This window comes from Ziziphus jujuba, chromosome 9 (assembly GCF_031755915.1).
Source record: "Ziziphus jujuba cultivar Dongzao chromosome 9, ASM3175591v1".
Lineage (NCBI taxonomy): Eukaryota > Viridiplantae > Streptophyta > Magnoliopsida > Rosales > Rhamnaceae > Ziziphus > Ziziphus jujuba.
Genome location: NC_083387.1, coordinates 4,808,707 through 4,921,811, shown reverse-complemented (window position 1 = coordinate 4,921,811; position 113,105 = coordinate 4,808,707). Strand labels below are relative to the sequence as shown.

The following is a 113,105-nucleotide window of genomic DNA, read 5'->3' as shown; positions in this document are numbered from 1 at the left end:
TCACTCGGTATGAATTTTCAAGTGTAAAAAGTTTTGAGAGTATCTGCGATGGGTTATTTTAGCCAAAAACAAATGTTTTTATTTTATTTTATTTTTTAAAAAAAAATCATTGAATCTTACGTTATCTAATTGCGCAGGTCAAACAAGCTACAGTTTTTTTTTTTAAACAATAATTCCTTATTTTACTTGCCGTCTCAAATCCAGTGTTTTAAAAGAAGAAAAAAGGTATCGCTTAAGCATATTTAAGTGAAGGTATCGCTTAAGCATATTTAAGTGTGATACTTTTAGATAATGTTATATATAGTAGCAAAGGTTTAGAAAAAAATAGTAACACTGTATTGACCGCCTAATATGTGCTTAGATGCTAAAAGGTATGGATTTTTTTTGTTTAAAGTTTTTTTTTAAGATTATTTAAAAAAAAAATATTAAAAAACAATTCATAAGAAATAAAAAAAAAATTGTTAAAAAATGGAAATTTTTTAAAATTAAATTTTTTTTCATAAATAAAAAAAATAAAAATGATGAATAAGAAAAAGAAGAGTAATAAATTAGAGATTTTATTAGCAAGTGATACTAGTAATGCACAATTATGGATTATCAAAGGTTGTAATGATGATGAAAATGATGATAAAATAGAAAATGATATATTATTATCTAAAAAATATTCTAGAAATGTTCAAGTTGAAATTAGGGAACCTGAAAAAATAATTTTATATCGGATGACATAGAAGATGAGTTGGATAAAGATGTAGATATTGAATTGGAGTCTGATAAAAAATTAAACAAGAAATAGATTATGGTAATAGCTAAAGTATGTATTAAGATACTTATAAATTTGTAATATATATATTTTGAAACTAATCTGTTATTGGAAATTTAAAAAATATAAATTTTTATAAATATATTATAATCAATTACATTTTAATTCATATTTATTGTACATACAAAAATAATATAGATTTATATATATTTTGATATTTAAAATATGAATTATTTTATTTATTTAGTAATTCTATAATAATTAAAATAATAATATAATTATAAAATGTCTTTTTTCATCAGATTTAAGGTTTAACTTTGTCTTTACGAGGTTTTATACTTTTTAAAATATTGCTAAAATCTATAACTTTCTTATTATATATTTATAAAAAAGAAAAAAAAATTTACTTCCGCACTGGTATTTGTCTTTATTTGACACGAAGGATCCCATAAAATACAATAATTAATATATAAATTAATTTTAGTTGATTATAAAATTTAAATTATTTTATGATAGCATACTAAGGGGGTGCTTCTATACTGATACAGTGGCAAATATTGTCCAACTTAAAAAAATAAAATAAAATAAAAATACAAATACAAATACAAACAAAGCAAAGGCGTAGTCAGTACGCGACGTCAAAGTCCATCATTTTAGTCCGACGGTTGTTGTTTGGTATACGTTGTAGTTCGATACTGGCAAATGGAGAGTGGCACTCCCTAAAAAGTTCTTCGCAAAAATACCAATCCCGCCAATTCCCCTCAACTTTTTCCCTCCACTTTCCCAACTCTTTTTCCATTTTCCAGGAAAGAAAATCTCCAACCCTAACTTCTAGCCCTCTGGAAAACCCTACCCTCCGCTCTTCCTGTAAACAGTACTATTTTATCAAAGATTATGCCCTAATTTCGGCTTTGCCGCATAAACCCTAGTAAGTTACCTTGTGTAGTTTTTTTTTTTTTTTTTTTTTCGTTTGGTTTTTAATTTCAGCCATGCCGTCCATTATCTCTGCGGGGAAAATCCTCCGCTTGGAGCTGGAGAACTTCAAGTCCTACAAGGGTCTTCAAATTATTGGTCCATTCTACGACTTCACTGCGATAATTGGGCCCAATGGTGCCGGGAAATCCAACCTCATGGATGCAATTAGCTTCGTTCTTGGAGTACGGACGGGTCAGCTCCGTGGGGCTCAGTTGAAGGACCTGATTTACGCTTTTGACGATAAGGAGAAGGAGCAGAAGGGCAGAAGAGCCTTCGTTCGCTTGGTTTACCAGCTTAGTAACGGGTCGGAGCTCCACTTCACTAGAACGATTACGAGCTCCGGTGGGAGTGAGTACCGGATTGATGGCACTCCCGTGTCGTGGGATGAGTATAATTCAAGGTTGAGATCTCTGGGAATTCTCGTAAAGGCCCGGAATTTCCTCGTTTTTCAGGTTAATTTCTGTCTCCGAAATGGACAGCTAAATGATCTTATTATCCATCTTCCCTCATATGTTAAAATTTTTTTTCGTATAATATTTTAAATAGTTTTGTTTGGAGCTTATTCAACTGTGTCATTGGGTTTCAAAAAAATTAGAGCTTCGGCTGACTTTTTTACGTTTGTAACTTTTGTTGGATTTGTCTTGAAATTATTATCTATAAGCTCTAGCGCTCTAATTTTTCTTATTATTCTTGTCTCTAGCAGTGGTAATTTATGTGCTTAATCAAATCATATGTTCTGTATAAAGTATTGACTCCCAGGAGAGGTGGAAAAAGGTGCAAAAGTTCACCTAAGTACTTGTGCATTAACAAATGTGCTCAAGCGCTTTTTTCATCTCTTCTCCGGTAAAGCCCACAATAGAGAGTGAGAGACGCATGTTTTTCATACACTGCTCTAAAAAATAGCGAGCATTGCTTAGTAATTGTTACTAATGCTAGGTTGGTTTAAGTGTAATACACCAATATCTTGAAGTTTGAATCTCGGTTTTGTATCTACTACTTTTTTTTGGTCTTCTTTTTTAATGAGTAATTAATTTTCATTCCAAAGAACAAAGTCATTATGAGAGTAGAAGGGGGTAAGAGAATAGTCAGATCAGTAATGGAATGAGAGCTCACAGAAGACAGAGCACTATAAAATGAAAATATATAAGCAAAGCTAAAATGTGCTTTGGTTATTGAATTGCATGAAGCTTCTAATTCTCGAGTTAATTCTACTTATGGATGGCTTTGATATCTATGTATTTTGGGAGTTGGGACTGACATCTAACACCTGATTAATTTGTCATATAGGGTGATGTGGAGTCCATTGCATCTAAAAATCCCAAGGAACTTACTACACTCCTTGAGCAGATCTCTGGGTCTGATGAGTACAAGAGAGACTATGAGAAATACGAAGAAGAGAAAAAAAGAGCTGAAGAAAAATCAGCACATGTTTACCAGAAAAAGAGAACAATAGTGATGGATAGGAAACAAAAGAAAGAGCAAAAGGAAGAAGCAGAGAAACATCTCCGTCTGCAAGATCAATTGGTGCGCATCAGAAGGTTCTTTGCTGGTTTCTGATTTGATGCATGTGCATGTCTGCTACATGGATGTGCATGCATAAGTACATATGTTATGTATATGTGATATGTTAGCTACATGACTTCAGTTTTATATTCCTTTGATAAGAACATTTTTCATTCTCCCTTGGGAACTTATTTATACTTGTGAAAGGAACATGTTAAATGGGGCTTTGAACGGATTTGGTCCTGGTAGAAAATGCATTTTCTGATGTCTGATTGCCTTTATTTTTACCTTTTAAAAATAATGAAAAAGAAATTCGGACTTAAACATTTTTTATTTATTTTTTTATATTGTAGCCTTGTAATTTTTATTTATTTGTTAGCTGATTCCAAATGTAAGTTGAAATATCTTGCTCAACCTTTTTACATGGACGCAATAAATTTGGGCTCTGTGAAGAATGCCTTACATGGGTAGAAAATGCATTTTACTGTCTTATATGGAAAATTCCTGCAATTGAGCAAACAGGTGTTTGTAGTTCAAACTCTGAAGCATCTTCAGGTTATTTTGTTTATGTGTGTTGTATTTGTTTGTGTGATCTTCTTTGGATGCTTTTCTAAGAATTCCTGCCAGTCTTCTCAGAGATATCTTGTCATAAAGACTACCGTCTCACCTTATAATTTGCTTATTATCTTCATATTTTTCTCCTGCAGAAATCTTTGAAGAGAGAGTATTATTTATGGCAACTGTTCAACATAGAAAAGGATATTACGAAGACGACAGAGGACCTTGATGATGAAAAGAAAAATCGTGAAGAGGTTATGGAAAAACTAGAGGGTTTTGAGCATGAGGCAAGTAAGAAGAAGAAAGAACAAGCCAAGTATTTAAAAGAGATCACACAATGTGAAAAAAAGATCGCTGAGAGAAATAACAAACTTGACAAGCATGTAAGTTTTTTTTTCAAGTTCACTATTGATTGGCTGTAATGCATTTTAATTTATAACAAATTCAGTTTAAAAATTGAATGATGGCTGAAAGGTTGTGGAAATGTAGTTGTACATACATGGGAATGGGATATAGATGTGATTTTTGAGACATCCAAAAGTACATGCTTAAGAATACCTGATAAGAGATCTCATAGCAGTTCTTTTCTTCTACTTGGGAGCCTTTGATAATTTTCTTGCTTAATTTAAAACAGTGTTGCTACAGCCTAGAATATTTGTGATGAGTGCCATTTGTTCCTCCTACTGTGGCATGTAAATGCAGATAGAGTTGCATGAACATTTTCTGCAATTTATATGATTTTCCCTGATTATACTTTCTCTATTTTGGTGACTTTTGCAGTTCTTGGCTATTTAGGTTTTTATTGGTTTGCTTCTATTTCTTTTATTGCATTCACCTTGAATGACCTGTTTTCTAGGCTCAACAATAGAAGTAATTAATTTTTTGTTCCGGTTGTTTACCTGTTTTCAGCAACCCGAACTTCTGAAATTGAAAGAAGAAATGTCTCGCATAAATTCGAAAATAAAGAAAAATAAGAAAGAACTTGATAGAAAAAGAGAAGATAGAAGGAAACATGCTGCTGAGATATTGGCGCTTCAGAAGAGCATACAGGATCTGACTGGAAAACTAGATGATTTAAATGAAAAGGGCCGAGAAAGTGGTGAAAAACTCAAGTTAGACGACAAAGAATTGAGGGAATATTTTCGAATGTAAGTATTTTTAGATTTACTTTTTCCAATCTTTCTTGTTAACGTATTGGTTGTGATGCTGGTGTGTGGTTTTTTACGAACAGTCGTTAAGGCTTGAATCTCAGTAAGCATGTCTTTCCTAGATTTGAGCCCATGATTGCAGTTACTTTGTCTATGAAATAAACATATTTAGGTATACTTATAGCTTACATATAAACTTTCCATTTTTAAGAAATATGTGATTGAAATGTTCATTTACAGTAAGGAGGATGCTGGGATGAAAACTGCAAAGCTAAGAGATGAGAAAGAAGTATTGGATAGGCAACAGCATGCTGATATTGAAGCTCAAAAGAATTTGGAAGAAAATCTACAGCAGTTGAGAAGTCGGGAGCATGAACTTGATTCACAGGAGCAACAAATGCGAACAAGGTTGAAAAAAATTCTTGATACTTCTACAAAAAATAAGGATGACCTTGCAGATCAGAAAAAGGAACTGCGAGCAATGCAAGACAGTCACCGTGATGCCAGGTTCTTTCACTCACCTGTTTTCTTGTTTTTTTGTGTCATCTTGGTTATGATGATACTTAGAAGGAAAGCTTTTCCATCCTGTTTGGGCTCTGGGAGATGTATCCTTTCCCTGCAGGCTTAGGTTGGATCTTTGCTGTTGACTTGTTTTTACTTTGAATGAAATATGGATACAAATTAGGGACTCGTATTTATTGATTTATTTATTTTTATTATTATTTTTTTGGTGCAGATATAAGTATGAAAATCTAAAGTCAAAAATCAGTGAAGTAGAAAACCAATTGCGTGAATTTAAGGCTGATAGATATGAGAATGAAAGGGATGCTAGGCTCTCTCAGGCAGTTGAGACTCTTAAACGCCTATTTAGCGGTGTCCATGGTCGCATTACTGAGCTTTGTCGGCCAACACAAAAGAAGTATAACCTAGCTGTTACTGTTGCTATGGGTAGATTTATGGATGCAGTTGTGGTTGAGGATGAACAAACTGGAAAAGAGTGCATCAAGGTATATGATACAATATTCTGAGTTGTTAATATTGATCATCGCTGCATCGTTATCATATCATTATGTCTAAACAGTTTGGCAGATTTGTATCTTTGTGCTGAAAACTTATTGAAAATAGTTGATGAATTACTCTCTCTCTCGCATCTAGTTATAACATGGTGCATTCATTGAGAGGTGAATATATATATATATATATATATAAGTAATTTACTTTCCGTTGGCATCAAGTTTGTTTGATGAGAACATGCTTGCCACAATAATTGATGCTTTGTTGGGATATCTGAAAAATGCCTGTCATAAAGAGTTAATACAAGTTTGAAATTGTGATATAAACAGATAAGTTAGGAGCCTGAATCTGTAAATGTTGGTAATTTTGTGCCTAATATATGTGGATGTAGTGTATCTTTTGGAGAATGATTTTTTCTTCATACATTTGATTGATAAGTAATTATAAAAGAGACATTGGGGACTGGTTTCCCATTGTAGATTTGTAAGAGTTATGGCTGGCTTGAGAACTGGCCAGAGTATGATTGTGGAATTGGAAGCAGCAAGAATTTTTTTTTTTTTTTTTTTTTTTTTAATTAATGAAGTTGTTATCTAAAGAATAATTGAGGCCACTGCCACTCAGTTTTGCTATTTAATATTTTATCTGACAGATTTGTCGTTGAGTTTCTCAATTTTTTTATTTTATTTTTATTAAGGTTAATGGATTTTATTGAATTACAAGTTATTTGAATACAATACCACATTGAATCCTTTGCTTCTCTGCAGTACTTGAAGGAACAAAGGCTTCCTCCTCAGACATTTATACCTCTTCAGTCCATTCGCATAAAGCCAATTATTGAGAGATTGCGCACCTTAGGTGGTACAGCCAAGCTGGTCTTTGATGTAATCCAATATCCTTCATTAGGTGTTATAGTTCCTCATGCAACACTTTCTAATTTCGTTTCTAATGCTTTGTTTTTCTTTGTCAAATTCTAATTTGAATGTCACTTCTAGCACATGATGTTGCCTTGGAGCATCCTTGGTTTTCCTTTAAGTTCAGATATATAAAAATAATACTGAGTTTTCTTTCTTTTAGTTATTTCAATTTTTTAATCCCCAAATGTTTTACATGCATGCATATTTTAATCTGATTTTCCATTTGGCGTGTTATAATCTGTCTTTAGAGTGCATGCGTGTAGGGTTGTATATGCATACGCATATTTTTCTATCCCCAAATGTTTTACATGGATATTTTAATCTGATTTTTCCATTTGGCACATAATAGACATTTTGTTTGTTTGTTTCCCTTTTACTTTTTTTTTTTTTTTTTTCTTTTCTTCTTCTTCTTCTTCTTCTTCTTCTTTTTGAGATCAACATGTTGTTTGTTATACCTTTGCATATTTGCTTTCAACTACAATATGTCTGTTGAGTGCTTGTGTGTCTAGTTTTATATGTATAATTGTAAGTGCACATTTTATGTGGGATTAAGTGGATATGTATTTATGTGGGGAAGACTAGAATTCCATGGTTATTTCAGATACTTGTTCCCCCTTATTTCACTCTAATGTTTTCGTCTTCTGATCCCATCTCTCTAAATTTTTTTTGAACTATTTTATATTTACTTTGTGCTCTTTACTTCTTTCATGTACTTGCTAGATGTCAAATTGTATTTGCCTCCTTCATTTTCCTCCGCCTCTCACTTCTCCTTTTCATTCTAATGACTATTTGAGTGGTACATTGCATTGAGTATATTCTATTCTTTATTTGGCAGTTGATCTTGTTCTAACTGTAATTAATTCAATGTTACGATTTTTTCAAATCTTAAAATTGAGATAAGTTTGTAGACTTAACAACCACACATTTGATCATGTCTTGGAGAAGGCAATTCTTTATGCTGTTGGGAATACTCTTGTTTGTGATGACCTTGATGAGGCTAAGGCTCTAAGCTGGAGTGGTGAGAGGTTTAAAGGTACTCAATATCTCTAAACGTTATTCTTTACGTTTTCTGTGTGACCAAAGTAAGTTCATGTTTTAAACCCATAGTTGCCTGTGCTTGAATTAGTTGTGACCGTTGACGGGATTCTGCTTACAAAATCTGGCACAATGACTGGTGGTACTAGTGGTGGAATGGAAGCTAGATCGAAACAGTGGGATGATAAAAAAATTGAAGGTTGGTGTCATTTGTATACGGTCAAACCATTTTGGTTGTCTTTAACTTCTGTTGGCATGTAGGGCTGAAGAAAAAAAAAGAACAGTTTGAGTCAGAGTTGGAAGAGCTTGGGTCGATTAGAGAGATGCAGCTAAAAGAATCTGAAGCATCTGGGCGAATTAGTGGACTTGAAAAGAAGATTCAATATGCAGAGATAGAGAAGGTAAGTACAATGATTATCCCTTTTCCTAGTCAGTGCTTTTGCTGATGGTTTTGAACTGAAGTCTTGTCACCTATTGAAGCTTATATTATGGTGGCAATTGGTCTTTACTTGTTAATTCATCCTTGTTTCATTTTCTAATTATTTCTCTTAGCTACCTGCTCTTTTGTGAAGTACCATTTTGAGATGGTATTGATTTAATTATGCAGAATTGTTTTATATGTGTTCTGTAAATGGGCTGAGATTGTGGCTGACAAATTTGCTGGAAAGCATTAAATGATGAAAATTAGATATACTTGGAGTTATTTCTTGTGCTATACTTTCTAGATTGCTTACCTATATTAGTTCTGTAATTTCTGTTGCAGAAAAGCATCGAGGACAAACTTGCAAACTTGAAGAAGGAAAAACGGAATATTAAAGAAGAAATTGATCGTATTAGTCCTGAATTTCACAAGGTTATGTTACAATGATGATTGAGTTCTTCATCTAGGTTATTTTATAGTTGTTGGAAACCATTTTTTTTTTTAAATGAAATTTTTGTCTGCAGTTAAAAGATGCTGTTGAGAAGCGGAGCAAAGAAATTGAGAAACTGGAGAAAAGAATCAATGAAATAGTTGACCGAATGTACAGAAACTTCAGTAAATCTGTTGGGGTGGCAAATATCCGTGAATATGAAGAGAAACAACTCAAGGATGCTCAGAATATGGCCGATGAGAGGCTTAGCTTTAGTAGCCAGCTCTCAAAGTTTAAATACCAGTAAACCTTCAGCCCTTCTTTAAATCAATATATGTACTATGTGGAATGTGCTGGTAATTCATCCAGGATGTGACTTCTGAAACAGTCATTCAGTTGAATTTTCGCTATTCCCATTATAGAGGCTTCACAAATGAATTCATTCTTAGTAATTCTAAGCACTACTGCTAGTGGTTTCCTGTTGGAGATCATGGATTTCGTTTCAAGTTTGCCATATTATAAGTTCTTTGGTCATCAAAGAAGAATGTTGTTGTTACTTTTGAAAAATCTCCCAGTTCGTTGTTTCTTATGAACTGGGTATGTAGTGGCATTGGAACTTGGTTATAGTGTAAAACACTGTCTTTTCTTTTCTTCAGGTTAGAGTATGAACAAAATCGGGACATGGAATCGCGAATCAAGGAGCTTGAATCTTCTTTAAGTGCATTGGAAAATAATTTAAAAGAGGTTCAAAAGAGAGAGGCTGAAGCCAAGTTAGCCGCTGAAAAAGCTATCGGTGAGATCAAGCGGTGGAATGATGAAGTACAAGGTATGTTACTTTAGTCAGTTTGTATGGTACCACCATTACTCAAAGAATAATATTCTGGAGGGTCTGGTGGATGGAGCCATGTCAATACTTTTTCTGTTGTTTGCAACAATAAATTTCTCTAAAACAGATTTCTTAGTAATTAATACTTCTATAAAAGATGTGAGTTGAAAACCTAGCTACATTTTTGTCTTTAATATCGGAAAATACATCTTGATAGATGTTTTACTGAAAGGTTTGCCCTTGTTATTTGAGTTTGTTACAAGAGAAAAGAGTAGTTTTGTCTCTGGCTCTTTTATATCGGAAAATACATCTTGATATATGTTCTACTGAAAATTGTTGGTTTACCCTTGTTATATGAGTTTGTTACAAGAGAAAAGAGTAGTTTTGTCTCTGGCTGTTGGAGGTTAAATTTAATCTGACCTTTTACTGGTTTTAGTGCTGTAGAACTGTAGGAAGTTGACGTGTTGCCTTTGCTTCTTTTATTGACTTAGGTTTCAAATAGTTGAGCAGTTAGGAAGAAGACAGGTTTGCTTATAAATTGAGAGATTTATAAAGAAGAAATCTGGCTGGCTAAAACTCTGAGTAAATCTACCTATATAGAATTACCTGTAGATGACTAGACATATGTTCAAACATTTTGTTTATGGTTTCTGAAAAACATTTTTTTAGGTGAAGAAAAAGTTGTTTTATGTATGAAATTGATCAAAACTCTCTCACACACACTGATATGATCATCGTTTTCATGCTTATCTAGTTTTTAAGTTATTGCTCCTTCCCTTCCCTTTCATCTGGGGGTAAGGGTATTTGAATTGGAATGATAGTTTTGTTGTGTATTATTTTTGACGTTTGAGCTAGGAAACTGAGACACTTGACTTGTTGATGTATAAGGTATTCTGCTTAATTTTCTATTGCTTGCCTTTTCTCCTTCGTGCAAAATTTTGATAACAGTTCCTATACATTTTTCTTCGTCTTTTTCTACTCATAGAATGGAAATCCAAGTCAGAGGAGTGTGAGAAAGAAATGCAAGATTGGAAGAAGCAGGCTTCTACAGCTACAACAAGCATTTCGAAACTCAATCGTCAGATAAATTCTAAGGTTAGGATATAATTTTGTTTATACAGATTGTGTAGCTTTCCTTCATGAATAAAATGCATAATATATGTTTCATTATCTTTACAGGAGACACAGATAGAGCAGCTAATGTCACGGAAGCAGGAAATAATTGAGAAATGTGAATTAGAACAAATAAGCCTTCCCACTATCTCAGACCCCATGGAAACTGATTCATCGACACCAGGCCCAGTTTTTGACTTTAGCCAGTTAAATAGAACTTATTTGCAAGATAAGAGGCCCTCTGATCGTGAAAAGCTTGAGATGGAATTTAAGCAAAAAATGGATGCCCTGATATCAGAGATTGAGAGAACAGCTCCAAATTTGAAAGCCCTGGATCAGTATGAAGCTCTAAAGGAAAAGGAAAGAGCTATAACTGAAGAGTTTGAAGCAGCCAGGAAAGAAGAGAAGGAAATAGCAGATCTGTTTAACTCAGTTAAGCAGAGGAGGTAATAATTATTTTCATACTGCTAAAGAGCTTCTACTAACAATGATTTGTATATGATTCAAGATAATTGATACAATTTTCCACTTGGTAAGACTTGAGAACTGTGACTGGATAGAAGAGTGGAAATAGAATGATAATTATGAAGTCCCCTCTAACATGAAGCAGATATAAAAGGCCATCAAACAACAGCCAGTTACAAAGAATATTAGAAATTATGTATAATACATTGAATTGTTGAGTATTAAAAGTTGGGCCTATATGCGTTTGATGCCAGTGAATATTATTAAAGAAGTTGATGCTTTTTGTACAGTGCTAATCTCTGCTATGTACTATATTATTAAAGACGTTGATGCTTTTTGTACAGTGCCAATCTCTGCTACGTACTTGTGTTAAAGCTGTTACATAGAACATAAATCAAAAGCTCGCTAGCTTGCCACCATTTCATATGGTTATAGTGTTTTCTTATAAAATTCTTATTGTTATGCATCGTCTTTCTGTTCCGTAAATTGCTTATCTTTTAAAAGACCTATGTTATTCATAATCTGTTAAAATCATTGGAAAAGATTCTTTTGAAAGATCTTTAGGCTTTAGTTTTTTTAATTTTGTTCGTATTATAAATTGAGAGAAACTTTAGTTAAATATTTCCATGTTTTCTTGCTTTATATATTTGTTTACTTGCTGGAAGATGGCCAAGCATCATATATGATAGTTGCTTAGATGTGAATTTACCATGCTTTTGTGTTTGCTTATATAACAGCTGGCTTTATTTTGGTATACCCAGGTATGAGTTGTTTACGGACGCTTTTAATCACATTTCTAATAACATTGATAAAATATACAAGCAACTCACAAAGAGCAACACGCATCCGCTGGGTGGAACAGCATATTTGAATTTGGAAAATGATGAGGATCCATTTTTACATGGCATCAAGTATACTGCCATGCCCCCAACAAAGCGCTTTCGTGATATGGAACAGTTATCAGGTGGAGAGAAAACAGTTGCAGCACTTGCATTATTGTTTGCCATCCACAGGTGTGTCTTTGATGAACAGAACATCTTCAATTTTAAAACATACATGCTGAAATTTTTCAATGTAGTATTCTCAGATCTGGAGACTGCCTACTTAAAATTCTCATATCCTTGTTTCTAAAATTGTAGTTGAAATTTTCAGCCAACTTGTAAATGTAGTCAACCAAATATATTTTAGTTTATTTGCTGAAGATGTGTTTAGCAATTTGAAAATTTTGTTGAAGTATGACATTGTTTCTTGCTCTAATTTGATGCGGCATTTACAACTTTTCTTCTTTGCTTAACTTTGTTCAGTGTTATCTGTTTTTTAATGTTGACGCTATAAATAAGTACAATGCATGGGAAGATATAACTAATTGTATTTGATGTTGTTTGTTCGTATGGTTTCAGTTATAGGCCTTCACCATTTTTCATATTGGATGAAGTTGATGCTGCTCTAGATAACTTAAATGTTGCAAAGGTTGCCGGATTCATCCGTTCGAAGTCATGCGAAGGAGCTAGGGGAAACCCGGATGCTGATGGGGGCAATGGTTTTCAGAGCATCGTGATCTCTCTAAAAGATAGCTTTTATGACAAGGCTGAAGCTTTGGTTGGCGTTTACAGGGACTCTGAGAGGAGGTGAGATTTCTTTACACAATGATAATACCACCTCCATTTTATCAACTTCTTTCGTGATTTGTAAAGTATAATACTTTTTTCTTGCAGCTGCTCAAGAACTCTGACATTTGACCTGACCAAGTATCGGGAATCATATTAGTTTAATCATCGGGGGTGGTACCGGTTTTATTATTAATGTAAATTACTTAGTCGGATGCGATCCAAAGTTCTGTACATATAGATTACATGTGGCGTACAAATTGCTTTGCTTGTTTTCCTTTCTTTCATGTAGTTCTTTGTCAAAAAAGTACTCTGATTGGTAAAATTTCAGGTGGTTCATGTCCCCCTTTTTCTTAATTAGATACTAATGAGATATTTTAATGTGGAACAAAGACAATAAGGTGTAAAGTTAGTTCTTTAATATTTAGTGTTTGGGAACCAAAAAATAAGATGTTCATTTTTATTCTCCATTTTGATATCTCTATTTGAAGAAAAAAGAAAAAAAAAAGAAAAAGGAAATAAAAAATTCATCGTTTCATTTTGTTATTTCGAGTCGGGTTCGGTGATTAGCTAATTCGTTCCTTTCCTCTTTTTCCTTGGTAGAGAATGTGTTGAAGCAGTAAGTTACTGTAAATAACAAGAAATAGAACTGCTCTTAATTGGAAAAAAACTAATATAGGGAGTTATTATTTCGGGAAAAAGTGGATGACTCTGAAAAGTATAATCCAAAAATATCCTGAAAATTTCCAACATGGACAAACAAAAGTGTGTTAGTTGAGGAAGAGCTGTTAGCCATTTCAGGTAATTTAGGGATTTGATAAATGAGTGGAATTCTTTGGGATAAATTAAAAATTTATTAAATCTAATGTTTGGCTATTGTTCCAACCTTGTCCACCACCAGTTCTGTTTATGCACACCAACTCTATTATTCAAAACCAAAAAAAACCAAACGCACTCTTTGAACCAACCAACCAACCAGACCTGCAAGTCTCCCACATCGTAGCCATTATATGCTAAATTTGGCGGTAGGTAACTAACGGTTGGAAATTGGAAAAAAAAAAAAATACAAAAAGCAGGTGACCCTTTGAGCCATACAGAGGAGACATAGGAATTTTGCTCATGTGAAAAGTGTAAACGTCTGATCTCCTTCATTCTCCTTCTTGTCTCCGTCCATTGAATCCGATCACCGAGGTTCAAAATCTATAACAATGGCGGAGGAAGAAAACAATGATCAAGAAAATACGACCCATAAAGGCAATGAGGCTGATGAAAACAACGACAGCTACTCCAGCGATGATGATACATACAAAGACGAAGAAGATGATTCATCTGATCATGATGATGATGCTATTGCTTCTGCTGAACTGAAACGGAAGAAGAAGAAAGCCCTCTTGCAATTCCGATGCAGACTCGAAGACGCTATTCTTGGAAACTATCTTCTTGGAAAACCAAAGAAGAATCTCTCCAAGGAAGAAAGTGCAAAGCAGAAAGAGAAGCTCAGGGAGATTACTCTCTGGGATGTGCCTTTGTTACCAAGCAAAGGCCATGAAGGTACAGACATTTTGCTTCTCAAATTCTTGAAAGCAAGAGATTTCAAGGTCATCGATGCGTTCGAGATGCTCCGGAAGACCCTTAAATGGAGAAACGAATACAAAGCCGATGAGATTCTTGATGAGAAACTGGGTTCTAATGTTGACAGTTTGTTGTACTTGAAAGGCAAAGATAAAGAAGGTCGGCCTCTGTTTTTCACTGTCTATGGAGCTCTCAAAGATAAGGAGTTGTATAAGAAAACATTAGGTTCTGAAGATAAATGCAACAAGTTCTTAAGGTCGAGGATCCATTACATGGAAAAGGGTATCAAGAAGCTCAATTTCAAGAATGGAGGTGTGGATTCTATTGTCCAGATTACAGACTTGAAGAACTCTCCTGGGCCTGCCATGAAAGAGCTTCGTTCTGTTAGCAAGAGAGCTTTTGCTCTGGTCCAAAACAACTATCCCAATTTCATTCACAAGAATGTAAGTCTGTCAAAATCAAAATCACTACTTTTAATGTTAGTTTGAAGGAACTAATAATAAAATCAGAATTATTCAATGATAATTGTTATGATTAATCCAAATCAGGTTATTATAAATGCTCCACTTTGGTACTATGCCAGCCACACGATTCATTCAAAATTACTGAGTCCAAAAACAAGAAAGAAGTTTGTGTTTGCAAGGCCATCCAAAGCTAAAAAGACCCTTCTCAGGTGAGAAATCAAATCCCAACTAAATTTTACCTTAAAAAGGTTTTATCTATCTTTTGGAATTTTCATTGATCCTATACTATTATATGTTTGCTTGAAAACCCAAAAAAAAAAAAAGGTATATAGCACCAGAGAACCTCCCAGTTGAATATGGTGGTTTTAACAGAGAGAAGGATGAGGATTTTTCACCTGCAGACGAATCTTCAGAGCTAATCATTAGAGCAAACTCATGTTGCTCCATTAAATTTCCAGTTGCAGAGGTATTATTCAGAACTTTAATTACGAATACATAAATTATTAATATTAAGATTAATAAATCTCCTTTGATATACATAATAGTTTCTTGGTTTTATCCCTATATGTGTATAGGCTGGGTCGACATTGGTGTGGGATATCACTGTAGTTGGATCCGACGTGTCGTATATGGAGGAGTTCGTCCCTGATGATGAAGGGTCGTATAAGATTCAGCTCCAGAAGCAGAAGAAACTGAGAGAGAGTGTTAGAAATTCATTCTACATTAGTGAACCAGGGAAGATAGTGATAACTTTTGAAAATGGGACTTTCAACAAGAAGAAAGTTTTCTATAGATCCAAAGCCAAACCCACTATTCCCATGTCCGTCTTCTTCAAGAATTAATTAGGTTAGCAAGCTAATTCCCTCTATACTTATATACTCAAAGCGCTATTTATCCCCCTTTTTTTTTTTTTTTTTTTTTTTTTCCTTGTGTGAGTGTTTAACCGAAGAATTGTGGTCTTAAAGCTAGGAATTAATTAGTTAATTGTTAAATATGACGACTGCAACTAGTCATTCTAAGTAAAATTAAATAGGTATTTTTCGATTACAAGGTTGTTTCTGTGCTTGCTTTGATTTTGATCATATACACGTCTCATTTTCAGTACTGGATGAATCGGGAGTATTTTTTAGGGGTGTGGTTTTGAAAACCATTTTTATTTTCCTTTTCTGCTTTACAGTAAAAGTAAAGTCTATTTTTTGGTGAATAAAAGTAAAGTCTATTTGATAAAATGGAAGTACGGAAGATATTTTTATGTAAACCATTAATATTGAATCAATAAATGAAAATTGAGGAACCAGTTAAGATAAAATAAAAACAAGAAGGATATTATAAAAATATGATAAAAGTTGTATAAGCCTATATTATATAAATATATATATATATATATATACATGGATGAGCTTGTCTTTTTCATTTTTTCTGGTGAAGTTGAACCAGAATCAAACAAAACTAATTGAGCACGAAATCATCATCCCTGCAGCAACTCTATGACACTGCACCAGAACCAGATAAACATTTACAGAAGAAGGTGAAACTTCCATCACGTGAAAACCCAACTCCATATAATGAAGGCCAAACTTTAGCTTCTCTAAAAGTGTGAGAAATCCTAAAGAAAACCATCCTTCTTTAGAGACTGATGGCAATTAACATACAAATATAATGCCCCAGTCAATGGCTTATGAGGACCACCAAAATTTTGTCAATATAAAATCAATTATACGATAAATAAATAATTGCAATATAAGATATTGTTCTTTTTACGGACTTTTATCAATGGATATTCGTAAAATGTGTCATGACAAAAAAAAAAAAAAAAATAAAATAAAATAAAATTGGAAGCTGTACCATTCTCATTCTACACAGACTTACATTCTCAATGTTAATATTTAAATGGTTGACGTTGACCTATTGGTGAATATGGCTGTAATAGAACATTGAAATATGTTGAGAATGAAAAATGCCTGTAACACATGACTCAATTCTACATGCGTTTTACTACTCTATGTACGTGTCTCTCCCTTTCCTCCTTATAAATATATGCCAAATGCCTTCCAAATCAGTATAAAAATTTAAGAGTAGCAATTCATATTGGCTATATACATGGCTAGTAGGCAATTATAAATATGACTAATAATAATAGTGTTCCTAATTTAGTCCCCTCTGTTTCCTTCTGTTTGCTTCTCCTCCTCCTCCTTTTCCATGGCAGCCTAGCCACTCAGTTGCAGCAATATGACACAAAATGCCAACGCAATCGCCTCGAAGCCCTCGAATTCGATAACGAGATTGCAGCACAACAAGGTTCCATCTATACGTGGAATCCCAATCACGACCAGTTCCAGTGTACCGCCGGTGCGGCCCTTGTTAGGTATTTCGTTAACGAAAACGGGTTTCTCTTGCCTTCTTACTCCAATACTCCTCAACTCCTTTTCTTTGATGAAGGTACCCGCTAGTTAGGCGCACTATTATTTAATATGTCATGCATAAAAAAGGGTTTCTCTTGCTTCTTACTCTAATGCTCCTCAACTCCTTTTCGTTAATGATGGTACTCACTTGCTAGGCGCACTACTACTCGTTTTAGTTTTTGTTATTATTACTGTTATTATATATATACATATATATATATACATATATAAGCAATTGAAAATGCTTTTGGAAATTAAATAAATAAATATTAGCAGAGTAACATTAATTTGTGAACGTACGTTCAGGTTTAGGTATAGTAGGAGTTATGCTCCCTGGAGGTTGCCAGAAACTTCTTCGCTTCAGAGGTGCCGATCTCTTTGTAATTCCGGCCGGAGTGGCCTTCTGGATCTACGCTCTAAGTGAATGCGCTCTAAGTCTCAGGCGCGGCGTTCTTTATGATCGACACGACCATAGTGTTTACGCCCCGCGTGGCGGTTATATCTTCACTGCCAACAGCTCCAACTTTCCCATCCTCAAACATCTCCGATTAGGTTTTGAGTTGAGTGCTGTCCGTACGGTGAGATATATAATTAATTAAAGTTTCTTTTTCTATATGTATATATATATATATAAATATATATGCATTAATCCAAACTAGATATATATATATATATATACATTTATGATATTTGAAATTTATAGTCTTTTATGGATCTTAATTCACAATTAAAAATAAAATATTATTTTTTTAAAAACATATTAACTATCTTTTAAACTGACGTGAGATTTTGTCACTGGTTGTCCAACATGAGATCTTCATAATTGATATTGAATCTCATGGACGTCATGGTCGTAGAGACAGATTGAAATATAATTGAAACTAAAACGCATGCCATGGGAAATATAATTGGTGCAAATATTAATATATGTATGCAGGGTTCCAGCTATGTTCCTCACTGAAGCACCAACGCTCACAGCGTGATGTACGCTCTAAGTGAATACGCTCAAGTTCAAGTGGTAAATGACAAAGGCGAAAGCGTGTTCGACGGTGAGTTCCGAGAGGGTCAGGCATTGGTGGTGCCGCAGAACCACGCAGTGGTTATAAACTGCGATAAAGAATTCTGGTTTCTGGCTTTAAAAACAAATGATCAGAATGAGATGATAACTCTTGCTGGACCAATCGTTCATCCGTGCACTGCCAGAGGGCGTGCTCCAAAACATCTACAACCTGTCGAGGGTCCAAATAGAGAATATTGTGAAACATAACAGGATTGAAAGCACCTAATTTGCTATGTGTTTGGGAGAGCTCCTAGTAGCTAGTCGCATTAATAATTAAGTTAATAGCGTGTACGCTAATAAGCTCCTAATCATTTTCACTTAATAAAAGAGTTTTGCTCTCTTCCAAACTTTTCTTTCGTTTTGCTAAATATTTCTCTTTAATTTTATTTTTATCAATTATAATATTTAGAAGTGCTATAGCATAGACTAGTTCGCACCATATGGAAAGGACTTGACGTCCGTTTGCCTTCCACCATTTAATGAAATGGTGCGTTGGCATCTCTTTTGAAAAAAAAAAAAAAAAAAAAAAAGACCCACAAGACCCACATCCATCCATTTGCTTTTCTCTCCCTTCACTTTCCACGCACCATCCAACTGATTCTAAACAACAACAGCTCAAAATAAGCATCTAAAAAAAAAAAAAAAAGAACAAACGCACTTTCATTTATAATTGACCAAGATCTGAGACAAACAACATCAAAAGTGTAACAGCCCAGACTATCCACATGCGATATTGTACTCTTTGGGCATGGAAGCCCGTGCCAGTGGGACTGGTAGGTAGGGGTTGAAAGAGGATTCCCTCTAACCATTGCGATGCCTTTTAAAACCTTGAGTGTTGGGTTGTAAGAGGATTCTCCAGGTCCAAAGAAGACAATATCGCATGTGGGTGATCTGGGTTGTCACAGATGGTATCAGAGTCGGATCCGGATTGATGTGCCAGCGAGGACGCTGGGCTCCAAGGGGGGAGGATTGTGAAGTCCTACATCGGTTGGAAAGGGGAACAAAGCATGACTTATAAGCATGTGGATACCTTTCCCTTGCAAGGCATTCTCATGAGCGAACGTAAAACCGTGCGGGCTAGGCCCAAGCTAACAATATTGTGATTGGGTCTGGAAGCCCGTGCCAATGGGACTGGTAGGTAACGGTTGGAAGAGGATTCTCCCTAACCATTGCGAGGCCTTTTAAAATCTTAAGGGCTAGGTTGTAAGAGGGTTCCCCAGGCTCAAAGAGGACAATATCGCATGTTGGTGGTCTAGACTGTCTAAATCCCCAGCATTCGAAATGATAATTGACCAAGATCTAATAATTGATTGAAATCAAAACCATAATCCCAAAAAAATAAAAAAATCTAAGCTACTGGTTTAGGACTTTAGGAAAGAAGAGGACCAAAAAAATAAAAAAATCTAAGCTACTGGTTTAGGACTTTAGGAAAGAAGAGGATGAACTGCAGGAGAGGAAAAAGGAAGAAGGAAGAAGGAAGGCTGCTGGTTTAGGACTTTAGGAAAGAAGAGCGATGAACTGCGAGAGAGTAAGAAGGAAGAACTGCGTTTTTTTTTTTTTTTTTTTTTTTTTCCAAAAGAGATCCCAACGCACCATTTCATTAAATGGAGAAAAGCAAACAGATGGGTGTAAGTCTTGTTTTGTGTTGTTTTTTTTTTTTTTTTTTTTTTTTTTCCCAAAAAAGGTACCAATGTACCGTTTCATTAAATGGAAAAAAGCAAACGGACGTCAGAGTCCCCTCCATACGATGCGAATTGATCCGTGCTCTAGCACTTCTGTTATAATATGTACATATATTTTAGTTATAACATATATTTTTTTTCAGTTTTTTTTTTGTTGAGTTATATATATATATATATATATATATTTGACATATATATAACCTTTTCCCCGTAAATATACATGATGCTAGGTGCATATGGCAAGTGTTAAAATTATTTTTATATTTATCAATTTTCATAAAAAAAAAACTTATAATTCAGGAACAAATGATGAAAAAATGAAAGAGCATTTAAAATTTGACTAATGTTGTTTTAACAAGTAAATTATCCATATATAGGATTTAAGAAGAAATTAAAATAGATAATAGAGGCTAAGGCATGTGTGTGTAAAATTTGTACTATTATTTTGTTCTTCAAGTCTCATATAAATTATATTCTTGATATTTCTCTAGATTTGCAAAGGAAAAATATAAAATATATTGAAAGTGAAATAAGAATCAAATGAAAACTGACTGAATTAAAATGAAAACAGAATTAGTTTATTGTCAAAATTATATCAAAAGATTACATGATAACCATATTCTTGGGAAAAATTTAAAAAAAAAAAAAAAATCCCCTATCCTAGAATACTCCATCTCTCTATCCGCATTTTTCTTTTTCTCTCTTATTTGCCTACTTCCCCTCTCCAACATTCTATTCTCTCTCCACATCCTCATTTCACTTCCTCAACTTCCCCTCCCTATCTCGTTCTATTTTCTTCTACTTACATCTCCCCACCTCTACCTCTCTCTTTACATTCACTTTTTATTTTCTCTCTTTAACTTACATTCTCACTTTCCTCTGTTTTCTTTCTCTACTTCCTTAGCTTTAGCTTCTCTTCTCCACTTTCTTTCTACTCTCTTCTCTTTTTACACTTTCTCTACAACATTCTCTTGCTAATTTCTCTTTTTAATCTCTAGTTGTAAAATTCTAATTACTTTCCCATTGACATTATTGTCATAAGGTAAAATAATTTGATCGTCAAACTATCAACTCTAATTTTGTGAAATTTCAATTTATGTCCTTATCCTTAGTTTATAAAAAGTTCAAATGCTTATCCAATTAATTTATATCCAAAGTTGTCCTAACTTTGTAAAACTATAATTTTGATATAGGTTTCAAAAAAAAAAAAAAAATTTAAATTTTGATTCTCAAAAAGTTTATAATATATGTATATAATATATATAAATATATATTATAAATTCTCAAAAAGTTTTCTAAAAGTTCTATGCTAAAATTTTGTAAAACTAAAACTTTTCTTTTATAATAATAACACAAAATAAAATGATGTAATTACTTGAACTAAATAAAATATGCTATCTACTTTTTCAAACAAAAAAATAAATATACCATAAAAGTTTTCAATTTAGCATTATTTTCAGAAAAAAATATTTTAAATATGAAAAATAGACATATATTTATAATATATATATATATATATATTATAAATTCTCAAAAAGTTTTCTAAAAGTTCTATGCGAGAAATTTTGTAAAACTAAAACTTTTCTTTTATAATAATAACACAAAATAAAATGATGTAATTACTTGAACTAAATAAAAATATGCTATCTATTTTTTCAAACAAAAAAATAAATATACCGTAAAAGTTTTCAACTTAGCAGTATTTTTAGTAAAAATATTTTAAAAATGAAAAATACACATATATCCGTTTTTTTATTTATATTTTATATAAGTTGTAAAAATTGCACATAATTAGATCTATTTTTGTATGTAATTTTTCGAAAAGATCTTTTCTATGTAAAAAGTCAATTGCATTTTTTGTTTTGTCAAGTAGTATTATTTAATTAAAAGTGTGTTTAAAAAAAATTAAAAGTATATATAAATATATATATATATATATATATATTTATTTTTTTAAGTATTGTTGATTAATATATGGTATATATTATGTTTTTCAAGATCATTTTCTGTTTTTCCTTTTCCAAAACAAAATCAGTAGCATTTTTCTTTGTTTTTCTTTTAAGTATTTATTCTAATAAAAAATATTTTTTTAAAAAATAAAAAAATATATAGTAGATTATATATATATATATATATATATATATATATAGCCCCCCTTTTTTTTAATTTTAATTTCAAGGACATAAATGAAATTTCACAAAACGTAAAATTGATGGATGAGGAATAAACTATTATACCACATGACAAAAGTTCAATAAGAATTGCTACAAGAAAATGCAAATAGATATTAATTTGAGAAAATAGAAAAGAATTGTAATAAGAAGAAAAGTGAAAAGATAAAGAATATAGAAATTAGAGAAGATAACTAAAACAAAGAGCAGTAGAAATAAATAGACAGAGAAAAGGAGAAAAAAAAGTGGAGAGAGGAAGTAAAAGAGATGAATAAAAGAGAAAATAGAGAAATAAAGGCAAAGAGAAAACAGAAAAAAAGTCAGGACGGGTTATTGAGGAAGGAAAAAAAGAAAGCAAGACAGAAGGAAATGAAAGATTGGAGAAGTGAAAGAGAGAAAGAGAGGGGACACACACCCACAGAAGAGAGAGAGGAAGAGACTTGGTAATCCCCCGGTAGTCTTCTTCCTCCCAAACCCACACAAAATCTACAATCCTTTATATTTACAATTATTCTACAATTGTTTCTACCAAAATAAAACAAAAAAACAAAAAAAATATTCTACAATTTTACACAATACAATCAAATTAACATTCCATAAGGCTCTCTCTTCAGTTTTTCGATTCTTCATTTGCATTTTGTAGCAGATGGATGGCACTGCAAAGAAAGGAAAGAGCAAGTGCAAAGTGATAACCAAAAACTAAATAAAAACTAGAATCATAATTTTAAAACTGCAAACAAAATCTGCTAAGAATCGTTTGATATTGATCAATATACCTCCTTGGTAGAAAACAATTATGTCACTTCAATCCAGAAACATAATCAAACTCAGAAACAATTGGAGAATCAGCATTGACGTCTTGACTTCTCTTCATAGACTACTTTCAGATTCTTCAAAAGATTTCCCTCTAGAAAGATTTTCAAAACACAAGAAATGAATTAGCTGAATCTATAAACAAGAAAATGTACCAAAACCACAGATTTCTATTCCCAGAAAACAAGGGGAAAAAAAAGAGTAAAAAGTAAAAACTTTACTTTTCTTGGCCAAAAAAGAAGTAATCCTCTTCCGTCCACAGAACATAAGAAACAAATAATTTAAATCTATATTCACTCTTCCACGTAAAAAGAAAATTTTGTGGCGGTAAGTAAAGCCACCTTTGCTTATCAATTAAGGAAATTGACCAGTCAAAGGAGGTGCTGTAATTACTACAAGCTTCTTCTTGCTTCTTCAAATTTCTTCATATTTCTTATAGCAAATCTTCTTATCCGTAAGCTATTTTGTTTGACCAAAAAGGAACAATTAATGCAAGGAATATAGGTACCACAGCAGCAAGCTATCTACAGCTAGCAAAGGAATTCAATTTGAATTTTGTAAGCTCTACCGCCTCTTTCTACTGTCATATTCATCTATATATATGTATTTTCCCTTCCTTGAAAATTAATTCCATTTTGGTGTGAGAAATACACATAGAAACAAAGAGAGAGAAGGAGAGTATTAGATAGAAAACTAAAAAAGAAATTTTCTTAAATATTCGTGTCTTTCTTTTGTAAGAGAGTATGTGGGTTTTCTCCTACTATAAGAGAGAGGGTATTGTTATTTGTGCTCTCCTTATTTTAGAAAAAAATTATTTTATTCTTTTATTTTAATAAAATTCTTCTACAATTGCCAATTATTTGTGTGTATTTTATTTAAATATTTTACGCACAAACTTCTCATTTTCGCATTTGTACTTTAGCTGTAATTGTGAGTTTTATACCTTAATTTCTTAACAAGTGGTATCAGAGCCAGGTTCATAGGTATCTGCAACAATGGCGGTGAAGTACATAATAGAAAAATTCAATGGAAATAATTTATCACCGTGGAAAGTTAGAATAAAAGGAGTTTTAAGAAAAGATAACTGCTTGGCGGCAATTGGCGAAAGGCCCGCGGAGTTCCTTGATGATGATAAGTGGAACGAGATAGATGGAAATGCTATTGCTAATCTGCATCTAGCACTAGCCGATGAAGTATTGTCAAGCGTGGCAGAGAAAAAGATGGTAAAAGAAATTTGGGACACTCTCACCAAATTGTACGAGGCCAAATCACTACACAACAGAATTTTCTTAAAGTGAAGGCTTTACACTCTTTGGATGATTGAGTCAACTGTTGTGACAGACCACATCAACACCCTCAATACTTTATTTTCACAGCTTATAGCAATGGGGCATAATATCGATATGGGTGAACGTGCTGAAATTCTGCTTCAAAGTCTACCTGATTCGTATGATCAACTCATTGTCAACATAACCAACAACATAGAAATTTTAGTTTTCGATGATATTGCGGCTGCGATTCTTGAAGAAGAAAGTCGGCGCAAAAGCAAAAAAGACAGATGGGAAAGCTCACAACAAGTTGAAGCTTTGGCGATGACGAGAGGGAGATCAACGGAACGTGGTCTCAGTGGGAGTCAAAATCAGAGTAGATCAAAATCCAGAAGCAGAAGAATGTCAAGTGTCATTACTGTGGCAAGAAAGGGCACTACAAAAGAGAGTGTTGGCATCTCAAGAAGAATGAAGAAGCCAAAAGAAAAGGTGCTGAGTCCTCAAAAGTTCAAGGTTGTGTGGCAAGTACCTAGGATAATGGTGAAATTTTATACAGCAAAGCAGCAATAAATACTGAAGGCAGAAGAAAGTTTATTGATGTCTGGCTTATTGACTCAGGAGCAACATGGCATATGACCCCCCGTAGAGAATGGTTCCACCAATATGAACCTATCTCGGGAGGACTTGTGTTCATGGGCGACGATCATGCCTTGGAGATCGCTGGTATTGGTACCATCAAATTAAAGATGTATGATGGTACGATTTGCATCATTCAGAAGGTACAGCACGTGAAAGGCCTAAAGAAAAATCTATTGTTTTTAGGACAATTAGACAATAGTGAATGCAAAACCCATATTCAAGATGGAATCATGAAAATAGTTAAAGGTGCGCTTGTGGTGATGAAAGCAGAAAAGATAGCTGCAAATCTGTACATGCTTAAAGGGGAAACACTCCAAGAAGGAGAAGCATCTACAGTGTCGACAAGCTCTCCAGAAGAATCAACGATGACGTGGCACCGTAAGCTTGGCCACATATCGAAACGAGGTTTGAAGATTCTTGCTGAACAAAAGCTTCTTCCAGGACTTAAAAAGGTCTCATTACCATTTTGTGAGCATTGTGTTATTAGTAAGCAGCATAGATTAAAGTTTAGCAGTTCTAATGCTAGAAGCAAAGCTATCTTAGAGTTGATCCACTCCGATGTTTGGCAAGCACAAGTTATATCCCTAGGAGGTGCAAGATACTTTGTATCTTTTATTGATGATTACTCCAGGAGATGTTGGGTGTATCCAATCAAAAGGAAAGTGGATGTATTTCTAGTTTTCAAAGTATTCAAAGCGCGGGTGGAACTTGAATTTGAGAAGAAGATCAAGTGTTTGAGGACGAACAATGGAAGATAATATACTGATGCAGAATTTGATAGCTTCTATCAACAAGAAAGTATCAAGAGGCAATTTATGGTGGCGTACAATCCACAACAAAATGGAGTAGCAGAGCGGATGAACAGAACCTTATTGGAGTGGACAAGAACAATGTTGAGAACTACAAGGATGGCAAAGTCATTTAGGGCAGAAGCAGTCAAGACCGCCTACTATGTGATCAATCAATCACCATCAATCGCAATTGATCTAAAAATGTCGATGAAGATGTGAATTGGTAAGCTAGCTAATTATTCTCACTTACATATATTTGGAAGTCTTTTTTATATTATGTACAATGCCCAAGAAACATCAAAGCTGGATCCAAAATCCAGAAAATGTATTTTCTTAGGGTATGCTGATGGAGTTAAGGGATATCACCTATGGGATCCCACTGCCCATAAGGTGATAATCAGCAGAGATGTGATATTTACTGAAGATAAAATATAAGAAAACAAAAATGATAGCACGTCGAAAGAGAAACCAGGGACTACTATAGTTCAAGTCAAAGAAAGGGAAGAACAAAATGTTCTGGATTCTTTTGAAGCAGCACCGGAGCACGATGAACAAGAGCAAGCTGAGTTTGCAATTCCACAAGTTTGACAGTCAACTAGGGAGAGAAGAGAACCAGCCTGGCACTCAGAATATATTATGGAGGGTAATGTTGCATACTGTCTTCTAACAGAAGATTGAGAGCCATCAACGTTCCAGAAGGCTACAAAAAGCTCAGAAGCTTCTCTATGAATGGCTACAATGCTAGAAGAAATTGAAGCTCTCCATAAAAAACAAGACATGGAATCTTATTCCACTACCACAGGGAAGTAAGGCTATCGGTAACAAATAGGTCTACAAGATCAAATGAGATAGCAATGACTAAGTGGAGCGGTATCATGCTAGATTGGTGGTGAAATGATTTGCTCAGAAAGAAGGTATTGATTTCAATGAGATATTTTCTCTTGTTGTTCGACTTACAACAGTTCGTGTGGTCCTGGCAATGTATGCTACATTTGACTTGTATTTAGAGCAGTTGGATGTGAAAACTACATTTTTTCATGGACAACTTGAAGAAGATATTTATATGCTCCAACTAGAAGGTTTTGGAAGAAAAAGGAAAGAAGAACTTGTTTTGCAGGTTTAACAAATCTCTATATGGTCTCAAACATGCTTCGAGATGCTAGTATAAGAGATTTGATTCCTTCATCATGAGCCTTGGATACATATTGACTTAGTTCAGATTCTTGTGCTTACCATAAGAGATTTAGTGATGGTGATTTTATTATTTTGCTGTTGGATGTTGAAGACATGTTGGTAGCAGGCCCCAACAAAGATTATATTAAAGATTTGAAGGCACAGTTGGCTAGGGAATTTGAAATGAAGAACTTGTGATCGGCAAACAAGATTCTAGTGATGCAAATTTACTGAGACAGAAATAATAGGAAAATATGGCTTTTTCGGAAGAATTACGTTAAGAAAATTTTACAGCATTTCAACATGCAAAATTATAAGGCAATTCTTACCCATCTTTCTATTAATTTCAAGTTATCCTCAAGTATGAGTCCTAGCACCAAGAAAGAGAGGATGGAAATGTCTCAAGTACTGTATGCATCAACAGTGGGTAGTTTAATGTTCACTATGATATGTACAAGACCAGAATACTGTGAAGAGGATCCTAAAATATGTGAAGGGTACCTCAAATGTTGCATTATGTTATGGAGGATCAGACTTTACTGTTAGAGGCTATGTTGGTTCAGAGTATGCAGGTGATCTTGATAAAAATAAGTCCACCATGGGATATGTGTTTACTCTTACTGCTGTAAGCTGGGTTTCAAAACTACAGCGTGTCATGGCTACTTCTACAATGGAGGCAGAATATATTGCAGCTTCGCAAGTCAGCAAAGAGGCAATTTGGTTGTAAATGATACTGGAGGAGCTTGGACACAAACAAGAAAAGATAACTCTGTTTTATGATAGTCAAAGCGCTTTGCATTTAGCAAAGAATCCAGCATATCACTCGAAGACAAAACACATACAAGTTTCATTTTACTTTGTTCGTAAGAAGATGGAGGAAGGAAGTGTGGATCTGTAGAAAATCCATACTAGAGACAACCTGGTAGATTTTCTGACAAAGCCAATTAGTACTGACATGTTTGTATGGTGTAGATCCTCTGTTGGCCTAGCAGAAACATAAGCAAGTATGGGAATGAAATGGCAAGTAGAAATGATAGAAAGGATTATAGCAAAAGTGGCTTTAAGTGGGAGATATGTGGCGGTAAGTAAAGCCACCTTTGCTTATCAATTAAGGAAATTGATCGGTCAAAGGAGGTGCTGTAATTATTGCAAGCTTCTTCTTGCTTTTTCAAACTTCTTCATACTTCTACTAAGGTAGCAGCAAAATCTTCTTATCTTTAAGCTATTTTGTTTGACCAAAAAGGAACAATTAAGGAAAAGGAATATAGGTTGCCACCGCAACAAGCTATCTACAGCTAGCAAAGAAATTCAATTTGAATTTTGCAAGCTTTACTGCCTCTTTCTACCGCCATATTCATCTATATCTATGTGTTTTCCCTTCCTTGAAAATTGATTCCATTTTGGTGTGAGAAATACACATAGAAACAAAGAGAGAGAAGGAGAGTATTAGAGAGAAAACTAAAAAAAGAATTTTTCTTAAACATTCGGATCTATCCTTTATAAGAGAGTGTGTGGGTTTTCTCTTATTACAAGAGAGATGATATTGTTATTTGTGCTCTTCTTATTTTAAAAAAAAAATATTTTATTCTTTTGTTTTAATAAAATCTTTCTACAATTGTCAATTATTTGTATATATTTTATTTGAATATTTTACGCACAAACTTCTCATTTTCTTATTTCCACTTCAGCTGTAATTGTGAGTTTTATACTTTAGTTTCGTAACAAATTTACCCCAAAATTCATACGTCTCATTTTTCAATGTCTCGTTTTCTGCTATATATATACATCATATGGCCATCGGAGAACTAAATATATATATATATATATATATAATTCAGAGACTATTAATTAAATATGATATAAGAAGTTTGAGCCAAAAAAAGAGTACATGGGATTCTTTCTAGATTAACATGTTATTAGTTAGGGATCTCAATTTTTTCAGGCTTCCAATCAAAGAGTTAAAAAGGAAGATCAATAGGGAAATGGAATGCCTGAACATACGCACCTTCATCTGGATTCATCAGATTTGGAACCAGAACTTAGACCTGCCGTGGATTGAGATCCATTTTCGTCAGCCTTTGCTTTTTGTCATCTGGGTGTGGACGAATTCCTTGAACAATACAACATATAAGAAACCTTGTTTAGTGGGTATATTAAATCAGAAAGGAACCAATCAGTTTCTGTGTGTATGCAAAAAACAGAGAAAACACAGAGATAGAGGAGAGAAGACGATTGGAAAAGTAGATATTCTTATTTCAAAATATGACCGTTGCATCAAACTAGCCGTTGGGTTGGAATTTAACTTAATTAATAAATTCTTTTAGTCGCATCAAACTAGCCGTTATTTAACTTAATTAATAAATTCTTTTTAGTTGCATCAAACTAGCCTTTGGGATGGAATTTTAAATGAAACTGTCGGCTTGGTCATAAAACATCTGTTTTACATTTTTTTTTTTTTTAAAAAAAGCACAAATAATCTGTATAACATTTTTTCTTTTTTTTTGGAAAAAGATCATAGTACAATTTTCAAATTAAAAAAAGTAAACATGCAGAATCAGAACAAACAGTGAATTCAAACTTGCTGAACCGTTTAGAAAACAATTGTTCCACATAATAAAACTGTCCAATCTTCTTTCCTTGAAGAAAGATTTTCAAAAACACAACAAAACGAATTATTTTAGTCTATATTTATATTCATTCTTCCAGGTAAAAAGAAAATTAAACGGACTAAAACTCAGATTCTATTTTTCCTAGAAACCAGATTCAAAAGAAAAAGTTCTTTACCTGCTTGATAGAAAAGAATTATATTCTACTTCCACTTCCTTCCAGAAAAAAGATAATCGGCAGAAGCAATAAAAATGAAACAGAATCAAGAGAAGAATCGCCGAAACACAAACTGTATCTCTTCAGAAAACTGACAAAAAAGGAAAAACTCATTTGAAAAGAGGACGATCGCCTTCAAAATCGAAAAAAATGGGAAAAAACAAAGAAAAAAAAATAGTAGATGTATCTGGAGAAGAGCAAGCGATAAATTTTGAAATACGACCGTTGGTCATCGAACTAAGGCCGATGGGACAGTTGGAATTTAAAAAGAACATTTGAGAGCTATTGGGCCTTTGGAGGATTGGCTCAAATTTGGTTTAGCAACACCTCCATTATTAGTAGATTGGGCCGAATTTGGAGTGGCAAAAATAAAGCTTTGAATTACGATGGTGGTTACTTTTTCATATTTTTTTTTTATTATTTTTTTTGTAAATTGATGCTTTTTTCGCATTCATAACCATATAATAATACATCGTTTTGGCACCGGGATATACATACCACCAACTCAGTTACTCAAGGAGAAGACTCTCGGGCACTATAATTAATTTATTTTTTCTTTGTTCATTTATTTTTTTTTTTTGGGGTAAAAAGGCAATATAATTCTTGATATGTGATAGCTGATAATAAATACCCAAAGAATTTTTTTTTTCCTCAAATTATTGCGTCACTTTTCTTTTTTACCCCTCTGGTACTCAGACGTAGAATGGTAAGTATCTTATGTGATATTATTTTATAAATCTTGAGTTAAAACTCTCAACCTACTGCAAATTGTTTCTTCAATTAGAGAGAGTTACAATAAATAAGAAGAAAAAAAAGTAAAAATTTAAGGGAGTTATTATCTCATTGCGGACTAATCGAAGCTAAAGCATGTAAGTAGGTCGACTGGTTAACCAACTATACATTGCTCCTTAACGAATTTTAACAACAGGTTTTCCAATTTAAGTAAGAAAATTTAGGTTCGATTACCTATTTCGGGGTTTGAGTATCTATATGCTTGTTAAGATTTAATCTGTTGAAGGAAAAATTAGGGACATTAGGAAGTATTGACAAAGAGCAAATGTGACTGCTTATCGACATTAAATAAGTTTAGAATAGTAATTTTTTTTGAAAAGGTCAGCATGTAAAGAATGTTGATTGAATTCCAAAACGACATCGTGACATTTTTATCAAAATCGTGTTTTTTTGTTTAGTTCTATAAATTTTAGACTATGCCATAACTAATTATTTTTTTTGGAATAGAAAACTATACCATATATATTATTTTTTTATTTTAAAACACTAAAAATGAATCTTGTAATAGGGATCATTTAAATTGTCTTTTATTATATATATTTTAATGGTAATCATTTGACAAATACTAATTTTTTCTAGTATTTAAATGATTTGACTTTGACCTCTTGGCCAACACTGCTGTAATAACAAATTGATACATGTTACAATTGGTAAGCCTAGCTCTTAGCGACAACAAATTAAAGGTGATACATTTGTAATATGTATAAAAAAATAAAAAATAAATAAGAACAAATGGTTCATGAAACATGATGAACATGAAACACACTGAACGGAACATAAGTATAAGCAGAATTTGAATAAATGCTTGTCTGAAAGTAGAGCCAGCTGCATGACGACTCATGAGATACAATGAGGTGTTGAGAAATGAAGGTTTGATAAGCATGCAAAGTGAAGAATTGCTCAAGATTTCTTACACTTAACATGACTCAACTCTATATATGCTATACAACTCTATGTACGTGTCTCTCCATTTCCTCATAAATATATGCCACTGCCTTCTAACTCAGTGTAACAAAGAGAAGCAGTTAATATTAGCTATAGCTAGTAGGCGATGAAATATGGCCAATAATAATAATAATAATAATAATAATAATAATAATGTTCCTAATTTAGTCCTCTCTGTTTCCATTTGTTTGCTTCTCCTCCTCCTTTTCCATGGCAACTGCCTTGCTACCCAGTTTCAGCAACAAGGCGAAAAGTGCCAACTCAATCGGCTGGAAGCCCTCGAACCCGATAATAGTATTGTAGCAGAAGCCGGTGTGATCCATACTTGGAATCCCCAATCATGAGCAGTTCCAGTGCGCTGGTGTGGCCCTTGTTAAATACGTCATTGAAGACAAAGGGTTTCTCTTGCCTTCTTACTCTAATGCACCTCAACTCTTTTTCGTTCTAGGTATGCACTAGCTAGGTCTAGGCGCACTACTCCCATACACATATATATATATATATATATATATATATATATTTTCAAAAAGCAATGAAAATGCTTTTTTTAAAAAAAAAAAATAAATAAATAAATATTAGTACTGACAGATAATTTTTTCATGATGAACTTACGTACGTTCAGGTAGAGGTATCCTAGGAGTTATGTTACCTGCAGGTTGCCACAAACTTCTTCACATCAGGGAAGGCGAAGTCATCGTAATTCCTGCCGGAGTAGCCTTCTGGCTCGATCGACGGCATTAAGTACGGGGACAAACCACTTGTCGCTATTTCTCTTCTTCACACTGGAACCAACTAAACCAGCTTGATCCAACTTCTAGAGTATGAATATTAATATTAATATTTATATTATTTGGCAAGAATTTTCAATTTTTTTCACTAAAAAAGAAAAAAATTAGATAGTGTTTGTACTAAAAATTAAGTGGTGTTTGAATCATCTAACTCTACATAATTTTTTCATAAATTATTCACAAATAGTAAAAAAAAAAAATTATATAATTTTAAAATGATTGATATGATTTAAAATATTATTTTTTTATTATATTTTTGACATATATTTAAAAAATTATAGATCCTGTAAAAATAAATGTACAAAGATGACCTGATTTTAACTCAACTAAAATGATTAGAATTAATTAATATTATTACAAATTTATTACAACTGTAATTAATTGGTGATATATATATATATATATATATATATTGTAGAGATTCTATCTACCAGGTAACCCAGAAGATGAATTCGGACCCTATAGGCAAAGCGACCATTGCCAACAACAACAACAACAGAGGTCATCGGCAAACAACGTATTCGGCGGTTTCGACACTCAGCGTTTGGCGGATTCTTTGAAATTGAATGTGGATACGATAAGAAAGCTTCAAGGCGACAGCAACGATCAACGGAAAAACATTGTCAGAGTGGATGATGAAATTGGTCTGGACCTGGACACTTTAATTAGAAACAGGCAACGCTACTCTGATCAAGGAAGCATCTATAGTGAACGTCGAGATGATGATGATGCTGATGCTAATAATGGTTGTACTGATGATAATGATATCAATTCCTGCAGCGTAAAGCTCAAGGCGCACATTTTTGGAGATGGATCCGGTGAAGATTTACCGTTTGGCGGTTATGTCTTCACCCTCAACAGCTCCAAGATTCCCATCCTCCAACATCTCCAACTCGGTTTTGACATCGGTAATATGCCCCTTACGGTGAGTCTCGCTCTTATGGATCTTTTGTCTCATCCGCATCTATTGATATAATACGATGTCATGATTACATTTACAAATATTAACATAATAAAAATAAAAATAACTAAGTGAAACAAAACAAGTGTTATTTTTTTCTTTTTTTAAAATGAAATGAGATTTTATCAGTAGTGGGACGGAAATAGAGAAGAAGAGAGCTTCATTTGAGTCTCATAGTCATATATATATATATATATATTTATATAGTGATAGAGATTGACATAATTGAAACTAAAATGCAGAATTCCAGCTATGCTCCTCACTGAAACGCCAACGCCCACAGCGTGATCTGCGCTCTACATGGTTACGCTCAAGTTCAAGCGGTAAACGACAAAAGCGAAAGCATGTTCGAGGGTGAGTTTCGGGAAGGTCAGGCATTGGTGGTGGCACAGAACTACGCTGTGGTTAAACAGGTATACAGCAATAATCAGGGACCATTCATATGGGTGGGGTTGAAGATAAATGCGAATGCGGTGAATGCTTTTCTTACTGGAGTACAGAATTCGTTCATCGGAACACTGTCGGAGGGCATGCTCCGAAACATCTACAATTTGTCGAGGGACGAGATAGGGAATGTGAAATATAATAGGAGGGAGAGAACCTTGCTTAGTACATCTTCCTAATTGTACGTACATCGTCTTAGAGGAGCCAGCTTCTGTTTCTATTAGTTTGCATGTAAAATGTAACCAAGTTGGCAATGCGTCCATGTAGCCTTAAAAAGCCTTGTTAGTTTATATAACAACTTGGTTAACATACAGGACATTTATCCTAATAGTACAAGCTATTATCCAAAGAATAAGTTCCTTAAAAACACCAGATAATATCCACTAGATAATGCCCATGCATATAATATATTGTTTATCTGTTTAAGAGCTTTGAGACTTGGTTGTTATCTTACATCCCCCCTCAAGCTCAAGCGGCTTTCAGACAGGTTGAGCTTGGACCGAAGAGTGAGAAAACGAGCAGTGGATAGTACTTTAGTCATAATGTAGGACTCTTTTGCAGGCAGTCCAATGAACATCTGTTGGTTCTTGTAAAAATTGGCTAAGCTTGTTCACAATGAACGACAATTCAGGACGAGTAAGTGTCAGATATTGTAGAGAACCAATGGTGCTACGATAAAGAAGTTTATTTTTAAAAGGAAGACCAATTTACTTTCTAAGTTGCACACTGGTACTAGCTGGAGTTGAACTGGTTTTGGATGTCAGCATCTCAGTTTTGTGAAGCAAGTTAGTTATATACTTGTTTTGAGTAAGGTGCAAACCTACAGGAGTTCGAACTGCTTCAATGCCAAGAAAATATGACAGAGGACCAAGATCCTTCAGGGAAAAATGCTTGTCCAGTTGCTTGATAAAAGTAGTCACTATCTCAGTAGTGTTTCATGTGATGATAATATCATCAACATATATTAAGACCTATAAGACACCTTTACCTGTGTGAATGAAGAACAAAGAAGAGTCCATTTTAGATCTGTTGAAACCTCAACGGTGAAAGGTCGAGTAGAGTCGGTCATATCATGCTCGTGGTGCCTGTTTGAGACCATATAAGGATTTTTGGAGTTTACACAGATAATGAGGATTATTGGAGTTTTCAAAATAGGGAGGTTGAACCATATAAACTTTTTCCCGAAGAATGCCATTCAGAAAAGCATTATTGACATCAACTTGTTGAATTGGCCAATTAAGAGAGATGGGAAGAGATAGGATGACCCGTACTGTGGATGGTTTTATAACCGGGCTAAAGGTTTCATTGTAGTCTATTCCAGGATTTTAATGAAACCCCTTAGCAACCAATTTGGCCTTATACTATTGAATGCTTCCATCTGAGTTGTGTTTAATCTTGAAGACCCATTTATTTCCCACAACGTTTTTTGTTGGATCGGGTGGGGTGAGGACCCAAGTTTTGTTATTGAGTAAACCGTGAAACTCTTCTTGCATGGCACGGACCCAATGTGGAGAAGAGAGAGCTTCCGTGACAATGAAAGGCTCACGATGAAGTAACGGATCAACAATGCACGTAAATATTTTTTTCTTGAAAATTTCACGTTGTGATCTTGTTACCATCAGGTGAGATGATTTAGGTTAAGCCAAAGGCAATTCAACATGTGTGTCAGGTGGACGTGGTTGGATAGCTTGATTGCTTGGAGAAGGTTGATTTATTTGGTGAGAGATTGATGGGGACTGTGGAGAACTAGGTAAGGATAAAAGTGATTTTGAATAGGTAGGAGTAGGAATGACAATTTGACCTGCACAAACCGTAACCCGCGGTGCACCGCCCTTAACAGGGTGGTTTTTCCCTGATAAATTGGAGTTATGGGATGGTTTCAGGCCTATTATTTAAAACCCGAATCAGGGCCGGGCCTGGGGAATAAAAATCCCGGCCTAATATATATATATATATATATATATATATTTATTTTTCATATGGTTTTAAACCCTAACAAAAAAACAACCCTTATTTCATTCTCTATCTGTTAGGACCCGTCCAGAATTCCTCCCCGGAACCCTAGACAAGCCCTGATCCCAGAAAAATACCACCGAACCTTTCAGCGGAAAATCCGGCAGCACCTCCCTTAAGGGTAGGACTAACCAAAAATTACCTGCACTGAAAACACACTTCTATGTTCATCCCCTTATTCCTCCCACAATACTACAAATTGATTCCACAAATTTGAACACTTCAAAAAATAACAGCAACTCAGTGCAATAATAATAACAACTACACGTCCAATACAGTATACAGAGCATTATACAATAAATGTGGAATTAATACCATGACAGATAAAAAGCAAAACAAGATAGAGAGGAAAAAGGGAAGAAATACTTCTTGAACTTTCGGCAACGAATTGAGACGTTGGGCTCGCCCCGGACAATCAACGTCTCCAACCTGGACCTAGGGGAACAGAATTTAAGAGCGTGAGATGCTAATCATCTCAGTGAATGACCCTATCTACTATACAATATAATACCACGGTAATAAGTAGATAAATAGTAATTAATTGGAAATAATAATTTCTCTCAAAACCCTTACAATTCTCTTGGTTGGAAAAGTTTCCCTTTTAAAACCTTTTCACAAAACCCTTTGTTCGTATTCCCCGAAAACCAAGACATCAAATAAATACCAGAAACGGTAATAATTATATTTTAATTCCAATACAGTTTCAAAATATTTATTTTGAAATCACAGTTCTGAAAATCACTTGATGCACCCACTATATACCAGTGGCGCCAACAGTACCCAGCGTCCTAAGGTACCGCCAGACAGGAGGTTATAGAAAGAAACCGGCATACGGTTGCGTGGCGTCCCACTGCGCCGCTGCTAACTGGTGTCCCGGCCATGGGCGGCCTACCCTCATCCGATGGCAACCATAGGACAACCTCATGATATCACCTGCGTGCTACTCACACCCACCTGCGCGCTAATCACATCCGTGTGCACAATAACCATATCACATATAAACAGAATACCAGTACGTGCACGGTGCATCTAAAAATCATAAAATCCACATATTTAATTTATATATCAAAACTCACATTTTGCATAAACATAGCGGGTTTATTCCATCCGCTTGAACCCAAAAATTTTCCACAATTTCTTTATAATCAACACCATAAATTCCATGATTTTCAAATCCACCAACTCCCAAATCCACCAATTCAAATATTCACATTTTCCCAATAGCATAAATAATTCTTAAAATATAATAATTAAATCACATAATATTCCATGGGCATACTTTATAAAAATTGAAGTCACCAACATAAACAAATATTTTTCTTGAAATATTTGAAAATCAAATCATGCCCGATTTAATGTTAAAACCACAAGAATTTCGCAATCCTCAATACCATAAAATAATTTTCACATTTGCATAAATTTATATAATGCATATTTTCTTTAATCAAAATAAATTCAACAATAATTCCACAATAAATTAATTAAATATTTGGCACATAGAATTTAAATTCCAAATATTCAAATCACACATAATATTCACCAATTTAAATCCCAAAATTAATTTGAAGGTGGGTCACTCACCTGGAGCATGCAATTAAACCATGATCCACCATGGGATCAATTCCATGACTCACCCGTGCTCCTAAAACACAATTCATACATAGTCAAATAAATTAATTTTTAGTTGGGTAAATAATACCCGGTACTCGAGGGGTCAAACACAAACGTTATCCAAAATTGACAAATTATATGTCTATGGAAAGTTTGTGAGATGAGGATCACATTACCGACCTCCATTGAGTTCAATTCGACCGGCGGTGGCCGAAATTTGGTCGGAAAGATTCGGCCGGTTTTGATCCCTTCGTATCTTGCAAATCGACGGGAGTTGAGTTAATTGGAGCTCAGAATCGGAATCAAAGGGTCCAAATTAGTGGGAAAAGATCGGTTGTACGACCGGTGGCTGCCGGAAAATGGGCAAACCAGCGACACACCGGTCGTCGGCATTGGAGGTTGATCCCGGCGCGTCCGCTGGCCATTCGGCCGGAGATTTGGCCGCCGGTGTCGCCCAGCTGCAGGCTTTCACGTCGGCTGGCGCGTGAGTGGTTTCGGTGGCCGGAAAATGTGCAGCAGGGAGAGAGAGAGAGGGCCGGCGGGAAGGAAGAAAGAAAGAAAGAAAGAAGAAGAAGAAGAAGAAGAAGAAGAAGGATCGGGCCCCGTGGCCTTTTTTTCCCACGTGGGGGAAAAGAAAAGAAAAAGAAAAAGAAAAAGAAAAGAAAATAAAAAAAGGAAAATAAAATAAAATAAAATAAAAAATAATTAAATAATATTATTACACAAAATAATAATAAAATAATATGATATTATACATGGTTGACATGTGGCACCTCACTATGGTGACACATGGTCACACTTATTTAGTCACACGTGGCACATCGTTACGCATTTAAAAAAATAATATTAAAATAATAGGTGTTTAAAAAACTCTACCGGTCCATAACTTTCAAACCACATGTCCAAATCGGACGTGCCGCTAGTCTACGGACTCATATCAACGAGCACTTCACAACCATACATGATTCAACGCTCAACTTTGCATGAATAAAAAGTCAACTCTGGCACCCCTTGGACAGTTTGGACCTCAACTTATTTTACTCATAACTTTCAAACCGTAGCTCCGTTTTCAACGTGCTACTAGTCTACGAACTCGTGCCAATGTGTACTTCGTAACGGTACCTCATTTAATCTAGAATTCCAACCGGGTCAAAATTTTTTCCCCTTTGGTCAACGGTCAAAGTCAAAATCAACGGTCAACCTCGGTCAACGTGCAAAAATTCCGACATGGTTCGGGACGGGGTGTTACACTATCCCTTCCTTCTTACCGTCACCTTCACCTCACAAAGACAAAGAGTTGCTTCCGCACAGCTGCACCAATCCATTCACCAAGAGGCCGCTGGTGCCACCAAGCTTACTTGTCACGTATATTGGCGGTGTTTCTCTGCTTCACAAGCTTGTTGCTTGCGCTCTGTTTCTCGGGGCTTAGTCATTCATTCAAACTTCAAAGCCAAGTGAGGTTTGCTTTCTTTGCTTTCTTGGTTCATATTTTTTCTCCATAAATTTTTGTTCTGTATGGAGTTCTAGTTGAGGAATTATTACCACTCACCCAATATGCCGATTATGCTGGATTTAGGCGTAAGCGTAACATTAGACTCTGTTCTGAGAGTATTGCCTTGATTTTGCTTCTACTCGTCCTTATTACTGCTCTTGGATGGTTCATCTTCAGCTTGTGGCTTGTTTGCTTACTCAAGGCTCTTTTTGAATATTTGATGCTTCACTATCCGCTCCTGCTCCTCCACATATTCAGAAGGCTTCACTATCTATTTCTGGTGCACCAAGCATTGAGAAGAAGGGGTCTCAACAGAGGTCAGAGGACCAACTTGCTCCACACATTGACAAGAAGGGCTGTCAATAGAAAACCAATCCAGCTTTTTCTGTAAGTTATTTTTTTATTTATTTTTACATATTATTGATAAAAAAATTTCTATTTGTTTGATCATTGATGGTAAAATGATATTGTCGACCTTGATTTTTTATAAACTAGTTGATCCATTAGCTTTTGAAGAAATATTGGATAAATTATTAATATTTTTTTGTTTGATATTGTTTAATATATATGCCTTCTTTAAAATAGCATTCTATTCGTTTGATATTGTTAAATTTAATATTTAAGTTGTTTACAAGATACATAGGAAGTTTCCAGCATGGTCTTCAAAAGCTTTACATTTCCCTTTTTTTTTTAAACAAAAAAATAATAATAAATGTGTGGTGAGATTTTAAAGTCAACATTCTTGGATGACATACTAGTCTTCCTTTAAATGGCACGTAATATTCATGGAAAGATCAACCGAAATTATCAATAAAGATAAACAAAAGAAACTAGCTGGCTAGGAAGCTTCACACATCTTGGAAACACTATTGCCACTTTCATCCAGTTTGTTGCATATTTACTCATTATATAGAAGCCTGGAACTCTTGACAAATTCATGCGGATACATATAGAGAAAATAAGAGATTTCAGGTACGTGTGAAGTATAGAGTTTCACTTTGACTAGTTAGTTGACTTGCTAGCTAGCAGGCAGTCCTTACAGCGAATAGGAGGTCATGTGATTCCTAATGATTTTATTTAATTGAAATGAGAGATTCAATGCTTTAATAACAGACAATTTTAGGGTCTAGACAATTATTGCAGCTGTGCGAGTGTTGAATTTTACAACAATAAGCAAAAAGTTGCTTTGTCCTTATGTCCTGCATTCCTGGAAACCTACTGCTTTATTTAAAAATCCACACAGCTTAGCTAAGCTAGATCCAAAATATAAACCCAATAAAATATAATTTCAGCCATCAAGTTCAAGGGAAAGGGAAAAAAAGAAAAAAAGAAAAAAAAAACAATTGCATAGTAGGATTATTTTGTTGATCACTTGCTGCCACATGATGAAAAATGTACACTTTTTATTTTCAGTAAATTTTTTTTTTCAACATTCTCAATTAGGTTCGGTTTATTGCATATTTACTCACTATGCTATTTTTTTTAAGGTAAATTATGGCCGAAGCTAGTGGTTTGACAACAAATGTCAATCCACCTTCAATTGGAAGCAATCCACATGACAAAGATCAAGCATTGTCAACACCTGCTAGCAATAGTTCGACTCCAATTAATACTCCTCAAGAAATACCTAGTTAAGAAGAGCAAACTCCAATAGAGGTATGAGATGAGGATAATAGTCAAGTAAGTGAAAAAAAAAATTGATTTTGGTTGTGTGGAATCATTTTAAAAAGGTAAAGATAGATGGGGTGGATAAGGCCGTGTGTAAATATTGTAGTAAGAAACTAGGAGGAGAGAGTAAAAATGGAACAAGACATTTACATGATCATTTTAAAAGGTGTCCTTTTCGAACACAAAAGGATATTAGGCAATCAATATTGAATCCTACTAAAGATATCGGTGGGAAAGTTAAAGTTGGCACATACACTTTTGACCAAGAGAGTTCTAGAAAGGAACTTGCCAACATGATAGTTTTGCATGAGTATCCTCTTTCAATAGTTGAGCATTATGGATTTAGGAGGTTTATGAATACGGTTCAACCATTGTTTAAAGTGGTTTCTCATAACACAATTAGGAGTGATATCTTTAAATTATATGATTACGAAAAATCCTAAACAATGGAATTGTTAGAGAAGAGTTATGGTAGAGTTGCAATTACTACGGATATGTGGACATCCAACCAAAATAGAGGCTTCATGGCTATTACAGCACATTTCATTGATGATAATTGGACACTTCAAAATCGAATTATAAGGTACTTTAAAAATTTATGTATTGAATTTTATATTTATTAGATTATTTTATATATAAAAGGCAAAGTAGTTTAGTTTATTATAACTATCTATTATTATTTTTTGTAGGTTTGTATATGTGCCTTGTCCACATACTTCCAAGGTTCTTTGTGATGTTTTTATGGATTGCATATTGGATTGGAATATAGATGGTAAGCTTTTCACTTTGACCTTAGACAATTGTAGTACAAATGATGCTTTGGTCAATCTTCTTTTGGATAAGCTTCCTAATTCTTCACTTTTGTTAAATGGTCAATTTTTTCATATGCGGTGTGGTGCACATATATTGAATTTGATTGTGAAAGATGGTTTAGAAATAATTTGTGGAAGTATTGAAAAAATTCGTGAAAGTGTTTATTTTTGGACAGCAACACAAAAAAGAGAGGAAAAATTCTTAGAATGTGTTCGTCAATTGAAAATTTCTTATGATAAGAAGTTGGTACTTGATTATAAAACTAAATGGAATTCTACATATTTGATGCTTGCCATTGCTTTGAAATATAGGACTGTTTTTCCTCGTTTGAAATAACGAGAGTCACTATATAAATGTTTGCCTAGTGATCAAGATTGACATTTAGCAAAAGAGATTTGTGAAAGGCTAGAATTGTTTTATGAAGTGATTGAAATATTTTCAGGAACAAAGTATCCTACAGCTAATATTTTTTTTTTCCACATATTTATGAGATTAGGATGTCAATTTGTGATTGGCTAACATCTTATTGTGAGGAAATTAGATTGATGGCCTTGGGTATGATATCTAAATTTGAAAAATATTGGAGTGAAACACATGGAATGATGGCTGGAGCAACTCTTTTAGATCAAAGGTATAAAATGAAAGTGATAGAATATTATTTTCCTTTGATCTATGGGTATGAAGGTGTGCATAAGATATCTATTGTATGTCATATTTGCTATGATTTGGTGAAAGAATATCAATCAAAGAGTAGTTTGAGTGCAAATGTTCTAAATGTTTCATCTTCCCAACCCAATGTGCTTCCATCTGGAAAAAAAGATCGTTTGGCAAAATTTGATTTATTTGTTTCAAGTACCACTAATGTTGATCATGTTAAATCTGAAATTGACCATTACTTGGAGGAGCCAGTTTTGCTTATATCTAATGACTTTGATATATTGGCATGGTGGAAAGTAAATGTAATGAAGTATCTTATTTTGCATAATATTGCAAGAGATATTTTAGTTATTCCAGTATCTACTGTTGTATCCGAGTCTACATTCAGTACCAGTGGAAGATTTGTGAGTCCACATCGAAGTAGACTTCATCTAAAACTTTGGAAGCTTTGATGTGTGCACAAGATTGGTTATGGGCTGAAATTAATGGTATGGAAAATTAAATTTTATATCTTTTCATCTTAAATATTTTTTGTATTTATTGTTAACTAATTTGTCTTATTTTTGTTAGCTTCATCTTCTTCATCATATGTTGGAGCTTGTTCTTTTACTATGAGTGACATTGAAATTGATGAGGAGGTACAGTGAATTTATTTATTACAAAAAATGTGTACATTTAATTGTTAAAAAAATTATTGATATTAATACTTTTGTTTGTGTGTGTATTTTTATAAACTTTATGTTTATATATTGTATTGTATTTTTTTAAGAATGTATTTTATTATAATTGTAAATTTGGACTTTGATATTTTTATTATATTTTTATTTTAGACCTTGATGCATTTTATTGTAATTTTATTTTAAATCTTGATGCACTTTATTGTAATTTTATTGAATTTTAGTCACTTTATTTATATTTTATTTATAAGAAATTTCTTTTATATAAATATTTCAAAAAAAGAATATATCAATTATAAAAAAATGGGAAAAAACACCCCGATAGGGGAATCCTCGTCCCCGCCCTGTATCTAAATAAACGGGAAAAACTGCGGGAATGGGATGGAAAATTCCTCGCGGGGACGGCGATGGGGACGGGATTTTAAAAACTAGCCCCGCCCTGGACCCGTTGACATTCCTAGGTAGCAGTCAAATCTGAGGGGTTTTTATCTGTAGGAGGAGAGGATGAGGGAATAAGTGAGGAAGGAATACTTGGAATATTTGGTGAGGTGTTGGAGTTCGTCCAAAATTCTTCTGCTGTAGGGAGATTGAAAGTTCCTGTACTTGGTTCACTTGCTACCTATTCACTTAAATTAAACATGCTTGGATAAGTATTAGAAGTAGTTTTTAACCGAAAATTGGTAAATGGGTAAGATAATTCATTAAAAACAACGTCTGAGCTAACATAGGTCCTTCTAGTTGTCAAACTAAGGCATAGATGTCCCTTATGTTTAGAACTATATCCAATAAATACACATTTCTTTGAACGAAAAGAAATTTTTTTATTTTTATAAGGTCTGAGGTATTGATAACATTCACACCCAAAACTTTTTAAGAAAGAGAAATCAAAATTCCTTTTGAAAAGTTTTTGGAGAGGAGATTTTAATTTCAAAACCTTTGTGGGTAGTCTATTTATTAAAAAGACTGTTGTGGTGCAAGCATTCCACCAAAATTTTAATGGTAAGGAACTATGAGCTAACAAGGACAAAGTTGTTTCTATTATATGTCAGTGTTTTCTCTCAATTTTACCATTTTGATGATGAATGTGAGGACATGGATGTTGAAAAAATAATACCCATTTGATTAAAAAGATTTAAAGTGGCCTAAATTCTCCTCCCCAATCATATTGAAATCGTTTGATTTTTGTTTGAAGTTGGTTTTCAACCATTTTTTTAAAATAGAGAAAAATTTGAGTAACCTCAGATTTAAGTTTCATTGGATATATCCAAGTGAACTTTGAATAGTCATCTTCAAAGATTAAGTAATATCTATACCCTTCCTTAGACAGAACTGGAGTACGACCCCAGACATCGGAATGAATTAATTCTAAGGGTGATTTATTTTTGGAGGCAAATTTTCTATGCAGTTTACCCAATTGACAAGCATCACAGAAATTATTATCACATCCATTTGTCAAAGAAACCTTATTACGTACACTGAGTAGCAACAAACTTCATAATAGGCAAAGAAGGGTGGCCTAATCTAAAGTGCCACAGTTTATTTGAAGATAAGCCAGAATGAAAAATATGATAATCAAAACTAGTATTGGTTTCTTTAATGCAAACGGCATGGGAAGAAAAAGGGGCAACGGGTTGAATGGTAGGCAAGTGAACTTTGTACAGTCCATCTTCAAGTCTCCCTTTGAACAGCAGCTTTTGGGTATCCTTGTCCTTCACATACACAAAATGTTTTTCAAATTCTACTATAGCATTATTATCCGATGTTATTCTGGCAATAGTCAAAAGATTCTTTTTAATAGATGGTACATGCAGCATTCCTTTGAGTATAATATTTCCATTAGGTGAATGTATACAGGAAGAACCAATGATTTTAATAGACAAACCTTGACCATTACCAATCATTAATTTCTCTTCTCCATTATAACAAGATTTGTTGTGAATGTTGGATTGATCACTTGTCACGTGATTTGTGGCTCCACTGTCCATGAGCCATTTTGGATTGGCAACTAGCTCTGGAGAGGCATAATAGGCAGTAGAATTGTTGTTACAATTTGGAGGTCTTGTATAATTTTAATCAAACTTGTGGTAGCACTGCGTGACAACATGTCCTTGCATCTTGTATAGTTGACAGTAAATAGGTCTTAAAATTCCTCTACCATGTCCTCGGCCTCTACCTCCACGTGTTGCACCTCTCATGTAGCCATCCAGATGCTGGTTTTCACATTTCTTTTCTGGTTTATCAGTTTTTTCCATAACATGAGCAGATGGCATGACAAAGGAGGTTGCTGTTTGTATCCTCATTTCTTGATTAAGTAAAAGGGCCTGCACTTCTTCTGTAAATAAAGGAATGGGTTGAGAATTTATGTTAGTAATAACTGCATCGTATTCAAAGGAATACCTTGAAGAAGGTGCATGATGAAATCTTCACTAGAGATTGGACAACTGGCTAGAGAAAATTTGTTGGCTATTTCTTTCATTTTTGCAAAATATTCCGTCATTAACAAAGAATCCTTCTTAGTTGACTGACGTTGAAGCTTTAGCTGCTTTATTTTGGCTCTTGATTGGTTCCCAAACAGCTTTGCAAGAGAGGTCCATAATTGATACAAAGTCTGTGGTTTGGAGATGGCTGTGTGTACATTTGGAGAAATTGCAGACATCAACCATCCCAGCAAGGCTTGGTCCAAACGTCTCCAAAGTTGATATTCAGGATTTAGAATCCATTGAGGAGCACTAGAGCCTGCTGTCACAAAGTCTACATATCTTTGTATCTGTTTCGGTGGTGGTTGAATATCCCCATTAATAAAGCCTTTTAGGTTTTTTCCAATAATGACAGGTTGAATTTGGGTAACCCAAATAGTATAATTATTAGACTCAAGTTTGTAGGGAAAGATTAACTAGGAAGGCGAACCTGATTGGGCTGTGGAATAGCAGAGGATGAAGGAATGATGGCCATGACTTTAGTCGTATATGGCTCTAATACCATAAAGGAAAAGAAGGGAAATGTGTAATATGACTTGTGCAGAGAAAAATTGAGTTATCATTTCATTAGCTTGGCAGTGAATATATATAGCTATGTAAACTAGAGATAGAATAAGTTCCTTAAAAACACCAAATAATATCCATCAGATAATGCCCATGCATATCATATATTGTTTATCAGTTTAGGAGCTTTGAGACTTGGTTGTTATCTTGACAATAGTAAATAATGCCTGGAGTTAATTAAATTTCAATTAAAATTTTCAAATACAATATATTTAATCAATAATTGTATAAAATGTAGATAGTAAAGAATATGAGTAATACTAAAGTAATAAAATGTATACTCAATATCATTCTCAATGTTAACAATATTTAACATGTTTATATTTAATTACGTTTACCCAGATTTACCTTATTAGGTTTGTAAATCATTAGAATATGATATTTTCAAAGAAATTACAAATCAATGAAGCATGGAAACATGGAGAAAGAAAATAATAATAATTAAAAAAAGAGTGAGAAACGTTTTGGAAATTGCAAATAAAGGAAGAAATTAGCAGGGAAAATTCGCTTTTATTGATCTCAAAAGGTACACGTAGTTATTATTTGACATAAGCTAGCTTTAAACTCGGACATAAACATAGCCAATAACAAGGCCGTAATTATTCATTACTCTTGCTAGTCTTCGTAACCCAAAAAAAAAAAAAGAAAAAAGAAAAAAGAAAAAAAGAAAAACTACGTGCCGTTTTTACATGTTTCCGCTCCAGTATTATTCGATTCAATTTTTTAAGCGACGGCCTTCCTCTGGGAAGAAGAAGAGCTGGAGTCTAACAGGGTGACTTGTCGCCTGTTGTACTTCACATTCTGGACCTCATCCCGTGACAACTGGAATGCGTTCTCAAGGACTTGGTCTGGGAGTGCTCGGAGCACCGACAGCCTTCCGGCCAGAGGAGTAATTTTGGCATTCTCGTGAGTTTTGAATGCCACCCACTCGAATCCCTCATTGCTTGCCTGCGCCGCCAACGCGAAATTCTGTGGCACCGGCAACACTTGTCCCTCACTCACCTCATCGTTGAACACGTTGTTGCCATTGTCGTCCACCACCTGAACTCTGGCTCGGCCCCTTATGACGTACACCACAGCGTGTGCGTTGTTGTTCCAGTGTGGGGTGTAGATGCCGTTCTGCAAGTGTTTTCAAACTCGATCGTTTAGTTCATATAATTTTTTTGTCCATATATTTGTAAAAAAATAAAAAATAAAAAAAATTAATATTATAAGAAAATAATAAAACTGACGCTGTAGAGGAAGCCCCTCTGGGCGCTTAGGCCGAGGTGGTTGAGGATGGGAAGGTTATAGGCGTTGACAGTGCTGAGGCGACCGGCTTGTGGGGAGTAAACGTCGGCGCGTGAAGGGTCGCCGATGTTTTCTCTGAGTCTCAAAGTGCAGATCGTCTCTTCCACTCCATTTCGACTGCCCTGTTGTTGCCTCTCTTGTTGTAGTTCCTGTTGAAGTTGCTGCTCTCTCTGACGCTCACTCTGCGACGTGGGTGGGGCTACCAAATCCAGTTGACCCTGTACTTTCACGATGTTACCCCTGTCGTCAGATTCCCCTCGAAGTTTCTGAATCACGTCTTGGTTAACATTCAAAGCATCGGCAAGAAGCTGTTGGTCGAAGCCGCTGTAGACGTTGTTGCCATTTCCTTGCTGTCCACGTTGTCCTTGCTGCTTCCTTCCTTGTCTTCCTTGCTGTCCCTGCTGCCTACCTTGTTGTCCCTGCTGCCTTCCTTGTTGTCCCTGCTGCCTTCGTTGCTGACTTTGGTTTGGATTGAACTCGTCTTCTGGGTTACCAGCAACATAGAACCTCTATGGCATATACACAAACCAACCGCACACACACAGCCAAGAGTAATGTTGTTATGTATGTAACTACACACACACACACACACACACACACACACACATATATATATATATATATATAAACTTGTGATAAAACTGCAAGTTAATTAGGGACTATTGCATTCTTACCCTAGGTTGCTGGTCAAGCTGGTTATCTTCGTTGTCGACGTGATGGAAGTTAACGGCAACAAGGTCTTGATCACCGTCATTGTAGGTCCAATAGACTACTCCTGCCGGAATTGCAACAATGTCTCCCTCTCTAATGCGACGGACTTTCTGGTGGCGGTCCTGTTGTTGCTGGGAGCTCTGTCTCTGGCGTCCCTGCTGTCCCTGTTGCCCTTGTTGCCCTTGCTGTCCTTGGCGTCCTTGCTGTCCCTGCCGTCCTTGCTGCTGTTCTTGCTCTTGCTGTCCTTGTCGCCCTTGCCTACCTTGCTGTCCCTGCTGGCCTTGCTGTCTTTGACGTACTTGCTGCTGAGATTCCTCATCAGACTCTTCAAAAGTCTCAGGGCAACCAGGGAAGATGACTCCTAGAACACCCTTTCCTGAACATAATATATAAAGATAAATAAATTAATCACAATGAAACATTCTAAACAAAATACTTATGATCAAACATTTATTAATAAGTAATGGTGTTACCTTGGACAACGTGGAAAAGTTGGGGAGCGTTGCTGTAAGAAGGCAAGTGAAGGCCATTCTGTTCGATGGTGATTCGAAGAACGGCGGAGCCTGTGCACTGGAACTGCTGGTCGTTGTGATCCCACGACTCGATCACACCGGCTTCAGACTCAACGCGGTTGTCGGGTTCACGGGCATCCAGGCTGTTGAGTTGACACTGGTTTTGTTGCTGAGAACTTCCACGACCAGGGCGAGCAAGACAGCCGTGGAAGAGAATGAGCAGGCTTAGGGAAACAGAGAGGAACAAAGGATTTGCCATCGCTTTTTTTCTTTTGTACTGGTTTTATTTTGCTTTCTACTTGTAGTTTGTGGCGAGCTGAAAGCGTTGGTATATATAGATAGAGTAGGATGTAAACGATTGACACCTAGGACTAGTTGAGTAAGGAATCTTAAGCCATTCTTCACTATGCATGTCTGTCGAACCTTTTCTTCTTACACCTCAGCGTGTTTTCCAGGGCAGGTGTCCCTTCGTTTCAGAGTTTTACATGCAAAACCTTGCTTGTCTGCATCTACGTATGGATGATCATCTTTTAAGGACTACTCAAATGGGTGACGAGTTCATCATATTTCATGAACCACCATGGGTGTGAGCTGTTGATGCACTGTTTGATTAATCATTGGGTTTTGGATTAGGATTCGATGAGAAATGAATGGACTAAATGATCGAAGGATGTGTGTAAGTGGTTTTTGGATTGCAGGTGAATATTTGATTTCTTCCGATGAGGATGAATTTGGTCGCACTTTTAGTAAGAGTTCAATTTCACTATTTGATATTGCAAAATATATGAAATTTTTTTTTTTTAAATCTAAAAAAATAAAATTAATGATGACTTTAACATCTGTCACCACCATTTCTGAGTATTACAGGAAATGTTCTAGGAATTTTTAATTTTGGCTTCTCAAACATTTTACAAATGAATTAAAAACTGAAAATTTAGACATAAACCAAAAGGAAATTTGTAATTTCTTCATTTATAAGGCAATCATGTGGTGTCTATTTAATCAAGTCTTAAATCCTAAAATTTTCAATTATTGTTTTTAATTTGTAATGTATATCTAATAATTATTGAAGATATGAAAATTTTACTCCAGTAATTTGAAAACGTCAAAGCTTTGGTACTGAAATTTATACATTCGTATTCTAACAATTCGATCGACTGTTTTTGTAATGATTCTCTCTTTTTAGCTTCCTTTCTTGCTTAATAAGTTTTTAACAGACAGATCCTGAAATGATTTGAATGTAGGATTTGCGCTAACTTCAATAAATTACCCTCTTTTGTCTTTTCTGAAATAATGAATTAGAATCCTAGTTAATCAACAAAAGAAAATCGGGATGGAAGCTTCTCTATACCCTGCCTTATTATGGGCTCAACTGACTGGATGAATATTGGTTCCTAGTCCTATTATTGGGCTGCTATGACTGGGATGAAGCCCAACAACGAACGTAAATGACGGACAACAGTCATATTTATGATGTCGCTATGGACCAGTCACCCAAAAAAAAAAAAAAATGAAGTTAACATGGACCAATACTTTTTTTATTTTTTTTATTTGATAAATCCAATATTTTTTGTTTTATGACTCGGTAGTGTGGATCAATAGTGGTTATTACTATGCTTGTCGAATCAGAAGGTACAAATGGATGACAATTATAGTAGGTGCATGGAATTGGTGGACGTATTAAAATGATTAAATGAAAGGTACACTAGTGGTAATTCTTAATATTGATGAGCTTCTGCTTGGCTAGTAAGTGGTAGGAAATCTCGAACCACCCTACTTCAAATTGGGAAACGTAGGTAGTAAATTGTTTTCGCCCAAAAAAACAAAAAAAAACAAATAAAAAAAAAATGTAGGCAAGGAAATTGGAAAAACAAGAAAGAATCCCTCTTTTGGGAATTGATTATCTCCGGATGGCATGGTCCTAACTAATAACCATGTTCAACTTCCACACTGTCATTGTGTTAGGTGTTTTCTCCAAATCTCAATGTAACCCTCCTCTTTTGCATCGAAAAACAAGAAATTAAAGGTATATAAAATAATAGAAGGGCAAATCCGTCCAAATATCTAAAAAAACAATAATTGTATTGAAAACCGTACAATATTATAAGTGGGAAATGGGTGTAGAATTTTGAAAGCTAGCAAAGCAGCCAAACTCAGTGTGTGGCTCAGATCTCAAACGCTGCAAATTTACTCCTACAGAGAATGAAAGAAAACAAGATGGGTCAGTCAGAGAAGTAGCTCAATCCAGTGAGTGCAAAGAATATGGAAACCCCACTTCGACTCACTACGCTCTTCCTTCTTCTCTTTCTTATCATTTCCTTCTTTAAAGCCCCTTCAGTAGCAGAAGCAGCAGCTGGTCCAAAGCACAGGCCGGGTTTTCTCTATACCAGAACCAGAGGAAGATGCACCCCACAGTAAGATTTCTCTGTTCCTCTCTCTCTCTCTCTCTCTCTTTCTATATATATATATATACACACTATTAATTTTGCTGAGTCGGTGACTCGGGCGAGTTTGCCCGGATCTGATGTTCATATCGTGTGGTGACGTGGATTGAATGTATGTATCATAGGTTCTGGAGCAGCAGGAGGGAGGCGTGGCCAAGGATGGTCCCACAGACATCGACGGTTTCAAATGTGTTCGGTTCGATAGCTTACGAACGGTTCAGATACGATCTGACGTTGATGGAGGCAACGGCGAGGAACGACGATGATAACGTGTTCCCTAGGCTGCTGAAGCAAGCTAGCGCTGCTCTGCTCAACTCGTATGCGAGGAAGGGATTTCCGTACACGGCTTGGGAGGTGAAGACTCTGGTGATTCAGGCTCTGGTCTCCGAGGAAGCGGCGGCCCTTCAAGCCCAACGATTCTCCATCGTCAATCAGGCCTGTAACTAATGGGCCCCCCACTCGGTTTTTGTTTTGTTTTGCGTGTCCTCGTCTCGTTGGGTACGGTGTTTTGTAATAAGATATGAAAATTGAAAATTTGGATTAACTACTTTTTGTGCTAGCTAGGACTCATTCAGCTGGATTTCATGAATGATACCTCATCCTAATTAGCTGCTTTGAATTATTTTTATTTATATTAATGGCATGCCTCAGTTATTATAGATACTGTTATTTTTCAAAAATAATACATCCAATATTCTAATTTCAATGTGGATAGGAACCAACGAGAGAAATTAGATATTTTTTCTCAGAATAACCTTAACTTTTTTCCATAGGAATAGGGGTCGATATTTGTTATGCAAACCAAAAGCTTATACTTGAAAGGAAATTTTATTTTTGTTTTTTTATTTTAATGGAGAAAATATTCTAAAGTTTATATACATTGTGCACAATGCCTCCTAGTCCTAGAATTTATCTAGGATGTGAAGAATAGAATAATAGAGAAGTAGTTAAACTATTAAGAGTTGGTTTCATCGTGTAATATGCTTTTATGATTTTGAAAAGGAAAAAAAAATGTTTTATTTTTTAAAAAATAAAATACTTTTGTTTTTCTAAATCAAAACCGGAAGAAACAACGTTTGAGTAGTTGGTCAAAAGTCCAGTCAGGTTCTTGGAAAAGGTGTCCAGGAGAAGGTCTGATCCTAAATAGATTTGGGCTTTTTTTGGGGCTCATTCAGCTACGAGACAGACACATAGAGTCATATAGGGTCTATTAACTGTTTGGTGTCCTAATGCGTATTGTAAAACCTAGTTTCTTCGGCCACCACGCACATGTTTGTCATTTTAAAAAAGTCTAATTCCTGTTAACTATTGGGCCTTCTTTTGTTATTTCATTTTAAGAATTTTCAAGTACGAGATTGCGGTTGCTTCAGCCAATGAGATTTCTTTTTTCTTTTTATTATTATTTTTTTTATGGCGAACTGTTTGCCTTTTTATCTGGGTTTTATATTTTTCGTTATTAACAAATTGCTAAACCTGTGCAACGCTGTTGCTGATCATGTGGGTCTATATATATATATATGCATGAGAAGATATGTTAAAAAAAAAAAGGCCGTTATTATTCATTATTACTCTACTAGTAACAGCAACAAAAAAAAAAAAAAACTACGTGCCGTTCTATATTTTCGGCTCGGCTCCATTATTTATGAGTTTCAAGCTAGCGCCTTTAAGCAATAATCTTCCACGGGAATGGAGAAGAAGAAGAAGAAGAGCTGGAGTCGAAGAGGGTGACCTGTCGCCTGTTGTACTTCACATTCTGGACCTCATCCTGTGACAACTGGAATGCGTTCTCAAGGACTTCGTCTGGGAGTGCTCGGAGCACCGACAGCCTTCCAGCCAGGGGAGTAATCTTGGCCTTCTCATGAGTCTTGAATGCCACCCATTCGAATCCCTCATTGCTTGCCTGTGATGCCACCACGAAATTCTGGGGCACCGGCAGCACTTGTCCCTCACTCACCTCATCGTCGAACACATTGTTGCCATTGTCATCCACCACCTGAACTCTGGCTCGGCCCCTTATGGCGTACACCACAGCGTGCGCGTTGTTGTTCCAGTGTGGAGTGTAGATGCCATTCTGCAGGTGTTTTCAAATTCGATCGTTTCAGTTCATATAAATTTTTTCATCTATAGATGTAAATATAAGAAAATAATAATACTGACGCGGTAGAGGAACCCCCTCTCAGCGCTGAGGCCGAGGTTGTCGAGGATGGGGAGGTTGTAGGCGTTGACACTGCTGAGGCGACCGGCTTGTGGCGAGTAGACATCAGCGCGTGATGGGTCTGCAATGTTCTCTTTGAGTCTCAAACTGCAGACAGTCTCTTCGATTCCATTTCTACGGCCATGTTGTTGCCTCTCCTGCTGAAGGTCCTGTTGCAGTTGCTGCTCTCGCTGGCGCTCGCTTTGCGACGTGGGTGGGACTACCAAATCCAGTTGACCCTGTACTTTCACGATGTTACCCCTGTCGTCAGATTCCCCTTGAAGTTTCTGAATCACGTCTTGGTTAACATTCAAAGCATCGGCAAGAAGCTGTTGGTCTAAACCGCTGTAGACGTTGTTGCCATTTCCTTGCTGACTCCTTCCCTGCCTTCCTTGCTGTCCCTGCTGCTTTCCTTGCTGTCTTCGGTTCGATCTTTGGTTTGGATTGAATTCGTCTTCTGGGTTACCTGCGACATAGAACCTCTATGCAGTACATACAAAACAACCACAAGCAACCAAAACTTAGTGTTAGATATATGTACAATTACACACGCATATAATTAACATATAAACTAGGGATATTGCATTCTTACTCTAGGTTGCTGATCAAGCTGGTTGTCTACGTTGCCGACGTGATGGAAGTTAACCGCAACAAGATCTTGATCACCGTCGTTGTAGGTCCAGTAGACTACTCCAGCTGGAATTGCGACGATGTCTCCCTCTCTAATGCGACGGAGCTTCTGGTGGCGGTCCTGTTGTTGCTGGGAGCTCTGTCTCTGGCGTCCCTGCTGTCCCTGTTGCCCTTGTTGCCCTTGCTGTCCTTGGCGTCCTTGCTGTCCCTGCCGTCCTTGCTGCTGTTCTTGCTCTTGCTGTCCTTGTCGCCCTTGCCTACCTTGCTGTCCTTGACGTACTTGCTGCTGAGATTCCTCATCAGATTCTTCGAAAGTCTCAGGGCAACCAGGGAAGATGACTCCTAGAACACCCTTTCCTGAACATAATATATAAAATTAAATAAATTAATCAACAATGAAACATTCTAAACAAAATACTCATCAATAAATATTTATTAATTAGTAATGGTGGTACCTTGGACAACGTGGAAGAGTTGGGGAGTGTTGCTGTAAGAAGGCAAATGAAGGCCATTCTGTTCGACGGTAATTCGAAGAACCGCGGAGCCTGTGCACTGGAACTGCTGATCATTGTGGTTCCAGGACTCGATCACACCGGCTTCGCCCTCAACGCGGTTGTCGGGTTCACGGGCTTCAAGGTTGTTGAGTTGGCACTGGTTTTGTTGCTGAGAACTTCCATGACCAGGGCGAGCAAGACAGCCGTGGAAGAGAATGAGCAAGCTTAGGGAAACAGAGAGGAAGAGAGGATTTGCCATTGCTTTTTTTCTTTTATACTGGTTTTATTTTGCTTTCTACTTGTGGTTTGTGGCGAGCTGAAAGGGTTCGTATTTATAGCAAGAGTAGGATGTGAAATGAGTGACACGTAGGACTGGCCGAGTAGGGAATCTTAAGCCATTCTTCACTATGCATGTCTACAGAACCTTTTCTACTTACACCTCAGCGTGTTTTTCAGGGCAGGTGTCTCTCAGTTTCAGAGATTTACATGCAAAAGCTTTTTTGTCTGAATCTACGTATGGATGGTCATGTTTTAAGGATTATTCAAATGGGTTTTGGGTTCATCATGTTTCATGGACCGCTATGGGTAACTGAAGTTGATGCATTGTTTGATAACGGTGTGACTAGGATTCGATGAAGTAAATGGACTTAAATGATCATAGGATCTCTGTGGCTAGTTTTTGGATCGCATGTGATAATAGGTTTCTTTGGATGAGGATGAATTTGGTCGCATTTTTGGTAAGAGTTCAATTTCACCAATTTGAGAGCAAAATATATAGAATTTTTTATTTTTTATTTTTTATATTAATGATGGCTTTAACATCTGGCAGTGGCACAATTGCTTATTATTATTCATAGGAAATGTTCTAGCAATATTTAATGTTGGCTTTAAAAACCAAAAGTTTAGACATATAACCCATAACAAAATTTTTACTTTCATCATTTATAAAGCAATTATGTATTGTCTATTTTAGAGTCGGTAAGTTATGGTACCATAATCATATAATTAGTATTCTAACATTTTCTGCAAGACACACATTCCTGAAATGATTTGAGGCTAGCATTTAGCCTAACTTCAATCAAGGTTAGTATTTTTCATAGATTGGATCACTCTGTTCACTAATGTATTATAATCCTAGTCTTTGCACAATTGAATTAACAAATTTTTATTTATTTATTTTTTTAAAAAAAAATTACAATGGAATGTCTATGTAGGTCCTATCAGGGCTCAGCTGAGAGTGTGGATATTGGATTACGCCTATAACCTAAACTCGGTATCTGCTTTTGTATTGGGCTCAAGGAGAAATTTTTCAGTACACACAATGTCAGTGTGTATTGACATGGAATCTGATGTGATACACACGATCAATAAAGAAATAATATCTGTCTCAGTAACCCTTTAACGTCTTTCGATTCTGTTTTTGGAACTTTTCTGTTCTATTTTTTCTTGGCCGTCTGCTTTCTTCTCCATCACATCTCCATTTCAAAGCAATTCACTAAAATGTTTACAAGGATTTCTCGCCTAAAATATAGAGCATCCAAATCTTGCCCACTTTGATTTATAGTCCTTTCGTGGATTTTCCCATAGCCATATATGAAGAACCAGAATCAAATTGTTCGCACTTCAATCATTCACCAATCACCAAGGAAGATGGGCTATCCCCTTTGACGATACCATTTGTTTGGTTAGTTGAAAATCCAAGAGAAACACCCATCTCAACCAAGAAATCTTTTTGACAATATATATATATATTTTTTAAATCTCATACAAGGTATCTAGAATTTTAATAATCAAGAAGCCCAATTATAATTGTGGAATAAAAATGGCTTTGTGAGTTTCATGCCCACCTCCATATTATCCTTTTCAATCTGCTTTCAAATGTTTAATTCCTAACCATATTCATAATTGATCCTTGATTTATTGACTATATTAGACACCAAATATGAATTTCAGAAATTAAATAACAAATGAAATGGTCTATGTGCAGATAAAAATTAGGTTCGCACTTTTATTGACTTGGATCCTTGTATTCTTAAAAATAAAACATGGGATTTGAGCTTGACAGAGAGAATAAAGTTGCTTTAGATGATAATATTTGCCAGAGAAACTAAGGTTGCTTTGGATGATAATACTTCTAAATTTTAGACGGATGGGACCCTAACGGAGAAGACGAATGTCATAGGAGTAACGGTGTTAAGGTGTGTAGTTGCTGATATAGCAAAACGAGACAAATGTTATTTTTTTATTTGTAGTGTGTACCATATTAGATTCCATATCAATACACTTTGTGTTGAAAAATTTTTCAAGCTCAAGGAAGATCCAAGGTCGAATGTTAATGGCAGTTATATAACAGTACTCTTACTTATTATTATGATTTTTTTTTCTTTTTTCTTTTATTTTTGGACTATATTATCATGAAGTTTGGTATGGACCAAAAATTTTAAAAAGGTAGGTACAAAAGGATGACAGGTTGATGCAGTAGTTTGTGCAATTATAGTAAATAATGAATGAACGGTAGAATCGTGTCTAAATTTTTGATGAGCTTGGGAATCCTAAATGGTAACAAACCTCGGACCACTCTGCATCAAATAGGAAGAAAGAAATCCATGTGTTTAGGACAACCAAACTAACCTATTAAAGCCCCGTTCAAGTTCAAGTTGTCCAAAAGAAAGTTCCACCTTCTTGTGCTTCTGTACTTTGTTCCATTGGACCTATATATATGTTTCAAGTGTTATCTCAAAATCTCAACATCACCCTCCATTTTCTCTCAAATTACAGGTAATAATGGTTAAGATATGAGAAAAATGGTACAAGGGCAATTCCGTCCAAACGTCGCCAAATTAGATTGATATTGATACAAGGGCGATTGACCAGGATTCATGAAGGATTACCCATCCAAATTAGCCACTTGGAGTTATTTATTTCTAAAAATGGAATGACCAATATTAGACTTTTTTTTAAAAATAAAAAATAAAAACATCACATTTTGGGAAAAAAAAAATAACGAGAGAAATTAGTTTTTCTAATAAAAATCTTAACTTTGTCATGAATCATTTTGGGCTAGTACTGGTTACGTGATCCAAAAGATTATACATGAAGTGTAATTGTACATTTTTTTTATTCTTTTTATTGCAATGGAAAATATTCAAAGATCATATATAGTTTGTACAAAATGCCACTGCCACCTACAATTCATTAAGTCCTCAGAAAGATAAAATAATAGAGAAGTAATTGAATTATTAAGAAATTTTTTTTTGGTAGATAAATTAAAAATTATGTTTTTAGGTTTGGCTTATATATATATATATATTTTAAAACAGAATTTTTCGAATAATACTTTGTTTTTCAAAATCAGGCCCAAAAAAAAGGCTAAACAGTTTTAGGCCTTCAAATAGATGGCCAGAAAAGAAAAGTTAGGCCACTAGTTAATTTGGGCTTTTTTATGGGCTTCATTAAATGTGGGAAACTCTCAACCCAAATTTAGAGAAGATTTGAAATGAAATAGAAACCCTAGACTGCCAGAGGGTCTGTTTGGCTGCGGAGTTTGTATCGTCTTTTCTTCGTCTATTTTTCTTACCCTTCAAGAAAGTTCAAAACCCGTTCCTCTGAGCACTACGCTTAGTAAATTTTTCCCAGGAAGAAAATTTAAGAATAAAACGACAGGCTTTAGCATTTTCTCCCAAAAAAAAAAAAAAAGAAAAAAGAAGAAAAAGTAATCCGTTGATGGCAGGTAGAAAGCTAGTTCGGGATTTATTCCTTTCCAGAAAACCTTTGTTACTTCAGCCATTGTTCCAACCACAGGTTTGTTGCTCGAAGAATTTGTGAATCTGAGAATGTGTTTATCATTGTGAAACTGTCAAATTCCTGTTGATTTTGGCTTTTTTTATTATTATTTTTAAATTTCATTTTAATAATTTTCCCGTGTTTTTTGGTGGGTGGTATATGCTGAGGTAGGTTTCAAGGACGAGATTGCTGTTGCTTTCACAGAATCAGTATTTGGGTAATCGTCAATTCAGCGTCTTCAATGAATTTTCTAAGAAGATAAAAGGCGAAGCCAATAAGTATGTCTCTCTGGCATTCTCTTTCTCTATTTGTGTGTGTATATATTTGCTTGTTTTCATTCATGTGTATATATGTATATTGTTGTTATGTTATACAGTAGTCTAAAGCAGTCGTCTTGAGTATCTGTGCATAAATATGCTTTACTCTTTTTTTTTTTTTTTTTTTTTCTGTTTTTTGGGCTAACCCTGTGTAACGCTGTTGCTCTGGATATAAATGTGAGAAACTTGAAGATAAATTATAGTTTTATACATTCTTTTTGTATGCTTGGTGAGTGGAAACATGATAAGGTCTACCCAATCGAGACTATACAAATTTATGGTTTAGCTTTGGGTTGGCGATCATGTGGGTCTGTATGATAAATATAAGACAAGACTTTATCAGTTGCTTCTCAATTTAATGTTGATGGGACTCAAATGTCCTATAAAGGCTATCGTGTTTCTTCAAGTGGAGCTCCTTTAATTATGATTTTGCTCTATTTTTTTTTCTTTAAGTTCTTTATTCTAATGAATTATATGTTATGTATTTATTTTTATTTTTATTTTTTTGTGTTCTCTTGGATTTATAATTTACTTTTATGTATATATCATGAGTTTTTATTTCTTGGTTGCAGGAATCCTGAATTTCAGCAGTCAGTTAAGCAGCTGAAAGAGAAAGCCGAAGAGCTAAAAGAGATAAAAGAGGATCTTAAATTGAGGTAATTGTGTAATTAGTCATTTGAATTATGTTTTAGGAATTTTTGTTTTTAGGCTGAGACATACCCTTGTATGTCAAGGCTGGCTGGACACTTCAATGGAGGCCCTGAGATGGTGAAATGGCGAATGCAGAACAAAGCAGACTACTGAGCAGCTGTACAAGCAGGTGGATGGCGTGTGGACTGAGGCTGAAGAAACAGCCAGGAAGGTCTGATTGAAATTTATTTTAAGTTTTTGTATATCTATTGCTTCATATTTCCAAGTTCAATATTTTATAATTGATATCTTTTCATTTTGTGTCTCATTGTCGGGGTGCATATCATAGTTGATTCTGTAATGGGCAGGAATACCTCATAATTGCATTCCCATCTTATAGCAGAGACTTGTAAGCTGTTTAAAAGTTATATCTTAAATTAGGCCTGACCTCAACAATAATTTTCTGGAAGTTTTTCTGAGTCTGTGATAGCCATTCTTGTTTTCAACTTCATAGAGATCTTGTTTTCTAATCAGAAAGCATTACTTTTGCATTTTTACATCTCTTACACGTCTGGTTCTTCCGCAGTTCTAGCATTTGTTACTTGCTCGCTTTCCATGTAGCATTTGTTACTTGCTTGCTTTCACTTTTGTGACTGGTTGTTGCTTGTAATGACTTATCATTAGTAACTTGCATCTGATAGCAGTGGCTCATAAGATGTTTAAAAGTTATATCTTAAACGAGGACTGACCTCAAAAATATTTTTCTGGAAGTTTTTCTGAGTGTGTGATACTGACTCTTGTTTTCAACTTCATAGAGATTTTTTTTCTTATCAGAAAGCTTTACTTCTGCATCTTTACATCCCTGACATGTCTGGTTCTTCCATATTACCATGTAGCATTTGTTACTTGCTTACTTTCACTTTTACAAGTGGTTCTTTCTTGTTATCAATAATCATGTCACTTGCATCTGTTTCTGAATTTGAATTTGTTGGTTGTTATGTTTATAGGTTTCTGCCAATGTAAAAGAGAAGATTTCAGCTGCCACAGAAGAGGTCTGCTTGCTTTTCAATGCACTTCACAATATATTGCTCTGCTGAGAATTTGTTAATCATGTTTTGTATTGTAATATTTAGGTCAAAGGAACTTTTGGAATTAGTAAGGAAGAGTCTTCAGAATCTGTTGGTACTTCAGCTGAAAAGGGTGCTGATGCAAAAGATGAAACCAAGGACTCCAGTGGGGAACAGAGAAGCCAGCAGTCTGGGCTTAATGACTCTGCAGAGACATTATTTGGCAAGTTTAAGTCTACCATTTCTTCCTCAAATGTTTCATCGGCCTTCCAGAGAATCAAGGATGCAAAGTTCATTGACTTAGCAAAGAAGGGATATGATGTTGTAAAGGAAGAGTTAAATGGTAGGCCCAATAATAGGAAGCACCTGCAGTATGACCCATCATCCTCACCAAAGGGTGAAAGAAGTACAAGAACTGACATTGTTATTCTACCCTCTAAGCAGTCTCGTTGGAATAAGAAGTGGGAGGCTTTCAAACATAAGGTTAAATTTTTATTTCAAATCTGCATGATTTTTCTCAGAATGTGATGTTTTTATTTCAAAACTACATAATTTTTCTCAATAAGATAGCATGTAATGATTTTATTTCCTCTCCTTTTGACTTAGATGCAAGGTCATCCTATTTTTAAGCATGTCAGTGGATATAGTGAACCAGTTGTGACAAAGGGCCACGAGGTATGCGCTGTTACTGATATCATTACTTTTCATTTTCCATTTGCTTTTATCTCCCATGCTCGTGTGCTATCATAGGGCCATCTTCTAGGTTTTTGGTTGAAAACCTAGTTAACAAGGATATTAAAAGTGTTCTATGATAATTTTATGCTGCATTTTTTAGTTATTTTTAGTTCTATTTTTTATTTTTTCTGCTTTTTTTTTCATGTTTTGCTTCAATAACATCTTTATTTTGGAAGATTGCTGAGGACATGCGGGAGAGATGGGAGACAAGTGATAACCCTATTGTTCATAAAATTCAGGAGTAAGCTGCTCAGTATATAATTCTTACTTTTCCCATTATATTACAAATTACTATTCTATTCTGAAGTGAAAATTATTTGTTTGTTTATTTGAGTCTCCTCTTTTCAACAGTTTAAATGAATCAATCTTCCAAGAAACAGATGCAGCTGCAACAATCAAAGAGATTCGTCTTCGAGATCCGTAAGATCTAATTGCCTTCTGCTGTTGATTCAGAATTTATTATGACTTGACAAACTCTTAACCAAATTTGTAATTTTTGATAATTCATTGAACTTATTTGTATGCATTAGATCTTTCTCGTTACAAGAGTTTGTAGTTGAAGTACAGGAGGCTGTCAAACCTGTGCTCAATGCTTACATGAAAGTAAGTTATATTTTGTTCTAAAATATTATTTTGTTTGGTGGAACTTTTAATGCCTAGATTTTCTTACCTTTATGGATCACATCTATTAAATTTTTAGGGAGATGTTGAAACTTTGAAGAAGTATTGTACTGCTGAAGTTATTGAGCGGTGTAAAGCAGAGCATAATGCTTATCAGAGCCATGGTATCTTTTTTGATAATAAGGTGAGTAGTTCTTTGCTTCAGTTCTGAGCATAGTTGCAGTAGATGTTATTTGGATGGTGTTAGTTTGAAACTCATTGTTATCTTCTTGTCTTGTAAGCATTTAGTATGAGTCAACAGTCAAAGGTGGAAAATGGGAGGGTAGAGGGGATAAACGAAATTGAGTTGTGTATGTTGGAGGGAATAAAAGAAATTGAGTTGTATATGTTAACCATTATGCATTATGATTTATAGATGGATATTGTTATTATTGCCATGAAAAGTTACATATTTTAAGAAAGGTAGGTAATAATATACCCCGGATTCATGTTTTCTTATACATATGGATTTTCATTTATACAAATCTGTGGCGATATGAAGTACTGTAATGAATTTGCGATTTTCTTGAGACTGATCAAAATTCACTGTACAAGACACATCATGATTGGATAGAACGTTTTGCACTTTGTAAACCATAATTAAACAAACATGATTGTTAATAGACTCCTACCAAGGAGGCCTCATGTGCTGCTTACCTAATATGTTGCTTATAAAGTATTTACACCAACACTTTGACAATTATTCATGGTGTTGTCTTTATTATGTGACTTCTTGATAAGGTTAAGGTTAATTTGGGTTGCTCGTCCACATTTGATTAGTAGAATGAAGTTAGATGACAGTGCAGCTTTTGTTAATTGATGAATACCTGTAGGAATGAGTCGATTGGAGTAAGCATCTGATGTTATTATTTCTGAAGGCATGCCAAATGGTAATATGAACTTGTTTTTCTGCTATTACTAATATATGATCATTTCTTGTTGAAGATTCTACATATTTCTGAGGTGGATGTTAGAGAGACCAAAATGATGGGAGCCTCGCCTATAATCATTTTATCGGTATGCTTTCTTTCTCCTGGTAACAAATAAATTCTATCTAGTTTTAACAAAATTTGACACCACTAGCCCTTTTGATGGTGCTGTTGCAGTTTCAAACACAACAAATCCATTGCGTACGGGATAGAAATGGTGCAATAACAGAAGGTGGGAAGGTAAGTGTGACATTTTTCTCTTTTACCATTTTTCTATATGAACTTTCCGTTATCTTTGCTCTCTGTGGTATGTTGAGGTTACCAATATAAACGGGTGTTTCACTGAAGATAGGTAATGTTAATAAACAAAATTAAACTGTTAAACTGTTACTGAGGTGGAAAAGAAAAGCAAATGAAGTTATACCATTTAAGAGACTTGACATTAGTACACTGTTTCAGAAAATTGAAAATTATGATACCAGAATTAGTCATATTATATTTCCATAGATCCACTGTGATAGCAGAAACATGTGTGTTTTCTGATCTCATTTCCTGGTAAGTTGAAGATAATGGAACTACGTCGGTTGATTTGGTATTTCAGATGTGGCTTATGATTTTGTTAAAATTATTGTTTCACCAGGATACCATCCACACTGTAATACATGCCTGGGCCATGCAGCAGGTGGATCCTGAAGACCTTGGTGAAGGTGCCTTATATCCGATATGGAGGTTGAGAGAAATGCACCAACTTGGTGCCCAAGCCCTCATCTAGGCTTTTGTTATCTTCAGTATACGCCCATGATTTAGTCTAATGTACTATCTTGATTGTCATATTATACCTCTCTTCCTCTCTACCCTTTCATTTATCCCTCATTTACGTGGTCTGTACTTCTCTGGGTTTTGTTTTTCGTTGCCAGGGAAAATTTCAAGTGGATAATCTTTATTTATTAATCAAATAAGAACAAGTACTGTGCATATATTTACTTATTTAGGAAGATTTCTCAGAAGTTTTCATTTTGCTAATGGATTAATGTTGCCAAGCTGGGGAGAACAATTTTACTGGCTGTTCAAACAACCCAGCAGGGATTAGAATATACCTTACTAATGAAAAGATTTCCACCTGCAAGGAGAGCAGCAGAGCATTTTAGCAGGAGCCTTTTTTATTTTTTTGGACAATTCCGTTCACTTGTTCTGCTCTTGAAATTGAAATTTGGGAAAGACAGGAAATCCATTCCGAAAGAACCCATTGTTAAAGCTACTTTTGAAGCATTGCTCATGGGTTTATTAGATATAAAAAATGGAATATACATTGATTTGTGTCGCTCCCACTACCAAGTTATTAACAGTTGAATGATACTCGCAAAAAGTTGTGCTGGACTTGGTGTTATATCTGTATTAGAAATCTGCTGTCAAAACTTTTTAAGAAAAGTACATGCCAGCCACTATCCAATTGTTCTTTGGTATCTTCTCATGTGTTAACGACTACTAGATCTGGGAATCATTTTAACCCTCCTTATTCCTCAGGAAATAATAAATAAATAAAGAATACTTCAAGTTGGGACAACTGAAAAAGCAATCACAAATATGAATGTGGAAGAAAAAGTGCTATAAAAAAACAAGAGAAAGAAATTTACCTTTATCTTCAAGAATATAGGTATCTTTTAAGCCAAAAAGAATGAAGCATCAAGGGTCTGAAAAGCGAAGGTAAAATACACCTTATAGTCTGAATGTTCTTTCCTTGGCTAAAAGATTAAGCTACTGTAAAACAAAATAAAGAATAGAGTATAAAAAAGCATTTTTCTACATGATAAAGAGATAATCTTCATTGGAGCTACTTAATTTCCCTAAAGCATCAAATAGTGGCGTAAGAAGTAAGCCGTTACCATCATATATTCCACAGCCAAATTGGACTAGTTTGGTTTGTGTCAATTATCCATGTAGCGTAGAGACTAAGCCACTCCATACAATATTTTACTTACACCTCCAATCCGAATATGGAACTAAAAAACAAATCTATACGTGGGACGAATCTCTACTATAAAGCCCTATTTTATCACTCTCTTCGCAAATGGTAAGCCATTCTTCTCTCATCCGTTCTCATGTCTTGCTTGAATCTGAGGCTTCCACCAGCCAGAAAGGCCTGGAAGAGTTTCACTTCCAAAATACAGAGCAAACTTCACAAGCTTAACAAACCTAAAGCCATCAGGAAATCAAGAAATCGTCTTAAACTTAAAACTACCAGCGCCATCACCCCAGCAGCCGCTCGACCCTATAGATTTCTTGAACAACGTTTTCAACGTAAACGATGCCTTGTCCAATCAACGAAGCGTCTTCATCTTCTCCATGAGCAACGCAACACCATCATCAAGTACTCTGATGCTGTTTACGTTGACAAGCTCTTCAAAGAGCCTGTTTCTGAGCAGGTGGTGAAGTTCCAACCCAGAACAAAGAATTTTAAACCAAGTCATGATCAACCAGCTCAAGTTCCAGTAGCTGGAGCAAGCAAGGAAGCTGGCAGAGGAGCTGAAACAACTCCCGAGGGAGACGATATGTGGGAATCGATGGGTTTTGCGTCCCCGCAAATGAATGGAATCGATGAGAGAGCAGACGAATTCATAACAAGGTTCCGAGCACAGATGAATGTTCAAGAGATGTTGGCACGTGATTTATGGTATTGAAGGAAGTGCAGATTTTTATTTCTCCCTCTTATATTTGGGTTACACTCGGAAAATGAGCCAATATCTGTTTGATTATTATGTATAGGAATGTAAGTAATGTCTGATCGTCTCTTTTGGCATACATTCTATTGCCTATTCGCAAGTCACGTAGGAGGTGGCAGTAGTTACAAGTAACAAAAATTTGGGTTTTCTTGGACTTCTAAAAATCAAACATACATCAAGTTTTAAACTTTTCTGAGTTAATAGATTATGAGAAGTTGAGAACTTGTATCATATCATTAACATCACATTGGTTCACATGGTTTTCTTAATACAGAGAATAAGAAAGTTCTTTTTACCCTTTTTTTTTAAAATTTTTTTTTTTTTATATTGAAAATATTAATGACAATAATCTGAACTTAGTTTGAGAAAATCCTTCGTTGGGTCATCATGACGGACATAATTGATTTCAAGAAATCGAATATACATTTAGGTTATAAATCATGAGAAGTCAAGAACTCGTATGATATCATAAACATCACAAAACATGATTTTCGGTTCACATGGTTTTTGTTAATACAGATAATAAAAAAGAGTTCTTTTCTTTTTTTTCTTTTTTTTTATATATATATATATGTGGAAAATACTAATTACAATAATCTGAACTAAGTCAGAAAAGTCCTTCATTGGGTCATCATGATGAATGTTCAAGAGATGTTGGCACGTGATTTATGGTATTGGAGGAAGTGCAGATTTTGATCTCTCTCTCTCTCTCTCTCTCTTATATTTGGGTTACACTAAGAAAATGAGCCAATATCAGTTTGACCATTATGTATAGGAATGTAAGTAATGTCTGATCATCTCTTACTGCATAAAATCTATTTGCCTATCTGCAAGTCACGTACCAGGTGGCAGTTACAAGGAACAAAAATTTGGGTTTTCTTGGACATCTTTTTTTTTTTTTTTTAATAATAAAACAGGGAAATTTATTAATTAAAAGTCAAGATTACAAACATCAGCTTGATGAAATATTACTAAGCCACGTCGGGCCAACCTCAAGCCAGGACTCATAAACAGACAAACCAGTTGCATAGTTGGCTAAACTATGCGCTACAGCATTAGTTTCCCTGTAGTTGAATAAACAAACCGGATTCTCATGAGCGGAAATCAAATTTTTAATTTCTTCCACTAGAAAACAGAAGGGATCCAACAGAGCTCCACTATTTTCCGAATTGACCAGACGAACAGCAGGGAGACAGTCAGATACAATTTCAACATGGTTAAACCCGGCCTCCCTGCAAAAAAGTGAAGCCTCACGAATGGCAGTAAGCTCTGCATGAAGAACGGACCAGGATTGACCATAAGGTTTTACCAAAGCCCCCACAAGTTCCCCTGAAGCATTCCTGACCACAACACCTATTCCAACCTGAGGATTACCCTTTTTGATGGAAGCATCAACATTAACTGTAAGTCGTTCTCCACGTGGGGGAGACCAAAACAGTGTCTCGCGTGGTTGTCTTCTCTCAACTGAAGCTTCCATCGCATTCTTATATTCAACCTGTAAACATGTGATAGAATCCAGAAGCACAGCATCACTTTTAACAAAATTACCATGTAACGGGGCATTCCTTCGATTCCATAGACACCAGCAAGTCCAAGCAAATGTTTCACACTGATGAACCGGTAGATTTGTGAATATCCAGCTGCAAAGTGTTTGTGAAACTATCATAAACGCCACCCTTCAGCTGATGATGGAAATCCAACTTTCTCCAAATCCTAGACACACTTGCACAACCCCATAAAGCATGCAACTCAGTTTCAATTCCAGAGACACAAATGGGACATGTGTTATTGTTAGTAATGTGTCGTGAATATAACGAGAAGAAAAAAGGAATCGCATGATTACAGCAACGCCAGAGAAATATTTTTACTTTATTAGGGACATTTAATCTCCACATAGAGTGCCACCAATGCAAAGCCCGTGGATCACTAGGACCACTAATTTCATTATTCCCATTAAGCTTCTTGGCTTCCCAATAGCCTGTTTTAACATTGTAAACACCATTTACGTTATATTTCCATGCAAAACGATCCAAGCAATCTAAGCCACCAATAGGTATATTCTGGATTAAGCTTGCTTCATCCGAGTTGAAAACTGAATGAGTGATATTCCAGCCGCCCGAAACTGTTAACAGACTTGCTACACATGCGTTCTCATCTAAAACCCGAGGAGAGAGGACATGAGAAGCCCCTAACGGAGGCAGCCAGGGGTCCTTGTAAATACGAATAGACTGCCCATTGCCAACACGCCAAATACCACCACTTTCAAGCACTTTTCTGGCCCAAAAAATGCTCCTCCAAGTATGTGAAGGTTGAGAACCCAATTTTGCTTCCCAGAAAGAACATGTTGGAAAATATTAGCCTTAAAACACTCCAGAAACCAAGGAGTTTGGAAATCTAATCATTTTCCAACATTGGTTTGCTAGTAAAGCCCTATTAAACTCTTCTAAGAGATCATAAACTCTTCCGAGTTATAAATTATAAGAAGTTGAGAACCTGTACCATATCATAAACATCACAAAACATGATCGATGGTTCGCACGGCTTTTGTTAATACAGAGAATAAGAAAGTTATTTTTACCCCTTTTATTTTTTTTCTTGAAAATATTAATTACACTAATCCGAACTTAGTTGAGAAGGTCCTCCATTGGGTCATCATGATGAACATAATTGATTCCTAGAAATCAAATATACATTTTAGGTTGTATATCATACGAAGTCGAGAACCCGTCTTACATTATAAACATCACAAAACATGATTTTCGGTTCACATGGTTTTTGTTAATGCAGAGAATAAAGAAATTTTTTTTTTTTTTTAATATGGAAAATACTAATTACAATAATCTGATCTTAGTTGAGAAAGTCCTTCATTGGGTCATCATGATGAATTCTCTTCATCCTATATGCCTCCATATCCTCGGGAGTAACCTGAAATGCATTAGATGATGTCAGAAAATCCACATGGAAGTTGCACAATAAAATAATTGAAAGATGAAAGCAACGACTGAAAATACCTCATCATTCCATTTAACATTGTACTTGCGCTTTCTTTCGTCTTTCTCTTCTCTCCTCCTTTCATCCTCCTGTCCAAGCACAAATTTCATAATCAATTGCACGGTAAAAAATTGAGCTTCAAAAACAAATCTAACAAAAAAGCTCAAGATATACACACAAACTGAACTCAAAAACATTTCTTCTTTTTCTTTTTTTTTTTTGGTTCTTTTTTTTAATTATTAAATATATGTAATTTGATCCTTCAAATGTCACATTTTCCAAACTCACTCACAGTCCGAGTACCTTTACTCTGGTGAAAATCAGGAAGCAAAATATAACAGCAAGATCAGGAAAAGTGAGAGATAAAGGTTGTAACTCATATTTACCTTTTTAAGAGCTTTAGCAAGCAATTTTTCATCCAAGACCAAATCATCTGGAATATCAGTTCCCCAAGTCGCAACTCTTTTCTCCTCCACCGGAGCAGGAGAGTCTGTTTTAGAGAAAAAAATCAAGTGTTACAAAAGCTGATAAGCACCATTAGAGAAATATCCAACAAGAAGCTATTACAACAATTAAGGACTAATATTAAAAAGGAAATGCCATGATGTATAAAAAGCTAGAATTCTCACCTTCATTGGCCTCTTTACGTGCAATGTTAGCCTTCATAAGATCTGCTGCAGCCTCAGCTGCCTCAATGCCTGCAGCACCTGTGCAGTAGCTGTTCCGAATCAACTGCTTGCAGCACTTGTAACCCCATTGATGATCCTTCCACCATGAACCCCAAACAGTTGTATGGTTGTTTATAAAAACATCTTCTTCATACTTGCTTCTGGGGAGCGCTGTCTCCTGCAAAAAAAGTGATGTGAAATCATTATACTACCTAAACGCATAAAAACAACAGTAATGACAACAAAAAATACTCTTTTTTATTTGACAGGATAGTAAATGACAATCCTTACCAACAATTGAAACAAAATTCAAAATCAATACAGAAGCTAGCAGAACAACAACAGAATAAACATATAGACAAAAAGTAGGCACCTTAAAGATCAACGAAATCAATAATAAGAATAAATGAGGAATCTAATTTGCAAAATTAAAAACTTACTGATAACATAGAGCATAACTTGAGACACAAATCTTACCTGCCCCTTAATGATCCTACCAGCACGATCATATTCAACTTCTCTTTCACTTTGACCTAGTAAAAGCTCCATTGGAAGTTCTTCTTCAGTAGCTGCATTTCCATATTTCTCCAAAATGGTGTCCTTTGTTTGGGATTTCAACTTCTCTTTAATGACCTGGAAATTCTTATAAAGCAACTCAGCTTGGGATGGAGCCGCTTGCATGTGAATGTCTTGTCCCTTATCAAACGCTTCCCAAGCATGGATATTCATCTGCTTGAATTCCAAAGCTTGACCACTATTTCTATATTGGTTATCACCCTACATTGGAAGTCAAAAACCAGATGAGATATTTAACATACATCCTCATAAATGAACCAAAAAATGAATCCCTCGTAGTTCTGAATTTTAAAGATTGCTTACCCCATAAAACTTCTCATTTGGATCTGCATCTGGAAGAGGATCCTCACGCATGGACCGTGTTTTGGGATCGTAGTGCGCAGAGTTCACATCAAGATTTAAAAGATACTTTGCTGTGTCCTCCCGAATACGCAAATTCCTGCAGAACAAAATGTCAGTAACATTTTATCTTACACCCAGCAAAGGAGTGAAAAAATCAATACGACATTCTCATGAACTTAGACGACGAGCCAATACTATGAACTGAATGATGGTTAAATAAGATCTTACCTGACGGTTCCTGTGCTCCCACCACCTGTTGTTCGCACACGCTTCTCAACCTTCGCAAAGTCCATTTGTTTGCTCTCATCAACCTTGGCTTCATCTACCCTCAAATCATCCTCATCATCATCCTCATCACTATCCCCTCCCTCACCATTTTGGTTATTGTTTTTCTCCTCTAATTTCTTAAGTTGTTGTTCCTTCAGGTATTTTCTTCGAGCTTCATCTCTTGCTTCATATCTCTCAACAACAAGAGCAAAGGCTGACGCATCATATCCATTCCATCGGTCCCGCTTGCCATCATAATCTAGTTCAAAAGTCTCTATTTTCTCATCAGGTGCTATATGTTTGTTTGTCCACTTTGCTCCCACTTTCCGAGGTCTTTCCATGCATGACTTTGTGTTGTGAGTCATAGCTCCACAGCTGAAGAAGTGACCAAACATTAGACACCAAGGCATGTAATTGACAATGGACGAGAAGGAATTGTAAGCATTATTTTGGTATGTAAGTGGGTATTGGTACTCCATCCCACAGGGAAACTAGAACACAAATCGTTTTATTACTACCAGTAAACATTACCAGGAAGTTTATTACCATTTTAAATTAAAAAAATCAAGCATAGTAAGGTTTGCAATTACAAGTCAAATTCTAAGAAAATCTAATGCACTTATATTGGGATGAAACCCGACAGATTTGATAAAGTTAGCTTGACTCCTCAAGTAAAATGATCTTTATTTCAGGGTTTGCAAATTAGAGAGAAAATAGACAACCCACTCACTTTTCACATGCACCCTTCCTGTATTTATCAGCCTGGTAAATCTTTGCACCTCTGTCATACCACGATTTTGTATAATTTGGATCCGATTTCCACTTCCGTTGATGTTTTAAACTCTAAAATGCAAAAGATTAACAAAATGTTTCAGTACTAAGAAGTTTTGACAGTGCATCTCAGTCTAAATACTAGAGCAAAGGAAATCAACTTACAGGTCTCTCAGCATTGAGATACCAAGGGGCAGATGACATATACTGAGGGATATGAGGATTAATTTCTTTTCCATCCTCATCAACCTCAGCAGGAGCAAGCCCAGCTTTTCGTGCTTCTTCCAATTCAATCTGTTTCCGGTGGTCCTCCCTAGACTTAAATGCAACTACAAAGCCAACCACATATCATGTGAGTAGCGTAACAAGAAACCCAAAATTCATAAGATTAAAAGAATTCTAATAATGCAAATTTTGGCGAAATTCTGCTGCTAGAGTTAATTCTGTCGCCATAAAGAGCCACAATTAATTCCATCTATCAAAGTCCACATCCGCACTGAAAATCTTATAAGGCCCAGAAACAGTATGGCACATAAGTAGCACAAAAAATTAAGCAAGGGATGGAAGCACAAACAAATAAGTAATAACAAGAATTATAACACAAATACCCATTCAAAAAATGTTTATACGCCGTCCTTTTCCTCTTTTCTACAATTTCCCTAAAATAAATTTACTCCTTTTTGTTAGCCTAGTTCTTCATCTATTATAATATTCGCTTAGCAATTGCGCATAATCCCCGCCCTAAGTGACTATACAAACAAAAGATCACCATCAAATAGAAATCTTTTACAATACTAATTTTCGAGCTAAAGAAAAAAAAAATACAAAATTCTGCGTAATAATCAAAAGGGGTAAAAAGAAAAAGAAAAAAAAAAAAAATTTTAATCCCCAAATAACACACAAATAAAAACCCTAAAATTTACGTAAATGATCCAAATTTGACAAATAAAAGAGACAAATTGGAGAATAGGAGACATACCTGAAGCAGTAGCCATGGTTGCAATGCCCTAAAGTTTGGAGATTCACTTGCAAATTGGAAAATTAGAAAATTGCAAATCGAAGATGAGGTTGCACTTTGCACTATTATGTTCGTTCCGATGAAGGAAGGGGTCGGGGCTTGTAACCTTTTTGCTGATCTTATTGTATAACGCTGGGAACCGCCATCCGGATCCGGACTTCCTTATGCCCGATCCAGATTCTTATTATTTTATTCCTTTTTATCCCCCTTCCAGATTTATCCAAAAAAAAAAAAAAAAAAAAACTTTAGGTGATTTTTTTCTTCAATATTGATGTTAATTTCTAAAAAAATATTTATAATATAGAGAGCAGGTTATTTTATCATTTTTTTAATTCTCAAAAAAAAATATATATATATATATATAAAATGTTTTATATTTTATATTTTTCATTTGGTTTTATGCTGTGTTAATGTGGATCATTGGGTCACCATAGAAAAGAAACTAAGGCCTTTTATGACAATAAGTAGGCATAACACCCACTGAGCGAAAAAAGAGTGGGTATAATACCCAAGTTGTAGTTTGAGACCAGTCCTACATGTAGTTTCATTGGGGTAACTTGGCCCAATACCCTAAAGTTGGCCCATAATTGATTCATGGGCTTTTAAGTTTCTTATTTCCGTATTTTAAAACTAATTCCCACCCAATATACGTCAAATATTTCAGCGGGCATAATAAATCTCCTTGTATGATAAAAAATAAAATAAAATAATAATTACATTTTGACATTTTTAATTTTTAAAATTTTACTATTTAAAATTTTAATTTTTTAAAATAATAATTTAAATTTTTAATTTTTAATTTTTTATAGATAATTGATTCAATCGTCAATTTGATCAAATAGATTAATAACAATTTTTTTTATCTATATGCATTAAATTCTATTAAGAAAACAAGTTGTTAAATGAAACATTTACTAATTTATTTGGCCAAATTAAAATTTTAACTAATTTACAACTAAATTAATATTTAATGGCCTGAGTTGTTACTTTTAAAATTTTAAATTTTAAATTGTTAAAACTTTATAAATTAAATAGTACTAAAGTCTAATTAATTAAGGAAAAGAAAAAAAAACAAAGACCAATAATATGCCTAACTGATGATATGTTCCCTACAGTGATGATGCTGTTAACTCTCACTTTTCATTCACAGTACAGATACCAAACTTGTCCAATTTACCAAAAAGGAAAACTTGTACAGAACACTTGTACAATTCGCTAGAATTGAGATTCATATACCACTGATACCCATCTACCCTATGAGGCCACACAGATTTCTTTCTAAATTTTATGTTTTTTTTTTTTTTTTTTATTGCAAACAGTTGCTCAAATATATATATCAAATCCGCTGGCACAAAGCTTGCTCAAATTTCCTTTCGGTGTCTAAATTCATTAAAAGCAAACAAGAAGCCAAAAAATCTCCAGTATTTTCACTGTACATGTTTGTATATCTATAGATTTTTTATTGAATTAGACCATTAGAGATTGGACACGCCAGAAACATCAGTCATGCACGTTGTCCTTCATCTGACTTTTATGTTTTTGGTAACATGTCCTTAATCTGACTTACATCTACAATGAGTGGATAACTTTTAACTGTTTGGACTTTTAAGTGGTGCCCCATGAAACATGTGCAATTAATTATTAATGCATATTACATTTAATTTACACACGATTTTTTATTTTTTTTTTTGGCTTTTTGAAAAAATCCACACATGATTTATTTTGCATAAAAACTATAAATGAGGTGCTTGTTAAAAATGTTTTTTTTTTATTTTTTTTATTTTTAACTTGTATAGATATTATGTTAAGAATATTTATAATGCTAGAATCATCAAAATACTAATTAAATTTATTTGTTTTTAATATAAAAATAATATATCAATATTTAATTAATTTATTTTTAATTAATTATTTATTTAAATTAATTTATATTAATATTTTTCAATTATATATTAATATATATCCTTCGATAAATATGTTTTAGTAAATAATTTAGAGCCCATAACACTGTAAAGGAACAGGTACGATCACAATCATCAAATTAGACATTTTAATATCAAATAAAATTAACTTTATTGATAAACCAATTACAAACAAATGTGGGAGGTCATGAGTGATCACAAGCCGGACTACAAATTTTAAATTTGTTGTAAAATGACAAAAAAAAAAAAAAAAAAAAGAAAGAAATTCTAATTAATCCACAGCCAAATTAATTAGTATCTATACATTGTATAATTAAATTTGACAACTTTGCCGCGTTAAAAATTGTCCTAAGTATCCTAAGGATCAACAAATTGGCCAGCTAACTAGCAATGATTAATTCGTGCCCTTTTCCCATCTAAAAGAAGTATTAGAAAAAAAAAAAAAAAAAAGTAAGTACTTTTTTTTTTTTTTTTGGGTCACAAATCTGGTAACAAAAATTCTGATGTTTCACCAGCTCTTGTGAAGATGTTGTACCAAAAGTCCATGCCACTATCGTACGAATTTGAACCATGAACAAGCTCCATAGACGCTATTGGAGAGTTGAGAAATTGAAGCTCTTGTTCCACATTACCCATGGCTGAGAAATCATTCACCACCTCATCAGAATTCTCTGCTGATGACAAAACTTCTGACCAGAAATTCTCGTCCATTATTTCGGAGAAATTTTCGACATTCATGCTAAAGTCATCATTGTTGTTGTTGTTACTATCGGTGGTACCGGTGGTCACCGAGGAGATCTCACTGGAAGACTGTGGTGGTGAGACTGGTCTATTATACTCTATGCTTTCAGATTTTGTCTTAATAACATTGCTTGAAAAATTGTTATTATAATTAATCATGGTAGAGTCTTCTTCCTTCTTGGCCTCCTGGTTTTGCTTGGAAATAATATTGGCAGTGGAGCGCCGTCGTTTTGTTTCCTCAGTGTTATGGTTGTGTCTGAGTCTCTTTTTCAAATGGGTATGCCACACATTTTTTATTTCATTATCTGTACGGCCAGGTAATCTAGATGCAATTGTCGACCATCTGCAAAAAGTAAGGAAAAATCTTCATTAAGATTTGCACTTGATTAATAATGTATAATTCTACCTTTTTGTTCTTTTTTGAGTATTTCAAATGGGAAATATTTGTGATGATCTGCTTTCTATGATTCACATATGAATTATTATGTGCACTACCCTTAGTGCAACTTGCATGTGTAGCAGCATTTTTAAATGCTAACTAGTTAGGAAAACGTGCTTTTATTTTTTTTCCTCTAATAAAAAAAAGATTTTAAGAATACAAAATGGTCACGCAAAGAATCTTTTTTATGCCCCCACATGTTTTCCCTAATACAATATCCCTTTTGAAATAAACAAAAATTAACAAGTTGATGAATATTAATTAGGATTTAGATGCTCAATTAATTTCTCCATTATTATTCTGTAAGTATAGTGTTAATCGACACCCGGATAATGATGAAAAATGTAAGTAATATTATTTAGTGGGGAAGGAAAAAAAAAAAAGATATAATAATGATGGAAAACATACCTATTTCCCAACATTTCATGTAATTTGATGATAGTTTCTTCTTCTTCTGGGCTAAAATTCCCTCGTTTGATATCCGGTCTCAGATAGTTCGTCCATCGTAGCCTGCAACTCTTTCCACACCTTAATAAACCTGGAAAATGGGCAAAATATAATAAGATTTTAGACCTATTAATACTGATAATCCATTCTGGAAAATGTTAATTGGTAGTTTTATAGATTAATCATGTAGATATAATAAAAGATATATATATATATATAGTTCAGAAGTTGGATGAATATGAAGGCCATGGGTGATAATATATATATATATATATATATATGTAGACATGATAAAAATTACAAGTTTGGAAATGGAAATTACCGGCAAGTTTAGGAAGAGCACGCCAATTGCCATGGCCATGCCGTTGAATGTAGTTGATAAGAATTTGGTCTTCCTCAGAAGTCCAAGGACCTTTCTTCAAACCCATCTTCTCACAGCATGGGGCTCTCACCATTTTGAAAGATCTCTAGTTAAGGAACTAATTGAGAAGTGAGAAACCCTCTCTTTGGGCTTTTGCTAATTGTATGTGTAATATTGTTTCTAAGACTGTTTGTTTTTAATCCCAGAGGTCTCAAAGCAATAGCAAGAAGGATGAGGATGGAGGGCTCTATATATATATATATATATATATATACACACACACACATACATACACAGTTGTAAATTAATAGTACTAAGAAGAAATAGTCAGGTACACCATTGAATTCTAAAAGGCACGCTCACACACACACACACACACACACACTCTCCGCCTACAATATCCACGAAATTTCTCCACCCCTTTTTCTCATGTGGTTGTGGGGTGTGGTGATGTTATTGGCTGGATAGTCAAATGTAAACGTGCGGATTTGCCCCTTCAGATGTGAACACGCGCGGTCTACACTTGCATTAGTCTCCTTTTCTTTTTCTTTTTTTTTTAATTAAAAAAACTATATGATTTAGAATTCAATACCAAAACAAAACAAAAAAAGAAAAATGTTATTTTTAACCCACCTGTAAATAACATATTAACAATATATATATGGTCAGGGATTTTAATAATCATAATTTATAAATTGGACTATTTTGAAATATTTATCCTATAATTTATTGTTATGATGACCATCAACGACAAATTAATATTACTCAGTATATTAGTTTAGCTGGTTTAATATTTTTTTGTCCTGGTTAATTAGCTGGTTTAATTTAAAACCACTTTTAATAATAACGGTTTTAGGATAAAAAATTTTGGATTATTTTCCCTCTATAAATATAATATATATATATATATATTATTTTTTTTTGGGGAAAATTAATATATATATATATATGGAAATCCAAATCCTAATACTTTATCATTAGAGTAACTTTATATATATATATATATATATATGTTTTTCTCCAACAAGACTAAACACATGTTTGAAACTTACAATTAACAACAATGGTTGAAATATGATCAATTTTCACCTTTCAAAGTAAGTTTCCAATTCCAAGCCAATTGAAAATCTAGGCAAATGGCTCAGCAGTAATGACTTTCGAATTAACTGATGCATATGCTTGTTCCAATTCAACATCTTTCTTGTAATTAATTCAGGAGGGACTGGCTGTTTGACGTCAAATTAATTATAACAGCAGCCTCAAAGCAAAATATTGGTCCCCAAGCTTGAAAATTTCACTACTTTCACAGCCACACACAAAATCCATCCAAATAATTATATCATACTAATAATATGTTGAATATTCAAAAGGTCAAACTCACCCTTTATCGACCCGCCAAAAACATATTGAAAAAGAAGTGATTAAGACTGCTAGTTGCAAGTAGGAACGCGTTAGGTTTTAATTAATTGGGAATGCACCTTATAATTATTTACTGAAAGCATACATACATAGATATATTAATTTGACATAGTAAATGATTTATAAAAAAAGATCATTACATATATATATATAAAATTTTATATATCAATTTTGAGATATATATTAAAAAATTTATAAAAAGAGATCGTAAAAAACAGTTATCTACAGCTATTAAATTTGTATAATTTATATAATTTGACCATACCTACATATATATACATATACACGTTTGTCAATGAACAAAATAGATGGGCATGCTAAGACTCTTCTAAAAGTATTTGTCACTATTTGGAATTCAACACCACAACACATTGGTGGAGGGTCAAAGAAAGACGGTAATTGAGCTAGCTGGTGCCCATGGGTAGACTAAAGTACAAACATGCTGCTTTCGAGTCCATGTACAGTCGGTAAAATGAATTTGTATATATATATATTTTTTTGTTCTTTAATTAATTTTCTCATCAGAAATCTAAGCGAATAGGAGAAGTCGAACCCTTAAATATATTTTTTTCCCGATCCATGTCAAGTAGCAGCTCACATCAACCTTGTCAGTTTAAGGACATAGTCTTTCTTTTTCTTTTTCTTTTTTTTTGGGATTATTTAGGGGCATGGATTTTATTAGGCTAATTGCACTTTTACATGTAAATTTCACATTAGGAATAGGTCGTTTTCTCTGTAATTTCAATTTTGCAAATAATCCAAAGCCCAAATTTGATTTTCTTTTTCAAAATATAAAGTGCTTTTCTCTGTTGTCAGCTTAATTAATAATTTAAGGTTGCGTCCTCTACACATTTTCAAGAAACGAATTTGACTCTAAATTCTGATCAGAACTAAGAAATCATTAATCATCAAGCCAATAGAATTATATTTTAACTAAATTGTGGGACAGAAAAGCCACTAGCCTCAATGCCAGCTTCACCGCCGTATATAAATGCAATACTTGTTCGGAAAATTTGTAATCATGTGGAGGATTTCAAACATTGTAGGAGGAAAAAAGTACATGATTTTATACCGGCATTAATATTACTTTGAAGGTGGGGATCAGCAACCGTATTTGAGAAATACCTGAATATCACTAAATCTGAATAAAGAAAGAACTTTTCGGTCAACCTGTACAAGAAAGATGGCGATAAAGAGAAGTGGGTCAACTTGATTAATATTAGAAAATAAAAATATACGAAAATAAAAAGAGTAAAATAATATTAATTGTAATATCAAACTATTGAATAAATTAAAAATTGTTTTGGACATTCAAAAACAATTATAACCAATAAAAACCCACAAAAAAATAGTTTTCTTAAAAAGTCCTTTTAAAAAAGCAAAAGAAAAAGATAAAGCCGAAAATAAAACCTATGCAAAACAAGATCTCAACAATATAGTAGCAATATTGAACAATATCAAATAAACTAGCATACTGATATGAAGAGTGACATTAATCGGAAATTAATCAATAATATTTCCAAAAGATGAGATCATGATAAAATATAATTCTTGTTGATTTTAAAGCCAAAAAATCCAAATTCATCTATAAATACGTATAATATTCCGATATTCCACAAGGTAGAATGAAATGTAAATATCACTTGTGGGGTATCATTTGGATACCTATGCTATTCAACCACAAAATCCAATTCCGTGAAAAACTGGATAATTTTGGCTGAAAAGATGGGCAGTCACTGTTTATTTATTTATTTATTTTTTTGGTTCAATTAAATACAATTTTAAACGTCAGTGATGAGGGATGCACTGAAGTGTTATAATCCACCCGTGCCTTTATTGGTCTAAAAAAAGAGAAATGATAAATTAACTTCAACTGGACGCTTAAGGGAAAAGCTGTTGCATACGCCATGTTTGTCGTCTTCTTCATTCAACAATAATACTATATTTTAGACATATGAAAATGCCTTTTTTCCTTGTTAAATGTATTAAGACCTAGTGGTGGACAATCGAGGAAAACCATCATATGCAAGATCTTGACTCTTTCTACTGAAGTGCAAGTGTACATTATTATTATTATTTTTTATTATAAAGTTTTTTGGAACGGAGAATGACCCAACATGCTACCAAAGTAGTTCAGAATACCCTTTTAAATTAATACTAGTCAATGTGCATCCATGACTTTTACCGACATTGACTATGGCTCTTCAAGAAAGTAAAATATCACTTTATGAGTTTTTTAAAATGAGAATTTACTGAAAATCGGAAGAGAATTAATCTTTCTTTATAATCAAGTTCAACCAATTTAGCCCAAATTTCTAAAAGAGATCGCTAGGGATTTTGAAGCCATACAGGATTCGTTAAAGATTAAATTATGCATATTCAAAGTGCAAGAAAAAGTGGGGGGAATGATGTAATTGCTTATATATACTTTGTAAATTTTTGTGTTAAAAAAAAATTACCAGTCAATTTCACGAAAATTAAATTGCAAAAAAATAAAAATAAAAATGATTGACCTAGTTAATGGTGGGCATGTGCTTGCTAGCTAGGAGAATAATAGTGGCACGAGATTTTGGAAAGACTGAAAATGCGCAGAGGTTATTTATTAATCCTGGATCGTATAGAAAGGCTTAATTATTTATCAAGTCAGAAGTGGGATTTGTTCCATGGTTAGATATGAAAGAAATAGACTGATTAAGAAATTGAAAGTCTTAGGATCATACCAAATAGATATGTTTATATTGCGGAGGACATGCACAAGAGGCAAAGGGTACATGTCGTTATCTGTATATCAAGAGGCTCATATGTGCATCGCATGCCCAGTTTAAGCTTTTTTTTTTTTTTTTTTTTTTTTTTTTTTGGGGGTGTAAATATGCCCAGTTTAGACTTTGGACCCACAGGCATCATACAACATTTGTACATATATGGTCCGAACATTCAAGTTTTTTTTTTTTTCTCATCAACTTTTTGGATACATGTGCATACATATTACAAGGTATAATTAACGTGGGATTGACGAATTCCAACATAGAATATAAATCTCGTTATCTGAATGTAGCAAAATAGGCCAAAATCCAAAGATGACTACGTGCGATTGAAATTGATATATATCCGCCATCTTTTGAATGCTCCAAAGGAATATTTTCTCAAAACGTCTTTGAAATAAAAATAGTACATATATATGTATATATATAATGCACGTGAATTTATTTTATGTTTGTGATGTTTCCCATGAAGATTTATACAGTCATTGAGAAAATCACTAATTTTTTCTTTTTCTTTTGCTATTAAAAGTTTAGAGTTTGAATGAATCTTCTGTTTCTTTTTTGGTATCCCCATTTTTATCCTATTAGTGTTAAAATATATTATCTAATATTAAAATGCAGTTTTTGTTTGTCATTTAAATTTATTTTTATTTCTTCATATACTTAGATATATGGCCAGGCCCTATCCATATACTAGTTTTTTAAATGAAATAAAATAAAATAAAAAGTTGGAAGGGTGAATTTGTGCATCAACCTACTAAGCTTTCAACCCAGAGGGTTGAGACTTGAAGCTCTAGCACTAGAGTTGAAATTTCTTATCAATCAATTGTCAGTATATAGATACTGGTCATATAAAAAATATAATTTTTCTGGACACTTGTTTCTTACTCTTTATGTGAAAAACATATTGTAGGTGGGGAAATTAAAAATGATCATTTTCCAATGTCGGAAAGGAATTGAAGTCATGGTCAAGAAAAAAGGCACACGAATCACATCATCATCATTATGCCATTTGCATTTTTGAGGTCGACGAAAGAGCTCCACAAACATGATATTAATCCTTGTATACAGGTTTCCATGTCTTTTTATACATATACTTGCCTAATAATTTATTCATATATATGAATAAATGCATGTATATTACCCAAATATAGATATCACAATATATGGTTATTAAAGCAGGCACAAAACTTAGATTTAGTCCAAAAAATAATAATAATACTAAAAATTTAAAAAAATACTTGTTCATAATGTATTGATAAATTAGATATTATCACTAAATCTTGAATGAAGGCTTCAATTATCAATAGTTATTGTCAATGTGATACATATTTATAATTTAGATGTACATATATACTACCACTTTCACTCTTTTTATCAAATATGATACACACTATAAGAATTAAGCAGGCTCATATCAGCACAATTTGATATTTTTAACATTATATTTTTTTTATTAGTCTTAGACATCAAATGTTATGATTTAAAATTTAAAAATAACAAATTATGGATTAAATGAATACTAAAATCTTATCTAAATGAAAAATAAATCTTATCGGAATAAATAATGAATAAATATAATTTTAAATTTCAATCGTTACTAACTTAAACTGAAAAAGAAAATTCCGATATTAGTATTTATATATATAAAAAAAAACATAATTTGAGTCTCATTATTTAATTGAGTAGATACATATATTAAACTCTTTTAAAATTTGTTTGGCTTCAATCGGCCAGGTAGTAGCAGCCACTAGATTAAACGCATTTAAAATTTGTGCATAAAGTTGATGACCAAAGTGAAATCCCCTTTATGGTCAATGATGACTACTTTAATATTTTTTACGTAGGAATATAATTTTTAACTAATTAGGAGGTAGTATGGTGGGTAAAAATCAAATTAAGAATATATATATATCTAGAGTAACTCTAGAATGTGAACAGTATTCAAAACTAATATATTTTTAAAAAAATATCAAATTTATTGTATATGTACACAATATATATAACAAAATTAATATTTTTTTTTTTTTAAAATATTAATTTTAAATATAGTTCACATGCAAATAATACACACCGTAAAAGCTTTCTCTCTCGCTCGATATATCAGCCAGCATGATAGATCAACTTCACACACACACACACATATAAATATATATATACATATCTTTTCGTTATCTTCAACTATATTTTGATATAATGTAATAGTGAGCAGCCGCTGTAATATTATTATATTAATGATAAAGTAAAGTTACTTTTAAAAAATAAAATGACAAAGTAAAGTTTGATTGTGGCTTTAAATTACAAAGGCTGCTAATGTATACAGGCAATTACATATATTCGTGGAACCGGACACCCACGATGAACATATTGAGCAGTGGCAAAGTGGTAAACGGGAATGGCGTCTATAAGCTTGCTACCAGGGATAATAATAAATCGGGGAATATTATATTTGGATCTTTTAAAATTTACTTTAATTACAATTTAATTTTTAAAATTTTAAAAATTATTAGTAGTATTTTTTAAAATTTGAAAATTACAAGTAGCATCTCTACAGGAGTATGTAAGGAGAAATACAAAACTTTTTACAAATTTAAAAAAATTGATAATATTTTTGAAATTAGAAGGATTAAATTGTATTTAAGTCAAATTTTTTTTAAAAAAATGAAATTAATCCTAATAAATTCGAATAAGATTTCTCCATATATGTTATCATGTTTTACAATATTATATGATATTCGTGAGCATTCGAACCAAAAATTATTATCCAAAAAGAAAATTCATAATTTAGGATCTTAAAATCAAAACAATGGTTTTTTTTTTTTTTTTTTGAAAAATAGTTTTCAAAAGGCAATATAGAAATCGTGTTTTTACTATGCATCACTAAAAAAATGTTAATGATGCACTCATGCGTCAAGATCATGTATTAATTTAATTTGTTAAATTGTTTTCATGACCATAAATGGGAGATAGAGTTATTAAGAGCATCTTTAATGGATATTTGAATTGTGAAAATAAATATGTTATATAAACAATTATAAATAGTATTTTAAAGAAATTACTTTTCAATTTCTTATCATACGATATGATTTAGACATTATCAAAGTAAATATACTTATAGAGAAGCTTGTTAAATATTGTAAAATTTCTTTAAAAGTAAAATTTTTTTAATGAATTTTTTGAAAAAATAAATTATAATAGATATGTATAATTAATTAACAATGATAAATAATTTTTTATGCATATTATTATTAAGGAACAATTTTAAAATTAACATGCACTTATGTCATTTAGATTTAAATAATATTAATTTTTTTGTTATATATAAAATGATTTATATTTATTATTGAAGATGATCTAATAAAATAAATATATATATATATATATATTTGGAATTAATTATTAAAATAGAAAAATCTCTGCTTTTTAGTAAGCACTTTCTTTGATATTTGTTGATGCAATTTTAACAACTTTAACCTTTTTTTTTTTTTGGATCATTTATGTTTTAAATTTATGGCTTCTCAATCCTAGATATAAATGATTTATCAATTGAATAAATCTCACCTAACAATTTTTTCATCTTTTTGTATATAATTAATTTTAACAAACATCATACCTATGTGTTAGCATTCTAAATTTTCAAAATTAGAGATAATCGATATTAGTTATGACAAAAAATTATGTATCAATAATAGTATATGATAATAACAATAACAAAAACGATGATGAATAAGAAATTAATACAACATAAAAATAGGAAAATCGACTCATTAAATCTTCAAAAAGTAAAATACTTGTTATACCAAATGTCAAAGCTTTTCGAATTTCAGGTATTAATCATTTTAAAGTGCAGACTTTGACCAAAGTATAGTCAAATATTCCAACCTTTTATTTATTTATTTATTTTTGGTAAATACCAACCCCTTATTTATTTATTTTGCTTCAAGTCTGATATTCCAACTTATCATAAAGACCAAGAGCTACTCCATGATTGCTAGGACGACATAATAAAATTGGTGTTTTCTTGGAGATACGTATGACTTGGTTTCAGGCCAAACAAATGAATATCACCATTCGCACTTTTACAGCTTCCGCTTATTTAGTTTACCAAAAACTTACTGCTTACCGTCCGCTTCATCAAAATCTAAACCGCTACGAATATTTTTGTTCAAACCAATGCCATTTTTAACTTAAAAACATCAACCCAGTCAATGAACCAACCTTACCTACCTCACTTTTTCACCCTCAAAATTCAGAAAGCATCCAAAGGTTGTAGTTTCATAATTGCTTGCTTTAGACCACATGCAGTACTATATTCATTATTAAATCATTAAAAATTATTATCATGCATTTAGAACCCAAAGTTAAAAATAAAAATAAAAATAAAAACCAAATTTGGTTGCTCCCTAGAACCCTATGGAGAAAATGGGTTCAGTCTCTCAGCCCTACAGAATTCTGTAAATATAAAAAATACAGAATATCAAACTCAAAATCAAATAGATGTTATAAATTACATGTCTAAATGTTCTACAATCAGGCAAAACGCTACCCAGTCAAAGAATTTCTCTAACTTTTAAAAGGATTGCCTATGACTATATGCTTAGTGCCATTGCAAAACGACTTCCTCCATCAAGAAAACGATCAGTATGCCACCCTTTGGCCTGCAGTTCAGATATGAATGGAGTGAATACATCATTCATCTTCTCATAAGCTGCTTCCAATACAGAAGCACTGTGCTCGTGATTAGACCTTTCCAGTTCTGCAGCATAAGCAGCGACCAGCCACCCTCTTAATGCATCTTCGCCACTAGCATTGTGCTCCAGTACCATGTCAATCCATTTATGTCCGGGACTTAAGAGAAACTTCTCATCATGGAATATTTGTTTTAGTTCATCAAGTTTTGAAGGCTTAATAACCTTATGTAAAGACCTTCCAACTTTTACATTTCCAGCATCTTTTATGAGTCGCCCTGGAAATAGGAGATCTTCTCGGTACCTGAGGTCAGCAGGGCCTGAAAATTTTCCTGCCTGGATTGGATGCCAATCAAATGATAAATTAAATATATGTGAGAGAGAGAGAGAGAGAGAGAGAGAACCCATAACAAACCTTGAGAAAATCAGCCACAATCATCGCAGTTCTCTGTGGGTTCAATGTGTTGATAGGGGTTGCTCGCATTTCTTCAACGACACTATATACATGTATGACAGAAAGAAAAGGCCCAACAATCAGCTGCAAAGAGATACTAAAGATTAGTTCTTTCTTTCTTCTTTTGGCAGAATGATGGAAATTCAAACCACCAAAAATATAAAATACCAATGCATATTATATAAGACCATAAAAATAAATAAATTATGGAGTCAGGTGCTGATATAGAATCTATACCTTGCCTTGCGTTGTTGAACATATAGTGGATGCTAACTGAATTCCTACTCCCATTCCAACAACATTGAAAAGAGTTGAGATAGCCTCCCCTTTTGCAAAAAGGTCGCTGAGATTGCCTTCTTTGGCAAAAGAAGAATATATTGGTAATCTAGTTGCTCTTGCTGCAACAACTGCCATACCCTGTTACTCAAAAGGTAGATAACCTCAACAAAGGAGAATCTAAATTTAATAACAAACAGGGGGGTGTTATGTCAGAGGGTCACTATATGGTTGTGCACATGTCAAAATGCATATATCTTGGTATGCACATAGATATCTACCTTTGCAAAATTTCCTAGGCCAGCCATTTCTAGAAAAAGATGCGGGCATAAGGGAGAAAGAACTTCCAAGCCCGTGCCCAAGTCATAGAGTATATCAGCTGCAAGACAAAATTATAACTCAGTAAGCTATCCAAAATTGGTTAATCATTGACCTGCAAAACTAAATATGCAACTGTAGAGAACACCAAACATAGAGTATAAAAATGAGCTCCAGAGTAAAGATGCAAACCCAGAATTCTCCAGCACTTAGGCTCTGAATCCATTCTTGCACCCAAATTACTACATACAAGCTTTCCCACATGCTGCATGCCATCCTTTAGTATCTGCATGTCAAAAGACAGACTTTGTAGAATTTGAAAAAGAATGTAATCAGGGATTGTGAGTAGATATTTGATACTCATCTAAACAAATTGGAACTTACCCAACTAACAACGGTTGATTGTGCAGGGGTGGGTCGCAAGCCTGCAGCAAACAGCAGCGACTGCAAAGTAGTAAACATGGATGCAGACCCCAACACTACAGTTGTCATACAAATGCATATTTTGGAGAAACAAAAATCAACTAAGAATTTAACTGGTCAAATTGCAATTTTTATTCTAACTAATACACAAAGTAAAGTAAACAGACAAATACAAAAATTCATATTTTCATGCCTTGAAAGGGTAACTATATTTGCAATTCATATAAACAAGTCTATCTCTTTTCTCTGTAAATTCTAACAACCATATGTTTTGTTGTTAAAAATTTCAAGAGTTGTTCCCAATTTACTACTAGATGCTTTGTAGGTATCAGGACAAGACCTGAGTTGATAGCACTGAGAGGGCTGCACTTGTGAAGTGTTGCAGTGCACGAAACTGTGTGTATCTAAGATACCCCTCGTTCACACTACATGATATAAAACGTTGGAAGGAGTAATGAGCACATCTACTGCGATGCTAGTTGTAGTTCTAACAAGAATCAAACAATAAGTCACCTATATGGGTATCCTGAAGGAAAAAATTTATTCAGGAAAGAATCAGCCACTTTTTGAACAGCAGGTCTTGAGTCATTAACTACGGTCACCTGCAGAAGTAGTCACAACGGTTAAAATCCGTTTGTGAAAATAATGTCTTAAACTCAACGGTACACAAACAAACAACATTTATAAGACCAACTGAAACAGTGACCAATAGCACAATGGACAAGTAACCATTTTTAATATCATCAACAAATTTTACCATCCCAATAGGAGTGCACCTTGTGGAAAGCTGTGTAAATTTACCAAAAGCCGGGTGACACAGGATAACAATTTGAGAACCATAAGCCAAGGCAACTTTACCTCATAACACACCCCTTGATTTCCTGGGTCAAACCCATCAAAGGAGCTTTGTTTATATGCCCTTTCCCAATCCTAATCCATGTAAAAATTCACTATCCCATCCATCACCGGACCCCCTAATAGCAACCTAATCGCTGAACATTCCCATTTCACCAGCTTCCTCAAAACCTTCAAAAGGGTTTAAGGCAAGGCTGTGATTTTAGTCTGCGCATTTTCAATACATACAAAACCTTCCAAACTTCTCCCGACGCCATTTATGGAACTTGGTCCTGAAACTACAACTAACCCAGAAGCCATAACTGCATGTATATGTATATACTCACACACACTCATACTGTGATAAATAAAGAAAGAGGTGGTGGAAGAACAAAGGACTTACGGAGAGGTGTCCATCGGGTTCAAACTGGTAGCGCTTTGAGACCGAATCAGAGATTTCAATCCAGTAAACGGGAACCTCAGGCGGCTCATCCGGTTCCTTCTTCTGCATCGTTATCTTCTTCTATTTCACAGAAAATACGCAGCTAAAAAAAGTAATGGAACAATGAAAATGTCAAAAAGCAGAAGAAAAAGAGACCAATATGCCCCCGCACGAAATACGTACCAGCAAATTCATCAGAGACGACGGAGTAAAGGGTTTTCAAGTAAAAAGGGGATAAGGATTTTGGCGTCAAAGTCGGACGGCCATGGAAACCGGAAGCTGGGGAGACAAGAATTCTGTGACTGAGTACTCAAATGTTATGCTAATGCATAACCAGTTGAGGCCGTCGTTTGTTTTTCTCTCCAAAGCCAATGGGCTTTAGCATTTTGCTGAATAACGTAGGACGACGCGTCGTCTGTCTCTCGTATACATTTTTTTTTTTTTTTCTGCTTCTTTATTGAAAGAAAAAAGAGAAAGAGAAGTGATTCCAGAATCTAGAGATAGATTCCTCTTGGGTTTTTCAGTTCAGGGCGCATATATATGTTTACACTCTCTGCTAAGTCCAAATTGCATAATCCGACAAATTTTAGCATTAAAATTATTATTATGTTTCTTAGCAAAAAAGCAAATTATTATTATGTTTTATTGGCAGTAATCATTAAAATTATATTGACTTTGATGGTTTGGAGACCTCAAATTATGAGCACATACAATGTCCTGGTATACTAGAAAATAATGAAATGAGTTATACATGGTTGGCATGGTGTTCTTTGAAAATTCCATACAGATTTTTTTTTTTTTTTTTTTTTGTACAATAAATATATCAGAGGTAATTGTAACCTCGAATTACATTAAATAGCTACAATCAGTGAAGGCGGCACTTTGCTGGCCTGTGAAATGTGAACCAAGGCACTAACAAAATTTGGAAAAACCACTGGAAACTGACATGAGCAACTTTATCCATATTTCTTCATTTACAATGTCAACTCAGGATCATCGTCATAGTCAAAATCTTGCTCGCTTGAAGGCCTGATTCTCTTCGCATCTCTAGGTGTAGGTCTTCCCTTCTTGGGCTTTCCTCTGAAAACATAGGATTCTCATAACATTTGCAGACATGGCATTTGTCCAGAACAATGCTTCTAATCATACTTGAGTAAGGTTTGTAACATGATAAAAATAAGAGAGAGGTACTTACTGCCCATTTGCATATATACTTCCCCCCTTGGACCGGCCAGGACCGTAGTCTGATCTTCCATCTACGACAGACATAAATGGAGTAAACATAAAAATTTAGGTGGGGTAAAGTTGTCTCTATATTTGCTTAAACAGGCTCACCATCTCGTCCAGCTGCAAGTTCTTCAGCCTAACAAAACGGAAAAAATTTGAACACCTGTTAGAAATAGAAACATCTTGCGGAAAAACACCACAACATGGTATCAACAAACACCACAATATGGTATTGACAAATTATGGGACAGATAAATGGAAAGCAACAGGGAAATTAGCAGTTAAGCATTTAAGAAGATCCTTGCGTCATAAGTCAGACTAGAAGACATCTATCTATACATGGGTACCTCAGCATTTAAAAACACTACGAAGACCAAAAATATGACATAGAAAATAATATAAAGGGAGACAGGGTAATATTAAATGGAAGACCCAAAAATGCAGAGCTTCCTAGACATAATTTTCCCACATATAATTGGTTACTCTGTAAATCTGGCAGTCCCACATCAAATGGAACACATCCCTCAGAGGGGTATTGGATCTGGCCCTAGTGAAAAAGCAATTAAGCATCAAGTGAATGTCTTACTTTATGGAACTGCAACAAGGTTCTCAACCAAAATTGCTTCCAGTAAGATCCTATACTCACTGAGGACTACTAAGAGAGCAATGAAAGAAGATATAAGGATTATCAGTCAACAAAGACTCCAATATACTGAATGCTGTCAAAAGACTGTTATTTGCATGCGGTAAGTTCCCCAAGGAGCATGTCTAACTACCTAATAGATAGAAGCATGCACCAAAGGCACATCTACATCTATTTGCATTGTTTTGCTATCTCTCATGACCTTTCAGTCCCTGGTTTCACTAGGAATTATAGAAGCTTTTTATATGATAAGGACATAGTAATAGATGGCATTATCTTTCATCCTATGAAACAGAAAACCAAGAAGTTCCTTTTCTAACTTCTATCATAAATGGAAAAACCCCATAGCATACATAAGCCCTTCCCACAGCTCAGCTCGATTATTAAGAATGATGACTCCGAATGTACATATATTCTACTCTATTAATTATCAACCTGCATATGCAATGGTAAATATGATTCACATGAAATATGCAAGTAAATGATGTTCATCACAGCATATAGCTTAAATCTAACATAACACATATATAAAAGTGCTAACTTGGCAGTTGTCATACAGGCACTGCTTTTGTGCAAGGGGTAACAATTCATTTTACACTTGTATAAACGAAAACAGTAAAAGTGCAAACTTGTCAGTTGTCATACAGGCACTGCTTTTGTGCAAGGAATAACAATTCATTTTACACTTGTATAAACGAAAACTGTAACAAACTTCAGAAAGACATTAACTACAAAAAAGAATAACAAAGGAAAAATCACTTTAACTAAAAATTTAAGGTTTCATATACATACTGCCGGCGATGTGACTGATGATAATGAGAAGAGCCTATCTTCAGGCTGAAATTTCCTAGATCTCTTCAAGCTGCAGTCACAGGATTTGAAGAATTTCCATTTCATTGAGATATACAAAATGATCCTTATAAATCATCCAAACTTTAAAATTTGGTGCATAAGCATACATATGGCAGCAAAATACTTTTATGCGCTATTAAGATATTATAAATGATGGATTCATTAATTCATGAAATTGTTTATTTGCCTACAAGATAAAGGTATCTATCTGCCTAAAATTAGCCATCCTTCTAATAGGCTGCATCTTGAATTTTTTGTACTTAGCTTCTAACCGAACAAATTATAATTTAGAGGGAAGAATTTTATGGAGAACAAACATAATTTACATTTCCATTGATAAATCACAGTTAATAAGTAATAGAACTTTTAATGATTAAAATATATATATATATATATGGAGGATGATATTGCGAGTATGAAACATAAAAATAAATAAATAAGTAAATGAAGGTGAGGTATATCTTAGCCACTTCCATACAGGGCAGTGCTCTTAGATGAAGATAGGAATCCTTCAAAACCTTTTAATACATTGCCACATTGGCTGGGATCCTGTAAATAACTAGTCTCCATATCATAGACCTGCATTTAAAAGTAACCATTAAGCTCCAGCCCTTTCAACATTAAAAAAGTGACAGGTTTATGCAGCTGATCACAAGTAGTCTTAGCCAGCATCACATAAAGACCATAATATTAGGATTTAGCTCATCTTATTGTTGACACTAAGCAGAGGATACTCATACTAGATGATTTAACACTTTAGAAAGGGACCCCCCCCCCAAAAAAAAAAAAAAAGGTTATTTTGAACATGGAATGCAATGGCAGGTAAATAAAATAGAAGGGTCACTCAGATAACTGAACTAGTTAATCACCAGATAAACTCCCAAGGCAAAGTTCCTTTTTTAGGTCAAACTATTGGGGCAAGGTGCAAATTCACTATAAAAATTGCTCATTGGTTCTAACCAACTACTCTTATCCAAAAAAGCCAAACACAGAAAAGGCACAGAATGAGAAAGAAGCAGCACAACATAATAATGGCCGAACAGTGTGTTGCATAATTCAGCCACGGGAAAATAATTTTAAAAAAGCACAAAAAAAAAAAAGAAAAGAAAAGAAAACCTGTCTTTCAATGTTTCGAAGCTCTTCTTGAAGCTTGGTCCTCCTACCGAGAAGAGAAGCGAGCATTGCAGAGGGATTCAACGAGGATTTTTGCGCTGCCCAACAAAATCGAAAAAATTCAAACTGAAATCTTTTTGGAAATTTACTTACCATCTTTTTTTTAAAACAAAAAGAAAAAAGAGCGTTTTTCTAACGGCTACCTTCTGAATCCATCTTCCCTATGAGAGAATTGACAACCGAGTAGCAACCAATTGATCAAATTTACAAACGAAACCCTAATCCCGCCCTAAATTCCGTGAAAAATTAGGGCACTCGACGCACCCTTCTGTTCCAATTTATTTCCCATGTTTTGGAGGTAAACAAGGGATATGTTACCCTGCGGTAGTTTCTACCTACTTTCACATAGCATCTCTAATCATATTGCTCCAATCGGCATCTCACAATACCTTGCCCATCTTTGAATCAAGGCCCGAAGTTATTGGGCCTTTATGCAGGCCTCACCGATAACGACATCAAATACGACGCCGTTTTCAACAAATAATAAAATAAAATAAAAAGTCGGTGACGCGGCAAGGTGATGACGTTTGGGAGGAGTGGGACCAATCCATGTGGTATTTACTACCCATGGATCAACTCAGCGTCGATGTAGCACCAGAATGAATTTGACGGTGCAGATTCATTTGGGAGCCAGCCGGGGGAGGGATGGTTAAAAAACGAGTAAGAAAAAAAACACTAAAATGCGCCGTGGGGGTCGAATGCGCACTTACACGTGCAGATTAGATTTGCAATATAAAACAAAAATAAAAAATAAAAGAATTTCCGAGTCAACGTCGGCTATCGCGTCAAAAAACACAAAAAAAACAAAAAAAGTACGCTGGGTTCACTTAAAAAGCATGCACCGCGTTGATGCAACGCACCCCCACCCAGCCTCGTCTTTTGTGCGTATAAAATCTATGCCGACTGTTTTCTTGAATCTCTTATTTTGCAATTCCATTTCATTTTCTTTTCTTCACCTTCAATTTCTATTTATTTTGTTTTCACCCCATTTATTTTTAACTATTTACAAAATTGGGGATTTACTCTATTCTTCTCTGCATGCATATGTACACTTGGCAATGGCAAAGGGTACAAAGGAAAAAGTAAGAAGCACCCCACCCCATACCATACCTTTGCACCCAGTTGATGCGTTACTCACTAGACCACGTCTCTTTCTGGGGTTAATATAACACATAGTAGGAAACGTTCCTCTCCTTACATTTCCGAATCTTCTACCTTTTTTTTCATTTTTCTCACCAAGTAAAAGAAAAAGCAAAGAGAATATTGTAATCTCATCTCATATTATTTGTTTTGTAGTGGTTGTCCAATTTCTCTTTCTTTTTGCGTGTCTTTGTTGTCCATATTTTGCCATTTTAGCCCAAGTACTCACCCACCACCAACCATATAGCCTTGTACTCTGCTCTTTCATTCTTAAATTTTTTTTTTTTTTCTCCTCCTATTCTTGCTTTTAGACATTTCTTTGGCTGCCATGTCTTTCAGAGGATTTAGTCGGGTATTTCTCTTCTTTATTTCTCTTTCAGTTGATTTATTTTATTTGCTGCTTCTTTTATTTAATTTTCCTTTTTTATTTTTCTGTTCTATGAGTATTTGGTAGTTTAGGATTATCTCTGTGTCTGAAGTTCGTTGCTTGTAGTGTAACTTTTATTGAGATGTCATCAAAGAGAGAGAGAGAGAGAGAGAGAGAGAGAGAGAAACTGAAAAAAAAAAAAAAAAGTCTTTGATCACTTTTATTTTGTTAAGATGTTCATGGTTTTATATGAAAAGATTCAGGCTTTGCTTTCTGTTTTTTAGGGATGTCTGCTGCTGTAGATATAGATTTATCCAATCTGGAAGATTTGGATTCAATATTAAGTCCATATCTGTTTGTTTTCTTGGAAAGCTTAGGAAAAAAAACTAAAAGAAACACTCTTTTGTTCTCTTTTCCGTTTTTTTGCTTCCCCTTAAATGTATGTATTTCTACTTTTTAATAAGCTAAATTGAAGTATTAGGCCGATTGTCTTGATGGGTTTTGTTGTCTTGGTCCTATAAGTTCTCCCATGTGATGAAATTTTCAGATTCTCTAAGCAGCTAAAAGGAGTTCTTTTATAATTGAAGTGCTGATGCTGAGAAAAAAATAAAATGAAATGCTACCAATAGATAATACCAGTAATATCAAAACATGCTGCCCATTTCTGTTCCAAAGATGAGGAACATTTGAAAGCTATCATCTGTGAAACAGACATTCAAGTTGTGGATTAGCTTCTTGATTTTATCTTGCATTACTAAAAAGGATTATTTAGCTTTCATTTTAAAGTCTGTAGACATAAGTGAATATTCAAATAACTGCATTTTTTTTTCCAGCCAAATGCTTCTTCTGGCATGGGGGTTTCCGATCAATGCAAAAATGCTTTTATGGAACTGCAGAGGAAGAAGGTTCACCGCTATGTGATTTTTAAGGTTGATGAGAAGAAAAAGGAGGTTGTGGTTGAAAAGACTGGTGGTCGACCTGAGAGCTATGATGTTTTCACGGCAGCTTTACCTGAGAATGATTGCCGATATGCCGTTTATGACTTTGATTTTGTGACCTCTGAGAACTGCCAAAAGAGCAAAATATTCTTCATTGCGTGGTTAGTTTATTGCCTGTATTGCTTAGCAATGAGGAGCTCATTCCCCCATAACTTGTTCATTATGATAGAAAGTATTGTAATCCTTGTGGCCCTAAATCATTACCACATGCATCTGTCATTCATCATGTTGCTTACCTGCTTTTTGTTAACCCAACGTTGGCATGTTCCCGCACTTATTTTTTGCATTGTGTGCAAACACTTGCACATGTTTTCATGTTTTCCTTTAGGCAGATCTTGTAATAATAGTAAACCTGCTTGTTCTGTTGGTGCAATGCTGTCACTGTCTTTTCTTTATACCATTCGTTTACAATGTACACACAAGTGCAGCTTGTTTCAGGAAGTACTGTGTGCAATAGTTGTACTGTGTTAGCTACATCCAGCATGAACAAGATGAAACATCGTTATTTTCATTTGTCATGTCACTTATACGGTGGAAAAGTATTGAAAGTTTGTTGATCTTAAACTTTTTGTTCTCTGTCTGCTTGCTCTTATTTTTACATTGTCCATCACAGTATTAGCATGTTGTTTAACATTTCTTAATTAAAATCCAGGGCCCCATCAACCGCACGAATTCGTGCCAAGGTGCTCTATGCCACATCTAAAGACAGGTTTAGAAGGGAGCTGGATGGTATTCACTATGAGATACAGGCTACGGATCCCACAGAGATGGACCTTGAAGTGATCAGGGAGCGTGCAAACTGAAACCGTCATTGTGGTTAAACTTTTCTTCCTTGGAGGAGGGTGATCTCTGAGGTTCTGTAAGTTAGTTCTCCCATTTGAACAGATCAAATGCTGGCACCGGATGGGTTCCATATTGTTATGTCTTGAATAAACTGGCATCTGGGAGGCTTGATTGAAGTTGGGCTAATGTTTATCTAGTTGCTGAAAATTTTTAGTTCCCTTATTGTAGGCTAATTACTTATAAGATGAACTTGAGTTTGTCTTGGATATTAATGTAGTATGCAAACAGAGTGCAATAATCATTTTTTTTTTTTTCTGGCTTTTCGATGGGTTGATAGGAGGGGAAAATGTTAGACAACGTTAGACACAGAGCCTGATATACATAATAAACCAACCCACACCCAACTAGCTTAGGCTTTTGGGATCAGTGGTAATTTAACATGATATCATGCTTGAGATTTTAAGGGCAGAGAAAAGAGTGAATTTATAAAGGCAAAATGCAATTCTTAGGTTTACAACAATATGAAACTAAAGAACGGCAAAAACATAGCTCTAACAAAAGTAGACCACCTGGAATGTAGATATACGTAAAGGAATGCCATATGCCTCCTTTATCGGCCTATTTCTATTTCAATTCAAAGGCAATTGCTTGCCTCTACTCTAAATAATGATAAAACTCAAAGAATGGTTCTTGAACTTAAATGGAAAGATCTGTTAAATGAATCGATTCAGCAATGATATAAATTAACTCTGACATCCTTGTGATCTTCATCGATCTTAGTCTACTTGTTCATTGTTTTCACCTGACGTTTCCTCCAGAGATTTCTCTTTCGATTCAGGCACAAGTAGAGTAAACAGCATACCTAAGAAGTTGATCGCACCCAACACAATGAGGGAATTCTTGACTCCAATACCTGCAGGGTGCCCTGCATCTGCCTTGGTCTTGTCCTGGTTCTGAGCCAAATACAGAAACCCAAATGAACCCACCATTGCTCCTAACTTTCCTGATGCTGCAGATATGCCATGGCAAGTAGACCTTAAACTAGCTGGGAAAATCTCAGCAGGTACCCCGAAAGTGGTGGCATTAGGTCCAAAGTTTGCAAAGAAAAAGGTCAGTGAGTACAACACCACAAATCCGATCCGTTGGTCTTTATAGGTCCAGTGACCATAAGGAATGGCCAATGCAAACATGAACACTGTCATGAAGAAGAAACCGATCAACTGGATTGCAAATCTTCTAATCTTATCAATGAAGGCCACAGTAAACCAATAACCGGGGATAGCATTGCATAAAGCAATGAGTGTTTGTGCCCTTGCTATTCTCTAAACCTCCATAAGGCATTCATAGTCTTTGCTGGAGGAAGCCATCCAATTGCACTAAATATGTCCTTTTGGAACAAATTCTGGCTGTAGTATGCAATGTCGAGCAAGAACCATGTGCTTGTTGTTCCGAGCAAGTGAAGTCCATGGTGGAGAAGAAACTCCTTGGAGAACAAACCAAACCTATTCCCCTACTCAGCATACTGTTTTGTCTTCTCTGGTTCAGCATCAATGTCAACCTGCAGAAATTTTGACATATCAGATGCAGCCTGCATTACGTTCTGGGCAACAAGGGCTGTGTAACGAGCAGTTACAACCATTAGAATGATCCTCCATAGATAGTCTGCTTCTGGGACAGTCGAACCAACTGGATCAACCTCATAAGCTGGAGCACTAGAGCTGGCCTCAAAGAGAGACGAGATGATAATTGCAAACACACCACCTCCTAAAATCCCAAAACCTTGAATAGCAAATGCTGCAGCAATGAAGGCTCCCCGTGTCTTCTTATTAGAATACTCAGACATGATGGTTGCAGAAAGAGGGTAGTCACCACTGATGCCAAAGCCAAGCCCGAAGCAAAAGAAGCAGAGAGTTGTCATGACAGATTTTGGGGTGTGGCCAAAGGAAAGACCTGAACAAATGGAGCAGACCACGATGAGCATGAGAGTCAAACCATAGACTTTCTTGCGGCCCATCTTGTCACCAAGCCAACCAAAGAAGAGTTGTAACTGTGCCATTAATGGCAGCTGATACGCCTGGTGGCAATGTGCTAGGCTTCTCTGAGCCATCTACATGGTAGTATATCCGGCCTAGCAGTTTGGTGACCAGGGATATGCAGAAGAGATCGTATGCGTCAGTGAAGAATCCCATTCCGGCAATGATGATAGCAGTGAATGATAGCATTGTGTTTTAGCAGCATCAAGAGCATTTAGCACCTGTAGTTGGCCATGGCTAGCTAACTCTCTCTCTTTCAGTCTGCTATAGGGTTGAAGAACAACGTTAATAACATAAATGTGAAATATTATAAACTAATTAATCATAAGGATCCTCATGCATTTCTAAAGGAAACTCAATTGAAAGTCATATTGAATAAATTGAAGAAGCACGAGATATGTTTTAATTAAAAAATAGAATCATTTATAGCAAAAAAAAAAATCATTTATAGCATATGATTCTATTTGAAATTTTTAAATAGAATTATTTCAATGGATGTGGGAAACTATGTTCCAGTAGAGTTTGAATTACGTGACGTAAACCTCAATGTGCCTCCCTGTTCAAGCTAGTTGAGACAGACAGACAATGAGAGAACAGAAGATGGCGTTTTCGTTTCTAGGAAGTACGTACATAGAAGATGGTGGCTGAGCAAGGAGAGTGGAGCTGGGAATTTATATATATATGTATCGGAGTCTCTGCAACAAACCCGAACATTATAGCGGTATATTCCTCCGTTTCTCCATTTTTGGTGGTATACGTCGGTAAACCAAGCTGTCTCCCCAACAAAACGAAAACTTTCATCGGTATATTCCCCTGCTACCACGTATCTTTCTAGTTCTACTGCCTAATTCAGTTTTGTTTTCCTACATAATACCTAATTCAGTTTCTTTGTGTATGTATATAGTTTCAAACCACATCCAAATATACATGTATTTCTTAATTTAATTATGACATTCTAAACCATGTTTCATACAATACAAATATAAAATTTCTAAGCAGAGGAATTAAAATGATAGAAGTTAGTGGCGCAGCTTTTCACGCCAGTTGTTGGGACAGTTCCTGAGTGAGGAGGGTGCTATTTAGCCAATAAGTTGTATAAAATGAAACTGTTTTGCGTTCAATCAACCAAACTCGTATTAACCATCCCAAAATTCTCTAATTTAATATGTCAAATAAAAGACATATAAGCGGGGTAATAATGTACAGTCGATGGACCAAAAGTATATATTGTCGCAGAAAATTACTGAATATTTTTGGAATATTTTGCATATTGGTGGGATATAACAGATAATCAAGTCACTACAACACCAAAAAAAAGGAAAAAAACTAGTAATAGAAAATTTAAAAAGAGAACATTAAAGCTACCCTCTTAGAAATGCAGGGTTTACAACGTTATCTCACGAGCTTACTCTGCTTACACTGAACCTAAGAAACTGGCACTGTCCTAGTGTTAAAACCAGATGGTTGTTCCATCTCCAAACCTGCTTGACTCTCATCTTCATGCTCACCTGACATCTCCTCCAATGACTTTCCTTTCGATTCCGGCACCAAGAAAGTAAACAACAATCCCAAAAAGTTAAGCACCCCCAATACTATCAGGGAATTCTTCACCCCAATTCCTGCAGGGTACCCTGCATCTGCCTTTGCCTTGTCTTTGTTCTGAGCCAAATACAAGAACCCGAATGCACCTACTATAGCCCCAAGCTTTCCTGATGCTGCTGAGATACCATGACAAGTAGACCTTAGCCTAGCTGGGAAAATCTCAGCCGGGACAACAAATGTTGTGGCATTAGGTCCAAAGTTCGCAAAGAAGAACGTCAACGAGTACATCACCACGAAGCCAATTCGGTTGTCTCTATGTGTCCAGTGATCATAAGGAATGGCTAATGCAAACATGAAAACTGTCATGAAGAAGAAACCCATTAATTGGATGGCAAACCTTCCCATCTTGTCAATAAAAGCCACTGTAAACCAGTATCCAGGAACAGTACTGCATAAAGCAATAAGTGTCTGTGCCCTTGCGATTCTGTACACCTCCTCAAGAGCGTTCATAGTCTTTGCAGAAGGAATCCATCCAATTGCAGTGAAGATATCCTTTTGGAAAAGATTTTGACTGTAGAATGCAATATCAAGCAAGAACCATGTGGTCGTTGTCCCAAGTAAGTGAATCCCATGGCGGCGCATGAACTCCCTAGAGAATAAACCAAATGCATTGGCTTCTTTCTGAGACAATTGCTCGACCTTCTGTGGTTCTGCTTCAATATCAACTTGTAAAACCTTTGACATATCCGATGCTGCTTGTTTTGCATTCTTGGCAACAAGGGCAGTGTAACGTGCAGTTTCGGGCATCTTCATCCGCCAGTAGTAAGTCATTGCAGCTGGTAATGCTCCTACCATAAGGATAATCCGCCAAATATAGTCTGCTTGTGGTACAGTCGAACCAACTGGATCAACCTCGTAAGGTGGGACATCGAACTTGGCCTTAAACGCTGCAGAAATAATAATTGCAAATATACCACCAGCTAAAATTCCAAAGCCCTGCATTGCAAACACTGCAGCAATGAAAGCCCCCCGGGTCTTCTTATTAGCATATTCAGACATGATGGTGGCAGAGAGTGGATAGTCACCGCCAATGCCAAATCCAAGCCAGAACCGGAAGAAGCAGAGTGTTGTCATGACAGATTTGGGGTTATGCCCGAATGAGAGACCTGAAGCTACAGAGCATATGACCATGAGCATAAGGGTCATACCATAAACTCTTTTCCTACCCATCTTGTCACCAAGCCAACCGAAGAAGAGTTGTCCAGATAATGTTCCACAGAATGCTACACCATTAACAGCAGCTGACACATTGGGGGGCAATGTTCCAGGCTTTTCCGCACCATCAACATGGTAGTATATGCGGCCAAGCAATTTGGTCACCAAGGATATGCAGAAGAGGTCGTATGCATCTGTGAAAAAGCCCATTCCTGCTATAATGATTGCTGTAAAATGATACCATTGTGTTTTTGCTACATCTAATGCATTTAGAACCTGTAATTGTTCTTTGGCCATGGCTTATTAACTAATTAACAAGCTTGCTTTCCCTTCTCTGCCAAAAAAAATAAAAATTGACCACAGTAAGATTTAGTGCCACCAGTTTTAGTAAAACCCTTCTAATGATACAACAATACTATAGCAGATTTCCATAGTTCCCTTAATTACTAAGAATTTTTTTTTAATGGGATTAAGTCAACCAAAGAATAAAGATCCCATCTAAGCCTAGCACGGTGTCTGTGTGAATGATCTAGTGGAGTGAAAAAGCGAAACTGTGTGAACTAAAAGTTTGAAAAAGTGAAATAAATATTTTATTTGGATGTGAAAAAGTGAGTTGATTTTCTGAGCGGCAAAACTGCCATGACTTTTAAGGAAAAAGTTGCATAAAGGACAAAAATTGTGATGGGTGAATAAAAGACAAATACTATTACAACAACTCAGGCATTACTGCAGACATACAGGAAGCTACACCTACACTGCAAGGAAGTTTCGTCACAAAATAGAACAAAAAGAAATAAATCCAGTTAAATTTCTCTAAATATGTTTTTAAAGAAACAAAAACACATCCTATTGTCCATTGAAAATGATAAAAAGTTGTGCAGAAATAAAAATAAAAAAATAAAAAAAAAATACTGAATGAGAATAGTTTTCATGATTATTATGCCATCTATATTCATGGATTAAATAGGAAAGGTTTAATTAAGTCGAATCATTTTTCATTGTCTACCAACCCCAAAAAAGGAAGAAAATCCCTTTTCTGTCTGTAGAGATGGATGAAGACAAAATAATATGGAAAGTATTAAAGTGGCTACGTAGTACGGTATAAAATAAAAAGAGCATTAAATGCCATATGACTGGAAAAGACAGAGAGAGCGAGATTCAAGAATCGGGAATTATAATATCCTTAAAATCAGTAATAAAAAATATCCTTAAAATCATCATAATTAATGGATAATTAATTACATAAAATGCCAATTAGCCATCACTGCAAGTTCTTTTTTTTTTCTTTTTTTTTCTTTTTTTTTGGAAACGCAATTGCATGTAGAAGAACAACTCTGTATCACTGCCTAATCATGTTTCTACACAAAATATCTTTCTTTCCTTTTTTTTTTTTTTACAATTTAGTCTAGAAGAAAAGATAAAAATCTGAATTCTGAAAAGTTTCAGACAAACTATGGAGAATGGAAACATAACACAGCCAATTACATATATGGTTGTAAAGATATGTACATGTATTCGTGTATGATTTTTAAAACAATTGCATGGAAACAATGAGAAACAGTAACATACAAAAGCCCAGAAAGACAACAAAAAATAAAAAGGAAAAAATCTTGAATGGTTCCCACCATTCATGAACATTAAACAGAACTCGAGAGAGAAAGAGAGAGGAAGAGGGAAAAGCACATAACAAAAAACGAAACACGTATGTACAACACTATTTGCCAGAGACAGAGAACGTTCTACATAGATGTACTGACCTTTTATTTTTTTCTTGGGTTAAAATTTTCTTTTTTGTTTTTTTTTTTTTGTTTTTTGGGTTGTTCGAGAAGGGGAGATTCGGGAAAAGAAATTGAAGGAGAGAGAAAGTAGGAAAGAAAGTGAGGGAGAAAGAATAGGAGTGAGATTAGAGATGATGATCGTGAGGGGAAAAGGATGGGAATTGGGTGAGAATTTATAAGCAACGTGTTCACTCACAACCTGTCTCTCACACATACATACACGCACACACACAAAAATATTCAGAGGTATATTCCTTCCTCTTCCTTCGCCAACTTCACACCTCGTTTTCTTTCTTTACGACGCCGCTTTTCCATTTTCCACACTTGCTTCTTTTTCTTTTTTTCTTTTTTTAATTTATATTTATATTTTTTTTTATTGGGTTTTAATTTTGTTTTGGACCATCATTTTGTTTTGGAACAATTTTATTGCACATTGTTTATTCATTTTTTATTTTATCATAACTAAAAAAAATCTATCTAAGTCTTCACTCGATGGTCCACATTGTGAAGAGTGTTAAGACTAGAAGGTAGGATCTTGTTTTGTCTTCTTATTTCTATTTTTTTTAATTATAATAAAATAATTAATTATTTTAAAAACCAAAATCAAAGAGAAGAGTTGATTTGTGCAGCAAAAATGGGCTCGTGGTATGTGTCACCTTTGACTGTCACCCACGGGACTTGCCCCTTGAAATTTGCAAGTCAAAAAAATTAGTCTGCAAAAAATAATAATAATAATAATAAAACGTGTGCCATAGATATTATTGAAAGGAATTGCCTAATAATTTTGCACAAGCCAAAGCAGCAAAAGAACAGCAAGGACTGTGCCATAGAAACCAATATCGTAAAAGTTTAAGAAAAATAGAATTCTTGCTTTTAGTAATTTTAAGTGCTTAGTGGAGTATTTATATTTTTAGCTAATTTAGTATAAATATATTTGGCATAAAAATTTTGCTATTTGTCATAATTATAAATAAATCAGATCATTATTGTTAACATGATAATTATTAATTAGCTGTAATTTTTAATTAAATATTAATTTTTTACTTTAAAAATTTAATTTGAAAAAGTAAATTTTATTGGACAACTGTGTAATTAGCAAATCATGTATAATTTTACTCGCATAAAGCAAACAGCACTGAGTAAATGATGGCGCTCATTTTGCAAAATTCCTGCTGATTTTTTTTTATTTATAGAAAACTCTTCCCAAACTTTCTTTCTAATCATCACCAAACTCCAAGCCTCAGCAATACAAAACGGACTAATATTGCTAATTATAGATCAATCTTGTTTTCTTTTAAACAATATAAACAGGGGATAATTACAAAACAGAGTAAAAGATAGTAATCATAAGGTAGAGATTTATTATTATTGTTATTCTTTACTTATTTTAAACCAACGCGGTTTGTATACAAGTTAAGAAATTGATATATTGTCCGGAGAATAAATAGTTGTTGAGTATATCTCCAAGTCAATAAGATAACTCTCAATTTTGCTTTTATATCTACAGTAATTATACATACATATATATATATATATAGAAATTTTTGTTTAGCTTATAGTATTTCTTCGAACACATAATTTTTTTTAATACAAATTTTATAAAATAAAGCACTTTTTTTGGGGGGACCAAAATATAAAACAAACCACTGCACGTCATACATATGGGAAAAAATATGTAAGTAGTTGACCAAATAGATAGACAGCAATGAATACAATAATAGTAGTTTGATTAAAGAGGAGTTGAAACGTTATTGTAGAGGGGAAATGCGAGTTGGAAAGTGCAAGTTTGTTGTTGAAATTCAAATCTATTTATTATTATTGGAATTCCAAATCTCCAACCCAATAGTTTTTTTATTTATTTCTTTTCGCTAGGAGAGATAATTTGTTCCAGAGAATTGAGGTACGAGATATATATAAGTATTCAAATCAAAACTTGATTATAATATAAGATGAACTAATTAATTAGATACATAAAAATGTTCTCTAAAGATAGTTATTATATATATATATATATATAGATGCATGTATGTATATGTACGTATAGTTTAGCGAAATTCAGCGTTAAAAATGAAATTGTATTTTCCAAGTTATGAGAAAGAAAGCTTAAGATTTTTTTATTTTTTATTTTTTTGGTTCAATGAAAAGTGGAGTGGGTATTAGTCTGTTTTATTGTCAAAATGGGTGAGCTCCAAAGGGAAAGACAGGGACGTAGCAGGTAGGATAAGTTAAAGGCAAAGAATCCTCATAGTCATTGATGTCAAATGGTAAAAATGTCATATGTACGCACGCATTGGAAAATGTGCTTGACTTATCCTCATCTTCCTTCCCCACCTTCCTCAAGTTATAGGATAGTCCTTAATAACCTATACAATTTTTTTGTGATTATTATGATGCTGACGCCTTCTCACCTTCCTTCTCCACGTGTTACGGTTTTCCCGCGTTGACTTCAAATCTTGTATGCTAAACCAATTTACCGTCTCCACCTCAATCATGAGAGAGTGGACCCCAATTTTTCTTTTTGTTCCTTTATTTATGTATCTATTTATTTATTTATTTTGGTATTAAAACTTCAATATGTTGGACCCCAAAAAAAAAGAAATATATCTCTATCCTAGTACCCCTTTTTGGAAAACATATTATTAGACCATAAAGATTGCTTGGGTTAATTATGATGTCCTAACGTGGTTTGAGGCTTCAAATGCACGGCTGAGGTCGATGCTTTTGTTTTTTTTTTTTTGTTTTTGTTTTTGTTTTTTTTTTAATGTTTTAAATTATATTTTAATGCTATTTTTGACGGATAATTCGAACGAGAATGTGTTTTTATGTGCCTAATACGTCTCTGGTGATTTATATAATCCTAAAGACAGTTAAATATTGCTGGGTATTTCAATACGATTTTTATCCATCTTGTGTGTGTTTGCCTCTGTATTAGCTTAAAGTACTCGCTCTGGAAAACTACTCACAATCTCAATCTTCATTTCAAATCACTGGAACAATATTTGGTCGAAGAATATATACATATATTATTTTTGAATCTCTGAATCACAAATATGTATATGTCATATGTTACTGTGTATGCGGTGTAGTGTATATATAATATATATTATGAAAGTGACTATGTGGGCATTATTGTGAGGCCAGGGTGTTTGAGCCTTTAATTTGATTAGGAGTCAACACCTGATTAGGCTATATTTATAATTTAATGAACCTCATTAGACAACTATTTATGTTTCCATAATATTTGTATACTAACTAATAATCATCCATGAACCTAATTTCGTGCTTTCACATGCACTCTTTTATTGTATTACAAATATTAGAGAGCAATAATAGAGGAAGTTAGCGTTCCAAAACATTTACTATTAGCAAATTAATTAATCAAGGATATATAAAAAGGCCTAATATCTAATGTCAAAGATAGAAGGCATTAAATTAGATTTCCCTTATTCTTTATATGTTGCTTGATTCAATGTCACAAACAAACTTAATATTTGATGCTTGGACTCTTCTATCTATAAAAACTATATATTACTTGTAATTATATGCAAACTTTATCCATATGATTGACTGTTGGGTGTGGGGAGTGTAAAGTGTGGCAAGCATATGTGTACATATCAATATATATATTACACATTATCAATATATATATATATATATTATATTTATTTATTTATTTTGGCTAACAGTATGGCTAGCACGCAAATATACATTCACATGGCTAACTATGAATCTCAAGTCATTTAATTTCATGCTTGTCCAAATTATGATCCAAGTAGATGAGTCAATATATTCACAAAACTGTATGAGGAGACCTCTTTGAAATTAAGGAGATTAGTAAGTCCTTTTTTTGTTTGTTTGTTTAAATTTATATATATATATATATATAAATGGACATTAAAAACTTGTTTAAAATGTTATGCACAGAATAAAATTAGATTATTTTAAATTTGATTCCTTTAAAATAGTTCAATCCAATCTATTAATCCAAGAAACTGCTCGTTTTTTTATATTTTTTAGGTGTAAGTTGTTATGTTGACAGGTGCTTCCAAACTCTAGCAAATTTCCCTTTTATCCCCTGGTAACCCATGACTCTATCTTTGCTTGTGAAAGAGGATATGGAGTGTTTTGTTTTTGTTTTTCTTTATGCCTTTATGATTCAAAGCTTGTTTGGGATACGGTTGTGGATTAGTAGACTAAATCTTTATATAATTTACTTCCAAAGGGAGAAGAAAAAAAAAAAAAAAAAAAGGTAAAGAAGTTGAGAGAATGCATTCAAATGTCAGGTTTGTTTTCGGAGCTCCTTGAAATAGAAGATGTTTAAAGAAAGTTTAATTAATTTTAACTAAGTTTTTAATATTAAAATGTAAAACGGATGCCATAGTATATGCTTTAATCAAACACAACTTCTATATAATTAAGTTAAAACAAAAAATAATGAACCCAATTAAAAGGCTAAGCTTGGCTAGACTAGGATAGCTAGCTATAACATGTTGGGGAAGGTAAAATGATAGCACAAAAGTGCGAATATCATCATATCTTTGGGTTTGCAAGATGGGAATAAAGCCACTACTTTTACATTCTTATGTATTCCTGAAGCAACAATATTTATTTTGGTTGATCAAGTAGCAACATCCCACAAAACCCTGAGAATTAATAAGTCACTGATCATCTTTGACTCCTTAATTCTCTAGAATAAAACTTTATAATAACCATACGATTGCAAGTCAGTATAATTACACCACCATATATGCATTTTATTAATTTTGGCTTATTTATTTATTTGTCTGATTAGACATATAAAGTGTAACACTCTGGATTATTACATTTTCTGAAGATCGAAAGGCCGGTTAAACACATAATCAAAGGGTCAAGGTTTCAATGTCTCGATCATTGTCATCTTTTTGCTATTTAACCCATATTAATTTTTTCAAAGTTGGAGATCACTGTCATCATATTCCTCAATTTGGAAAAATTATAACCTCTACTTGGTGACCATTACCTGTATATTCGTCTTAAAATAATGATAATTATAAGGTTTTCCTTAGGTGAGCGGCTGTTATGTATACATTTTGTGACTGGAAAAGATAAAAATGCTGGTGATTTTTTTAGTGTCAACAAAAAAGTGGAAACAATTCCAATTGGCAACCAGAAAATTAATGCCTAAAAAAATCAACCGCTCTCTCCCATTTCCACCATCCCACTATGAGAAATGGTTGTTTTGCAACCCATGTGATATCTAAAAGCAATTCAAGCAAAAAAGCATTCATGGAAGTCATTCTCAAGGGCCATGGTTTAAAGTAGAGAGCTTTCTTCATCATTCATTCTTCACGAAATCAAAACCCCTCCTACAGAAAAAAGTTTCAAATCCCCACTTTCACCCTTACAAAATATATATATATATATATGTATAATAATATTAATAAAAATCAATATCTTGATCTGAATTAGTACTGTTTGTTTGAAAGTTTTTCAATGTTTTAATGCCTTTAGTGGGTGACATAATGAAGATGCAACAAATCCAACATTGTCACTCTCAACTTCGATTTATATATAATCAGAATATCCTTTTGACAAATCTAAAGTGGGCATTCGAAGTTCTTCAAGCCTGCAGGGGAGGTTCCTAGAAGTATCCTGTAGTACTATACAATGGATTTAAATAGGTTTTGAACGTGAAAGTTGTTATTGTTGTTGTTGTTGTTGTTTTTTTTTTTTTTTTTTTTTTTTTTTTTTTTTTTTTGGTTTAAAACACAGATGCATTGAATTAAGTACAAAAATATTAATCAAAACCACTAAGATAGATCAAAATGGAGAGAAAAAGGAAGGAAAGGAAGGATAAAGGATGCGTGTGTGCAATTGATCAGTGGTGTTTGGTGATTGCATGGTTCTGTACACTGGTCAAAACGTAAGGCACAGAAAAAAAAAACATAGTAATGGTGGGTGGCCCAATTGAAAAACTTGGATATTTTTGTAAAGCCCCCTTTTTTATTTTTATTTTTTTAATTATTTTTTTTTCATTGTGGCCTTCTTCAGGGGATTGATAAGGATGATCAAATAAGATTGTTGGTTCAGAATATTCTTCCAGAGAAACAGAAGAAACCACTACACATTTTAAATTTCATTCACTTTCTGCGTTTGTGACTATAATTGGTGATTGGGATAATGACCATTTGATCATTATCCAAGTTGTCCAAATTTTATGAACTGAGGTTGAGTTAGTTGATAAGCCACGTTCGATACATGACACGACGTGATAGAACTTATTGTAAATAATAATAATAATAATGATAAAAATAGTGTCCAAATTTCATTCATAGTGGGCACACCTCTGCTACTTCTGTTCATGGATTTATGTAAAAGAGAAAATAGTTATTTTTTTACATTCAAAATGATATTTATCCGGCCAAAAAATATATATTATGATATTTTGAAAATCTAAGAAAGTATTTGGGAGGGAACTGCAACTAAAATTGTGATAATGTATACACTACTTTTCTTTTTTGATTAGTTTTTACCCCTTTATAGTCAGAAAAAAAAGACATTTATTTATCATTTAATTGTATAAAATGACATTAATAAAAAGGGTAAACTCTCAAATGGTTCGGTGGATGAAAACAATTTTAATTTTGTTTCTTTTGGTAAAGAAGAAAATTATAATTTTGATTCCTTATAAATGTGTTAAGAATTTAAGGTTAAAATAAAAAATGATATTTTTGACATTTTTTTTTCTGTTAATTTAATTGGGCAGATACACACTCAAAGAATCAAAATGCCTATCAGGTATTTGTCCTTCAAAAGAAAAAAAAAAAAAAATATATATATATATATATATATATATATATATGCAATGCATATACGTCTAATCTTTAAAAAGGCCCAATCTGTCGAAGGCTTATAAGGTTGGTCGTGTAGCCTGCTAAGCCTGGGCCAGTGGCCCAAGTTGTTTACACTCTCGGAAAATGGATACTTAGACACGTTTTACTCCCATGTACACCCTACAGACTCTATACGCTATAATTAAAGGGCTCAAAAGAAGCAGTCAATTTTTTTATTTTTATTTTTTTAACTTTCGAAAATGACATTAAAATCTCCAGCAGACACGACCTAACACATCCTACTATAACGTCGGTTGAGAAATGCGCAATGTAAAGACATTTTTTAATACCTTTATGAGGAAAGGCATTTACTATTTCTACTTCGGTCTTAAAAGAAAAAAAAAAAAAGTAATTTAATTTAATGACTTCTTATTATTGTTCTTGTGATGGGATTAACATGGTTGGATTTTAGCTTGTAAAAATTTAATTTATAATTAAAATGAATTATTTTAAAACTATAAATGAAATTTATGAGTTTCAGCCAAAAAAAAGGAAATTCAGGAGTCAATTTTAAATAATAAATTAATCTTGTGAGAATTTTCAATATGATATTTGTACATAAATATACAAAAATCATTTCATTAATTTAAACATATTAAATACTTATATTTGACAAAAAAAAAATATATTAAATACTTATAATACCTAAACAATAATTTTTTATATTTAATTTAATAAACTTTTTAAATATATCAAAAATTATTATTATAAATAAAATTTATTAATAATTTAGTTTTCAAATAAAATTAAATAATATCAAATATTAAAATTTACAGATTTATGTATTTCAACGGAGCCAAACTAAGTTTAAGTTTTTCATGAACGAGTCAAGTCAATCTTAAATAAAAAATTTTAAAATTTTATGAACTTGAAAGTCAAGTTTGAATACTTTTAAAATTATACAAGCCTAAATTGAGAATCTAAAAAGCATCTTTAATGGATCTGTGATTACTATTTATGTGATATAAATATTTGAAAGGGCTTAAAGTATACGTTATATAATCTGTCTAAATCTCAATTAATTAATGATGTGTATATATATTTTTCTTTAAAAAAAATTCATAATAATTTATTTAAAAAATATTGATAAAATTGATTTGATGAGTAACACGGTCTAACACATTCTTTCAATTTGAAAGTTAAACGCCTATTTTACAATGTGTATTTTATTTTTTAATTGTTTAATAAAATTGATAGAGAGAGCAACTTTAGAGGTTTTTAAAAAATTTCTGTCTATTTTTTTGAGGTAGCAAGTTATGGAGCCATCGAATGATTTTCTAATACTCAGGCTTGACTCAATTTATTTACATTTATAGATGTATTTTTGCATTTAATAAAAGAAAAACTACTTTCATTTTAAACGAATTCCAAAACATTGGCTTGTATGTAGATTTATATAGTCATTTTAGAGTCAATCAAATTGGTGGTCATAAAAATTTACCAAGCAAAAGTAAATTAATTGCCAGAAGTTACTTTTGTATTCTATAAATTATGATTACACAGCATAAGATCTAATTAGGCTGCTAATTAAGGTTGTCCTAAAGACTTAAGAGATTGCTAGATTTGTAGTTGCAGGAGCAATTTCTAAGTTGCCAGCTTGGTTATGTCATTCTGTAATTTGCTGCATACATATTCTTATACATGCTCAGAGTACCAAGACTTGCTATTATTCTTATTATTTGCTTATTACCAACATTTGATTTATGTCCTCCAGTTATGTGTTTTATTGTTGGGTCTGTAAGTTACAAATCTGATGGCGGATTAATTCATTTGTCAAAGAATTCTAATGGAGGCCATGATTTTATGCATTTTGCCTCCTCTTGTTTTCTTTTTTTTATTATTATTTTTTTCTGGTAATGAGCTTTAATGTTTGCATAACTTCTCTCTTAAAGACAATTCAAAATTTGTTTCTAGAAGAGCCAACTAATATTTGCGCAATAATATATATATATATATATATATACTGTGATTAAATAAGATAAAAGAAAGGAGAGTGAAGATCGCTGGAAACATCTTTTGGGATAAACATTGTCAAATTGCATATATTTTCTTCAAATAATATGCTTTAGAAACTTGTATGTTTTGTTTTTTAATTACCGTTTAATGATATTTAAGTATAGGACTCGACCAAACTAGTACCTGGATGACTAACTGACCAATGCTAATTGAGTTGTACTTCCAGAAAAAGAGCTTTGTTTTCAAAAAAAATATTCTTTCCCCCCCCTCCCCCAAAAAAAAAAAGATAAAGAAAAAAACAAAGAAAGAAACACGTAGATGAGCCAAACAGCATTTCTTTATTTTTGAATTCAAAATTAGTTTTCCGAAAAAGAAAACAAAAAATGGAACTAAACCAATTTTGTCAACAATATATATATATATATATATACATACATATTCTATAATTCCGTTTTCTTCTATAAATACATTTTATAAGGTATAAAAAATTTTATTAAATAATTTATTAAATGATGTGGCAAATATAATGTATCATTATTTTAATAATTGATAAATATATAAATCTAAATTTAAATAATCGAACTAGTTAAAAAATTAATATAATAAAATATTCAAATCAATAATAAAATAATATCACATCTTTATAAATTATTGATAATCGTTTTAATATAAAATATTATTGAAATATATCATTTTTTTTTTCGATTAAAGCCTCTTTCCGAATTATATAGACATATACCAAGCTTCTTTTTTTCTCTTGGCTTCCTGATATCATGCATTTTTTTAAAACATTTAGTTATTTATTTTCTGGTGGTCATTCTAAAGCATAGAAATGGTCAATGGAATTATATATGGAAACTTAACTTCCAGGAAACTGAAAAACAAAATTGCCACGGCCTATAGTGTTTAGATTAATGGTCAATGGGATTATATATGGAAACTTAACTTCCAGGAAACTGAAAAACAAAATTGCCACAGCCAATAGGGCTTAGATTCTCTAAGTTAGCCTCTCCATCCTATCTGACATTATATACATTTATATAATATATTTTTGATAATGAATGACCACACTTGAACTTACGACCAAGAAACACCACCTTCTCGGGTTGCTTGACATTATATTGATTTAAAATAATAAAAAAAAAGGCAGAAAAAAATTAAATATATATACATGTATCTTCCTTATGTGTTTGCCTTTAGATTTGGTTGGCACTGTATAATTAAAAAAAAAAAAAAAAAGAAAGAAAGAAAGAAAAAGCCTTTATTACCTTTCTCATTTTGGAGACTGATCTCATTCACCGAAATCACCAGTCAACAACGAGAAAAATCCAAGTTAATTTTCTATTTTTATTAGATGATCACTTATTTTCTTCCTAGGCTCCCTTGCATCTTTCATCAAATTAATCCATGAAACACCTGCCATTTACTCTAATTAAAATATAGGCACCATATATTTTAACCACCCGGCCAAAATTTGATCAATGAGACAAAAGTTATTTACAATTATTTTATATAATAATAATAATAAAGGACATTTTAGTACATCAAGAAATTCAAATAAAAAAAAAAGAAAATTATAAGAAACAGAACATAAACAGTAACATGATAGCCTTACCATTTATACATTATGTTAAAAATGAAAGGATGCAAGTAAATTGTCATTAAATTTCCAAAAATAAATAAATAAATAAATAAACTGTCATTTGAAGAATAAATGAAATCCGTTAATTTTGAGAATAAGTTTTCATATATGTCAACAATTTGCACCCAAAAAAAAAAAAAAATTTGACAAATAAAAGCTGCACTTTTCTCAAACATCTAAATTGATCTATTTTTCCTCTTACATTGAGTTGTTTTTTTGATAATAAAAAAAAAAAAAAGGTGCGGTAAAGGTGAAACAGAGACGCACGTGATAATGTTCACCAAAGAAGAGAAGCACGTGCTAAGATCCGAATAAGATTAGAAAATGTGAGACGGTTAGTATGTAATATAAGTGGCACAAGTTGATATATACATGGCAACTTCGAGGACGTGGAGGACTCTGTATTTTTATTATTAATGATCATCATCATCATCATGACTATCTGTATTTATATTATGTTAAGTTTTTTTGTCTTGTCGCCGCCTCTTCTCAAAAACATATATGACGTCCTTTGCATTTCAGCAAACAATGTAAACATGACGTCTTGTCCTTTTTTTTTGTTTTTTTTTTTTTAAAAAAAAAAAAAAAACCCTGACGGGGACACACACAATATTGGCTTTCCGTACCCGATCAGACTATATGGAACTCGGAATTGCAAATTGTGATTTGAAAAGAATAAAAAAAAAAAAAAAGATGTGATGTTTTTAGATGAATATTTATATATCACTTCGGATTTGTTAAAACTTCTGAATTAATGGTTTAGTGGCGTTCTTCGAAATTAGATATATCTCCTTTCAATATTGACGGTGGATATTATCTACTTTTTAATTAGCTTTTTTCTTTTGATTTTTTTTTTTTTTTGGGTATTGTTTTTCTTTCAAGCTTTGATAACCACGTCGCATATCAGCCAGCAAAAACGAACAGATGGAGTGGAAATTGGATAATAAACTGAATATTAAAACGAAATCAATAACATTGGAATTTTTACCTCCAAAAGTTTGCATGTATAGTACTATATAGTAGATAGCTAATTAAGGAATTAGACAAAAAACAAAACGTTTATTCCATTTTATTAAAATTCAAACTTTATCAACAACCATGCATTAACAGCCAAATCTCTTTTCATAAAACATGATATCCATGAAGAAAAGAGCAAAAATATTAACTTTTTTTTTATTCCTTTTTATTTTTCATCTAAATAAAGAATAATTGGAAATTACATGAAAAAGCAAAGGCTCCAACAAATTGAGGGAAACATTAAGGTGATTAAATGAAAATAGAAAAATTACACATATAGATATTGAAATTGAAACCCACTTAAAAAAATTTGATCATAACTAAGTTCATGGATGACTAACTAGCTAGGTACGTACGTTTCAATTAAGTACATGAAGCTAAAAGTTCCTCCAGTAATTCAGCTCCCAGGTCCTCCAAAACCACCATATTTGTTGTGTCGGAAATTTGCTTACGTCCTTTAATATTTTTGCCTTTGTTATTGTTCCGACATTTTGATGATTTTCTTTGCATGTAATGCTTCTCCTTTAGTACAACCGCTGGAGAACTTCCAATGCTACAGCTATACTTCATCTCCAATAGTGAGTCTCGGACCCTTTGAACAGGAAAGTTTAGCACAGCCGTCGGACCTCTCATCAACAATGCAGCTTGATCATAGGCTAGAGCAGCAGCCTCAGCACTATCAAATGTTCCAAGCCACACCCGGGTGCCATGCCTCGTTGAATCTCTTATCTCCGCCGCATACTTTCCCCAAGGCCGCCTTCGAACCCCTATGTATGATTTCTCCTTCTTATTAGCATGCTTTTTGCCTTTTGCATTTGCAGTCATTTGTTTCTTCTTTTGATCTTCAGAGGAAATTGTTTCCGATGACAACAACGACAATGACGACGACGACAATGATGCTGATAATGATGTTGATGTTTCTCTTACTATTTCTTGGGCTGTAATATTGTCGAAAGGGTGTCTATTTCCGGAGTCAGCAATGAGATCAAGAATGTCAAATGAAAGTGAATCTTGGTTATAAGGAAGCTCATCCCATGAGAAATTTGATACCAACAAACTTTGA

General features: G+C 34.0%; 14 protein-coding genes, 1 long non-coding RNA gene and 1 pseudogene across 20 annotated transcripts in view; 6 read left to right on the top strand and 10 right to left on the bottom strand.

Moving 5' to 3' along the window:
• Positions 1-1,413: 1,413 nt before the first annotated feature.
• On the top strand, positions 1,414-13,112 carry LOC107425772 (structural maintenance of chromosomes protein 1). Its single transcript, XM_060820231.1, has 18 exons — positions 1,414-2,187; positions 3,023-3,259; positions 3,946-4,179; positions 4,706-4,944; positions 5,185-5,451; positions 5,681-5,951; positions 6,723-6,849; positions 7,798-7,905; positions 7,999-8,106; positions 8,169-8,308; positions 8,671-8,760; positions 8,853-9,061; positions 9,415-9,584; positions 10,570-10,679; positions 10,764-11,143; positions 11,924-12,175; positions 12,563-12,790; positions 12,878-13,112. The coding sequence occupies exons 1-18, from the start codon at positions 1,750-1,752 to the stop codon at positions 12,927-12,929; spliced, it is 3,660 nt and encodes a 1,219-aa protein (XP_060676214.1). The 5' UTR covers positions 1,414-1,749; the 3' UTR covers positions 12,930-13,112.
• A 267-nt stretch (positions 13,113-13,379) lies between these two features.
• LOC107425773 (patellin-4) lies at positions 13,380-16,443 on the top strand. 2 transcript variants are annotated; one of them, XM_025076956.3, is made up of 5 exons: positions 13,380-14,784; positions 14,890-15,014; positions 15,130-15,271; positions 15,381-15,651; positions 16,286-16,443. In XM_025076956.3, exons 1-4 carry the CDS (start codon positions 13,978-13,980, stop codon positions 15,645-15,647), a joined length of 1,341 nt encoding a protein of 446 aa, XP_024932724.3. In that variant the 5' UTR covers positions 13,380-13,977; the 3' UTR covers positions 15,648-15,651; positions 16,286-16,443. The 2 variants fall into 2 exon arrangements, with proteins under 2 accessions (XP_024932724.3, XP_015891294.3); XM_016035808.4 differs by lacking the exon at positions 16,286-16,443 and having other exon boundaries at positions 15,381-16,068.
• A 5,863-nt stretch (positions 16,444-22,306) lies between these two features.
• LOC107425764 (uncharacterized) lies at positions 22,307-29,848 on the bottom strand. Its single transcript, XR_007242827.2, has 4 exons — positions 29,589-29,848; positions 28,810-28,914; positions 22,897-23,027; positions 22,307-22,776 (listed from the first exon to the last, which is right to left on the bottom strand). It is a non-coding gene; the product is annotated as an uncharacterized LOC107425764 (long non-coding RNA).
• A 16,171-nt stretch (positions 29,849-46,019) lies between these two features.
• LOC107425762 (prunin 1 Pru du 6) lies at positions 46,020-48,352 on the bottom strand. Its single transcript, XM_048480228.2, has 4 exons — positions 48,004-48,352; positions 47,494-47,906; positions 46,762-47,328; positions 46,020-46,648 (listed from the first exon to the last, which is right to left on the bottom strand). The coding sequence occupies exons 1-4, from the start codon at positions 48,299-48,301 to the stop codon at positions 46,253-46,255; spliced, it is 1,674 nt and encodes a 557-aa protein (XP_048336185.2). The 5' UTR covers positions 48,302-48,352; the 3' UTR covers positions 46,020-46,252.
• Positions 48,353-50,138: 1,786 nt separating this feature from the next.
• LOC125423992 (uncharacterized) lies at positions 50,139-51,145 on the top strand. Its single transcript, XM_048480069.2, has 2 exons — positions 50,139-50,456; positions 50,612-51,145. The coding sequence occupies exons 1-2, from the start codon at positions 50,305-50,307 to the stop codon at positions 50,931-50,933; spliced, it is 474 nt and encodes a 157-aa protein (XP_048336026.2). The 5' UTR covers positions 50,139-50,304; the 3' UTR covers positions 50,934-51,145.
• An 877-nt stretch (positions 51,146-52,022) lies between these two features.
• Positions 52,023-54,122, bottom strand: LOC107425761 (prunin 1 Pru du 6). Its single transcript, XM_016035792.4, has 4 exons — positions 53,766-54,122; positions 53,273-53,667; positions 52,644-53,162; positions 52,023-52,557 (listed from the first exon to the last, which is right to left on the bottom strand). Exons 1-4 carry the CDS (start codon positions 54,061-54,063, stop codon positions 52,150-52,152), a joined length of 1,620 nt encoding a protein of 539 aa, XP_015891278.3. The 5' UTR covers positions 54,064-54,122; the 3' UTR covers positions 52,023-52,149.
• A 3,206-nt stretch (positions 54,123-57,328) lies between these two features.
• LOC107425755 (mitochondrial import inner membrane translocase subunit TIM44-2) lies at positions 57,329-63,299 on the top strand. Of its 3 annotated transcripts, none has more exons than XM_048480214.2 (15): positions 57,329-57,605; positions 57,759-57,865; positions 58,477-58,560; positions 58,691-58,766; positions 59,542-59,586; positions 59,668-60,084; positions 60,208-60,276; positions 60,513-60,577; positions 60,688-60,756; positions 60,867-60,939; positions 61,037-61,141; positions 61,942-62,013; positions 62,103-62,165; positions 62,566-62,713; positions 62,918-63,299. In XM_048480214.2, the coding sequence occupies exons 1-14, from the start codon at positions 57,528-57,530 to the stop codon at positions 62,695-62,697; spliced, it is 1,455 nt and encodes a 484-aa protein (XP_048336171.2). In that variant the 5' UTR covers positions 57,329-57,527; the 3' UTR covers positions 62,698-62,713; positions 62,918-63,299. The 3 variants fall into 3 exon arrangements, with proteins under 3 accessions (XP_048336171.2, XP_048336172.2, XP_015891269.3); XM_048480215.2 differs by lacking the exon at positions 62,918-63,299 and adding an exon at positions 62,843-62,912; XM_016035783.4 differs by lacking the exon at positions 62,918-63,299 and having other exon boundaries at positions 62,566-62,912.
• A 613-nt stretch (positions 63,300-63,912) lies between these two features.
• LOC107425763 (uncharacterized) lies at positions 63,913-64,724 on the top strand. Its single transcript, XM_016035795.4, has one exon. The coding sequence runs from the start codon at positions 64,025-64,027 to the stop codon at positions 64,601-64,603; it is 579 nt and encodes a 192-aa protein (XP_015891281.3). The 5' UTR covers positions 63,913-64,024; the 3' UTR covers positions 64,604-64,724.
• A 2,592-nt stretch (positions 64,725-67,316) lies between these two features.
• Positions 67,317-71,400, bottom strand: LOC107425775 (pre-mRNA-splicing factor SLU7-A). The gene is made up of 10 exons (XM_016035811.4): positions 71,240-71,400; positions 70,426-70,589; positions 70,220-70,332; positions 69,451-69,864; positions 69,184-69,319; positions 68,782-69,081; positions 68,266-68,482; positions 68,023-68,126; positions 67,657-67,725; positions 67,317-67,570 (listed from the first exon to the last, which is right to left on the bottom strand). Exons 1-10 carry the CDS (start codon positions 71,253-71,255, stop codon positions 67,493-67,495), a joined length of 1,611 nt encoding a protein of 536 aa, XP_015891297.3. The 5' UTR covers positions 71,256-71,400; the 3' UTR covers positions 67,317-67,492.
• Positions 71,401-73,452: 2,052 nt separating this feature from the next.
• On the bottom strand, positions 73,453-75,428 carry LOC107425754 (transcription factor MYB13). Its single transcript, XM_016035781.4, has 3 exons — positions 75,150-75,428; positions 74,789-74,918; positions 73,453-74,284 (listed from the first exon to the last, which is right to left on the bottom strand). The coding sequence occupies exons 1-3, from the start codon at positions 75,280-75,282 to the stop codon at positions 73,678-73,680; spliced, it is 870 nt and encodes a 289-aa protein (XP_015891267.3). The 5' UTR covers positions 75,283-75,428; the 3' UTR covers positions 73,453-73,677.
• Positions 75,429-83,846: 8,418 nt separating this feature from the next.
• LOC107405541 (protein root UVB sensitive 2, chloroplastic) lies at positions 83,847-87,313 on the bottom strand. Of its 2 annotated transcripts, none has more exons than XM_016012609.4 (10): positions 86,988-87,313; positions 86,766-86,907; positions 86,042-86,130; positions 85,869-85,953; positions 85,490-85,549; positions 85,298-85,391; positions 85,069-85,166; positions 84,749-84,928; positions 84,473-84,595; positions 83,847-84,393 (listed from the first exon to the last, which is right to left on the bottom strand). In XM_016012609.4, the coding sequence occupies exons 2-10, from the start codon at positions 86,871-86,873 to the stop codon at positions 83,959-83,961; spliced, it is 1,272 nt and encodes a 423-aa protein (XP_015868095.2). In that variant the 5' UTR covers positions 86,874-86,907; positions 86,988-87,313; the 3' UTR covers positions 83,847-83,958. The 2 variants fall into 2 exon arrangements, with proteins under 2 accessions (XP_015868095.2, XP_015868094.2); XM_016012608.4 differs by having other exon boundaries at positions 86,766-86,885.
• Positions 87,314-87,501: 188 nt separating this feature from the next.
• Positions 87,502-91,021, bottom strand: LOC107405542 (uncharacterized). The gene is made up of 7 exons (XM_016012610.4): positions 90,843-91,021; positions 90,643-90,737; positions 90,005-90,105; positions 89,467-89,536; positions 88,140-88,167; positions 88,000-88,060; positions 87,502-87,884 (listed from the first exon to the last, which is right to left on the bottom strand). The coding sequence occupies exons 1-7, from the start codon at positions 90,853-90,855 to the stop codon at positions 87,779-87,781; spliced, it is 474 nt and encodes a 157-aa protein (XP_015868096.1). The 5' UTR covers positions 90,856-91,021; the 3' UTR covers positions 87,502-87,778.
• Positions 91,022-91,769: 748 nt separating this feature from the next.
• Positions 91,770-94,307, top strand: LOC107407248 (actin-depolymerizing factor). The gene is made up of 3 exons (XM_016014510.4): positions 91,770-92,191; positions 93,040-93,305; positions 93,857-94,307. Exons 1-3 carry the CDS (start codon positions 92,168-92,170, stop codon positions 94,005-94,007), a joined length of 441 nt encoding a protein of 146 aa, XP_015869996.1. The 5' UTR covers positions 91,770-92,167; the 3' UTR covers positions 94,008-94,307.
• LOC107405535 (probable inorganic phosphate transporter 1-7) lies at positions 94,185-96,410 on the bottom strand (annotated as a pseudogene).
• Positions 96,411-97,260: 850 nt separating this feature from the next.
• Positions 97,261-100,727, bottom strand: LOC107405539 (inorganic phosphate transporter 1-4). 2 transcript variants are annotated; one of them, XM_048481243.2, is made up of 2 exons: positions 100,535-100,727; positions 97,261-99,111 (listed from the first exon to the last, which is right to left on the bottom strand). In XM_048481243.2, the coding sequence occupies exon 2, from the start codon at positions 99,072-99,074 to the stop codon at positions 97,446-97,448; it is 1,629 nt and encodes a 542-aa protein (XP_048337200.1). In that variant the 5' UTR covers positions 99,075-99,111; positions 100,535-100,727; the 3' UTR covers positions 97,261-97,445. The 2 variants fall into 2 exon arrangements, with proteins under 2 accessions (XP_048337200.1, XP_048337201.1); XM_048481244.2 differs by lacking the exon at positions 100,535-100,727 and adding an exon at positions 100,403-100,492.
• An 11,678-nt stretch (positions 100,728-112,405) lies between these two features.
• LOC107425825 (ethylene-response factor C3) overlaps positions 112,406-113,105 on the bottom strand; it is a 756-nt gene continuing 56 nt past the window's right edge. The window contains exon 1 of the mRNA XM_016035873.3: positions 112,406-113,105. This exon is cut by the window's right edge and continues 56 nt beyond it. Within this exon, the coding sequence (XP_015891359.3) occupies positions 112,406-113,105 (700 nt within the window).

Excerpts from the sequence above, each read along its gene's own strand:
- LOC107405541 (XM_016012608.4), bottom strand. Across the intron at positions 84,596-84,748 it reads GTTCAACAACGCAAGGCAAG|CTGATTGTTGGGCCTTTTCT; the intron begins GTATAGATTCTA and ends ATCTCTTTGCAG. Across the intron at positions 84,394-84,472 it reads TTGTGGCTGATTTTCTCAAG|GCAGGAAAATTTTCAGGCCC; the intron begins GTTTGTTATGGG and ends CATCCAATCCAG.
- LOC107407248 (XM_016014510.4), top strand. The coding sequence starts at position 92,168 with ATGTCTTTCAGAGGATTTAGTCGG. Across the intron at positions 92,192-93,039 it reads CTTTCAGAGGATTTAGTCGG|CCAAATGCTTCTTCTGGCAT; the intron begins GTATTTCTCTTC and ends TTTTTTTTCCAG. Across the intron at positions 93,306-93,856 it reads AAAATATTCTTCATTGCGTG|GGCCCCATCAACCGCACGAA; the intron begins GTTAGTTTATTG and ends ATTAAAATCCAG.
- LOC107405542 (XM_016012610.4), bottom strand. Across the intron at positions 89,537-90,004 it reads TCATCTAAGAGCACTGCCCT|CTTGAAGAGATCTAGGAAAT; the intron begins GTATGGAAGTGG and ends CTGTGACTGCAG. Across the intron at positions 88,061-88,139 it reads ACTTGCAGCTGGACGAGATG|ATGGAAGATCAGACTACGGT; the intron begins GTGAGCCTGTTT and ends TGTCTGTCGTAG.
- LOC107425755 (XM_048480214.2), top strand. The coding sequence starts at position 57,528 with ATGGCAGGTAGAAAGCTAGTTCGGGATTTATTCCTTTCCAGAAAACCT. Across the intron at positions 60,578-60,687 it reads ATTGTTCATAAAATTCAGGA|TTTAAATGAATCAATCTTCC; the intron begins GTAAGCTGCTCA and ends TCTTTTCAACAG. Across the intron at positions 60,940-61,036 it reads TGCTCAATGCTTACATGAAA|GGAGATGTTGAAACTTTGAA; the intron begins GTAAGTTATATT and ends TTAAATTTTTAG.
- LOC107425773 (XM_025076956.3), top strand. The coding sequence starts at position 13,978 with ATGGCGGAGGAAGAAAACAATGATCAAGAAAATACGACCCATAAAGGC. Across the intron at positions 14,785-14,889 it reads CCAATTTCATTCACAAGAAT|GTTATTATAAATGCTCCACT; the intron begins GTAAGTCTGTCA and ends AATCCAAATCAG. Across the intron at positions 15,015-15,129 it reads GCTAAAAAGACCCTTCTCAG|GTATATAGCACCAGAGAACC; the intron begins GTGAGAAATCAA and ends AAAAAAAAAAAG.
- LOC107425761 (XM_016035792.4), bottom strand. The coding sequence starts at position 54,063 with ATGGCAAATCCTCTCTTCCTCTCTGTTTCCCTAAGCTTGCTCATTCTC. Across the intron at positions 53,163-53,272 it reads AGCTTGATCAGCAACCTAGA|AGGTTCTATGTCGCAGGTAA; the intron begins GTAAGAATGCAA and ends TGTACTGCATAG. Across the intron at positions 52,558-52,643 it reads AGAGGGGGTTCCTCTACCGC|AATGGCATCTACACTCCACA; the intron begins GTCAGTATTATT and ends AAACACCTGCAG.
- LOC107425775 (XM_016035811.4), bottom strand. Across the intron at positions 69,865-70,219 it reads AGGAAGGGTGCATGTGAAAA|CTGTGGAGCTATGACTCACA; the intron begins GTGAGTGGGTTG and ends TCACTTCTTCAG. Across the intron at positions 69,320-69,450 it reads GGGAGCACAGGAACCGTCAG|GAATTTGCGTATTCGGGAGG; the intron begins GTAAGATCTTAT and ends TTTGTTCTGCAG.
- LOC107425763 (XM_016035795.4), top strand. The coding sequence starts at position 64,025 with ATGTCTTGCTTGAATCTGAGGCTTCCACCAGCCAGAAAGGCCTGGAAG.
- LOC125423992 (XM_048480069.2), top strand. The coding sequence starts at position 50,305 with ATGGAAACCCCACTTCGACTCACTACGCTCTTCCTTCTTCTCTTTCTT. Across the intron at positions 50,457-50,611 it reads AGAGGAAGATGCACCCCACA|GTTCTGGAGCAGCAGGAGGG; the intron begins GTAAGATTTCTC and ends TATGTATCATAG.
- LOC107425762 (XM_048480228.2), bottom strand. The coding sequence starts at position 48,301 with ATGGCAAATCCTTTGTTCCTCTCTGTTTCCCTAAGCCTGCTCATTCTC. Across the intron at positions 47,907-48,003 it reads ACTTTTCCACGTTGTCCAAG|GAAAGGGTGTTCTAGGAGTC; the intron begins GTAACACCATTA and ends TATTATGTTCAG. Across the intron at positions 46,649-46,761 it reads AGAGGGGCTTCCTCTACAGC|AACGGCATCTACACCCCACA; the intron begins GTCAGTTTTATT and ends AAACACTTGCAG.
- LOC107425772 (XM_060820231.1), top strand. The coding sequence starts at position 1,750 with ATGCCGTCCATTATCTCTGCGGGGAAAATCCTCCGCTTGGAGCTGGAG. Across the intron at positions 2,188-3,022 it reads GGAATTTCCTCGTTTTTCAG|GGTGATGTGGAGTCCATTGC; the intron begins GTTAATTTCTGT and ends TTTGTCATATAG. Across the intron at positions 6,850-7,797 it reads GGTCTTTGATGTAATCCAAT|TTGATCATGTCTTGGAGAAG; the intron begins ATCCTTCATTAG and ends ACAACCACACAT.
- LOC107405539 (XM_048481243.2), bottom strand. The coding sequence starts at position 99,074 with ATGGCCAAAGAACAATTACAGGTTCTAAATGCATTAGATGTAGCAAAA.
- LOC107425754 (XM_016035781.4), bottom strand. The coding sequence starts at position 75,282 with ATGGTGAGAGCCCCATGCTGTGAGAAGATGGGTTTGAAGAAAGGTCCT. Across the intron at positions 74,919-75,149 it reads TGCTCTTCCTAAACTTGCCG|GTTTATTAAGGTGTGGAAAG; the intron begins GTAATTTCCATT and ends CCCATTTTCCAG. Across the intron at positions 74,285-74,788 it reads CATGAAATGTTGGGAAATAG|ATGGTCGACAATTGCATCTA; the intron begins GTATGTTTTCCA and ends TACTTTTTGCAG.